Source organism: Notechis scutatus, chromosome 3, assembly GCF_049901735.1.
Source record: "Notechis scutatus isolate UNSWTSFEM ecotype Mainland chromosome 3, rNotScu1.2, whole genome shotgun sequence".
NCBI lineage: Eukaryota > Metazoa > Chordata > Lepidosauria > Squamata > Elapidae > Notechis > Notechis scutatus.
Window position 1 is genome coordinate 2,340,490 of NC_142011.1, and position 142,917 is coordinate 2,483,406.

The 142,917-nt window shown below is 45.0% G+C and overlaps 4 protein-coding genes across 8 annotated transcripts in view; 1 reads left to right on the forward strand and 3 right to left on the reverse strand.

Annotated features, from left to right (window-relative positions):
- Positions 1-19,662, reverse strand: part of MAPRE1 (microtubule associated protein RP/EB family member 1) — a 24,901-nt gene extending 5,239 nt beyond the window's left edge. Inside the window, exons 1-5 of one of the 3 annotated variants that reach the window (XM_087959118.1) lie at positions 19,221-19,263; positions 17,196-17,302; positions 15,234-15,357; positions 9,635-9,780; positions 3,257-3,464 (exon numbers count right to left, since the gene is read on the reverse strand). In XM_087959118.1, the coding sequence (XP_087815244.1) occupies positions 3,257-3,464; positions 9,635-9,780; positions 15,234-15,354 (475 nt within the window). In that variant the 5' untranslated portion in view covers positions 15,355-15,357; positions 17,196-17,302; positions 19,221-19,263. Of the gene's footprint in view, positions 1-3,256; positions 3,465-9,634; positions 9,781-15,233; positions 15,358-17,195; positions 17,303-18,976 lie in introns of all 3 variants that reach the window. The other 2 variants (XM_087959117.1, XM_087959119.1) reach the window with 2 other exon arrangements.
- A 12,619-nt stretch (positions 19,663-32,281) lies between these two features.
- DNMT3B (DNA methyltransferase 3 beta) lies at positions 32,282-55,970 on the reverse strand. Of its 2 annotated transcripts, none has more exons than XM_087959120.1 (9): positions 55,912-55,970; positions 50,715-50,799; positions 47,089-47,234; positions 44,609-44,699; positions 44,356-44,504; positions 41,752-41,837; positions 39,790-39,859; positions 37,536-37,654; positions 32,282-35,349 (listed from the first exon to the last, which is right to left on the reverse strand). In XM_087959120.1, the coding sequence occupies exons 5-9, from the start codon at positions 44,395-44,397 to the stop codon at positions 35,208-35,210; spliced, it is 459 nt and encodes a 152-aa protein (XP_087815246.1). In that variant the 5' UTR covers positions 44,398-44,504; positions 44,609-44,699; positions 47,089-47,234; positions 50,715-50,799; positions 55,912-55,970; the 3' UTR covers positions 32,282-35,207. The 2 variants fall into 2 exon arrangements, with proteins under 2 accessions (XP_087815246.1, XP_087815247.1); XM_087959121.1 differs by having other exon boundaries at positions 44,618-44,699; positions 55,912-55,947.
- Positions 55,971-70,084: 14,114 nt separating this feature from the next.
- LOC148131054 (uncharacterized) lies at positions 70,085-94,257 on the reverse strand. The gene is made up of 6 exons (XM_087959131.1): positions 94,125-94,257; positions 76,763-76,868; positions 75,013-75,110; positions 72,167-72,328; positions 70,740-70,891; positions 70,085-70,159 (listed from the first exon to the last, which is right to left on the reverse strand). Exons 2-5 carry the CDS (start codon positions 76,860-76,862, stop codon positions 70,769-70,771), a joined length of 483 nt encoding a protein of 160 aa, XP_087815257.1. The 5' UTR covers positions 76,863-76,868; positions 94,125-94,257; the 3' UTR covers positions 70,085-70,159; positions 70,740-70,768.
- Positions 94,258-107,585: 13,328 nt separating this feature from the next.
- COMMD7 (COMM domain containing 7) lies at positions 107,586-124,326 on the forward strand. Of its 2 annotated transcripts, XM_087962412.1 has the most exons (9): positions 107,586-107,749; positions 114,546-114,599; positions 116,518-116,620; positions 118,740-118,796; positions 118,880-118,917; positions 120,167-120,257; positions 120,363-120,412; positions 122,189-122,237; positions 124,003-124,326. In XM_087962412.1, exons 1-9 carry the CDS (start codon positions 107,666-107,668, stop codon positions 124,077-124,079), a joined length of 603 nt encoding a protein of 200 aa, XP_087818538.1. In that variant the 5' UTR covers positions 107,586-107,665; the 3' UTR covers positions 124,080-124,326. The 2 variants fall into 2 exon arrangements, with proteins under 2 accessions (XP_087818538.1, XP_087818537.1); XM_087962411.1 differs by lacking the exon at positions 114,546-114,599 and having other exon boundaries at positions 107,594-107,749.
- The last annotated feature ends 18,591 nt before the right edge of the window (positions 124,327-142,917 follow it).

Here is a 142,917-nt window from a genome sequence, read left to right on the forward strand (position 1 = left end):
TTAGTACCGATTGTAGCAGTTTTCTTTAAGGACAGAGGAGACTCTGCTCTTGCTGCCTTCGGTTCCGAAGTCCCCACAAAACTGTTATCTACAAAAAGAGAAGGTTTCTAACCAGGACGCACAAACACAAGGCACTTCGCAATCGTAAGATCTCGGGATCGTCATCCTCTCCTTTTAATGACCCCATCATCCCTTGCTTCGGGGTGGAGTCTGGGCAACTGAAGGGAGCTGAGTATTTATTGGCCAGATGCCCTTCCTGTCGCCAATGCGGAGTTTTGTTCGGCAGATGTATTCTCATTGTGCCCAGAGAGAGAAATATCTGCCTCTACCCAGGATCGAACTCACAGCCTCCTGATTGTGAGGCGAGAGCTCCGCCTCTCAGCCATGCACCACTCAGTGAAGGAAATCACTCATCATCATCTTTTAATAACCCCATAATCCCTTGAGGGGTGGAGTCTGGGCAACTGAAGGGAGCTGAGTATTTACTAGCCAGGTGCCCTTCCTGTCACCAATCTGAAAGTTTTTCGCAAGATATCTTCCTCTACCCAGGATCAAACTTATTAACTAACTAGGACACCCAAACACAAAGCACTTTGCAATCATAAGATCTCGGGATCGTCACCCTCTCCTTTTAATGACCCCATGATCCCTTGCAGGCTGGAGTCTGGGCAACTGAATGGGGCTGAGTGTTTCCTGGCCAGGTGCCCTTCCTGTCACCAATGCGGAGTTTCGTTCAGCAGATCTATTCTCATCGTGCCCAGAGAGAGAAATGTCTGCCTCTACCCAGGATCGAACTCACAGCCTCCCGATGGTGAGGCGAGAGCTGCCACTCCATTACAAGATCTCGGATGAAACACTGAAAATGCAAAGCCTCCCCACCCCCGTCTGCACAGCTGAGGAAGAGCAAAAAGAATGGGCGACTTCAAAACCAAGGGGCAATTCCCCCCCCTCTCCTAATTTGGGGGGAACAAACGTTGAGTGCTTGCAAAACTTAGCATCGGGCAAGGGCCTCCACAAGCGCCCCGAATTTTACGAAGGCTGCACTGGCTAGATTGTGAAAGAGCTGCACAGCTTGATTGTTGCTCTAGTGTCGATCTTGATGTTGAGGAACGAACAAGACCGCTCCCGCTGACAAGGCAAGCCACTAGCTTATGAACAAAGAGCAAACCCCTCTCCCTTCTAGCACTGATGACGTTACCTAGCTGGGTCATGAAACGTCTGCAAGAAAACCACCAAGCTCAGAGAGCACCAAGGAGCCCACAGTCCGTCCTTCTGTCCTTCCTTCCTTTCTCCCTCCCTCCCTCCTTCCTTCCTTCCTTCCTCCCTCCTTCGCCTCTCCCCCCTTCTAGCACTGATGACGTTACCTAGCTGGGTCATGAAACGTCTGCAAGGAAACCACCAAGCTCAGAGAGCACCAAGGAGCCCACAGTCCGTCCTTCTGTCCTTCCTTCCTTTCTCCCTCCCTCCCTCCTTCCTTCCTTCCTTCCTCCCTCCTTCGCCTCTCCCTCCCTTCTAGCACTGATGACGTTACCTAGCTGGGTCATGAAACGTCTGCAAGAAAAACCACCAAGCTCAGAGAGCACCAAGGAGCCCACAGTCCGTCCTTTTGTCCTTCCTTCCTTTCTCCCTCCCTCCCTCCCTCCTTCCTTCCTTCCTCCCTCCTTCGCCTCTCCCCTCCCTTCTAGCACTGATGACGTTACCTAGCTGGGTCATGAAACGTCTGCAAGAAAACCACCAAGCTCAGAGAGCACCAAGGAGCCCACAGTTCAATCCTGATCTAAAAATATTCTCTTCTAGGGGTGTCTTAGTTCTAGAATTCCTCTGGTAACGGATGTTGTACACTTGCTTGTGGGAAAATGAAATGAACTGCTGTATCTCCCCAAGATGCTGCTTCAAGGTCCCTCGGCTGGGAGAAGAAACGGCCTACCAAGCTACACTTGAAGTGACTTCTGAGCGCACCTTGCTTGAATCTGACTGGGCACGGGAGGGCCGGTGACGGGAGGCAGGTAAGGGAGGGAAAAGTTGGATTTAGGGATCTGGGCGCACCATGCTCCGTTCTGGCTTTGCGTTACTGCGATACACACTTGGCTTCTGATAAAGCTACAGCTTTCTCCACAAACAGGAGGCCAAGGATCATTTCTAAGTAGAGGTTTAAAACATGGCAAGTCTTGACAGGTGTAGCCTTTAAATCAAATCACTGTCAGGATTCCGGCAGTGACCCTGATTTAAATCATGAGTCTCGAGCCAAAGTTCCAAAACTTCGAAAGGATTTATTGGGAGTTAACATGTCCCGCACTGCACGGGTGTAGCGGACTCTGAGGCACATCATTCACTATCACCCTTGACCCTGGTTTTCCCTCCACCCCCTGGGTGTATCCTAATTCCTATTCTCCAATGGGACACCTCCATCGCCCAGAGTCCTCAATCATGCTCTCCAGTTAGATATTTATAATTAAGATTATATTTATAAATATATAAAGATATTTTTTTTTTGATATCATATCTATAAAATGTCTTTTAGGGTAGATTTGGTATGAGTACATGATTTGTTATAAAATAAACTAAGCAAATTATAGTTATCTCGCAAAGTATGTATGAATAAAATTATAGCCAAATGATTGTTTAATAGTGATACTAGGGTATTTAATTTTTGATTAATAATATGAGTCATTATGTAATTTAACTGTAATTGAGACTATGAAATGGATGCACAAAAAATCGGTAAACCAACCGACACACTGTTTGTATATTTATGAAAGAAAGCTGGATGTTTTTGTTTTGTTTGTGTTGTTTGTTTTTAAAAACCAATAAAATTGTTTTCAAAAAAAAAAAAAAAGATATTTGCGCGCAGAAACGTCAGTCTCCTACTTCCTATCTTTGAAAACATTTATGGAATGCACTTCCAGCTTGCAAGCTGCCGCGCTGCTCCCCCCCTCCCTTTCTCTTGGCAACCCTAAAAAGACCAGGGAAATATTTTATGAATTGACAATCACCACCACACCTTGGCCAGGATAACCTTGTACATTTTGCCACGTTAATAAGCGTTAACTTCCAACCTGGCGAGCAACGCCACCAAACCCAGGCCAAGGCACAAAGGAGGAGGCCTGAGATGCTGTCTGGGGATGTTCCCTTCCTGGGCCTCCCCGGATGTTGGGACTGCTTCTCCCATCGTCCCCAGACAGACAACCTGGCCCAGGTCGGAGCACTAGAACTTCCAAGCGCCCAGGGCGCCCGACGCAAAGCCTCTCTCTCTTACCCGTGCCACCGGAGCCCAGGTTCTTCTTAGGTTTGTTCAGTATCGGGACCACCAGAGCCGGGGCGGGACAAGTCTCATGGCCTTGCCGAGCTGCCACGGGGTCGTAGTCCTTTCCATCGTAATTGGCATCGAAGAATTTCTTGAACCACTGAACAAATTCGAAATTGTCTTGGAATTTCCCTTTCACTAATTTGTCCACAGGTATTATCTGAGGAGAGAAGTTAAGGACGTTTAGCCCGGACGAGAAATGTAGTCCAGAATTCTAGCAGAGAGGTTTCTAAAAGCAGGACAGGTAGGGCTCGACTTACGACTGGCCGTTTAGTGACCATTTGAAACTCCGACGGACGTAACAGGACGTACTTGTCACCCCAAATTCAAAGTTCTTATAGTCTCCCCCTCATTCGTGTGACTGCACTTTGGGCCACATCTACGTTTGTTTGCTGCGTTCTGCAGTCGTGTGTCTCTGTTTTACCACGGTTCTGCCAAAAAACCCTGGCACTTAAATCAGGTTTACAGCAAAACTACACTATAACGAGAACCACTGGTTCGTTTTCCAATGGCTGGGAAAAACTGTCATAAAATCGATGAGAGAGAGAGAGGGAGAGAGAGAGAATCCTTCAGCCATGCATGGCTGGCTGAGGAATTCTGGGAGCTGAAGTCCACAAGTCTTACAGTTGCCAAGTTTGGGTATAACTGTTCTATGCCGTGCATGACAGGATCCTACAGAACATCCTAGAATTCTGTTTGAATTCCTTGCCAATATTTAAGAGGGCTATCCTCTCTCTCTTGTTGAGGTAACAGACTCTTAAATCCTCTCTTCCGACAGCTTAGCTCTTAATTCTCTGATCATCTTCGCTGTCCTCCTCTGAACCTTAAATTATTATTGGGAATTAAAGAGGAGTTAACTAAATGATGTATAAGGTGAAAGGGGGGTAGGCTCAAATGGGTAATAGTGGGGGAAAATCTTTTAAATTGTTCGAATTGGGATGGAATTTTTGAAATGATGTAACAACATGCAATGAAATGACAGATAAAAGTATGAAGTTTAATGAATATGAAGATATAAGAATTAGAGTTAAAAGAAATAGGTCAAGAAATGAATAGTATATAAAATAAGTTTGAGAAAAGTATTTGAGCAAATTTATAGAAAACATGTAATGTAATGATAGGATATGAAATTAAATGTAAAAGATGAATATGTAACTAAGGTCATGTTTGTGTGAAAATGTGAAAACCTGGGATCATGCTGTTCACTAAAAAAGATGTTTTTGAAATGTGAAACAAGAAAAAACTTTTTACAAAAAAAAAAAGGAAAGAAATTTGGGGCTGGAAGGGACCTAGGAGGTCCTCTATCCCAACCCCCCTCTTCCCTGCCCTTAGCCAGAGAGACAAGAGAGGTGGGGTCTCCCCAAGGAAGAACAGAGTGGATTTATATCTTCGCATGATTTGGAAATTATATATTCCACCAGAAAAAGGGACTTTTTCACAACACGCCACTGAAAGACCAAATTGTGTTTCTTCCCTCAGGACCCAATTTGTTTACATAGGAAAAGATAGGATGATGATCTGTTCTCCAAAGCTCCTGAAGGCCGGACAAGAAGCAAAGGATGGAAACTAATCCAGGAGAGAAGCAACCTGGAATTAAGGAGGAATTTCCCGACAGGGAGGACAATTCACCAGTGGAACAGAAGTTGCTTCCAAAAGTTGTAAATGCTCCCAACACTGCATCCAATTTAGGTCACCACACTATAAAAAAGAGGTTGAGACTCTAGAAAAAGTGCAGAGAAGAGCAACCAGGATGATGAGGGGACTGGAGGCCAAAACATATAAAGAACAGGTGCAGGACCTGGGCTTGGCTAGTCTAGTGATGAGAAGGACCAGGGGAGACAGGATAGTAGTCTTCCAATACTTGAGGGGCTGCCACAGAGAGGAAGGGGTCTCAAGCTATTCTCCAAAGCACTTTTGAAGGCCAGACAAGGAACAATGGATGGAAACTGACCAAGGAGAGATTCAACCTGGAAATAAGGAGGAATTTTCTAACAATGAGAACAATCAACCCATGGAACAGAAGTTGCCTTTGGAAGTTGTGGGAGCGCCATCACTGGAGACTTTCAAGAAGAGACTGGACTCCCATATGTCAGAAATGGTGTAGGGTCTCCTGCTTGGGCAGGGGGTTGGGGTTGGGGTTGGACTAGAGGACCTCCGAGGTCCCTTCCATCTGTATTCTGATCGATTGGCCTTGGTAGAGGCCAGATCAAGTGGTGGAAACTCAATGGGACACTATTTCTCAACTTCAGCCATTTTACAGCCTCTTCCAACACTTTCATTCTGTAGTTTTCTTTACATGATCTGCTCCTTGATATCCTAAAGGTGTCAAAACACTGGATACAATTAGGACCCTGAACAGAGCGACGGAAGGGATCTTGGAGGACTTCTAGTCCAACCCCCGGCTTAAGCAGGAAACCCTGAACCATTTCAGACAAATGGTTGTCCAATTTCGTCCCCATCATCTGTATTTGTGAGAAGGACCAAAACAAAAAAAGGGGAAAAAGAGAGGCATTGCGTAAATTCCAAGGTTTGCCCAAGCTTCCTGTTACTTTATTCAATCTTCAATTGCTACAAACTTCCCTAGAAGCAAGAAAGCTAATCTTTGTATTTACTCACACCAAGGTCTTGCAATCCACTGATTGCCAGCTGCTGTTTGGAAACACACACTTTTTTTTTGTAACATCTAGCCTATAAAAACTTCCTCCGAGAACGTGAAAGCATGCAACTTCTTTTCTTGGGTGCAAATAAAGATTCTTGCCTGTTAGAGGGTTGGGGTGCTATTCCTACAAAGTGAAACAGCTAGAAGTGGTTTGCATTTTTTTTTAAAACAGAAATTTATGTGACTTCGGGGGGCGGAATAATAAAAGACTTTGCATTAACGTGTGTCAAAAGCCCTGGTCTTTCAGGGCAAACTAACTGGGCCCAACTAAACCAAGGGGGTTAACTCACATCATCCCTGTTTTCCCAAACTAACTTGGATAGTTACAAGGCTGCTACTTGCTTGGTAACATCTCCCTTGTGGCTATGAAATGAGGGGGTACCACTTAAAGGAAATGTGTCTCAACCGTGGCAGCTTTAAGATGGGCAAGAGATTCTCAGACATCCAGGCCATGATTGTCCCCAAAGGTGCTTTTTACAAGAGGCAACTGGACTTTCTTGTTTCTTCTTTTGAAGGCGTTTCGCTTCTCATCCAGGGAGCTTCTTCAGGTCCGAGTGGATGACGGGGAAGGGAAAGATTTATGCTCCTTGCAGAGAGCTGGTCATCTGATCCTTTTAGAGGGCAGTTGAGGCCACTTGGGGATGGATTCATCTGTGTCCTCAGGGTTCACCTGAATGGTCAAATGGTTCCTGAGTCTGCAATTTGTTTCCTCTGGAAATCCATTCCTACTCCCACACCATTCCAAGGGTGTTCATCCCAAATTGTATAGCTAAAAGTCTGCAGAGATACTCCATCATCCAGGTCATGGCTGTCCCAAAGGTGCAATTTTTTAACAGGCAGCTGGACATTTTTTCTTTTGAAGACCCAGCCTTCTGGGAATTGAAGTGCCACCCACCCACCCTCAATCTTAAAGCTGCCAAAGTTCAGAAAAACTGACTTTAAGGCCTATACAAAAGTTGAATCTTCCAATAAATAGGACCCATATGATCCAGTTCCGGCCCACACAATTACGTTGGGATGAAATTCAGACGGCAGACAACTGCAGATCTCAATAGTTCCCTTTGCTTTTCTTTAGCAACAGGGAACAACGAGAGCAGCCTGCTTCTCCAATGGCTTGAACACACCACCTTTCAGGTCAACCATCCACCTGATTTGGGTTCCAACCTGTGGCACACCACAATGATCTCCCCCCGAGGAGAGAGGGAAAAAGACACACAAAAGAAGGGGGAAATTGCCTGATATAGAATTGAGCCCCTGGTCCTTTTACCCCAATACGGTCAAGAAACATAAGGAAGAGTGGTATTCTGCAGTTTTTTGCAGCTCTGATAACCTGTTTAGAAATGAAAGCTTTTGGCTAAAACAGATCCTAATTTAAATCCAAACTGTTGGAAAGGTAAGCAAATACAGAGTACCTTCTTTCACGTATGGTGGCTTTGTCCAAAAGTTAAGAAATATTGGACCAAAATACGAAAATGGTTAAAAGAAATTACGAAAGTCCAAATAGAATTTAAAGCAGAATTATTCCTTCTGGGAATTATTAAAGGGAATTATACAAAAGAGATAAAATATTTAATCCTGCATATAATAAGAGCAGCGAGATTAGTGATCACATAATATTGGAAAGGAGATTCTATGCCGACAAAATGTTTAATCATCCAAAAGATCTTTGACTGCATGGAAATGGACAAACTTTCATTAGAATTAAAAGAAAAGGATGACTCAGTTTATTATAGTGTGGGAAAATTGGTACCATTGGATAAACGATCAAAATAAGCAATTAAATAAATAAGGAATGTATAATTTAGAAAGATAGGGATATATATATATAAATAAACAAATAGGAGTATAAAATATGCACTGGAATAATTGAAATGTAAGCACTGTCAAAATGGATTGTAACATATGTAACACTCTCATTTTAAATATTTTGTAGTTTGTATTTTAATAAATTTTTTAATAAAGGTAATTTAAAAAAAAGAAAGCTTCTATAGATAGTCCTCGACTTACAACAGTTCATTTAGTGACCGATCAAAATTACAACATCACTGAAAAAAGTGACTAGGACTATTTCTCACACCTAGAACCATTGCTGCATGCTTGAGTTGCATGAATTTTGATACTATGATCAAAATTCAGAGGCTTGGCTACTGGCATGTACTTCTGACGGTTGCAGTGTCCCAGGTCACGTGATTCCCCTCTTGCGACCATCTGATAGGCAAAAGGGGGAGCCAGATTCACTTAACAACCACGTGACTAACTTAAGAGCTGTCAGGGATTCACTTAACAGCTGTGGCAAGGAAGGTCATGAAACAGGACAACATTCATTTAACCGCTGTCTTGCTTACCAACACAAATTCCCTGGCTGAATCGTTGGGACTTCCTGAACTTGGCAATATCACCAATGAATCCCGATCCCCAAGACAGGTGATTATTCAAACTTGGCAATTCTAAGGTCCTGGCTGGGGAATTCTGGGAATTGAAGTTCTGCCCATCTTGCAGGAGCCAAGTTTGAGAAACACGGAAATCCCCAATCCAATTTGCATTTGAAAGACAGCAAGTGAGTCAAAACCATTCATGGGGAAATTAGCATGTGAAAACCCACATTCCTTCTGCCTTTTCCAGTAATTCAAGGGCAGCAATATAAGCATTCTTTTACTCCCACCATTTAAGAAGGGTTAGTTGTTTTTCGATTGACCTGCATTTCACATTTTTGAACCATTCAGAGAGGGACTCCCTGGGCGGTATACATGAGAATATATAAAAAGAGTACATGAAATTTTAAATTTTAAAAGGAGGCAAGCATAGCTGAGTGCTGCTAAATTTAAAATTATATGCTATAAAGCAGGGGTGTCCAACCTTGGCAACTTTAAGACTTGTGAACTTCAACTCCCAGAATTCCTCAGCCAGCAAAGCTGGCTGAGGAATTCTGGGAGTTGAAGTCCACAAGTCTTAAAGTTGCCAAGGTTGGACACCCCTGCTATAAAGCTTCTGAAAATTCAAATAAATGTCTTTCCACAGAAAAAGAGACTAGCCAACAGAAGCATCTGGAGCTCTAACTCAATCACAAAATATCTGGGAATAGAGAAGTCTTTCAAGAGGTTTATTATTAGTCATATCTTGACAAAACCTCCCCCAAAAAAAAAAAAAAAACAAACCAGGAACTTCTCTGGTTTTGAGCCACATGTCAATACGGGCAGAAATGGCACAAACTCCAACTTGACAAGACAAGAAAAATACCTTCCTACTTGATAAAATAAAAATCCCACCTTATTATATTCAGCAGTACATTAACAGGTGATTGGCACATCAGCTACACATATGTTTAAAAAAATGAAGTACCAAGCACTGCTTTTCCTGGAAAAGGAACATCATAAAGCTGAAAAACGATTCCAGTTTTGTTGAAAGAAATATATCTGGATTAAATTGAACAAGACTTGGGGGGAGAAAAAAGAACCACACCAGTATTACTGAACATTAATTTGAAAACTGAGAGGGGGGGAATGCTGGCCTCTGGCAAATATTCTAAATAAATAAATAAATGTTCAAAATAAATCAATGTGGAGGTCTTAGGCCGCAGCCAAAAAGAAAGAGCCAAGGAAACTTATGCCAGTTCTCCAAGCTGCAACATCCCCTAAAGGTGACACCTGAGGAAAAAGTTCTGAAGTTCTTACTTTGTCAATACCCATTCGCTTAAAACCTGCTTGTAGGATCTTGAAATTCTGAATGTATTCGTGTTCCAACTTTGCTTGGAATTTCACTTTCTTGAGCGTGATGGAACCCGGGAAGAGCATGTCCATAAACTGACAATAAGCAGCACCTGGCCAAGAAAGAGAGAGAGAGAGAGAGAGAAACATCTTGGTGAAAATTAGATCTTAGCAAAGGTATTTAGGGTAAAAGATCAGAATCTCTGCATTCCTTTGTGGCTGCCAATCCTGTTTTCTGTGGGAGGCAGTGTGGCAGGAGAAATTTGTGGGAGGAACTTGACTCAAACAATTGGGTGGGAAAGAATGTCAAGGACAAGAGAAACCATTCTTTGAGTCTTTTAGGCATCTTCCTCTTCACACAGCAGGGAAGGAATTGGCTGAAGGTTATTGGAAGGGCCACCTTTTCCCATCTACCCAACCCACCTGAGAGGGGAGACAAAGGATGCGATGGATCCCCTCTCTTAAGGGAGGTCCATCTGGGGGAAACCATGGGGGCGGCTTCCTCCCAGTTGTTGGAAGGGCCATCTTTTCCCAGCTACATCTACCCAACCCACTTGGTTGGGAAGACAAAAAATGTTACGGATCCCCTCTCTTAAGAGAGGTCCATCTGGTGGACCAAAAATGAATGAATGAATGCTTTATTGGCCAAGTGTGATTAGACACACAAGGAATTTGCCTTGGTGCATAAAAGAAAAGATACATTCATCAAGAGTCATCAGGTACAACACTTAATGATAGTCAGAGGGTACAATAAGCAATCAAATCATACTAGGAAACAGTCAATATAAGTCGTAAGGATACAAGCGACAAAGTTACAGTCATACAGTCACAAGTGGGAGGGGAAGGGCGATAAGGAGTGAGGAGGAGATTAATAGTAATAGTAGTGCAGACTTTGTAAATAGTTGAACAGTGTTGAGGGAATTATTTGTTTAGCAGAGTGATGGCGTTCGGGGGGAAAACCTGTCCTTGTGTCTAATTGTTCTGGTGTTCAGTGCTCTACAGTGTTGTTTTGAGTGTAGGAGTTGAAAGAGTTTATATATCCGGGATGTGAGGGGGCTGTAAATATTTTCCCAGCCCTCTTTTGGACTCCTGCAGTATACAGGTCCTCCATGGAAGGCAGGTTGGTAGTAATGGTTTTCTTCTCCCTGTTATTTGAAGGACCACCTTTTCCCAGTTATATCTACCAGGCCCACCTGAGTAGAGAGGCAGGGGATGTTACAAGTCCCCTCTCTTTCTTTTTCTTTTTTTGGAAAACAATTTTCCCCTCTCTTAAGGAGGTCTCTCAAGAGGATCTTCTCCATGGTGGCTCCCTCTGTGTGGAACATCATCCCTGTGGGGATAAGATTGCCTTCCGCTTGACGCTATTTCCAACGGCTCTGAAGACATGGTTTTGCCAAGGGGTCTGGGGACCCCAGAGTGATATGGAGCTCATCAGGTGGTTGGTCCAATTTTCATCACCAATGGCGGCGGGGGAGTTTACTGGTTTATTTGGGGTTTTATTTCTTGTAAGTCGCCTGGATTCACCATGAGTGAGTTGGGTGGGCTTTCTTGATGATAAATTTGCCGAATGAGCCACCCACAAAGAACTTCTGAAAGTCATAGTTGAGGCTGCTCTCCAGAAAGACCTGCCACCAAACTGGATGACTCTCTTCCTTGAATGTCATTGCATCCGTTGTTGGAACAGCTGGGGGACAAGACAACCAATACAGCTCTTTCCAAAACTGCTGTCAAGCTTGAAACACGTTTTTGCTGTTCCAACTGGTATCGCTTCTCAGCTTGCCAAGGCACCAGGGGGAAGGGAAGGGTGAGGTGGAATGTAGGCTCCAGACATCGAGAAGCCGAGCCGTGAAAGCCAAGGACGCTTCATCAGGTGTTTGCCAAAGCCAAAGGGTTTTTTCTCATAGCAATAAAGAGAGACTCAACTGGACCATGTGACCTGCCCTAATAGGGAGAAGGGAGGGTTTGCGTGGGTTTGCGCGGGAATTAGCTAGATCAGGTTCTGCCCTCTTCGGTGCCAAAACGACGTACCCAATAAGTTTTTGCATTCAGAGAAAAAAAAAACAACTCCTGGGATGGAAGATTTGAAGATGGAGATTTGAAACAGTCAAGGTGATTAATTAAAAGGAAGCTGATTGCAAGGGCACATCAGGGATCTGGTCACTCAGGTTTAACTACTGAAAGGATCCGGAATGGGCTCTGAGACAGATTAAGACAGAATAACAAGAGTTGGAAGGGACTTTGTAGGTCATCTAGTCCAACCCCCACTTCCCCAAGCAGGAGACCCTACACCATTTTTCACAGATGGCAGTCCAGTCTCTTCTTGAAAGGCTCCAATGATGAAGCTCCCACCACTTCCAAAGGCAACTTCTGTTCCATGGGTTGATGGTTCTGTCAGAAAAATTATCCTTATTCCCAGGTTGAATCTCTCTCCTTGTTCAGTTTCCATCCATTATTCCTTGTCTGGCTTTCGGGTGCCTTGGAAAATAGATTGACCCCTTCCTCCTCTCTGGGGCAGCCCCTCAAATATTGGAAGGCTGCTCTCCTGTCTCCCCTGGTCCTTCTCTTCCCTAGACTAGCCAGGCCCAGTTCCTGCAATCGTTCTTCATATGTTTTAGCCTCCAGCCCCCTCATCATCCTGGTTGCTCTTCTCTGCACGCTTTCTAGAGTCTCATAATCTTTTTTTTGCAAACCAGGCTGTTATAAGAGCGTGTTGGAAGAGTTTTTAGCTTAAACGCTTTCAAAATGCTTGAAATAGCAAGCGTGGAACTCGAAACACCCGTTTCACAATGAGGGAGGAAGCTTCAATGAAAAGTGAAGTTCCAAGAAGGTTACACACCCATTTGCACTCTGATTCAGGTGACCCCAAGAGCACAGATAAGCCCTCAGAGAGAGGACTAAAGACCAGATGACTGCAAGGAATTATAAATCTTTCCATCCGCCACCATTCAGGCAGAACCGAAGAAGCTCCTTGGATGAGGAGCGAAACATCTTCAAGGAAAAACCAGCTGCCTTATGGGAAAAAAAGCACCTTTGGGGGACAACCATGACTTGGGTGGCCGAGATTTTCCACAGACACCTTCACGGTAAAGTAAGTGCTCAAAAGAGTTCAAGGCAACCCAGTTTGTGCACCCCTATGAATTACAGGGAGTCCTTGACCTGCAGCCATTCATTTAGTGACTGTTCACAGTTGGGAATGTAATTTTTTGGCAGGCTTGTGATACTGCAGTGCAGAAGCTTCTTATGGGTGAACATAACATTGGAAATAGATTTTTCTTCTTCTTCTTCTAGGACTACAGAGTGTCTGACTTACAACCAGGGATGGGGGAAGGACCAGAGGAGGACCCCCAAATCCCACCCCTGGCTGGCCCCGCCCACCTCACCTCTCCCAGAAGTCCCCATGTGACCCGTTTTGGATGCAGGTAAGGGCAGGGGGCGCACAGAGTCTCGAGGGTGAAAAATGGGCCTCCCGGAAGTTCGGGAAGGCCGGAAATGGGTCCATTTCCGGCTTCCAGAGAGCCTCCGGAGCCTGGGGGGCAAACCCCCCGCCATGGTGCAGGGGGCCGACTAAGCCACGCCCACCATGGCCACGCCCACCCAGCAACCGGGCAGAGAACCCTTTGCTAAAATTTTTGAAGCCCAACCCTGCTTACAACCGTCCATTTAGTGACCGTCTGAAGTTAACTGTGACTTCTGACCATTTTTCACATCTATGACCGTTGTAGCATTGTCACGTGATCAAAGTTCAGAGGACTGACAACCGACTCGTATTGATGACGGTCACAGCAATCCCCTTTTTGTGACCTTCTGACGAGCGAAGCTCAACGGGGGGGAAGCCGGAATTCGCTCAACAACCGTGTCATTAATTTAAGAACCGCAGCGATTCACTTAGCAACCGTGCTGCTAACTTTTAACCACTGCAGGGATTCAACTTAACAAGGGTGGCAAGAAAGGTCGTAACGTGGGGCAAAAACTCATTTAACAACGGTTCTGCTTGGCAAAGGAAATGTGGGGGCACCACTGTGGTCGTGAGTCGAGGACGACCTGTGATCTTATTTGCACTGTATTGTAAAACAACAGATTTAAAAAAAAAAAAAACCTGCAAGGTTGCCGTCGCTACTGCAGACTCATTTCCTGTGAGGCTTCATCGCCAAGGAAAAAGTCTCCATCGGTATGACAAGCACGGACGGCCTTCCGCGGGGACCAGTGCGTTGATCTGCAAAACAACAGCTCCCGCAGCCTTTCCTCCTGCAGAGTCCGATGTTCGGTTTTATAAAGAGTTTCCAAATATTCAGATAAAAGGACAGAAAGGAGAAGTGCAACGAAGAGCAACAAAGATGTTTAGCCTCCGGTAGGAGACTGAAGGTTAAAACATACGAAGAACGGTTGTGAGAAATGCGTGTGTCTAGTTTAAGGAAAAGAAGGGTTAGGGGCGACATGATGGCCGTCTTGCAATATCTGAGGGGCTGCCCCAAAGAAGAGGGGGTCAAGCTATTCTCCAAAGCACCAGAAGGCAGGACAAGAAACCCTGGATGGAAACTAATCAAGGACAGAAGCAACCTGGAATTAAGGAGAAACTTCCCAACAGTGAGGACAATTAACCAATGAAACTGCTTGCCACCAGAAATTGTGGATGCTCCAACACTGGAAGTTTTTAAGAAGAGATTGGATAACCATTTGTCTGGAATGGGTTAGGGTTCTCTGCCTGAGCAGGAGGTTGGACTAGAAGACCTCCAAGATCCAATTCTTTTATTCTGTTAAAAAGTATTGCAGACAAACTCTGTCATCTATCTGGTGTTTGATCCTGAAATGACTCAGCCTTCCCTCCTTCCCAAGTCGGTAAAATGGGGACCCAGATTGTTGGGGGCAAGAGGCTGACGCTGTAAACTGCTTAGAGAGGGCCAGAAAGCACTGAAGTGGCATATAAGTGCAATTAATTAATTCCTTCCTTCCTTCCCCCCACCCCCCTTCACTGAGCCTTGGTGGTGCTATGATTAGAATGCAGTATTGCAAACTCTGCCCACTGCCAGCAGTTTGATCCTGAATGGTTCCAGGTTGACTCAGCCTTCCATCGTACGGAGGTCAGCAAAATGAGGAACCAGATTGTTGGGGGCAAGAGGCTGACTCTGTAAACCGCTTAGAGAGGGCTGGAAAGCACAGTGGAGCGGCATATAAGTTTCTACGGGCTATTGCTATTCAACTCTCCATTATTTTGCCCATATAAGACATTTCAAGGTACATCTAACACAACACAACTGCATAGAAACTTAAAGACACACGTAAGATACGACACCACCACCCCACGAAAAGTGGTGCAGGTAGAATCTCCTTCTATACCCTAGGAGGGTAAAGTGAGCATACCAAGTAGAAAGTTCAAGAAGACTGGGCCAATGCTACAAAGGCAATACACCTTCTATGTCACCTTTGTTGAGCTGGATAGGTGTATTTGTTCAAATACATTTACACTTCAGACACAAGGTAAGCAACTACCCACCAGAGAGCGATTATGACCGTTTCCAACTGCTTAAAAGGAGAAATGGTAAGGAGCAAAGGCCTCTTCTGAGCTTACCTGAACAAAGTTGCTCTATCTTGGTTAGAGTTAGTTGTAACGACTCGTTGATCCAGGCGAGCATGTCATGTCGGCTTAAGTTATCACTCGTCACAGAGGTGGAATACACATTCACGGCCATTTTCTAAAGAAAAATCGATTGAGAGGGGAGAGAGTTTTACTCCAGAGTTCACAGTCATACCTGTTCCTAGACATCATCTGAATCATCATTATTTTAGGGCATTCTCTTATAAGCTCAGTTTACCGAAGAGAATGTAGCTCAGTGTTTCTCAATCAGGGAAATTTTAAGATGGGTGGAATTCAATTCTCCAATTCCCAGAGTTCCCCCTGCCAGCATATGCACAGCTAAAAGGTTTACTCCACTCTGTGTGTGTGTGTGTGTGTGTGTGCCTGCATATATATGTATATGTGTGCATATATTATACATATATATGTATATGCATAATATATATGCATATATATGTAAATATGTTACACATATAATATGTATATATTATATATATTATAATTAGATGACCCAGGTTGTTGGGGGCAATATGCTGACTTTGTAAACCACTGAGAGAGGCTTGTAAAGCACTGTGAAGCGGAATATAAGTCTAAGTGCTATTGGTAAGTAGGAAGGGAGGGAGGGAGGGAGGGAGGGAGGGAGGGCCATGGTGGCATAGTAGTTAGAATTCAGGATTGCAGGCTAACTCTACCCACAGCCTGGAGTTTGATCCTGACCAGCTCAAGGTTGACTCAGCCTTCTGTCCTTCCAAGGTGGGTAAAATGAAGACCCAGATTGTTGGGGGCAAGAGGCCAACTCTGTAAACAGCTTAGAGAGGGCTGTACAAGCAACGTGAAGCGTATATAAGTCTAAGTGCTATTGCTATCTTCCTTCCTGTTAGAATGCAGTATTGCAGGCTAATTCTGCCCACTGCCAGGAGTTCGATCCTCACTGGCTCCAGGTTGACTCATCCTTCCAAGGTGGGTAAAATGAGGACTCAAAATTGTTGGGGGCAAGAGGCCGACTCTGTAGACCACTTAGAGAGGGCTGTGAAGCACTCTGAAGCTGTATATACCAGTAAGTCTAAGTGCTATTATTACACACACACACACACACATTGTAGGCATAATGGCCTACCAGAAATGATGAGGAAAATATTCATTAACAGCTGGTTCATATAACTTTTCTGTTAGGAGGGATATGGCGTCTCCTGCTATGCATAGACAGGAGGTGATTTCACACACACACACACTCACACACACCTAAAAGGAACTGACGAATAGACCTGAGATTCAACATCCTTAGACCCAAAGGACTAGGAAATTAGTTAAGGGGGAGGGAAAAAGAAAGTTAATGGGGTCAGAGATAGTTGAAGGTAATTATAGGATGGAAGTTTGGGTTTTAAGTAGCAAAGATTCCTCAGAGCAGAAGGTATGACGATCAAAAGGAAGCAAGCAATGATGGCTAATAATGGACATTAAGGAAAATATTTGAAGCTCAGGGTTGAAATGAGGGGTCCTTGGTGGTCTCTGACCTTGGTGGTTTTCTACCAAACTGTGCTATCAGTAGTAGGCAGTGAGGTTTGCTCTCATTTTTATAAATGCAAGAAAACCATCAATCTCAGGGACCACCAAGGACACCCCCAGTCCTCCTCCTCCTCCTCCAACCTACAAACCCCACTCCCTTCTAGCACTGATGATGTTACCTAGTTCGGTTATGAAACATCTGCAAGAAAACAACCAAGCTCAGAGAGCACCAAGGACCTCTCGCAATCAGAGATTATTGGAAACAGAAGCCAGAGAAGGAAATTACTTCAGCATCCACCACTGCAGGGAGCAGAAGATGAAGATATCATCATCAGAATGGAAGGGGCCAGACTACCTATGGAACTCTAGGGTACCTTGGAGGTCTTCTAGTCCAACCCCCACACACACACACTTCTCAAGCATGGGAATTCTGGATGTTGAAGTCCAGACCTTTTCAAGTTGCTGAATTTAAAAAAAAAACTGCAGAGGAGGATGGAGAGGATTTGAAGGATTCCCATGATGCCTGTTATGAAGTCTAAGGAAACAGGCTGATATTCCTAGAGTCACCCAAAACAATGAGATGGCAGTATATAAATTAAATTTTATTATAAACAGTAACAGATAAATAAAAGTCCTTGTGCAAGATTATAGGAGAGGAGGCACCCAACTGGGCTTATAACTACGGTCCTCCTCCCTTCCAGCCAGCAGCCAGCTGTGAGAGAAAAAATGGAAACAGAACTCAGCAATTTCCAAGGACAGCCAGCTTTCTTGCTTCTGAGATGAAAGACCATTTCTGCCCTTAAGACCAAGGTGGGACCCACAGCTTGGGGTCATGCATTTAACAATTGGGAATACTCTAGAGGAAATATGGCCTCTCCCAGCAGAATAAGAAGGTTGGAAAGTGACCCTTACAAGAGATGGGTGGTGTAAAAATGCCAAAAAAATTGAATGAATTGAATATAATATAAAATATAAACAAATCCTAAATACAAGCTGAGTTTGGGAGGGGCAGGCATTCTTTTACTGGGCTGTGGGGAGGGAGAACTCTGCACATGCCCAGAGGAAGTCATGAAAAGGCAGAGTGGAAATTTAAGAATAAAACAGTGGGGGGAGGGGGAGGCAGCCCTTCTTCCCCACCAGCAGAAAGGACTCTGCACATGCCCTGAGCAAGTCCAGAAAAGGCTAAGTGGAAATTTAAGAATAAAATAAAAAGAAACACTATGGGGGGAAGCAGCTGCCCCACCCACCCAGGAGGGAGGCTCTGCACATGCCCAGAGTTAAGTCAGTTGGTGGAGAAACCTAAGAGTAAAAGAAGTAAAATAAAACAGAAGAAGAAAAAGCAGCCCCAACCCTCCCGAAGCAGCAGAGAGGACTCTGCACATGCCCAGAGCAAACTCCCTGAAAGGCAGGGTGGAAATTTAAGAATAAAATAAAACAGAAAAAGCCGCCCCCCCACACACACACTTCCAAAGCAGAGAGGAGACTCTGCACATGCCCAGAGCAAGTCGGTTAAAGGCATGGAGGGAATCTAAGCCTATAAAAGGAATTAAAACAAGTCAGAAGAAGAAGAAAAAAAGCAGCCCCAACCCTCACCTGCCCTCCCTCCCTCCCAAGCAGCAAAGATTCTCTGCACATGCCCAGAGCAACTCCCTGAAAGGCAAGGTGGGAATTGAAGAACACTATGAAGGGGGGGAAGCAGCACCTCCCCTCCCCTCCCCCCACAAGTAGAGACGAATCTGCACGTGAAAGTCATTGAAAGGGTGGAAATAATTTCATAAAATAAATTATTAATATTTTTAAAAAAAGCAGTGCCCCCCACTCCCTTCCCTTTTCTGCAGGCAGGGCAGCCTGGAGAAGGACCCCACCCCCAACCCACCTGGGTGACACCCCCAACCGGCCCCTTGGGAGTAGCTTGGGGGCAGGAACCCTCCCCAGGGCAGGAGGACCCCGACCCCACCCCCAAAAGGGAAGGCTGGGATAGCAGGGCCTGCGGGGGGAGGGAGGCAGACCACTCCCCATAAGCGGCGCCTTAGGGGGCAAATGGGGGGATGTGGGGGGGAGAGAAGCCTCCACGCAGCCTCCCCTCAACCCATAAGTGGGGGGGGTCAGCCACTTTATTTGGAGGGGGAGGCAGGCCCCTTCCCCGCATTGGGAGGGCTGAAATGCGGCGGGGGCGACGTGAGGCAGGCCCTCCCCATCCTTTCTGACCACCACCCCCCAGGCCCACTAACCGGGTTAGTTACGGGAAGCCAGGCCGGGTAGGCCCACGACCCCCCCTCACACCCACCCCAGACCCTCTCTTTCCCCCCCCCCCACCCCACGAGGCGAGTGGGGGGTGCGCAATGGGCATGAAACCCCGCAGCCCTCGGCCCTAGGCCAAGGCGGGGGAAGGGGGAAAGGCCGAGCGGGGGAGCCCCCGCCTCGGTTTGGGGCCTCTCGCCTCGCCTCGCCTCGCCCGCCCGCGCCTCCCGTTACCTCAGCGGCTCTGCCGTTCCGCCCGGCCCCGCCCGCCTCGCCCGGGATCTGACGTCACGCGCAGGCCGGCAGGCTCCCTGACGTCACCCGCTGGAGGGGGAAACGGAAGAGGAAGAAGCGTCGGAGGACGACGGCAGGCACGCGCCCTTTTAGGAGGGCGGGGCTCGGCGCCGTTGCTAAGAGCCCGCCTTGCGGCTGAGGCGACGGATGCCGCGACCCCCTCAGTTTGAGGCGTTGGCTTCCCGCTTCTTTAGCAGGCTTCGTTCGGCGTTTACTCGACCTTAGCCGCTTTCATATATGCAGGCTTCCGCTCTGTTTATTGGTTCAAATAATAAAAATTTATGAAAAGTTTTTATTAATTATTATTATTGTAAATTATTGTTAAGGTTAACGCTGGCCGCCCTCAACCCAACCTTTCCCACATTGCGGCCCTTTTGGCCGGAAGAGGCCGGGCAGCGCTTGATCAGCTCCCGTTCTCATTGGCGGCGCACGTAGGAGTGGGCAGGGCCTGGCCTTAACAGCCAATCGGGGCTTGGGGGGCTTCCGCTGGGCCGGCGCTGCTGGGGCAGTGAGTTCTGTGCTAGAGGGGCTTGCCTTCCCAAGGCGCTCTTTCCCTCCGGCTCATTTTTTGGAGGCTGAGAGGGCAGGGCAGGGCATTGATTTGCAAAAGGCAACTTTTAACTCTTTCCAACAGGGTTATTAAATCTGGGCATTAAATCCAAATCCCTTGGGTTATTCATCCTTAGTTATCCACCTGCCGCATATTAAGCTCTCTGGCCATGGGGTGCAAATAAACCCCGTCATTTTAAACCAAACCTACTTTGCATCCTTTTTTTTCACAGCGTGATTTTTGCTTCATCTTCATCAGGAGAAATTGCCTTATTTTGAATTTTGTTTTTAAAGAATTTGTTTTATTTTGATGACAAACATAGACAAACACAAACACAAAACATCCGATAAAACCGTCTTTCAGTGTGTCGGTTGGTACACATCTCTTGTGCACAATATTAACAGTCCATCCCTCCTAAACTTAAATTAAAATTCATATTATATAAATCAGCTATCCACATCATATTATATTGTTATCAAACCATTATTAGACTTTGATTGTAAATTCATATCCTTTTTGAGCGAATCTCAATTTTTACAATGTCTAGTTCATAATATTTCACAAGAATCAAATATATCATTACAATGTATCATCTTTACTATTATATCTATATTATAGTATATTTTATTTGTCTATTTTCTTATCTAGCCATTGATAAAATAAATCCCATATTTTATAATATTCTTTTTCTTCTTGCTCTCTAATTGCCAATGTCAATCTACTCATTTCTGCACGTTCCATTATTTTTTTATCACCTCTTCTTCTAGCAGGGTTTTTATTTTGAATTTATTTTGAAGTTCATCTGGATTAGATTCAGCTTGCGGGGGGGGGGACAGCGCTTTTGAATTTTTCCATGTATGTTTTAGGAATAAGCAAGAACTAGTAGTTCATGTGGGTTTTATGGGAAGCCCTCCCCCCCCCCAAAACAAGAATGAAATATTTTAGGGAATATTAAAAAGGCAGAATATTATATTACCCCAAATGGAAAAACATGTTTTTAGAGGCAGAAAGCAGCCTCCAAGTCTTTCTTAATAGCCCACAGCTAATGCCAGCACTTAAGAGTTAAAGAGCTTATTGAAAGAGGAAGACAAGTATCTGGAGAGCTCTATTCATAAGCAAAGCAAATGCTGCAGGCAGAAATCCATTCAAGACAGAATATTTTGAAACTCCCCTGCAGCAAAGTCTGAACAAAGGCAGAGTGGTAGTGTTCTGTCGCCAGACAAAAGAGACTCGAAGACCGGAGTTGAATTCAGCTCTTTATTAGTAACCAGTAACTTCAACTAAAGTCGAGCCGCGGCAGCCCTTTTTATAGCGGCTGCTAGTGGCTCGCAACCAATGGCATTTATTTAAACTTCCCACCACTTAGGCGGCCAATCCGAAACTGTCATCATTAACCAATCGTTATGTTGCATTAACTAACCAATAGGAATTTAGTCTTAGAAGTCTCTATTTGAATACACTACAGGTAGGATTAGAAGCAGCCCACTCACTCAAGAAGCCAGAGGTTGACCAGATTAGTTCAGAGAAGCACCTAAGATTTGCATTTCCTCTTTTGCCTATAGAGCCAGCTGTGACCCCTGCGTAACTCCTACATGACCCCATAGGAATCTGACAACAGCCAATAGAATATTAAAGGACATGTTCTAGAACAGGAAGCTCAAATACAGAGCCCAAAGAAGGCATATAAAAGAAAAACCCACTCTCAACTTCATTTTGTCAGTTGCCCAGAATCACGTGTGGTTCTTCATCAATAAACCATCTTTTTCCAATCAGCCTGCATGTTTCCAGTGCTTTTCTCCCAGTTTGGAACTGAACCTGGTGGATAGTTCTTCCAACTATTTGTTCAGCAAACCATGATCCGAGAATGCAATTCCTTTGCAATTAATCTAGAAGGCTTTGAATATCACACGACTTACTGAAGCTAATTGTAGGTTTTTATACGCTACACATCAGCCTGGCGGCTTTTAAGATATCTGGACTTCCAACTCCCATGCCACATCTTAAAGCTAGCTACGTTGAAAAAAATATTGCACTACACAGACTAAGTAAAGAGGCCTGGAGGCTGCATCTGATGAAACCACCGAATTAATGGATCCAGATTACACAAGTTTAGCATCCTTCCTATTCGATATGCAGCTAGGAGGCTTTCGATCTGTGCTGCTTTAGCGCGTTATGTCAATGCCTACCTCAGACTGGGCCGTCCCCAAGTCTAGAAAAGGAGGTGCACTTTTTGAAGAAGAATCAAATAATGGTAAGAAATATTTTATCAAATTGTGCTGAGCAGGGGGTTGGACTAGATGACCTCCAAGTTCCCTTTCAACTCTGTTATTCTATTCCATCCCATTCCTATTACTTACCCTATTTGCAGGAAACAGAGCGTATTGTTTTTAACAGAGACTGTAAGAAGACATGCTGGCCAGTGTAGAAAAAAACATTGTATATATTTCTAATCTCATGAGCTAGGCTGCAGCTTGAGAATTGGGTGTAGGAAGGCCTGTGCTGTGCTACAAACCGGCATTAAGCAGAATTTGCTGATAGGGATAGTTACTCTAGAGACAACCCCCTAGGAGCTAGGACCCATAAAAGGTGATTTGTAAATAAGGGCAGGGGGGTGATAGAATTAGAGTAATGGGAGATGTAATCGGGGCAGAGATAACATGTTCACTTTAGATATTTTGGATAGGTTGTAATGGCCTGAATACTAAGCCAATGAGGAAAAGATGGGAGGTAAATTTGTAATGGCAACAGGAAATATAAGGCAAACATGATGATTTAAGGCAGCGGTCCCCAAACTTGGCAATTTTTAAGCATAGCTGGCTGGAGAATTCTGGGAGTTGAAGTCCACAAGTCTTAAAAGTTGCCAAGTTTGGAGACCTCTGGTTTAAGATGTGTCCACTTTCCTTGCGTGTGGGTACCTCTCTTTGCAAAGCAGTAAATAAAATTACCAGCTTTCTCTTGGGAAGTTTTGGCTGGTGGTTGTTTATTTCAAAAGTAAACAACGAATCCCACATATTCTTCCCTTGCCTAAGACTCGGCTTATTCTACTCAAGGAATCTCTCCTAACCACCCTACTCTCTTGGGGTCTACTTCAGGCCACGAAGCGTTGTTTCCACTTTTATCCCCCGGCACAATTTGTGTTTTCCACCCAACTCTGCGTGTTGATCTAGCTGTCCACCATTGCTCCCAAGATCCTAATGAACGTGACTGGTATCCAACGCTGCCCGTAACGATCAGATGTCAGCATGGACTCATTTTATTCATGCAATATAACTTAACTAGTAGAAAGTGGGGATGCGGTGGATGTAATATAACTTAAATTTCAGGAAAGCAGCCATAGAAGAATTCCAGGATATCAACCAGATTGACACATTCATTCATCCCAACTGGAAAACTCACAAAGTGGCTCTTCCTCGATTTATTTTGATTCTGGTACACCCCACTTCTGCCCCTCCACGATGGAGAATTCCCTGATTCCCATCTGTAATTCTTAACTCTTTCCTGTCGTGAATAGCTTGGTATCATTTATTATTGGGCACTGCACGCCAAAACAACTAGAAACAATTTTTCCCTTTGTGCCATCACTCTGCTAAACACCGAATTCCCATAGCCCTGTCTGGTGTCTAAGGGTATTTATCCATATAGTAGGGCTATATTGCTATTATCAGTCTCAACTTTCCTATTACCTTCTCTTATTGATATCATTATTGGAATCAGAATAGAGCTGGAAGGGACCTTGGAGGTCTTCTAGTCCAACCCCTTGCTCAAGCAAGAGACCCTAAACTATTTCAAATAAGTGGCTCTCCAGTCTCTTCTTAAGAGCACTCACAATTTCCGGTGGCAGGGTGTTCCACTGGTTTATTGTTCTCATTGTTAGGAAATTCCTCCTTAATTCCAGGTTGCTTCCCTTGTTGGTTCATTTCCCTCTGTTGCTTCTTTTCTGCCTTCAGGTCCTTTGGAGAATAATTGACCCCCCTCCTCTTTTGTGGCAGCCCCTCAAATGCTGGAATGCTGTTATTATGTCACCGTTTTCTCTAAACTAGCCAAACCCAAATCCTGCAACTGTTCTTCATACATTTTAGCCTCCAGGCTTTTATTCATCTTAGTTGCTCTTCTTTACACTTTTCCCGAAGTCTCAACATCTTTTTTGTAATGCAGTGACCAAAACTGGATGCAGGATTCCAGGTGTGGAATTACTCTCGTTGTTTTTTGCACATACCCTGAGAGCTTATGAACCAGAAACAAATTCCTTGTTCGTCTAATGCCACGTGGCCAATATTCTATATTCTATTGTTGAAAGGCTGGAAAATGCCTTTCTTCTGAGGATTCGATTTTCCTGCTGGGAATACTCTGGTGCAAGGATTCAGACAGCTACTTGGAAGCCAGGTTTATTTTATTTTCAGGAAGGCGAGAGATAGCAAAGTCTGCGTTCCTGGAGCTAGCTCTCTTTGTATAATAAAAACTCTGATTTTTATACCTTTTTCTCCTTTTGTGTGTGAGTGCTTGTGTTTGTATTTCTTAATGTTTTAAATCCTGTCAGGGGTTGTCTTCATTTCCACCGGAGGGTAAACTCCATGGGGTGCAGAAGGCAAACTTTGCAGGGTAGTTTGATTGGATTATCAGTGTTAGTGTTTGGGGATTAACCCCTAGAAGAGTATTGCAGCAGTAGTCAAGCCAGGAAGGGCCCCAGAGTATACACACACTGAACACAAACACTGTTTGTAGTTTAAATAGTTTTTAATCCATTTAGAGTTTAAAGCATTGTCATTCAGTCCATTAAGTCATTCACAGTATTTCCATCCAGTAAGACTCACTATTATAGTCCAAGTTAATAGTCTTTACAATATCTTTATCAGCCGATAAAGATATCTTCTCCTCCTCCGGTGCCTCTCTCCAGAGGAACAATCGCTGGATATTCAACAAGAAGTTCAAACAGTAGAACAGTAGAATTACGCAGTAAATCAGCAAACAGTAGCAAACAAGAACAGTTCAGTCACAGGCACTCACAATTAGTCGCAGTAAGACACAGTTAGTCGCAGTAAGACACAGTTAGTCGCAGTAAGCTTTCCAGCTTCTGGTGCTTCCTTATATTGTAACTTCTAACCGCACCCTTAATCGGCTAATTGCCTGCAGCATTGTGCTTAAAGTGATAAGCACTTAAACCATGATATCTAAGTTTTATATATTTATTCACCCAAACCATATTTGGTATCAATGTTATACCTAACATACTCCCCTTTTGGGTGAAATAAATATATAATACCTTACAATCTAACCCCATAGTTTTCACAACTCTCCTGGTGCTTACTGGCACCTTGGGCTTTAGTAAAATTATCAGCTAAATTGTCCTCCGACATACAGTACTCTAGCTGAATCATCTTACTTCTTACAGATTGTCTCACGTTTAGGTATCTTAGATCTGTATGCTTGCTCCTTGTTTTTACTCCAATATTTGTGGCCATTTGAATTGCTGCCTGATTATCTTCATGTATAATTATAGGATAATCCACAGTTATACCTATATCAATTAACATTTGTTTATACATTATTAATTCTGTACATAACAGAGATAAACAGGAGAATTCTGCCTCCATAATAGACAAACTTATATGCTGTTGTCTTATTGACTTCCAGCCTATTAATGTCTTACCCAGCATTATGGCTGTTCCTGAAGTCGACTTTCTAGTGTCTCTTTCTGATGCAAAGCTAGCATCTGCATAAGCACTCAGAATTAAATCACCCTTTGGTTCTAAATACAATGAATAATTCATTGTCTTTTTAAGATATCTTAATATCCTCTTAGCTGCAATCCAGTGTCTTTCACATGGTGCAGAATTGAATCTAGCCAACTGATTCACACAGTACGAAATATCTGGTCTAGACCAATTACTAATATAACTCAAACTACCAATTAAAGATTGATAAATCACCTTATCAAACTCCGGGCTTTGTTCATCAGTGTTGCTAAACTCCTGACTCATTGGAGTCTTAGCTGGCTTACAAAGCTCCATCTTGTAATCTTTTAGCAATTTGCTTATCTTATCTTCCTGAGATATCTTAAAACCTTTCTGTGTTTTCTTTATATTCAAACCGAGATACTTCTTTATCTCCCTAATTGCTTGATCTTTATTCTCTTTCCTAATGATGCTATTATTTTATTTGCTTCATCATTAGTTTCAGTAATCAATGCAATGTCATCTGTGAATAGTAATAATAATGATACTTTCCCATTTGTCTCCCTCTTAAACAGACATGGATCGGCTAAACCAGCTTTAAATCCTATATTGTTTAGTTCCTTTACAATATACTGGTTCCATTCATAGCCTGATTGTTTAAGACCATAGATGCTTTTCTTTAACAACCAACAATCATTATTATTGTTATTTTCACTTTTAATACCAACAGGTTTTTCATATAAATAGTATGTCTTAATGGGGCGTGCAAGTAAGCAGTTTCCACATCTAGATGGTTAACTATATAGTTTTTACTAGCTGCCCACACTAAAGCTGCCCTCAAGGTTGCTGCCTTAAGACTAGGTGCAAACACCTCATCGTAGTCATTAGCATTCTGCCTAAAACCTTGGGCTACTAACCTTGCCTTATGGATTAAATTACCATCTTTATCTGTTTTTACCTTAAAAATCCATTTGCAGCCAATGGATTTCTTACCTACAGGTAATTTGGCATTTTCATACACTTTCATATCTCTTAATGAATTCAGTTCCTTATTCATTGCTGCATACCATCTTTCTTTTTCCTTAGTAGGATACTTTTTAATTTCTTCAACAGAATTAGGAACTTGATTAATCTGGCACACTGTGTTAGCCTGGTACCTATCAGGCGGTCTAGATACACGTGTAGTTCTTCTGGGAATTACAGGGCTTACAGGAGGACTTTCTTGAACTACTACCTGTTCATCTTTCTCATCCTGTTCAGCTATTGAATCTGTTTCTTCCTTTTTGGGCACTATTTCATCCTGTATTTGACTCTTTACTTTATTTTTAAAGTTACAGGGATAACTAATGGGATTTCTATAGGATTCAATAATTACATCTTTATTGGCATCCTGTTCTAATTTCTCCCATCCTTCATGTTCTAGAAATTGGGCACTAGCACTACATAACACTTTAGATGTGCCTTTCTCCCAAAATCTATATGCCCTATGGTTTGCCTGATAACCAACGAAGAAAAATCTTTTAGCTCTATGTTCCCCTTTTTTTCTGAGTTGTGCAGGAATATGCACCCATGCTGGTGCACCAAATGTGTGCAGGTAACTTAGGTCAGGTTTCCTGCCATGCCACCTGGTAAATGGTATTTCACCTGTTGTTGTATTAACAACGTTGTTCAATATGTTATTAGCACACATTGTAGCCTCCCCCACAAAGAATCAGGTAACCCAGAATCATTTAACATTGTTCTAACCATTGCCTGTAGTGTTTGGCCTCTTCTTTCAATAAAAGCGTTATGTTCTGGCCTGTATGGAGCAGACTTCTTATGCTCTATTCCAGCTACCTTAAGTCTGTTCTGGAATTTGTTATTAATAAATTCCGTACCGTTATCTGTCACCAGGGTTATCAGTTGTCGTTTAGACTTTCTTTCAGCAAACCTAAGCCAATTGAAAAAATGTTGATATGTTTCAGTTTTGCTTTTCATTAAATAGCAAAACCCATATCTAGAATAATGGTTCATAATGCTCAGTATATATCTAGCACCCCCATACTGGGTTTCTTTGGACCTATTATGTCTGCAAATACTACTTCTAAAGGTTCTTTTGTTTTGAAACCATTTAGCCTATTTGCAGGCAATACTTTGCTCTTATCTTCACAGCAAACATTACAACGCAAATATTTATCACAAGGTTTTAACCTTATTCCTTCAGATAACTCAACTGTACGTTTTAGCATTTTAAAATTTACATGCCCCAAACGCCTATGCAATAAATGGATACATTCATTATGAGGTTTTATATTATTAAATACAGTATGTGCCTCTCCTTTCTTACTATTATCTAATACATATAATGTTCCATTTAAAGCTGCAGTTACCCTTTTGTTATCTTTTTCAATTATGCAATTATTATCTTTAAAAGTAATTACATAACCTAATTTATCTAATACCCTTACTGAAAGCAAATTAAACTTTAGTTGCGGTACATACAACATTTTTATATCCTGGTTTATGCACGGACAATGTGCAAGACCTTCACCTTTAGCTTTAAGATTCCAGCCATTGGCAAGTGATATATGTTGAGAACTTGTAGACATTTTTATAAATTTTGTCTTATCTCTTGTGATGCAGTGGGATGCGCCACTGTCAACCACCCATAGATCATTCTTCACATCAGATTTGCTAAACGTGGCTAGTTCAAATGCTTTCTTTGGCTTTTTTATATTCTGGCTTTTTCTCTTTTTGCAAAATCTTGCCAAATGTCCTCTGCCTCCACAATTAAAACACTTTTTAATTGTGTATGCTGTTGAAGATAAATTCTCTTCTTCCAGGTGCTGTAATTTGCTTTGCTGGTTTCTTTCAAGCTTTGAAGATAATTTCTCTTCTTTCTTATCTTCTCTCAGCTCGTCACGCTCACGCCTTCTTCTGGCTTCTTCTAGTAGCCTGCCTGTAATGTCGGTTAATGAGAGGCTTTCTTTTGGCAATACCTCTAACGAAGTCACATAGTCATCATAGCTTTGATCTAATGAAGATAATATTATGTAGACTTGTTGCAGTTCATTAAATATAAGCTCTTTTTCTTGCAATTCTTGAAAAATGCTCTTCATACAGTTTAAATGAACTAACATATCTCCATTCCTCTGAAGATGCGTTGAAAAAGCTTCCGTGTAAGATTTATATGTGCTCCTACACTGTCCCAAACATAAATCCTGAGGTTCTCCCAGCAGTTTGCAGCATTTTCTTCTCCACGAATATGGACAAGCTGCTGATCACAGAGAGTCAGTCCTATGATGCATAAAGCCTGCTCATTTTTCAGTTTAAAGTCTTGTAACTTTTCGTTATCATCATCATCATCAGGATCCCAGCTACTCACATCTGGTGGGTTTGCTATAATGTCCCACAAACCTTCTCTGCGTAGAAGTAAACTACATTTCATTGACCATGAAACATAGTTTGTTCCATCCAGCCTGGATATCATGGACAGTTGTGACAAATTTACTTGTGCCATTACTCTTCAGATATTGTGACTATTTTAAACTAATTAAAACAGTTTGTTTTTACAGTAATGTGCAACTCACACCAACTCTCTCTGCTATATCCTGGTTAGTTAGACTATGCTGCTGGGCCCATAACCAATGTTAGGGTTTGGGGATTAACCCTAGAAGAGTATTGCAGCAGTAGTCAAGCCAGGAAGGGCCCCAGAGTATACACACACTGAACACAAACACTGTTTGTAGTTTAAATAGTTTTTAATCCATTTAGAGTTTAAAGCATTGTCATTCAGTCCATTAAGTCATTCACAGTATTTCCATCCAGTAAGACTCACTATTATAGTCCAAGTTAATAGTCTTTACAATATCTTTATCAGCCGATAAAGATATCTTCTCCTCCTCCGGTGCCTCTCTCCAGAGGAACAATCGCTGGATATTCAACAAGAAGTTCAAACAGTAGAACAGTAGAATTACGCAGTAAATCAGCAAACAGTAGCAAACAAGAACAGTTCAGTCACAGGCACTCACAATTAGTCGCAGTAAAGACACAGTTAGTCGCAGTAAGACACAGTTAGTCGCAGTAAGCTTTCCAGCTTCTGGTGCTTCCTTATATTGTAACTTCTAACCGCACCCTTAATCGGCTAATTGCCTGCAGCATTGTGCTTAAAGTGATAAGCACTTAAACCATGATATCTAAGTTTTATATATTTATTCACCCAAACCATATTTGGTATCAATGTTATACCTAACAATCAGTTTCCTAATGTTTTCTTATATTTGTTTTGTGGCAATCTCCTGTCTGCTATGGAATTTATTTCGTGTCTTTTGTCTGTTTGTTTAGCTGATTTGGCATGACCTGTTGTTTGTAAGGGATTTCTTTTTCTTGTTTCCCTAGCTTTCTTAATTACTTGGCTTTTGTCTAGGGGCTTCTTTCAATACCTTTTATTAAACCTCTTTTCCTATGCAAATTTGTTTTATGGCTGGCCTGATGTTCCCTTTGGGCTTTTCCTGCTTGGGTGTCACCACTGTCCTCATGAAGTTCCCTTTCCACACTATTCTACAGTATATTCAATATGCACCCCTCTCAAACGCCTGCAGTTCTCTTCAAATGGACCGGAGGCCCTGCAAAGAGAAGAGACCTCAACCCACCCACCCCACACACTCCAATTACACCCTTCCCACCCACTGAAGGAAAACGTGGATCTCCATAAAGATCTCCTGTTAAGGTATTGAGATTTAAGAGCTGACCAGTTGCTGTAAGGCTAATGCAATAAGGATGAATCAGCATAGCATCGATCCACAGAAGTGTTACCTCTTTAAGGGGTGTCTATATGAAGGCAGCCATTAGAGGGCATGTTCCCTCTCCTTGTGTCCAGTATCCATTGCAGAATTCTCCATGTAGTTAAGAAGATTGCTTGCTTGTAAGGTATTTGCCTACCACATATATTTGTGTATATTTCTTGTATATAAATCACCGTTAAATATCTAAGCCTCTGTGCTGTGTTTTGCTCCTAATAGATAACAGATAATTAGAGTTGGAAGGGACTTTGTAGGTCATCTAGTCCAGGGGTCTCCAACCTTGGCAACTTTAAGATTTGTGGACTTCAACTCCCAGAATTCCTCAGCCAGCTGAGGAATTCTGGGAGTTGAAGTCCACAAGTCTTAAAGTTGCCAAGGTTGGAGACCCTGATCTAGTCCAACCCCCCCCACCCAAGCAGGAGACCCTACACCATTTCTGACAGATGGGAGTCCAATCTCTTCTTGAAAAACTCAAGTGATGGCGTTCCCACAACTTCTGAGGGCAACTTCTGTTCCAATGGTTGATTGCTCTGTCAGAAAGTTTCTCCTTATTTCCAGGTTAAATCTCTCCTTGTTCAGTTTCCATTCATTATTTCTTTTCTGGCCTACAGGTGCTTTGGAAAATAGCTTGACCACCTACTCCTCTGTGGCAGCCCCTCAAATATTGGGAGATGCTCTCATGTCTCCCCTGGTCCTTCTCTTCCCTAGACTAGCCAGGCCCAGTTCCTGCAACCGTTCATTGTATGTTTTAGCCTCCAGTCGCCTCATCATCCTGGTTGCTCTTCTCTGTACTTTTCTAGAATCTCAACATTTTTTATAGTGTGGTGACCAAAACTGGATGTAGGACTCTAGGTGTGGCCTTACTAAGGCTTTATAGAGTGGTATTAGTACCTCCCTTGATCTCGGTTGTCTCCCTCTCTTAATGCAACTTAGGATTGCATTAGCTTTTTTGGCTGCTGCTTCACAACATTGGCTCCTATTTAGCTGGTTGTCCACTAAGACTCCAAGATCCTCCTCACAGTTCCTGCTATTGAACCTGGTTTCACCCAGTCTATGTGCGTCCTTTTGGTTTTTCTTGCCTAAGTGTAGGACTTTCCTTTTCTCTACGTTGAATTTCATTTTGTTAGATATGGCCCAGTGTCCTCATAATAGTACTCACGCTGCAAACGCTCTTAACTCAAATTTAGGAAGGACAGAAATGGGCCATGCCCTCCCCTAAGCAAGGGATGAACAACTATGGCAACTTTACTGAGTTGTGGACTTCAATGGTCGTGCTCTCGGGAGGCAGAGGCCATCTGGGCAGAGGAAGAACCAGGCCCATCCCCTCTGCATCCTAGGACACTCAGGGAGGAACGGAGAAGGCAACAACTTGGCTTGCAAGAGAGGAAGCAGCCATGATCCCCCTCATTGGTTGCAGTTGGGGAGACTAGTATATAAAAGACGATTGCAACACCGCGTGGCCAGAAGCAAAGCTTGTGTTATTTTGGTCTGAAGTCTTGGCTGGCCTCCTTCCAACAGACTGCCTTATCTCCTTGAATTTGGTAATTACTTATCCTGGTCCGTTGTGGAAGTACCTTAATTGTAGTTTGTTTTGGGGTTTTTTATTTCACCTCTATCTGCTCACCGAGTTCGGACTGTGTTGCTTTCTTTTGAAGACTATTTTTTGAGTACGTTTTATCTCCAACTGAAAATTATTGAACAGCGGGGCCAAGTTGGAGGCATTAAAGGATTATTTATTTACGTTTTGGATTTTGTTACCTTTGTGTTACACTCTGGGTCATCACATTAACTCCCAGAATTCCTGAGCCACCTGGCTCAGGAATTCTGGGAGTTGAAGTGCACAACTTGTAAAGTTGCCATAGTTTTATTCACTCCTGCCCGAAGGCTTTGACCTCATCTTCAGAAGTGGATGCACAACCCACTGTCTGTATCTGCTGGGCCATTTACGAATCCCCCCCCCCCACACACACACACAAATAAAAACAACGGGCCACACTCTATTATAGAAAAACACTGACTTTAATTAAACCGTGATAAATGTTTTAAGGCAAACGCATGTCAAAACCGTTTCGTTTCCAGCAGTAACGACACCAAAGAAAAACGGGGAGGGGGTGTTTCCCCCCACCCTTTACTTAAGGCTCACTTACAGCCATCGATTTTGGGGCCGAGCTCCAGGCCCAAGAAGCTCTTTAAAAAAAAGAAAGGGGGGAAAAAAGGATAGTGTTTTATTTTTTTAAAAAAAGGTTATATAAAAGCATATCGTTTTGACGTTAGGAAAGTATAAAAACCATAGCACCAATGTTAAGAGGTCTTTTCAACATCTTGGAAATGACATTTCTGAAATGTTCTCAGTTTAAAATGCGTTAAAAGGCATTACTTTTTAGTAAGGCAAGATCTTTTTTTTTTATTGATTTTTAATATTCTCTCAAAAACCAGAAGGGATCCAATAAAAATCTTGCCGGAGACCAAAAATGAAAGATTTGCAACACCCTTCGAAGGAGATGGAAAGGGGAAGGACAAGGAGAAGGCACATCGAATGGCTAGCTACAAGCACCCCACGCTTTCACCCCCCTCCCCTGAACCCCCCCCCTCCAAATTGGGGGTGGGGGTGGGGGGCGCTGCAGAATTCCCCATTGACCTCATTCCTTTCCCTTTTGGCATGCAGACTTTTCCCATGGGACCAAGGATTCCGTTCCCAAACCAGCAAACACACCTAACATATAAACACAGTAATGATTGTCTCACACCCAGAGGTTATCACCAACATTTGCACATGCATAGGTTCACACACACACACACACACACACACGTCACCCAATTTGGGCAGGGATTGCAGTGGCTCAGGAAGGCCACACACACACACACACACACCTCTCCAAGGAAATCTCTCCTTCCGCCCTTAAATTACTGGCGTCCATTTTGAGTGGAACTTCCTGAGATTCGTCATTCCTACGGGAATGGGATCCATTGGGATGCCAGCAGCAGCTGGAGAACTGCCAGCGGGCATTGGGCAAAGACTGGCAAAAGAGGTGGGCAGAGAGCCAGGCTTAGCCAATCCCTCTTGGCACAGAACCCACTTATAGCTGGACACATTTTGCACGCCCACCGCTAAGGTGACACCTTCTGGAGTGTGCAGAAGGTGCGTCGTCGGATAGTGTGAAGTGCCAGTGCTTTGGCAACCTCAAATACTGACAAGGAAAAGTAAAGATAAAGAAAAAAGAGAGACCACCACTGCTCCCATTTGCCTGCAGGGGGAAAATGTACCAAACTGGAGCAGTGATGGCTCTTGACCATAGTCCCATTTTCCTCTGTGGCTGACTTGAGAAAACTTCCCTAACAATCGACCGTCTACAATCCAGAGTCTTTATTTTTTTCTGAGGGGACTTTGGCAATCTTGACACCCAAGCCAAGACACCAAACCCCTGCCTCCTGTATCTGATGGCAAGTTGGAAGTTAAAGAGTAACATGGCACACACACACACCCCTCCACTGTTTCTGCCAATGTGTCTAAGAGGGTTTGCTTCATCGGGGAGGAAAAAAAATATCTCTGATTTTGGACAGACATCCCAGTTGCAGAGAACGAAAACGGAGCGTTAATTTGTCTCCTGCATTGATTTTCGTGGTTTGGTTCATACAAGCGCTGGGAAGTCTGGAGTTACGGCATGACGGCTTTGATGTGCAGCCTGCCGGCCAAGGCGAACGTGCGAATGGCGATTGCGAAAAATCGTGGCAAAGTTTCGGATTGGCAACTGCGCCCGCCAAAAAAAGACCCTACCAAATCCCAGGGTTGCCTTTATCCCCTCCTAGATACTCTCCCGCCCAATTTTTGATCTTGGTCTATTGAAATCAGGGTTTGAAGAACGGACAGTCAAGGAAAACAAGATTCACGATGAAAATAGCAGCATCGGTGAGGATTGAAACCCACTTGGGATCCCAACATGGAAAAGGCAGCTCTAGGGCGAGAATCTCGTAGCAGCTTTTAAACTCTTTTTTTCCTCTCTGCAATGGGTTGGATTCTTCAAAGAGCGAAGGCCAAACCGCAGTAAACATTTGTAGATTGTCTTTTTTTCGGGGGGGTGTTGGTAGATTTCCCGTTTTCCTCCTCCGCTGCCTGCTGGGAATTTCCCTGCCTCTGAAAGGACCATGGTTGTGCAAATGCTCTTGCACAGCTCTTTAAAAAAGAAAAAGAAATACCCAGCGTAAATCGAAGTGGAAGATGCGTTCTTTGTCGTAAAATACCCCCAGTGCATTTTTCTCTGCATGAAAAGGCATCGTGTCAATTTAAAAGTATAACGGGCGTATGGCACGGTTCATTTTTCTTTCTTTCTTTCTTTTTTCTTCTTCCATTTTGTTCCATGCAGGACGATTATCGCTTGCGTCTTCTCTAGGAATGTTCACATCCAGCTGCGAAATGGCTATAAAGGTCTCTCCCCAAACCACCCCCCCCACACACACAAGTTTTGCATTCTTAAAAAAAAAAAGTTTAAAAAGAAAAAAATAAAGAAATTTTCCTGTTTTTTTCCCCCCTCCCCCGCAGGGCGAACAGTGGGAGAAACCCAAGGCAAGCTGACTCATTGCTACAGACAAGACGGGTCTCTCTGGAGTTGCATCCTACCATTTTCCCGTTTCAAGTTTTCGCTTTGTTTCTCGCGGCCGGTTGAGCCGCCTCAGTTTCCTCATCCGCACAAGACAAGGGGTGAATGCTACCTCTCTGCAGTTCCACCCCCACCCCAAAAAAAAAATCTGTGTTGTTGTTGTTGTTGGCACAACGGAAACGCAAAAGTCGGACAAGCTTGGAAGAAAGGCGTGGATGGAAAATAATTTTTCTGCGGAGAAGGCCTCCTTTAACGGGAGGGGCGGTCAAGGAGGGGGGCGGGTCTTGGCTCTTCTCCTTCCACCCAGGAGACCGCAGGATCCCTGCGGCCTAATCGCAGGAAAAATAATCCTTCAGGGGGGCAAAGAGGTGACGGATAACCGGGACGCTCCACGACCTCCCAAGCAGCTTCTGACGTGCGTGACGACCCATGTTGGACACGTCGGTGTAGTGGAGAGGGAAGCCAAAGATCCTGCAGGGGGGTGGAAAAGAGACCTGTCAACTCATAAAATATTTCTCTGGTCTTTTTAGAGTTGCCAAGAGAAAGGGAGGGAGGGGGGCAGCAGTGCGCCAGCTTGCAAACCAAAAGTGCATTCCATAAATGTTTTCAAAGATAGTAACTAGGCGACTGAAGTTTCTGCCGTGCTAAAATCTAACTGGAGAGCATGATTGAGGCCTCTTGGCTATGGAGGTGTCCCATTGGAGAATATGAATTATGATACACCCAGGGGGTGGGGGGAAAACCAGGGTCAAGGGTGACAATGAATGATGTGTCTCTGAGTCGGCTACACCCAGGCAGTGCCGGCATGTTAACTCCCAATAAATCCTTTTGAAGTTTTGGAAGTTTGGCTCAAGACTCATGATTTAAATGGGGGGTCACTGCCAGAATCCTGACACTAGCACTGATGATTTTACGTAGCTGGGTCATGAAAGATCTGCAAGAAAACCACGAAGCTGAGAAAGCAACAAGGACCCCATAATCCTCCTCCCCTCCTCTCCACAAACTCCTCTCCCTTCTAGCACTGATAGGGTTGCCTAGTTTGGGTCATGAAAGGTCTGCAAGAAAGTCACCAAGCTCAAAAGAGCAACAAGGGCCCCAGAATTTTAGGGTTGTGTTACAAAGGGAACACCTCCTTTGGTCAACTCGTAAATCTTTCCTATGCCTGCTTCCGAATTGCCATAAGAAGGCGTGAGGGAATGGCCTTGGCCTGAGAGAGCAGTGAGGCAGACGAAGGCCAGAAGCACATTCCACGCTTATCTTGTGGATGTTGTAGCCTAGCCTACTGGATCTTCTGCCCATGAAGATCCTTAATTGGAGAACGTGATTGATGACACCCAGCCCAGTGAATGTGTTTCGTTGGAGAATCTGATTTATGACACATCCAGGGGGGGTGGGGGGAAATAGGGTCATAGGTGATAGTAAATTACGTGTCTCAGAGTTGGCTTCATACGGGTTAGTGCTGGACATGTTGCTTCTAATACATCTTTTCGGATTCTTTTCAAGCTTCATGATTTCACGAGGGCAATCGTAGAAACCGTAACAGCTTTTTTTTTTTTGGCATTTCGTACTGGCAAATGAGAGCATTTATTCACAGAGCCACAGAGAAATGGGCTACCCTCCGCAGGCTGTAAAACCACACCAAGGAGAGATTGCCAAGGAAATTCCCAAACATCTCAAGAACACAGAGAGAGAACAGCAGCAGCGGAATGATTTACAAGACAAGAAAATGATCAGAAAATTGCAAAGTGGGACTCTTGAAACCCGGGGTTCCCCCAAATAGGTTGGAAGAAAAACATCATCACCCCTCACCCCCCTCAATTAGCAAGACAATACCCAGGTCTGCATGAGAATGTGTGGATACCCAATCTATCTGAGCAACGGGTTGGGGAAAAGACTAAATGCAGAATAATTGATCCATCTACTTTGCCAAGTAGAAGGCACAGGGACTTATAATGGTCATTGAGCCTGCAATTTTGGTCGTTAAGTTGTGAAGATCACCACGCAGGACTGTGCCGGATTTTGCAACCAGTTTTTGCAGGGTTGTTAGGTGAATGCAGTGGTCATAAAACAGACACTGCTGATGTTAAGCAAACCCTGGCTGGTGGATTCTGGGAGTTGAAGTCCAGCCATTTTAAAGTATGCCGGCTGGTGGATTCTGGGAGTTGAAGTCCAGCTATATTAAAGAACGCCGGCTGGTGGATTCTGGGAGTTGAAGTCCAGCCATTTTAAAGTATGCCAACTGATGGATTCTAGGAGTTGAAGTCCTCCCCTCTTCAAGCATGCTGGCTGGGGAATTCTGGGAGTTGGACTCTCCCCATCAACGGGCTGGTGGATTCTGGGAGTTGAAGTCCAGCCATTTTAAAGTATGCCGGCTGGTGGATTCTGGGAGTTCAAGTCCTCCCCTCTTCAAGCATGCCGGCTGGTGGATTCTGGGAGTTGAAGTCCTCCCCTCTTCAAGCATGCTGGCTGGGGAATTCTGGGAGTTGGACTCTCCCCATCAACTGGCTGGGGGATTATGGGAGTTGACATCCACTCATCTTAAAGCTGCCCTACAGTCTTCCCTAGGGGAGCCATTCCAGGACTGACGTGTTTTCCAACCCCTTGCTTCCCCCACCCCCCACCCCGTCACGGGTTCCCTTGCCCTGCCTATCCCTCACCTTTCCAACTCTGTGCACCATAAATCGTCGTCCTTCCCGTTCATGGACACAGGCAGCATCTGGCTCTTCCCCTGCCGAATGGAGTTGGACTTCGTCGTGATGGTGCGGACTTTCTTCATCTTTAAGAAGAAAAGCAGAGGTGAAGGCGGCCATTTTGTGGGGGGAGGGGGACAGAGGTCGGCGTGCAGATAGCAGTCCTAATGGAGAGTGGAGGGGGGGGCTGCTGATTTTTTTTTGCAACCAACTGGAATAGTCCTAAATACGAAAAATGATTTTTCAGGGTCCTTGTAACCAGGGGTAGGATTCAAATTTTTTAACAACCGGTTCTGTGGGCGTGGCTTTGGTGGTGGGCGTGGCTTGGTCATGTGGCTGGGTGGACGTGGCTTAGTGGTCATGTGACTGACTGGGCGTGGCCAACTCAATATCACTCACATTGAGGCACGCAACTCCTCGCCTGGCCTCTCGTGACTGGGGATGCTGCAACAGTCGTAAGTGTGAAAAAGGGTCATAAGTCACTTTTTTCAGTGCCATAGTAACTTTGAATGTGTTGTGAATCAATAAAAGTTGATATTCTAAATGCAAATCAGGGGTTGAAAACCTGCAGACTTGATTGGTCCTTGTACAACAACTTGGGATTGGGCCAGAACTAGACCCTGATTGGCCACTTTGGGAACACTTCTTATTGGTTAATAGTTTGAACCTGTTGCAAGTTCATTGGTTAATAAGGTAGCAGCCAACCCTATAAAAGGGTTACTGCTGCCCATAGCTTTGCTCTGTTCCATTCTGATTCCTGTTATTATTAAAGAGTTGAAGTCACTGGTCAGATGTCTGGTCTCCTTATTCCCCAAACTTAACAGAATGGTCCCTCCAAAACAAGCAAAGTACCAGCAAAGGAGGGGGGAAAAAACTCCAGAGAGGTTCCAGAGACAGGAAGTCTAATCCTGCCAAGAATGTAATAAGGGTGAACGGAGAGGCAGTTTCTGCAAGCGACACCAGAATGTTTCCTTCCTGCCTTCCTTACAGGATTAGCCCTGTAATTTCTTCTAACAACCGGTTCTCCCAACTGCTTAGAATGTTAACAACCGGTTCTAGTGAATAGGTGTGAACTGGTAGAATCCCACCCCTGCTTGTAACTTCGAGCGGTCACTACACAAACTGTTGTAAGTCTAGGATTGCCTCTCCTGTCTCCTTTGGCTATCAGGGGGACCGAGGATTCTGGACTGCAAAGAAGGGAGGGGCCAACCCCCCCCCCACATGTCAACTCGTAAAGCATGCCTGTTTCCGAGTTGCCATAGGGGCGGGGGGGGGGAGAGAACAAAAATACATTCCACGCTTATCTTACAAAGATTGTAGCTAGGCAACCAGATCTTCTGCCCCCGAAAATCCTTCATTGGAGAATGTGATTGATAACACCCAGTCCTTGAACATGCTTAATTGGAGAATCTGATGTATGACACATCCAGAGGGGAGAGGGGAAACAGTGTTACAGGTGACCGTGAATTACGTGTGTCAGAGTTGGCTTCAACTGGGATCATGCCGACATGTTGCTCCTAATAAATCTTTTGGACTCCTAATAAATCTTTTGGACTCTCTTTGAAGTTTGGCTGGAGGCTCATGATTTAATTAGGGCAATGGTGGCTAACCTTTTTGGGCTCCTGTGCCAAAAATTGTGTGTGCCCTTGCATGCTCACGTGCCAGCACACAGAAGGCAATGCGTGCCCCCCCCACGGTCCCTACACATGCGCACCCCATTACCTGCACTGCGCCTCACAGCTAATTTTCGGCCAGTTTGAGGCCTTTTTTGGCCTCCCAAAACCTTGAGAAAGGCTTCTGTAGGCTTCTGCAAGCCTTGTAGGCCAAAAACTAGCCCCGTTTCATCACTTCCTGTTTTTTCTGAAAATACCGAAAATGACAAAACAGGCCTAATTTTCAGCCTACAAAGCTTGTAGAAGCCCGCAGAAGCCTTCCCTCAAGACTTTGGGAGTCTGAAAAAGGCCTCAAACCGGCTGAAAATCAGCTGTTAAAGTTTGCCTGCAGCTTGCTTACACGGCACAAATGGCTCTGTGGCACGTGTGCCGTAGGTTCGCCATCACGGAATTAGGGCAACCACCGGGGACCCCCAACAGCAAGTCAACAAGCAATCGCGACATCCGGATGAGGTTGGCATGGCAGAAACAGGAACGATTATGCAGCCTCCTTTATCCCAGCCGAGAATAATTGGGGGGTGGGTTGGGGGGTAGTCAATGGTGGTTACCTTCGCTCTCCGACTGTACTCCAGGCAATCCTGCAGCTCCAGCTTGTCTCCCTTGGAGGCCACCACAGGCCTGGAAAGAGAAAATATTTATATGAGACTCTGCGATCCGCACGCACACGCAGGCACCACATCTTCCCAAAGTCATGCTGTTTAGTTTGTAGGGTGCAGGAAACACCCCCCGAGAAAGGAGATCACAAGAGACCAATAAGAGGAGAGCATTTGTGGTTCAGGGTTGCAATGAAAGGGCAGGTCCTCGGTGGTCTCTGAGCTTGGGGGGTTTTCTTGCAGACGTTTCGTGACCCAACTGGGTAATGTCATTAACGATGGAAAGGTGGAAGGTTGGAGGAGGAAGAGGATTGGGCAGTCCTTTGTCCTCTCTAGGCTTCTCCTCCTTGTCTTCCTCAACTTCTTCTCCCCTTCTTCCTCCTCCCCTTCCTCCTCCTCCTCTCCACCCACAAACCCCTCCTTTTCAGCACTGATCATATCACCTAGCTGGGTCATGAAACGTCTATACAAGAAAACCACCAGATTCAGAAAGCACCAAGGACCCCTCAGGCCAAAACACACACACACACACACACAAACACAAGCTAAGATCACATCTGTATTCCAAAACATCTCACAGGCATTCTTGTATGGTGTGTGTGTGTGTGTGTGTGTATAACCCACTAAGAAATCTACTTCCCATCTCGCTTCTTACTTTGTAGGGTGTAGGGAACGCTCCGCTCAACAGGAAAACACGTCAAAAACACGTGTGTAATGAGAAAACACACAGAGAGAGGAGGGGTAGGGAGGGAGGGGAAGAAAGGGGGAAGAGAGGGACAGAGGGGGAGAGAGAAGGGGAGACAGAGACGAAGACAGGGAAAAAGAGGTGGGAAGAGACAGAGGGGGTGAGAGACAGAGACAGAGGGGGGAAAGGGGGGAGAGAGAAGGATAGACAGAGAGGGAGAGGGAGGGAGACAGAGGGGGAGAGACAGGGAAATAGATGGGGGGGAGGAAGAGAGGGAGAGAGAAGGGGAGAAAGAAAGAAGATGAGAGACAGAGGGAAAAAGAGAGGGGGGAAAGGGACAGAGACAGGCAGACAGAAAGAGGGAGAGTATATCACATCTGTTTCCTGAAAAACTTCACAGGCTTTTTTTGAGGGGTGGATGGCTAACCACGGAAAGCCGTTTCCACTTAACATTTCAATAAGCAGCATTCTCACTGGCACAAAAACGACAAAGACACACACACACACACTCCTACCTGTGGGAAATAGTAGAAAATACATCGTGAACATCCTCTACTTTGGTCGTGTCCAGCTGAAGAGCCATTTTGCGAGTGTGCAAATCCGCCTCCTTTTCCCACATTACTTTCCTAAAAGGGTCCCTCTTGCTCTCCCTCTCTCTCCCTCCAAACCACAAGTGTACAGGTACTCCTTGACTTACAGCCGTTCGTTTAGTGACCGTTCAAAGTCACTAAAGGGACCGTTTTCCACCCTTACGACCACTGCTTGCATCCCCAGGGTCGCCTGATCTAAATTGCCAGACACCTGGCAACTGACTCGTATTGATGACAGTTGCAATGTCCCCAGTGTGTGTGTGTGTGTGTGTGTGTGTGTGTGTGTGTGTGTGACTTGATTCCCCCTTTTGCATCGCTCTCACAAGCCAAGTCACGGGGGAAAGCCGGATTCGCTTAACAACCGTGTCCCAAACTGAAAGACTGCAAGGGATTCCTTTAACAACGGAGGCCAGGAAAGTCATAAAATGGGGGGGGGGGCTCCCCCAAACCCCACTTAACAAAAGTTTCTCCCAGCCACATAAAACTTTGGGGCTCAATTGTGCTTGTCAAGTTGAGGGCTGCCTGTATAACGGACACCCCAGCCTCTCCGAACTGCTACGGGGTGACCCGGGTTGCAAATGAGCAAACTTCCTTCTCCCTGTCACTTCTTTGGCAGATCAAAGGCTCCACTTTTTTTCTTACCTGTTCATCCCGGGCAGGTTACCCCAAAAATATCTGGCTCTGTGTGCAGCAGATACTTTGACTGCATCAATCATCACCGGATTACACTGCACAGAAAAGAAAGGGGTTTAACCTTGATGATGCTACCTACCCTGTGTTTCTCCGAAAATACGACCTACCCTGAAAGTAAATCCTACCTAGCTTGATTTTTATACATACACCCAAAATAAGCCCTAATTAAGATCCCACCCACTCCAGAGTGGATGGGTAAAAATTAAGCTAGGGTGGGGATAAGGGTGTGCGGAGTTGCTCTACTACTTACTTTTGGACAGGTGTAGCCAAGCCTCACACACCTCGACACCTGCCTTGCCGGCCCATTTCTTCTGCAGCTGGCAGGGCTGGCCAGGCTTTCCTGAAGGCCTCCGGAGCTGATTAGAAAGCTCTGGATCGATCCAGAGCTCTATTACTGGCTGCAGAGGCCTTCATGAAACCCTTGCCGGCCACAGAATAAGAAGTTCCTGAAGGCCTCGGACAACGAAAAGGAGGCCAGGGGCAATGTGCGCACAAGTGAGGTTAGTCAGTGGATGGCATCCCCCCCAAAATAAGACCTGGTGTCTTTTTTGGTGACAAACAAAAAATAAAAGAAGACAATATTTTCAGGGAAACAGTAGAGTTGGGTCATAAAATGTCTGCGAGAAAACTACCCAGCTCAGAGAGCACCAAGGACCTCACACAGTTCCTCCTCTCTGCAAAATGCAATTTAAGTTGAAGAAAAGCAAAGTTTAATATCTGGGCAGGAAAAAAAAAAAACCAAAGGTATAAGTACAGATTAAGCGAAAACTTGGCTCAAAAACAGGAACTGGGAGAGGGACCTTGGAGTCCCAGTGGACGATGGCTGAAACCCAAGCCAGCCGGGTGCGGCGGCAGCCAAAAAAAGCCAATACAATCCTGGGTCGTATAATGAGAGGCCTAGAATCAAGATCATGTGAAATATTAGTCCCGTTTGATGGAGCCAAAGGGCACCCCTGGAATTCTGCACCCAGTGTTGGTCACCCCGTTACAAAACTAAAGAGATTGAGACTTTGGGAAAAGTGCAGAGAAGAGCAACTAAGAGGACTGAAGGCCTGGAGACTAAAACGTAGGGAAAAAATGGTGGCAGGAGTCGGGTGTGGCTAGTTTAATGAAAAGAAGGGCGAGGGGGAGATGTGATAGCAGCCTTCCAGGATTTGAGGGGCTGCCCCAAAGAAGAAGGGGGGTCAACCTATCCTCCAAAGCACCAAAAGGGAAGATAAGAAGCAACGGAGGGAAGCTAATCAAGGAGAGAAGCAACCTGGAATTAAGGAGAAGCTGCCGAACAGCGAGGACAATTAACTTAGAGGAATGGTTTGTGTCCAGAAGTTGTGGCTGCTCCATCACTGGAGGCCTTTTCAAGAAGAGGTTGGACAGCTGCTTGTCTGAAATGGCCTCGAGTCTCCTGCTTGAGCAGGGGGGTTGGACTGGATGACCTCCAAGGTCCCTTCCAGCTCTATTCTATTATTCTGCTATGTTCCATTCAATCTATTCTATTCTCATTTCTATTCTATTCTATTCTTATTATTGTTAATTCTATTCTATTCTAATTTCTATTCTATTCTAATTTCTATTCTATTCTATTCTTATTATTGTTAATTCTATTCTATTCTCATTTCTATTCTATTCTCATTATTGCTAATTCAATTCTATTCTATTCTATTCTTATTTCTATTGTTAATTCTATTCTATTTTTATTTCTATTCTAATTACCATTCTATTCTTATTTCTATTCTATTCTCATTTCTATTCTATTCTTATTATTGCTAATTCTATTCTATTCTTATTTCTATTGCTAATTCTATTCTATTCTTATTTCTATTCTATTCTATTCTCATTTCTATTCTATTCTATTCTTATTATTGTTAATTCTATTCTATTCTCATTTCTATCCTATTCTCATTTCTATTCTATTCTTATTATTGCTAATTCTATTCTATTCTCATTTCTATTCTAATTACCATTCTATTCTTATTTCTATTGTATTCTTATTTCTATTCTTATTATTGCTAATTCTATTCTATTCTTATTTCTATTCTATTCTAATTTCTATTCTATTCTATTCTTATTATTGCTAATTCTATTCTAATTTCTATTCTGTTCTTATTATTGTTAATTCAATTCTATTCTATTCTTATTTCTATTCTTATTTCTATTCTTATTTCTATTGTTATTTCTATTCTAATTTCTATTCTATTCCTCCCTTCTAGCACTGATGATGTTACTCAGTCAGGTAATGAAATGTCTGCCAGAAAGCAACCAAAAACACCAAGGATCCCACAAAATCCACAAAGATTGGCCGGAAAACCTTGGGAACAATGGCCCTAAAGCGGTCTTTCTCCATCTTGGCCATTCCTAAGCTGCCTGGACCACAGCTCCCAAAATTGCCCAGCCAACCCTGGTTTACACTCACCAGTGGCTGATCTTTCAGCCTCAGATAAATAAACTCTTAGTTTATTGCAGCTGGACGCCCTCAGCTGCAATAAACTAAGAGAGTTTGTGGCAGCCCCTAAAAAAAAAGGCCCCGTTTCTTGGTCTCAGAATTACAGTTGTTACCTCCAGAAAACGGGAGATGTCCCTCTTGTCGTTGACTCGCATGGAAACCACGTTTTCGAAGAGCCAAAAGAACGGGCGATCTTCTCCGATTTTGGGACGGGTGTAATTCAGGAGGTGGTAGAACTCGAAGAAGAGGCGGCCGGTCCCTTCTGCCAGCCGGAAAGGGTGAAAGAAGGGGGTCAGAAGAGAGGCTCAGGGTCCCGAATTCCGAGCAAAGCCAACTCAAAAAGGGATCTCAAATGCCTCCGCTTACCATACAAACCTTTTCTGGCGGGATTTACGATGGAGAGGTCGTTGCAGGGACTTCCGCCGATCACCAGATCGAAGGGGCCCCATTCGTCAATCTGCAAGGGGAGACCCTCGTTATGGCATGGGTTCTCTGTCCCTTCTTTAAGGAAGTAGTTGTTCTGACCCAGGCCTTTGTAAACCATCATTATTCACCAACTTCATTTTAAAACAATACTTATTTTATTGCAATGCTGGGAATTGTTTTCATTCCCAGCCGGGAATGAATCTCAAACAGTTCCCTGAGATAAGCACACACCTTTCAGGTCTGTGAACTGCTGCCAAAAACAGGAAGTATCCAATTTACTAGAAAAGAAGCCAACCAAAAGTACTAAGAAAAACCAACCAAAGTACCAACCAGAGCTTCAAGAATGAGTCTGAACCGATCGAACTACTTTGCTTCCTGCAAAGGTTTCATCCTCTTGGCCTGACTTTTATCCCTTATGGGAGGGCCAATCACCTCCCAAGCCTTACTCCCGAGTCACCTCTTTTTTGTCTCAACTGCTCTTGCCTTCTAGCAGCTCTGTGCACTGTGGAACAGGCTCCCCTTGTTCCTCTTCCTCGCTGCTGCCAGACTCTGGAGGCTCCGGAGTCAGCACATATCTCCCAGATGGTCCTGGCCCCACCTCTGCATCGGACACAGGACCCTCATCCGAGTCCCCTCCATACTCCCGGACTGGTCCCCCTTCTTCCCCACTGTCCGATTCCGCTGCCGTCTGAACCACAACACTAGTCCTCATGTTACAACCGTTAACACGAGCTTACGGATCACGACCGTAAGTCTTTGGGCTCTAAATCGAGTCGCCCGTACAGACGACCCAAGGTGAATGACCTGTTTTGGGAGCATCGTTAGACCACATTGTTATATGGACCCCGGGTTCGATAGGGGCCGGGTTTGTTTTTTTTGCTGAAAACTGGAAAGCAAGTCCAGGTTTTTGGCAAAACCATCATAAAATACAATCGCGTGACTGCAGGATGTTGTAGTTCCGTCAGGAAATAAGTGTAAGGAAATAAGCAAACTCTGAGAGCAATGAAGACCCCCAGAGTTTTCCCTCCTTCTCCTTCTTCACTCCCTTACTACTGATGATGTTACTTAGCTGGGTTATGAAACATCTGCAAGAAAACCATTAAGCTCAGAAGGCATCAAGAGCACTAGGTTTCCCCCTCCTCCTCCTCCTTTCTAGCACTGATGATATCCCCTAGTTGGGTCATGAAATGTCTGCAAGAAAACTACCAAGCTCAGAGGCCCTGCTTGGAATTAAATAAAGGTCACTGGGGCTCACTTGTTTTCTTGCAGATGTTTCATTGCCCAAAGCAGAAGTTATCAGTGCAAATAAGGGTTCACAGAATTAAAGCTCCGTGGAAATCAGGAATGATTTGACTTAAGTCTGCTTGTCCCAAAAGTGCTTTTTTTCCAAGAGACAACAGGACTTTCTGGTTTTTTTTCTTTTGAAGACGTTTCGCTTCTCCTCCAAGAAGCTTCTTCAGCTCTGACTGGATGGTGGGGAAGGGAAGGATTTATGCTCCTTGCAGGCAGCTGGTCATTTGCATCCTTTGAGGGGGTCCTTGAGGCCACGTGGAGATATGTATGTGTCCTCAGGGTCACCTGAATGGTGCAAATGGGTGTGGAACCTTCTCCACATCCATTGGCATGAAAACATCCTGCAGCCAGGAAGGCTCCACAACCATCTGCACTACTCAGATCACCCCGAGGACACAGATAAAACCTCCAGGTGACCTCAACGACCCTCTAAAAGGATGCAAATGACCAGCTGACTGCAAGGAGTATCAATCCTTCCCTTCCCCACCGTCCAGTCATGGGCTGAAGAAGCTTCTTGCATGAGAAGTGAAATGTCTTCAAAAGAAAAAAAAAACACAGAAAGTCCAGTTGCCTCTTGGGGGGGGAAAAAAAAAAAAAAAGCACCTTTGGGACAATCAGGACTTGGATGACATAGAATCTCTACAGACTTTTAGCTATCCAGTTTGGGATGAACACCATTGGAATGGGGTGGGAGTAGGAATAGATTCCCAGTGGGAAAAATTGCAGACTACAGGAACCATTTGCACCTCTCAGGTGACCCCGAGGACACAGACCAACCTCCAAGTGGCCTCAAGGACCCTCTAAAAGGATGCAAATGACCAGCTGCCTGCAAGGAGCATAAATCCTTCCCTTCCCAACTATCCAGTCAGAGCTGAAGAAGCTTCTTGGAAGAGAAGCGAAACGTCTTCATGGAAAAAAAAAACAGAAAATCCAGTTGCCTCTTGAAAAAAAATAAAAAGCACCTTTGGGACAACCATGACCTGGAGGGCTAAGAATCTCCATAGACTCTTAGTCTGCTTGTGACTATGAAGGGATTCTAGGCTGCTGCCTCTTTTGACCCCTCCACCAGTAGCCCACCAATAATGTCCTGCCTTGAGACATGTCATCCCGAACACCGGATTCCTTACGTGTCTCTTGGTGATGTTCCTAACGTCATGCACATATCTGATGTTTCCTTCATGCCGCACTGTCCCCACCGAGATGGAGTCTTCGCAGATCTCCGAGGCGATATATTTCTCCACCTTGATGCCAAGATCCCGCAGGACCAGGTAACCTGGGAAGGCAGAAAAGTCTGGGGTGACAAAAGGATCCCTTGGGAGGGCTTGGCGAGGCCTTACCGAGGAGCACCCAGACCGGGGAAAATCCACCTTGTGCTGCGCCGGAGGGGGGGGGGAGAAACGATGTGCCACCCTCACCTTCTCGTGGTGACCCTGTAATATTTGTGCTGGTAAAACGCCGCAAATATATTTTTTCACCACCCGGTACGCAAGTGTGCAGGTAGTCCTCGGTTTACGATCGCAATGTAGCCCCCAAATTTAGGTTGCTAAGCGAGATGGCTGCTGAGTGAATTTTGCCCCGTTTTACATCCTTTCTCGCCTCAGTTGCGACGTGAATCACAACAGCGATTAAGCAAGTCACACGGTCAAGTGAATCCAAATTCCCCCACTGACTTTGCTGGTGTTGTGGCTAGCCGGCAGCAGGTGTGGACGTCTGAGGAGAGCGAGGACTCAGGTGAGGGGCCGGGACCATTAGGGAGTGGACTGCTGCATTGGGAGATGGTGGGGGCTGGCAGCAGCGATGAGGAGGTTCCCAAGGAGCCTGTGCCCAGTGCAAAGCGTGCACGCAGGATTGCTCGCAGGAAAGAGCAGTTACAACAGCACGGGCGACTCGGGAGTAAGGCTGCAAGGTGATGGCCCCTCCTTCAAGAAGATAAAAGCCAGCTGTGAATCGGAGGTTCTTTGCAGGAAGCACAGACGTTTTGAAACTCAGCCTCGTGGACATTACAGAATCTTAAGTTGGCCTCGTGAAGGCTCTTTTGTGTTGTGAACTATTTCTTATCTGTTTTTCTTGGCAGACTAGCACAGTTTTGGCGAGGCTTGTGCTTATCAAAGTTAATTAGTTTGCAGCAGCCTTTTAACCGGGGATTCGTAAGACTCATTGAAAGGTTTCTGTTCCCTTTGGTTCGTGTTGGTTTTATTCGACAAGGGTTTGGGTCAGAACAGCTGGTCAGAAGGTCACAAAAAGGGGATCACGAGATCTCCCAGGACTCTGCGACCATCATAAAATACGAGTCGGTTGCCAAGCGCCTGAATTTTTCAACCTGCGACCACAGGGGATGCTGCAATGGTCATTAAGTGTGAAAAATGATCCTAAGTCCCTTTTTTTCAGGGCCGTTGTAACTTTTGAACAGTCACTAAATGAACCGTTGTAAGTCGAGGGCTACCTGTAGATAGAAGGAGATATACAGGTAGTCCTTGAACTTACGACAATCGAGCCCAAAATTTCCACTGCTAACGAGACAGCTGCTAAGTGACATTTTTTGTCCTGTTTTACGACTTTCCTTGCCCCCGTCGTTAAAGGAATCACTGCAGTTGTTAAGTGAATCTGGCTTCCCTGTTGACCTTACTCATCAGGTGGTCACCAAAGGGGATTTCACGTAACCCTGGGATACCGTCATAAATACGAGTCAGTGGCCCAGAGCTGAATTTTGATCCCGAGACTCCCAGGGAATGCTGCAGTGGTCGTAAGTGTGAAACAGTCCTAGCTTAATCTTTTTTTCAGTGCCGTTGTAACTTCAAACTGTTACTAAGTGAAGTTGAGGACTACTTGTACACGCCAGATGAAATGACTATCAACCGAATGTAGTGAGTTACAGGAAGGAAACAAGGTGGTTGATAAAAGAAGGGAGAAGAAATCTATATATATAAAAAGTGAAATACCCCTCACGCATCATCACAAAATCTCCAGAACCGTCAAGCCTACAAACTTGAAATTTGGCACATAGGTTCCTCTTGGCTTCTAGGGGCTCACTAAGAAAGGATTTTTCGAAAAGACCATTATTATTATTATTATTATTATTATTATTATTATTATTATTATTATTATTATTATTATTATTATTATTATTATCACGCTCTGATGCTAAGGAGTTCTACTCCCCTCCCCCACCTGAAAAGAAATTTCTTCCAAAGGCAAAACACAAGCAGAGGGGATGAGTTTCACTTTCACAGCAGCAAGCAGCTATAGTACAGAACAGTTGAGCTAAGCCACGCCCAGGCTCCTTGCTGTCCCTTCCTTGCTCACACAGCAAATACTGTTTCAGTTTCCAAACAGCCCTCAACTCTCTCACCCACGGACAGGACACTAGCCAGATGAATACCGATGGACGCTGGTAGGCAGAGGCAGAATTTTTGCCCCCTTAATTTTCCTCCCCCCAAAAAACTACACCCCACCACATAGTTCCGTAGCGAAGGACAGGTATCCAGCTAGTGATATATATAGACTGGCTTTAAAGAAGGATAGAGCTGGAAGGGGCCTTGGAGGTCATGTAGTCCAGTGCCCCGCTCAATCAATCAATCAGAATAGAGCTGGAAGGGGCCTTGGAGGTCATGTAGTCCAGCCCCCGACTCAATCAATCAGTAAAGAGCTGAAAGGGGCCTAGGAGGTCATGTAGTCCAGCTCCCCACTCAATCAATCAGTATAGTGCTGAAAGGGGCCCGGAGGTCATGTAGTCCAGCCCCCCACTCAATCAATCAATCAGTAAAGAGCTGAAAGGGGCCTAGGAGGTCATGTAGTCCAGCTCCCCACTCAATCAATCAGTATAGTGCTGAAAGGGGCCCCGGAGGTCATGTAGTCCGCTCAATCAATCAGTATAGAGCTGAAAGGGGCCCCGGAGGTTATGTAGCCCAGCCCCCTGCTCAATTCATCAATCAGAATAGAGCTGGAAGGGGCCTCGGAGGTCATGTAGTCCAGCCCCCCGCTCAATCCATCAATCAGAATAGAGCTGGAAGGGGCCTCGGAGGTCATGTAGTCCACCCCCCTGCTCAAGCAGGAGACCCTAGACCAGTGGTGGCTGACCTTTTTGGGCTCCTGTGCCGAAAATTGCATGTGCGCGTGCCAGCACCCAGAAGGCAATGCGCGCAGGCCCCCCCCATGCCCTCTCCGCATGTGTGCATGCTCTCCCCCCTCCCCGCGCCACCCCCTTACCTGCACTGCGTGCCTCCCAGCTGATTTTTGGGCCGCTTGAAGCCTTTTTCGGCTTCCCAGAGGCTTGAGGGAAGCCTCTGGAGTCTTTGGAGGCTGAAAAATGTGCCCGTTTTCATCATTTCCTGTATTTCCGGAAATACAGGAAGTGATGAAACTGGCCTGGCTTCCCTCGAGCCTCGAGGAGGCCAAAAAAGGCTTCAAATTGGCCAAAAGTCAGCTGTGAAGTGCGCGCATGTGCAGTGAGGTAAGTCTGCCTGCAGCTCGCATGCCGGCACAAATGTCTCTCCGTGCCGCCTGTGGTACACGTGCCACAGGTTCACCATCACGGCCCTAGACCATTTCATCGTCCAATCTTTTCCTTAAAAGCTCCAGCGATGGGGCAACCCACAACTTCTGGTGGCAAGCCATTCCACCGGTGTAATTGTCCTCGCCGTTGAGGACTGAAGGAATGGAATCCCCTGTCTGGAGAACGCTAACCTGACCCCTCTTCTTCATGACCTCCCAACCTACCTGGGCGTGGGTATGTGAGATCCGAGCAAGGACTCACCTGTAGCGATGCCGTCGAAGAGAGACAACACTCGGATGGCCTTCCGTTTTGTGGCTGGGATGGCAGGGTAGATTTTGGGTGCCTTCTGTGATGGGGTGAGGCAAAAAAAAGAGCATGTGTGACTGACACACACACACACATACACACACACACACAAACCTGCACCAGCAACTGTGTCAGTTTGTTACCACCGTAACCTTCTGACCCTCAGGTAAATCTGGACAATTATTCATTTCGCTGACACTACTCCGATTCAGGGGGGAAACGTATAATATAGGTCCGTGATGGCCAACCTATGGCTCGCGGGCCACAGGTGGAAGTCAGAGCCATTTGTGCGGGCACGTGAGGCCCAACCAAACTTAGCTGCCCTGCGCATGAGTGTGCCTCCCAGCTGATTTTTCAGCCCGTTTGAGGCGGTTTTCCCCCTCCTGAGGCGCAAGGGAAGCCTCTGCAGCCTCGGGAGGCCGAAAAACGGGCCTTCTGGAAATACCAGAAGTGATGAAACGGGCCCATTTTTCGGCCTCCCGAGGCTGCAGAGGCTTCCCTCGAGCTTCCAGGAGGGGGGAAAACAGCCTCCCCCAGGCTCCACAGGCCCTCTGGAGGCTGAAAACGGGCCCTTTGGTATTTCCGGAAGGCCCGTTTTTTTGGCCTCCTGAGGCTGCCGAGGCTTCCCTCGCGCCTCAGATGGGCCAAAAATCAGCTGGGAGACATGCGGATACGCAGTGCAGGCAAGGTGGGGGTGTTGTGCATGCATGCGCAGGGGGACGGGGCACATTGCATTGTGGGTGCCAGCATGCGCGCGCTTTCACCGCACAACAAAAAGGTTTGCCATCACTGAAAATATTGGAATGTGCTGAAATGAGTAGATTGACATTTGAAATTAGAGAGCAAGAGGATAAACAATTTTATAAAATTTGGGACCTTTTCTATCAACGGTTAGATAATTTTACACAATAATAGAATATCTAGAATTTTAGAAAATAACGAATATATATATACCGTGTTTCTCACATAATAAGGCCGGGCCTTTTTTTTTTTTTTTGACCCTTGAAAAAACGGCTAGGACGTCTTTTCGGGGGTGACTTAATTCTCCCCCTTGCATCCTCGGGTGGGTGGGTGGGGGCGACAGCTTGGATATTCGGGAGACCTTCGGGTTCGGGCCAACATTGCTTTCCCTTCTCCCTTGCTGCCGCGGCGTTTGGTGTAGCCACGTGCGGCCAGTCAGGGCTCCTCCCTGCAACCGGAGCCCTGAGGAGACACTTGGCAGCTCAGGCGCTCCCGTCTTCCCTTTGCTTTGAAGGTAAAGCGAATTATTTTACAAAGCCTCCCCTGCCCGAGAGGGCAGCCCAACCCCCACGTGGGAGGCTAATTTCCCGGGAGCCTCTTCTGTTTCTCCCCCGACCTCCCTACGCTGCGCGCCTCAGACGCGCCGCTCCCTTCAGCCCAGCGAGCTCTTCCACCTCAAAGAAAGGCCAGGCGGGGACTTCCGGTTTGTCGGCTTCGCGGCGGGGGATTTGCGAAGCTGCGCGATCCCTGCCGCGCTAGTCCTTTGGGGCTCCGACCCAGACGGGTAGGAGCTAGGCTGCCCCTGCAGGGCAACTGAAGGTAGGGGGATCCGGAGAGGGGTTTGGGGGTGTTGCAGACCCCCTCCCGACCGGTAGAACCCCTTTTCCCAGGTGACGGTGCAGCGGCGAACCGTAATGGCCGCCACAAAGAAGCTGGCAGCCGGGTAAGAATGCGCAGGAGGAAGTGGAGAAAGTGCTTGAAAGGAAAAGTTTTTTCTTGGCTCCTAGGACTCTAAGACATATTTAATAAAATTCCTGAAAAGTATGACTTTCTGAATAATACCTGCCAGAAGAGGAAAAAGCGGCAGTTTGATGGTGCTGAAAGGATAGCTTACCCTCTTTTCCCTACGGAATAAATAACTGGATATTAAGAAACCTATTTTTTTAGGTGAAAAGTGGTTTTAAGCGATGAGTGGGAAGAGAGAGGATTAAAAAGAAAATATTTGTATGCTAAGACTTTGTTGGAGGAGATGCCTTAAGGATTTGAAGACTAGAATATATTGTAATAAGATTTTAAACAGAATTGGACTTTCTTTCTCTTTGATTGATATTACCCCAGAAGGAGAAAGTGAGAACTCTGCCTTGGTTTGGACTGACTGATAACTTTGGGACTGCTTTATTTTTTTTTATTATTTTCTTTGGAATACTCTGGTTGTTGTAAGAAGAAAGAAGGGGAAAAGAAAAGAAAAGATTTATAATGGCTTTTTCTGTTGAGGAACTGAGAAAAGAATATGAGCAAGCAAAAAAATGGTAAAGATGGTGTGGAAGAAGCTTTCCTTTTTTAGAAATGGCGCTACTAACTATCAACAAACATTACAACAGATGAAGACAGCAGAGGAACAAGAAAGAAAGGAAGGAGCCATCTTTAATGAATCTCAGAATTTGATCAAGAAAGAAGGAAGAGAGAAAAGAAGAGAACTAAAGGACTTAAGATCTAAAAAAACATTTAAGGAAGGGAAAAATAAGGTGCAAAATCAATATGATGATACTAAACAAAAGGGAAAAGGAACACGACAAAGAAGGGAAGCCAGTAAGGCAGAGGCTAGAAGAAGGTGGGGTAGAAAGGTTTGTTGGGAGAAGAAAGAAAGGGAAAAGGTGGAGAAAAGCTACAATGTTTTGAAATTAAATGGAAATAAGGAATTTTTTTTTAGGGATAATGGATAAAGTATAATTTCTTCAAAAAGATTTTGCAAGGTACATAAGATGAGATGGTAGTATTGTAATGGTTTAAGAGTTGATAAGAGATTAAAATGTTAAAATGTTTAATAATGGTTGGTTTTAAAATTTAATAATAAGGGAGGTTTAGAATACTGTTTTAATTAAAGAGTTTAATAAGATTATGGTATTGATGTTATTATAAAATTTTTATTATAGTATTTGTTTTTAATATCTGGATTTATTGTCTAATTATGTATTTAATTATTCTGGATGTACTAGTTAGATAGAATGTACCAAGCAAAATCGGATTGGGTATTGGATGTTATTTTAAAGGTTAATTTGATTAATTTAGGGGGAGATAGAAAGGCATCATACTCTGATTAATGATTTCAGGAGAAACTTCTTTTCTTCTTTTTATAAGGAATGAGACAAAGGGATGATAAAGAATGGACAAAAGATACAAATATAATGATTCAAACTAAGATGATTAATTAAGATAGAATTAAGAAGAGTGAAATATGTGGAGAAGTTAATATAGAAGACTTAGAATGGTAAATAAAATAAGTAATGATATGTAAGATGAGCATGAATATAATTGAAGTCCATGAAGAGAGAGATACCTGGGTCCAAGTTACTTTCCAAAAAGATTTTTTTATGTTTTGTGTGTTGTGTGTATATGTTTTTTTGGGGGAGAATTAGTAAAAGCTTGCAGAAATATAGAATGAGAATAATGGTAACTAAATCAGAAAGAAATAGATGAAATAATAATGATATTGAATAAGAGTAAAGAGAAGTAAAGGGAAATTGAATAAGAGGTTTTTGTATGTCATATGGAAATGGTTTAAAACAGAATCATAATTTATCTGACTTGTTAAATTTACAATGAAAAAAGGTTTAAATATGTAATGAATAATGATGATTTGTGTGTTTTAAAAATTAATAAAACTAGTTTTAAAAAGAAAAAAAAGAAAGGCCAGGCGGGCGGCTGCAGGACAGCAGCAGCGAGTCTGAGCCACTCGCAGTGGAAACAGCCACCACCCGTAGCCCGACGCGGGAGAACGAGCGAGGTTAGCGCCCGCCAGCCCGGGCGAGATTTGGGAATGAGGGGCAGGAGGAGGCACGCACACACCCGCGGCCCTGGCAGGATGAGCGGAGGGTCCGGCGGGGAGGCGCTCGCTGCCCGCCAGGGCCACGCCAGAGCCGTAAGGGCTGGGCAGAGCTGGGAAAGTGAGCCGCGGGTGTGTGCGTGCCTCCTCCTGCCCCTCGTTCCCAAATCTCGCCCGGGCTGGCAGGCGCTAACCTCGCTCGTTCTCCCGCGTCGGGCTACGGGTGGTGGCTGTTTCCGCTGCGAGTGGCTCAGACCCGCTGCTGCTGCCCGCAGCCGCCCGCCTGGCCTTTCTTTGAGGTGGAAGAGCTCGCTGGGCTGAAGGGAGCGGCGCGTCAGAGCGCGCAGCTTAGGGAGGTCGGGAGGAACGGAAGAGGCCCCGGAAATTAGCCTCCCCACATGGGGTTGGGCTGCCCTCTCGGGCAGGGGAGGCTTTGTAAAATAATTTGCTTTACCTTGAAAGCAAAGGGAAGACAGGAGCGCCTGAAGCCAAGTCTCCTCAGGGCTCGGTTGCAGGGAGGAGCCCTGACTGGCCGCACGTGGCTGCGCCAAACGCCACGGCAGCAAGGGAGAAGGGGCAGCAAGGGAGAAGAGAGAAGCAACGGTGGAAGGTCTCCGATATGAAGTGCCCCACCAACGCAGGCAGCACCATATCCGGGCATGCAACAAAAGTACTTACTAAAGCGGCAAGCCCCCCGCTCTCCCCCATTTCGCATGTTTAATATGGGGCTTAATTTGGGGAGGGGCTTAATTTGATTTTATGCCAATAAAACATGGTGGGGCTTCCTATTGGTGGGTGGCCGTATTGTTGGAGAAACACGGTATATATTTTTCGATATATCTATAAAATGTTTTTAGGATAGATCGGGTAGGATTATATGAATTGTTATAAAATAAACTAAGTAAATTATAGTTATCTCGCAAAGTATGAATGAATAAAATTATAGTCAAATGATTGTTTAATAGTGATACTAGGGTATTTAATCTTTGATTGATCATATGAGTTATTATGTGATGTAACTGTAATTGAGACTACGAAATGGATGCACAAAAAATTGGTAAACCAACTGACACACTGCTTGTACATTTATGAAAGAAAGCTGGATGTTTTTATGTTTTGTTTGTTTTGCTTGTCTTTAAAAACCAATAAAATTGTTTACCCAAAAAAGTGGAAGTTTTTAAGAAGAGATTGGATAACCTTTTGTCTGAAGTGGTATAGGGTCTCCAGCATGAGCAGGGGGGGGCTGGACTAGAAGACCTCCAAGGTCCCTTCCAACTCTGTTGTTCTGTTCTGTTCTGTTGTTGTTCTACTCTACTCTACTCTACTCTACTCTACTCTACTCCACTCTCTCTCCCTTCCCTTCCTTACGTATTCCTGCCCTTCCTCGTTGGTGAAAAACTCCTTCAGCCGTAATTCCAATCCCAGGCCGCCTGAGCAGGGCCGCCCACGCTGTTCTCGGCCGACATGTAGCAGTTCCACGGCTCTTCCTTCCGGGCAGCTTCTGCCGTCCCCCGTCCCACCAAGGTGTTCAAACAGTCAACGCAAAAGCAGCTGCAAAAGACGGGGGAGAAATCTTAGAATCCACAACAAAGCCCACGATGCGTTGCGGCCGCCCCAATTGCACGACCGCAGCAGTCCTTGGCGGATGACCGCAGTTGAGCCCACCAATCTCCATTGTCAAGGGAGACAGTCGTTAAGGGAGCGTTGGCCTGTTTTACAACCTCCCTTGCCACCGTCGTTAAAGCTAATCACAGTTGTGAAGGGAGTAACAGGGTTGTGAAGCGAATCTGAGATCTGGTCCATTGACTTGGCTTGTCATGACCCCGGGACACTGCGGCTGTCATAAATGTGAGCTTAATTACAGGCTTAATTATGGTTGTAAGTCACTACCAGTTTCCAAGCTAATTTCAATAACAAAGACTGTCTGTCTTGTCTGTCTCTGTCTCTGTCTCTGTCTCTGTCTCTCTCTCTCTCTCTCTGTGTGTGTGTGTGTGTGTGTGTGTGTGTGTGTGTGTGTATATACCTATCAACTATTATCAATCTGTTTGCCTATCCAGCCATCTATATCTACCTATCTACCTATTTTACATAATGTATCTCTATCTTTCATCTATCCATTATGTATATATCCCTCTCTATATCTATCATATCATCTATCCATCTATCAATCCATTATCTATCAATCCATTATCTTATCCTATTAACTATCAATCTATCTTATCATATCAACTATTATCAGTCTGTCTGTCTGTCTATCCATCCATCCATCTATATCTACCAACCTATTCTACATAATCTATCTATCTATCTATCTATCTATCTATCTATCTATCTATCTATCTATCTATCTATCTATCTATCTATCTATCTATCTCATCTATCCATTATGTATATATCCATATTTCTGTATCTATCATATCATCATCTAATCCATTATCTATCTGTTTATCTATATATTTATCTTATCCTGTCAACTATCAATTTGTCTATGTATCTTATCATATCAACTTTTTTATTTAATGCTTTATTGAGCTTTTTTTCCATTTATACATAATACTAATAGTTATTAAACAGTGCTGTGACATTATATATACATTTATGTGTCCTATCATAACTTACAATACACAATACTTTCATAATCTCTTATTATATACATTATTTACATCTTCTATTCTTATATCTGTTATCGATCCAAATAAACCATGTTTCCCATACTGCATTGTATTTTGTGTCTGCTTTCCCTTTTAATTCCATAGTTCATTTATTCATTTCCACACACTCTAAAATATTTTTTGTTATTAAGCTTTCAGGTGGTGTGGCGTTTTTCTTCCAGTGCTGAGCATATGAAATTCTTGCTGCGGTTAATATATGTAATATAAGATTATCATATCAACTTCTATCATATCCTATCAACTATTATCAATCTGTCTATCCTTCCATCTATAATATATCTATCTACTTATTCTACATAATGTATCTTTCTATATCTGTCTGAAAATCTATCTCTATTATCTATCCATTATGTATATACCCATATCTCTATATCTATCATCATATCATCCTTTTTTTAAAATTGGCATCCTTCACTCAAGAGCCGATGGTATCGTGCTCTGAAAAGAGGTCCTAAAAGAGCATCTAGTGTGGCTAAAAAGGCTAATTCGAGAGGGGCAAATCCCTTCCACATTGAGGACAGATACAGTCTGTCCCCTGTCCAGCCCCCGGATTTCGCTGGTTCCGGGACTGACCCTTGGCCTCAGCTGGTCCAACGATTGTCTCTTCCTCGATTTGGAGAAGGCCATGCTGGGAGTTCTCCAATTCGTCTTCATATCATCTATCTATCTATCTATCTATCTATCTATCTATCTATCTATCTATCCATCCATCCATCCATATCTCTATCAATCTAGTTTATCATATCAACTATCTATCCTGTCTGTCTGTAAATACATCCATCTATCCACATCTATCTATCAATCCATCATTATATCAACAATCTATCTATCTATCTATCTATCTATCTATCTATCTATCTATCTATCTATCTATCTATCATCTATCATCTATCTATCTATCTATCATCTATCTATCTATCTATCTATCTATCTATCTATCTATCCATCCATCCATCCATCCATCCATCCATCCATCCATCCATCGATATCTCTATCAATCTAGTTTATCATATCAACTATCTATCCTGTCTGTCTGTAAATACATCCATCTATCCACATCTATCTATCCATCCATCATTATATCAACAATCTATCCATCCATCTATCTAATCCCATCAACTATCTAACTACCCATTATCTATCCAGCTGGCTATCTCCTTTCTTAACGGCCAGCAACCAGTGGGAGGAATTGCCCACCTGAAACAACTGGCACTGTCACAAAGAAGTAACTCGCTGCCTTCACAGCAGATGGTGCAGTACGTCTGGTATCCATCGTCATCATACATGTAGAAAAGTTCCAGAAAGCGATCCTAGGAGACAAAACAGGACACATGTGACATGAAGAAAAGACAAGAAAACTGGCATTTTTTGCCCAGTTTTACATGTGGCACTGCAGACCAGACTTCCCTGCGATGACCCAGGGTGGGATACAAATTAAACACAGTCACAAAAACAGGGGAAGCCCCTTTTATTCCTTCAACTTGGCTTCAAAACTCCAAATATCCTTGACTGGAGACAAAAAAACTCCCCCACAAGCAGTTATGAAAAGGAGGAAACGCTACACCAAATACAAACTAGACCTCATGGATGATCCTCACCTTGGAGTTCTCATATCTAAGGACCTAAGCGCCAGAGGCTCACTGTAACAGCATGGCCAAAAAGGCATTAAGAGTTGTAAATCTAATCTTACGAAGCTTCTCCTCCAGAAATATTGAATTGCTAACTAGAGCATACAAAGCCTTTGCTAGACCAATACTCGAATACAGCTCATCAGCCTGGAATCTGCACTGTATATCAGACATTAATACAATCAAGCGAGTTCAGAAGTATTTCACGAGAAGAGTTACTACACTCCTCTGCTCGCAACAGAATACCCTATATCAGGGGTCCCCAACCACCGGTCCGCGGACCAGTACTGGTCTGCGGAACAAGTCCTACCGGGCTGCTGGCTTGCTGGGTGCCGCCATCTTTTTGATGAAAAGTGCTTCCGGTGAGCTTTTCCGTGAAAGCTCACGGAAGCGCGTTTCATCAAAAAATAAGCGGCATCTTTGATGAGCTTTTCCGGGTGAGAAAGCCATTTTACCCTGAAAAGCTCATCGGGCGCTGGCGCCATCTTTTTGATGAAAAGATGGCGCCGCCCAGCTGATGCCGGTGCCGGGAGCCGCGCTCAGCTGATGCTGGTACCGGGCCGCGGCGTAAAAAAGGTTGGGGATCACTGCCCTATATCACCAGGCTTGAGATTTTGGGCTTGGACAACCTTGAAGTACGCCACCTATGGTTAGACTTAAGCGTAGCACACAAAATTATCTGCTACAATGTCCTACCTGTCAATGACTACTTCAGCTTCAACCACAACAATACAAGAGCACACAACAGATACAAACTCAATGTAAACCGCTTCAAACTTGATTGCAGAAAGTATAACTTCAGCCACAGAGTGGTCAATGCCTGGAATGGCCTACCTGACTCTGTTGTTACATCCTCTAACCCCCAAACTCCTTTAACCTCAAGCTAACCACTATTGACCTCACCCCATTCCTAAGAGGTCTGTAAGTGCACCATCGTGCCTACCATCCCTGTCCTATTGTCCCCATTTATTCGTACCTATTTCCTGTATGCTTACTCATGTTTATACTTATACCTATGATCTTGTAAGCAATTGACAGATCAAATAAATAAATAAATAAATAAATAAATTATAAGAGTAAAAACAACACAAACCACACTGAAGCGATTAAGGGAATCAGGCAAGGTAAGGGCTTGAAGACGTCCACAGATATTGGAACACACACTGGGAAGGACACCAAACTTGAGAGAGGAATGACAGACTAGAGATATTTCCATGCTTTGTTTCCAGCACTGGCCCATATGCATGTCCGTCCCAGTTCTCACAGCTGCAGCCCATGAAGGGCCCATCAAGGGCCTTTCCTCCCGTAGACCACGCCATTCACGTTTCTCCCTTATCCTCTCCTCCCTGCGTGCCCTAGGATGGAGAGGGGATGGCCCTGGGTCTTCCTCTGACTGCCCAGCCGGCCTCTGCCCTTCCCCAGCCTCCTCCACCACAACCTGTCGGAGCCACACTCCCACTCCCTGTCGGCTGTTCCTCCTCTCCCTCAGAGTCAGTCCCCAACAGGGGCATGACACTTCCTAACGATTTGAGATGGGCAGCAAAGTAGATCGAAATAACAAATCAAACGAGCTTCTAAAAGCCGAAATTTTAGGAAAGGATCCCCGATCTTTTTTTTTTTTTTAGGATTTTCCTGCCACGAAGAAGCATCATCATCCTATCGAGATGAGCTGCAGTTGAACAAAAGTCGAACCATCCCAAGTCCTGCCTTGGCCAAGCAAAGGGATTTACCTGATGCCAGGTGAAAGCACTGCCCTTGCCCACCTCGTGCCCAACTTACCTGGCACGTCCTGCAAAGTCCCCCTTCAAAGAGTGGGTGGTCAGTCACCGGGTTCTTCTTCCCACAGGACAGGCAGCTGTCTGTTCAAAGAGAGTTCAGGATATGACTCCCCCTATAAGCAATCCTATAGGCCAGGGGTGTCCAACCTTGCAACTTTAAGACTTGTGGACTTCAACTCCCAGAATTCCTCAGCCAGCTTTGCTGGCTGAGATCTCTGGGAGATTAATCCTAAGTCTTAAAGTGCCAGGAATGAACACCCTGCTATAAACTGCCTTCTCAACTGGCCGCTCTCCATATGTTCTGGACTTCAGCTCCCAGAATCCACCAGGGCACTGACTTTAGCCAATCTCCAGCACCAGTCAAGTAAAGGAACTTAAAACCTGTTTCATTCATTTTGGAAGGTTGGGGTTCTTGAGGCCTTTAGGAACAGCCACATATCACCCCCTTTTTTCCCCATCTCTTGCCTGCTCCCCAAAACTAAACAGGCCTAGAGAAATAGGTGGTGACTGTGTAGTTGAATATAAACTCGGCCCCTTTAAGTCCTGGGCACTTTGACTCCCAGAATCCCTAAGTCAGCTGCCTAGATCGGGGTTTCTCAAACCTTTTAAGATGGATAGACTTCAACTCCCAGAATTCCCCAGCCTGCATAATCAGCTGCCTAGACTGGTGTTTCTCAAACCTTTTTGTGGACTTCAACTCCCAGAATGCCCCAGCCGGCTGCCTACAACAGTGTTTCTCAAACCTCCTTAAAATAGGTAGACTTCAACTCCCAGAATTCCTCAGCCAGCATAGTCAGCGGTCTTAAAACAGTCTTTTTCAAGCCACTTTAAGGTGGGCGGACTTCAACTCCCAGAATTCCCCAGCCAGCCGATTCGATGCAGTTGGGTTCTCATTTAGCATTGGTGTGATTTGATTTAGTGTGGTGTTTTCCAATCTTCACAACCTGAAGAGGGTTGCACTTCAACTCCCAGAATTCCCCAGCCAGCATAGTCAGCTGCCTAGACCGGTGTTTCTCAAACCTTTTTAGGCTTTGTGGACTTCAACCCCAGAATCCCCTAGCCGGCTGCCTACAGCAGTGTTTCTCAAACCTCCTTCAGATGGGGAGACTTCAACTCCCAGAATTCCTCAGCCAGCTGCCTAGATCGGTGTTTCTCAAACCCCAAGATGGCTGGACTTCAACTCCCAGAATCCCCCAGCCAGCTGCCTACATCAGTGTTTCTCAAACCTCCTTCAGATGGCTGGACTTCAACTCCCAGAATTCCTCAGCCAGCTGCCTAGATCGGTGTTTCTCAAACCCCAAGATGGCTGAACTTCATCTCCCAGAATTCCCCAGCCGGCTCGGGAATTCTGGGACTTGAAGTCCAGCCATCTTAAAGGGCCCAAATTTGAGAAACCCTGATTTAGATGTTACCCATTATCAAAACATGGAAACAATCCATTCTTTTGAGCCCAGATGCCAAGAAACTGATTTTCCACCTTCCAAAACAGAGGAAAGGAACTCAAAAGTTTCCAGAAGACGCAAACTAGCACTTGTATAATGACTCAGACCCATGGCTGAATTTCTGGTCGGCCACATCTCCAGGAAGGGAGTATTTGCCATGGGACTTCCACCCCCCCCTCCAACACCAGCCCACCTGATACAAGCGGTCCTTGACTTATGACAATTGAGCACAACGTTTCCGTTGCTAAGTGAGACAGTGTGTTGAATGAGGTTTGCTCACATTTTTTTGCGACCTTTCTTGGCCAGGGATGTTAAGCGAAACCCTGCAGTGGGTTAAGTTAGTAAGACGGTCGTTAAGTGAATCTGGCTTGACCCCATTGGCTTGGCTCGCCAGACAATTGCAAAAGGAGGGATCACGTGAACCCAGGGATGCCGCGACCGTCGTAAATACGAGTCCGTGGCCAAGTGGCTGGATTTTGATCGTTATGGCCACGGGGAAATGCTGCTGTGAAAAAAACGGTCCTGGTGCCACTTTTTTTCGGCGCCGTTGTAACTTGGAACAGTCACTAAACAAGCAGTTGTAAGTGGGCGGACTACTTGTACGCTTTGAAGGTCAAAGAGGCTCCTTACCTTCCAAGCAAGTTTTGTTATTTTTGGCTTCAGAAACCATCCGTTCTGCAAAAGGATCACAAAACACGTTTGGTAAGCAACTGATGGGAGATATGCAGGGAAAGGAATTCCCACCCCCCAAGCAGGGGTGGGCTTCAAATAATTTAACCACTGGTTCTCGGCCCGGTTGCTGGGTGGGCGTGGCCTAGTCTGCAAGAAAACTACCAAGCTCAGACCCCTAAAGAACCCCACAGTCGTCGTCCTCCTCCTCTTCCTCCTCTCTACAAACCCCCTTCCTTCTAGCACTGATGATATTCCCTAGTAGGGCGATGAAACGTCCGCAAGCATTGGCCCTAGTCAGCCTCCTGCACCACCACCCTGGGAGCGAAAACAGGCTGCAGGGGTGGCATTTTTCACCCTCCCGGGCTCCGGAGGCTCTCTGGAGGCCAGAAACGAGCCTATTTCTGGCCTCCAGAACTTCCAGGAGGCCCATTTTCACCCTCCCTGGGCTCCGGAGGCTCTCTGGAGGCCAGAAACCTATTTCTTTCCTCCAGAACTTCCGGAAGACCCATTTTTCACCCTCCCCAGGCTCCGGAGGCTCTGGAGGCCAGAAACGGGCCTATTTCTGGCCTCCAGAACTTCCAGGAGGCCCATTTTTCACCCTCCCGGGCTCGAGAGGCTCTCTGGAGGCCAGAAACGGGCCAATTTCTGGCCTCCAGAACTTCCGGGAGGCCCGTTTTCACCCTCCCGGGCTCCGGAGGCTTTCCTTGAGTCTCTGAAAGGCCATTTTCGCTCTCCCTCGGCTCTGGAGGATCTCAGGGAGGCTGGAAACGGGCCCCTTCTGAAACTTCCAGCAGGCCTGGTTTTTTGTCCTCCCTGAGCCTCCACACGGGCCCTACCCTTACCTGTGATCCAAAACGGACCATGTGGGGGAGTCCTAGGAGGGGAGGGGTGGGATTTGCCAGTTCACCAATCTGGCCATAAAATTTAACAACCGGTTCTCCCAAACCAGTGCGAACCGGTAGCAGCCCCCCCACTGCACCAAAGGGGCATCTCTAAAAGATCTCCCCACAACTTCTGGGTACAACACACATGGATCTTTCCCGCCAAAGGATCCGATATATGCTGGAGCCCCCTCCCCGCTCCTCCCCTCCCCACCCCACAGTCCTTGTTGAAGTCACACACACACACACACACACCTCTGGATCGGTTCTCGGGTGTCTCCTTACTGTTGGTACTGCTAGACCCATTGGTCTTAGGTCGCTTGGGTGGCGGCGCAGGATCTGGGGGGCTCGAGTCCTCTATGATGATGGTGGGAAACGGTTTAACATCTGCCAAAAATAGATCGCTGTTGTAACTTTGAATGGACAAATTGAATGAAACAAATTGTTGTACGTGGAGCGCTATCTGTAATTCTTACTGTCTATAATTGCCTATAATCAATTCCTTCAGAAATGGTAATAATTAATAAGATATTTGAATGCGCTGAAATGGACAGATTGACAGTGTTATTGAAAAAGCAAGAAAGAAGGAGACTATTATAAAATATGGGATGTTTGGTACAAATGGTTAAGGAGAAGACGCAAAGACGTCAAATGATAATGTATGAAAAAGTACAAAGTAATATTATATACGTGTGTGTGTGTGTGTGTGTGTGTAAATAAATATATATATGCATTTAGGTACAACAATGTTTAGAATGAGGAAGAATTTAATACAGCATTGGATAATATAAATGTTAATAACTATCGTAAACACTGTTACAGTATCGTTGCAAAATGTGGAGATTTGTTTTTAATTGTTGAAACATTGAATAAATAAATTATTTTTAAAAAAATTCCTACTGCCTGTAATTTGCCTATAATCCATTCCCAATGTCACTTTTAGTCATACAATCCATTCCCATAATCGCCTATCATCGTATCATCACCTATACTCAATTCCCGACACCCATCATCCTCTTCTTTTAATGACCCCATAATCCCTTGCGGGTCGGAGTCTGGAGCTGAAAGTTTCACTGGCCGGATGCCTTTCCTGTTGCAGATACGGAGTTATATTCAGTGGATATATCCTCATTGTGCCCAGAGAGACACCCCCAAAACCCAGGTGAGTAAACGTAACCAATCTTGGCATCCCTGCTTCCCAGCCTGCAGGGTTACAGCCCACAATCCCGCTGCCCTTTGCTGGGGAAGCCCGGGGCGGGGTGGGGGGTGGGGGGGTCTTACCTAATGTCTTGGGGGGTCTTAGCCCCTTCTCTCCCGTGGGCTTGAATCCCTGGTTGGCCCAGTCCATCATGGGCTTCAGTTTCTCCTCCAGAGATTCCCCGGTAACGGTGGAGAAGGTCTTCTCCGCTCGGCTGCTTGCAACCTGCAACGCGCAAGAATTTTGGTCCCAGCAGGATTGGGGCTGGGGGCCGCAGAGCTGGAGGAAATGCCCAGAAGCCCCCTCCCCATTCAACAGGCCATCGACCTATGCGAAGGTTCTAGGGTGGATCTGCCCAAATCCCACCCATGGAATGTGTCCCAGCCTGGAGCATGGATGGGTTTTGAAGCATTGCTAGGTAGCCCACCTGGAGTGGTTTGGATTTGGCAGTGTGTACACACACACACACACAAATCTCACAAAAGTATATATCAGCAAATGAGGGGCAGGAATGTCCCTTCGAGGGTAATCAAGGGCGATTTTTACTGCAGCCATGTACAGCTGTAGCTTTGGGTTGAACTGTGGGGTCCTAGCTGCTCTCTGATGTTTGGATGTTTTCTGGCAGACATTTCATGACCCAACCGGGGAACATCCTCACGGCGAGGAAGAGGAAGAGGAGGACTGTGGGGGTCCTTAGAGCTCTCTGAGCTTGGTAGTTTTCTTGCAGACCCTACTAAGGAATATCATCAGTGCTAGAAGGAAGGGGGTTTGGAGAGAGGAGGAGGAGGACTATGGGGTCCTTAGGGCTCTCTGAGCTTGGTGGTTTCCTTGCAGACCTTTAATTACCCAACTAGGGAACATCATCAGTGCCAGAAGGGGAGGAGGAGGAGGAGGACGACTATGGGGTCCTTAGGGCTCTCTGAGCTTGTTAGTTTTCTTGCAGACCTTTAATTACCCTACTAGGGCACATCATCAGCTCTGCAAGGGAGGAGGAAGAGGAGGAGAATGACTATGGGGTCCTTGGTGCTGTCTTATTCCCTTGCAGACATTTTCATAACCCAACTAGGTAACATCATCAGTGCTAGAAGGGAGTGGAGTTTACTTCCTATTTATATACTAGAGACTTGCTCTGTTCTTCTTGGCGGGGACGTTTTATGTATTTATTTGTATCCCTTTACTTCCTATTTATATACAAGAGATCCTTGGGCTGTTCTTTTGCCCAATGTATTTTTCCTCCTCTTACTTTCCATCTATCATCTGGCTGGGCTATTGAACGACTGCAAGAAAACAGCCAAGCTCAGAGAGCACCAACGTCCCCATCCTCCCAGCACTGATGATATTCCCTAGTTGGGTCATGAAACGTCTGGAAGAAAACAGCCAAGCTCAGAAATCACCAAAGTCCCTCTCCCAGCACTGATGATATTCCCTAGTTGGGTCATGAAACGTCTGGAAGAAAACAGCCAAGCTCAGAAATCGCCAAAGTCCCTCTCCTCCTCTTCCTCCTCCTCTCCCCGCCCCCTACATTACACATATCCCTCTTCCTCCCAGCACTGATGATATTCCCTAGTTGGGTCATGAAACATCTGCAAGAGAACCAGAGGACACCAATGACTCCACAGATGCTACTTTGGTGCCAGCTGGCCTACAGCGACCCACGCTGTCACCCTGATGGGCCTCACCCCTGTCCTTTCCCACACAGGCTAAGCCACCATCTTCTCCGCTAAGCCAACTTTCTACACCCCATCCCATTCTTACCTCCAAAACGTGGAGAATGGATTGTCGGTAGGATACCAACTTCTGAAACGTGGTGGGGTTGAAATGTTCCCGGAAATATACCAGCCCCACCAGTTTGTCAGTGGAGATCTGCAACAATAGCAATAGTGTCAGGATTCCAGCGATCGCCCTAATGAAATCATGATTCTCGAGCCAAACTTCAAAAAGCTTCAAAGGATTTATTAGAGGCGACATTCTGGCCCTGCCCTGCATGAAGCCAACTCTGGTCTACATAATTTACACTCCCTTGGGACCCTGTCTCCCCCCCCTCCCGGGGAGGGGTCTCCTAAACCAGATTCTCCAATTGAGCACCTTCAGGGGCTGGGTGTCATCATTCACGTTCTCCAATTAAATATATTCGCGGGCAAAAGCTCTGGTAGTTTAGTTACAACCTTTTAAAGATAAAGAGTTGGAATGGACTTTTGCTTCCAAACTGCTGCACGGCTCTCCCAGATTTCCTTCCTTCCCCCCACTTTTTTTTTTAATGGCAACTACTAAAACAGGCATAGGAATGTTTGATGAGTTGACAATAGCACTTAGATTTATATAAGCAGTTTACAGAGTCAACCTCTTGCCCCCAACAATCTGGGTCCTCATTTTACCGACCTCAGAGGGACGAAAGACTGAGTCAACTTTTGGAAGGAAGGAAGGAAGGAAGGAAGGAAGGAAGGAAGGAAGGAAGGACACTGCAAAAACAAGTGATCCATAAACCATCATTCGTGGTTTAACATCTCTGAACCCAGCTAGTTGCCTCTGATTCCACAAACTACAGCTTAGGAAAATGGTAGGTGTGTAAGACAGGAGAGCCAAAGAGACTGACCATCTTCTCTGCCGTCCTCCCCCACCTTCCACGCTCACCTCCGAAAACTTTCCATCCCCAAACCATTTCACCCAGCGCATGCCGGGGGCCGCCTGGCGGTTGGAATTGGTCCTCCAGGACACCACGATAGCCGGCCACCAAGAGAAGCCTTTGATCTTCCCCCAGACCAGTTCCCCGATTCCAAAGCCTTTCCCGTCCTGTGAATCAAACAGAAAAAAAGAGGAAGGTTGAACAGGTTAGGGTTAGGGGCAGGGGTGGGCTTCCAAAAATTTAGCAACCGCTTCTCTGCCTGGTTGCTGGCTGGGGGCGGCCATGGTGGAGGTGGCCTAGTCGGCCCCCTGCATCACCCTGGCCTGGGAACAAAATCACCCAGCTGGTTTTTGTGCCTAAGGTGGGACTAGAACTCACAGTCACCTGGGGATTGGCTCACAAGTTACTCAGCCATGTTCATGCCTAAGATGGGACAAGAATTCACCATTGCCTAGTGATAGGCTCAAAATCACTGAGCTGGCTTTCATGCCTAAGGCAGGGCTAGAACTCACAGTCACCTAGTGATTGGCCCAAAGTCGTTCAGCTGGCTTTCATACCTAAGACAAGACTAGAACTCAAGTCACCTGGTGATTGGCCCAAAGTTATCCAGCCAGCTTTCATACCTAAGACAAGACTAGAACTCACTGTGTCCTGGTGATTGGCTCAAAGTTAGCCAGCCAGCTTTCATGCCTAAGGGCAGGGGTCCCCAACCACTGGTCCGCGGACCGGTACCGTCCGTGGAACAACTCCTACCGGGCCGCTGGCTTGCTGGGCGCCGCCATCTTTTTCATGAAAAAGTGCTTCCGGTGAGCTTTTCTGGGTAGAAAGCTCACCGGAAGCACGTTTCATCAAAAAAGATGGCGGCGCAGCGCTCGTGAGCTTTTCCGGGTAGAAAGCCATTTCTACCGGAAAAGCTCACCGAGCTATACGCCGCCATCTTTTTGATGAAAACGTGCATCCGGTGAGGTCACCGGAAGCACTTTTTCATAAAAAAGATGGCGTTGCCCAGCTGATGCCGGCACCGGGCCGCGGCGCCCAGCTGATGCCGGTACCGGGCCGCGGCGTCAAAAAGGTTGGGGATCACTGCCTAAGGGGACTACTAGAACTCACTATATCTCTCGCTTTCTATCCTAGTGCCTAAACCACTAGCCCAAACTGACTCTCTTTATCAACCCTTGGGAAGAGTTTACAACAGAACATACAAAATTCAGTCGATTATTCCCTTTAAAATGAGGCAGCTTCTATCCCAGGGCAGGACCTCTATGGAATTCTACTGCATAGTGCAATATTAGTGCAATATCAGAGATTTTCAATTCAACGCATAGAATGTGAAGGATGTGTGTTTGTGTTTATTTTCATGGTCATGATGTACACTGATGATGGTATTTAATTTCGTTGTACGAGGTGCAATGACAATAAAGTAAAGTAAACTAGGCCCCTGCATACCAGAACAACTAGACACAAGGGGAGTTTTTCCCCCAACGCCATCACTCTGCTAAATAACTCATTCCCTCAACAGTGTCCAACTATTTACAAAGTCTGCACTACTATTACTATTAATCTTCTCATTACTCCTTATCACTCATCCCCTCCCACTTGGGACTGTATGACTGTAACTTTAACACGTATCCTTACGACTTATATTGACTGTTTCCTAATATGATTTGATGGCTTATTGTGCCCTATGACTATTATTAAGTGTTGTACCTGATGATTCTGGACTCTTGATGAATGTATCTTTTCTTTTAATGAACACTGAGAGCGCTTGCACTAAAGACAAATTCCTTGTGTGTCCCAATCACACTGGGCAATAAAGAATTCTATTCTATTCTATTTTCTACTTTATTCAATACTCTATACTCTATTTCTATTCTATTCTATTCCATTCCATTCTATTCCATTCCATACTATTCTATTCTATTCTATGCTATTCTATATTCTATTTGCTATTCTATATTCTATTTGTATTCTATTCTATTCCATATTTTCTATTCTTTCCCTTCCTATTCTATTCTATTCATTCCATTTCTATTCTATTCATTCCTATTCTTCTATTTCTATTCTATTCTATTCTATTCTATTCTATTCTATTCTATTCCTATTCTTTCTATTCCTATTCTTTTCTATTTCTATTCTATTCCATTCCATATTTTGTATTCTATTCTATTCTACGCTATGCTATTCTATATTCTATGTTGTATTCTATTCTATTCCATATTTTCTCTTCCCTTCCCTTCCATTTCATTCCATATTTTCTATTCTATTCTATTCTATTCTATTCTATTCTATTCTATTCTATTCTATTCCTATTCTTTTCTATTTCTATTCTATTCTATTCCATTCCATTCCATTCCATATTTTGTATTCTATTCTATGCTATGCTATTCTATATTCTATGTTGTATTCTATTCCATTCCAGTCTCCCTTCCCTTCATCTATTCTATTCTATTCTATTCTATTCTATTCTATTCTATTCTATTCTATTCTATTCTATTCTATTCTATTCTACTCTACTCTACTCTACTGGCAGACTAACTTAATACAAGTGTCTCCTTTAATTCCCTCCCAAAGCCCACCTTTGAGAGCTCACTCCCACCTGATACTCTGGCATCCTTCTTGCTGGTCGATAGTCACAACCATTTTGGACCTCGGTATTCTCCTGCTGCCTGGAATTCTCTTCCGAGTAGTTTATCGGGATAAATCCAGAAAGCCTCTTGGAGTGCTGGAAAGGAAAGGAAAACTGAGTCCCCCATGCAAAAAAGAGGTGGAAGGAGCGACCCTCGAACCAAGAAACAGACGGTCCTCGCACACACCAAGAAAACTCCAACCGTGGCAATTTTGAGCCCTTGTGGATGTCAACTCCCAGAATTCCCCAGCCGGCTATGCTACAAACTACAACTCACTGTCTCCAGGTGACTGGCCCAAAGTCACCCAACTGGCTTTTGTATCTAGGATAGGACTAGAATTCACATCTCCTGTTGATGGGCCGTCACACAGCCAGCTTTTATGCCTAAGGCAGAACTAGAACTCAAATCTTCTGGTGATTGGCCCCAAAGTCACCCAGCCGACTTTCAAACCATCCTAAGATGACAGTTTGATCACATGACCACGGGGACCCCTGCGATGGTCATAAGTGTGAAAAATGGTCCCAAGTCATTTTTTTCCCCAGTGCCTGTTGTAACTTCAAACAGTTGCTAAACGAACCGTCGTAAGTCAAGGACTACCCGTATTTTTCTTCTTTGCTTTTGGCAACGAGTTTTGAATGAAAAAAAAAAAAACCAAACAGATAGAAGACCCCCTACCCGGATTTTGTGCCGTTCCTTGAAGCCTTCTATGCTTTCCATGTCGTCTTTGACTTTCTTCTCCTGCGAAACGGGCCCGCCTGGAAGACGATCCGGGGCGCCGGTTTCTGTCTCAGGCTCTTCTCCCAGCCAGGGCTTCCTCGTACCGGGACCTGGGACCCCGCCACCAAGGGGAGGAAAGCGTCAGGATCCAAGGGTCTGTTTTTTCCATAAGGACCCCCGACCCAAGAGGAGACTTTGAAATGCTATCCTTTCTCTCGTCAGAAACGGAAAGGTTGAGCCCCCAAAACCGTCACTCCCAAAGAAGAAATGCATTTTCCGATGCCCCCCCCCCAAATCCATTAATTATAGGCATATTTCTTTAATGTATACCCCAGCTTTAGTATTTTTATGAACAATTCAAGCCAGGGAACGTATTCATTGCACACCTTCCTCCTGCTTGTCAACTAAAAAAATATGCCTTTGGTCTTTTTAGTTGCCAGAAAAAGAGAGTGGGAGAAAGCAGTGCATTCCTTAAATGCCGCAGATAATCGTCTTCGCAGCCGAAGCTGTTGGCATGCAAGATTATTACTGCAGAGCCTGATTGATGACTCTTGGCTATGGATGTCTCTCATTGGACAATATAATCCAGGGGGTGGGGGGGAAGGCCAGGGTCAAGGGTGAACTGACTGATGTGTCAGTCGGCTGCAGCCAGGAAACATCGACATATCAATTCCTAATAAATCAAACTTTTTTACTCTAAGAGACGTGGCTCGAGACTTGTGATTTGAACGGGGGCGCACGTTGGAGCCCTGACACTGCTCTTTCCCCCACAAAAACAACCCTGTGAGGGCTGGGCTGAGAGAGAGAGAGGGACTGGTCCAAGTCACCTAGCCGGCTTTCACGCCTAAGGCAGAACTAGAACTCACATCTACTGTTTCCAGCTTCCGGAGGGCCTCCAGGGCTCGGGAAGGCCATTTTCGCCCTCCCAGAAGCCTGAGGGAAGCCTCCGAACTCTGGGGAAGACAAAAAAAAAATGACCCTCCCAGAAGTTCCGGTAGGCCAAGCCCACCATGGCTTGGCCCACCTGGCAACCAGGCAGGGAACCAGTGGCTGGGATTTTGGAATCCCACCCTTTCACGGCTAAGGCAGAACTAGAACTCACATCTCCTGGGGATTGGCCTAAAGCCACCCAGCCAGCTTTCAGATCGTGGTAAAGATGAAACCGTTGCCTAAGCGTCTGAATGTTGATCCCGTGACGACGGGGACGCTTCAACGGTCGTTAAGTGTGAAAACCGGTCCTAAGTCCCTTTTTTCCAGTGCTGGTGGTAACTTCAAACGGTTGTTAAAACGAACCATCGTAAGTCGAGGACTACCTGAATATTTCTTCTTTTGCTTTTTGCAAAGAGTTTTGAATTAAAAAAACCAAACAGACAGAAGACCCCTACCCGGATTTTGTGCCGTTCCTTGAAGCCTTCTATGCTTTCCACTTCCTCTTTGACTTTCTTCTCCTGAGAGACGGGCCCCGCCTGGAAGACGATCCGGCGGGCTGGTTTCTGTCTCAGGCTGTTCTCCCAGCCAGAGCTTCCTCGTACCGGGACCTGGGACCCCTGAGGGGAGAAAAGTGTCAGGATCCGAGGGTCCGTTTCTTCCATAAGGACCCCCGACCCAAGAGGAGACTTTGAAACGCTATCCTTTCTCTCATCAGAAACCCATCGACTCAGGACTGATACTTGTATACCAAAAATATGCAAGAGAAAAGCAAGAAGGGAAAGATGTCCTTGGCACTCTTTTTCAATTTTTAGAAATGGCGGTTTGTACTTATGTAAAGCTGAATGAGCAACAGGATGATGGGGACAAAGAAGAAGCCATCTTTGATGAACAAATAACTTTGGTCGGAAAAGGGAAAAAGAAAGAGAAAAAGGAAAAGAAGACTTTAAGATCTGGAAAAACAACCCAAGAAGAGAAGAGTAAGGTGAAAAGGGGACATTATGTTAGGAAACAACAGAAAGAGGGAAAGCAGAATAAAAGGGAGGTGGAGAGACAAGGGGGTAAAGAGGACAAGGAGAAGAAGAAGCAAGGGAGAAAGGAAGGGATGAGAAGCCTTAATGGTGGGGAGCAAGTTGTAAAGAAGAAAAAGTTTTTTAGAGATAATGGATAATTTATTGAAAAGGGGATTCTAGAAAGGTACATAAGATTGCATTTCTATATTTGTATTTAGAAATCACCATAGAAAATTAGAAATAATATGTAATTTAAAATGCGATAAAATATTTAGTATAATTTAGTGAAAATTTTGTTAAGGGGAGTACTGTAATGGAACAATGATTTAAGATATGTGATGTGGGGGGGAATAATTTTGGAAAGCATAAGTGTTCCCACAAAGGCATGATATTTAATTGAAATGGATAAAATGTTCAAGATATAAATGATTGATAATATTAATGATTAGACTATGTTATTCTAGTGAAGTTTTTTGTGAAATGAGAGATTTGAAGTAGGAGAACGGGGAACATTGTAATGAAATAATGATTTATAATATGTGACGTGGGGGGGGGAATAACTATGGAAAATAGGTGCTCCCATAAAAGTATGTGATTTAACTGAAAAATAATGTGTTAAATGTTTAAGATATAAATGAATATCAATATTAATGAATAGATTTGTATTGGTTTTGATAATACTGTATAATTTTAGAACGTACCAGACAGAATCCCAATGTAAGTTATGTGTTCTATATTAAATATTATAAATATAGGGGAAAGAGATAAAGGCATCATTCTCCATTTAGTGTACAGGAGAAGTTTTTTTTCAAAGAAGAAAGATAAATGGATAGCTGGAAATAGAACAGACAAAGAATAATAAATATTATGATTCGAATTGAGAGGAGATAAATAAAATAAAATTGAGAAAACTTAAAAGAGAGGAGAAGTTATATAGAAAATTGAAAATGCTAACAAGATATGGAATGGTATATAAAATGAATATGAATTTGAATTTGTGTCTGTATCAAGAGTTTTAACCCGGGACTAAGCAACTTTCAGAAAAGAGATTTTTTATGCTTTTATGTTTTGTGTTTCTGTGTATCTATGTTTTGCATGTCTTTAAAAATCAATAAAATTTGTCCCCCCAAAAAACAAAGAAAGAAACCCATCAACTCCTGGTGATTGGCCCAAAGTCACTCAGTTGGCTTTCATGCCTAAGGCGGGACTAGAACTCACTTTCTCCTGGTGATTGGCCCAAAGTCATCCAAATGGCTTTCATGGTTAAGGCAGGACTAGAACTTACCTTCTGGTGATTGGCCCAAAGTCACCCAGTTGGCTTTCATGCCTAAGGCGGGACTAGAACTCACAGTCTCCTGGTGATTGGTCCAAAGTCACCCAGTTGGCTTTCATGCCTAAGGCGGGACTAGAACTCACAGTCTCCTGGTGATTGGCCCAAAGTCACTCAGTTTGCTTTCATGCCTAAGGCGGGACTAGAACTCACAGTCTCCTGGTGATTGGCCCAAAGTCACTCAGTTTGCTTTCATGCCTAAGGCGGGACTAGAACTCACAGTCTCCTGGTGATTGGCCCAAAGTCACTCAGTTGGCTTTCATGCCTAAGGCGGGACTAGAACTCACTGTCTCCTGGTGATTGGCCCAAAGTCACTCAGTTGGCTTTCATGCCTAAGGCGGGACTAGAACTCACTTTCTCCTGGTGATTGGCCCAAAGTCATCCAAATGGCTTTCATGGTTAAGGCAGGACTAGAACTTACCTTCTCCTGGTGATTGGCCCAAAGTCACCCAGTTGGCTTTCATGCCTAAGGCGGGACTAGAACTCAACAGTCTCCTGGTGATTGGCCCAAAGTCACTCAGTTGGCTTTCATGCCTAAGGCGGGACTAGAACTCACAGTCTCCTGGTGATTGGCCCAAAGTCACTCAGTTGGCTTTCATGCCTAAGGCGGGACTAGAACTCACAGTCTCCTGGTGATTGGCCCAAAGTCACTCAGTTGGCTTTCATGCCTAAGGCGGGACTAGAACTCACTGTCTCCTGGTGATTGGCCCAAAGTCACTCAGTTTGCTTTCATGCCTAAGGCGGGACTAGAACTCACAGTCTCCTGGTGATTGGCCCAAAGTCACTCAGTTGGCTTTCATGCCTAAGGCGGGACTAGAACTCCCCGTCTCCTGGTCATTGGCTCAGAGTCACCCAGCTTGCTTTCATCCCTAAGGCAGTGCTAGAACTCACAATCTCCTTCTCTAGCCTAGTGCCTTAACCCGTGACTAGATCAAATTAGCACATCCTGTTCTTGGCTCACCTCTCGGGCTTGCTTGGGGATGTCATCAGCCTCCTCTTCTTCCTCCTCCTCTTCCTCGTCCTTTATCCCATAGGTCACGCTTTCCGCCTGACTGGCATCTGTGCAAAGGAAGCGTCCGTCACTAAGAGGGAGGTGACTTCCCTTCTGCAGAAACCCCCAACAGCGTCCCAGTTCTAAGCCCATTCAGGAATTTGGCTTCTCCAAAAGGATTTCAGCCCTGGAATTCCCCACGCCTGCCTGCCTGAGGCCCAGCCCGGCACCCAAAACATCTCCAGGTGGTCTCCCGTCCTTCTCTTCACCCTCTCTGCAACTGCGGGCGTCTCATTCTGAAGCCCGTCAGAGGCCCCCACGTGCCTCCATCTGTCTGCGGGCACCTGGCCAAGCAAGAGCAGCCTTTCCTGGGTTTACAAAATGGAGGCGGCCCTCGGCTTTACGACCACCTCTGTCACTAAGGGAAATGGCCATTATCTGAGTCACACCCAATTTTATCACCTTTTATGCAGCCGTTGTTAAAGCGAAGAAAGGTTGTGAAATTGGGTGCGATAATTAACCGTCTCACTAAAAGGTCTGGTCCCAATTGTGGTCATATGTCAAGGACTGCCTCACAGGCCAGTGGTTCCTCCAATGCTGGGAGCCTCCATCGTGTTTCTCAACCTTGAGGATGGGCTGCAATTCCCAGATTCCCCCCACCCACCCATGCAGCTGGTCTTCCCAATTGTCAAGGTTGGGAGATATTTCTCCAGAGAAAGAAAATGGCACACATGTTCCACCCAAACTATCTCTCTCCTCCTTTCTTCTTTTGTTCCTTCTTTTGTTTGTTCCTCTTTTCTCTCCCTCCTTCTTCCTTCCTTCTCCCTCTTCTCCTTCCTTTCTTTATCCTCCCTCCCCTTTCCTTTCTTCCTCCCTCCCTCCTCTTCCTTCCTCCTTTATCCTGCCTCCGTCTCCCCTCCTTCCTTCCTCTCTATCCTCTCTAGCTTCTCCTTCCTTCCTTTCCATCCTTCCTTTTTACTCTCCTCTCCTTCTTCCTTCCTTCTTCTTTCCCTCCCCTCCTTCCTTTCTTTATCCTCCCTCCATTCTCCTTCCGTCCTGCCTCCTACTTCCATCCCTCCTCTTTTCTTCCCCCTCCCCCTTCTCCTTCCTTCCTCTCTTTATCCTCCCTCCCTCTCCCCTCCTTCCTTCCTCTTTATCCTCCCTATCTTCTCCTTCCCTCCCTCCCTCCCTTTTTACTCTCCCCTCCTCCTCCTTCCTTCACCTCTCCTTCTCTTCCTTCCTTCCTTTTTATCCATTCTCGTTCCTTTCTGCCTCCTTCCATCATCTTTTCTTCCTCCCTCCTTTATCCTCCCTTTCTTCCTCCTTCCTTCCTCTTTATCCTCCTTCCTTCCTTCCCTTCTCTTCTCCTTCCTTTCTCTCTCCCTCTGTGGAGATTCTCAGTCATCCAGGTCATGGTTGTTCCAAACCTGCTTTTTCAAGAGGCAACTGGAGTTTCTGGAATAAAGAAAGTCCAGTTGCCTCTTGAAAAAGGAACTTTGGGTTCTTCCCTTCTTCCTTCCTTTTTTCCTTCCTCCTTCCGTCTCCTTCTTCTCTCCCTCCCTTCTCCTCCCTCCCTGCCTCCCTTACCTTCACACCCCTTCTTATCCCCCTGATAAGGCAAGCCCACCCATCTCCAAAACCTGACCTTTGACCCCAGGGTCAGAGAGGGGGGGGCTGCAGGCTGCCCCAACACTTGATGACCTCTTGGGCACAAAGGTACCTGCCACTTTGCCCTCCTCGGAGGGAGGCTCCGGGTCGCTGCAGTCCCCGTTGACCAAGGTCAGGTCCATCGTCCACATGATGTTGTTTTCCCTTTTCATCTTCACCTGCAGGAGAAATTTTCCAGGAAGACAAATCTTCAGCCAAACCAAACTTCGCCCCATGTTACTCATCGTAGCAAAGCAACCTCCCATTTTTCTTGGATCCCAAATGAGAACATTTACCCCCCACCATTGCAACTTTCCAAGATTTTAAAGAGGTTTTTTTTTGTAGGTTGAGACAAATTTCAACTCCCACAATTCCCCAGCCGGCTTGCTTTAAGATGGGTGGACTTCAGCTCCCAGAATTCCCTACTCGGCATGCTTCAACTCAAAAGGAGAAAAAAATCTCCTTTTTTCGGGCCTAGACGGACCAGGGTTTTCTAACCTTGGCCGCTGTAAACTGTGTAAAATAGGGCTGGCTGGGGAATTCTGGGAATTCAAAGTCCACCCTTCTTAAATAAGCAAGCCAGCTGGGGAAATCCCAGCTATGACATGTATCCTGTCCCTGGAGATTGGTCAGTATTTTTCAAACTTAGAATCCATAAATTGGGTGGGCCTCAACTCCCAGAATTCCCCAACCAACATGGCTGGCTGGCTGAGGAATTCTGGGAGTTGAAGTCCATTCATCTTAACGCCGCTACAATTGAGGAAGGCTTTCTGCCAAAGTCTGCAAACTCTTGCCAAAAGTTAAAACAGGTTTAATTCAACTGTCATCCCCCCCCCCCCCCACAAAAAAACCCCAAACTTTTAGTTTATTATTTTAATAAAGAGGGACACCCCTGGATGTCCCAGCCTCCCCCCGTCACCATTTTTGTCCCAAAACAGAAAGGCCAACCAAAGGGGAAGAAGGAAATGTGGGGGGGGGGGGATTAGGGGGGGGAGGAACAAAGCCTCCAGGTGTCCGCCTTGATCCTGCAGGGATCACAAAGGGATCTGCCCAGGCAGGCCTCCCGTTGGCTGATTGCAAAATACAAGAGGTGGGTGGGGGGGGAAACCTGTTTAAATGGATTTTCCGGCAAAGAATATTCAGAGAGAGAGAAAAAGAGAGGCTCAGGCTGAGAACACAACACGACACACACAGAGACTCACAATCATTTCCACACACTGCTGGGTCTGCATGCCACCTTCATTGCAAAGGGGTGCAAACGGCCCCGGATGGCATCGCAACTTGCCTAACGTTGGGTGCCAAAAGTGAATTAAATTGCAAATGGAAGCCAATTCTGGATGGGGCAGCCCGGGCAGATTCTTTCAAAGTACATACAGGCCACGCTTGGTGGCTTTGCCCCAAAAAGTAAAAAAATACTGGGGGGGAAATTAGAATGTGGATAAAAGGAATTACAAATATTCAACTAGAATTCAAGGCCAAAATATTTTTATTGGGAATGATAAAAGGTCATTACGCAAAAGAAATGAAATATTTAATTCTCCATATAATTATGGCAGCAAGAATTGCATTGGCACAATGCTAGAAGGGTGACCAAATGCCAACAAATAATTTGATAATTCAGAAGGTTCTTGATTGCACTGAAATGGATGTACTTACTCAAAAACTGAAGGGATGAGGTAGACTCAAAATATTTGGGAAAAATGTTGGGAATGTTTGGGAAAAATGGTACAATTGGATCAAGGATAAAAACCAGGGAATAAAAAGATAAGGGATTGAAAAATAAAGTGGTTAGATTAAGAGTATTTACCAAAAATAGGAAATGAATATTAGTAAAATTGTTTTCGAGAAAAGAACACAACGTCTAAGTTGATTAGAAATATATATGCTTTATGTTTATTTGTTATGTTTTTCATAAATGTTGTATATTAAGTATTGTGTATATATACTTATTTACCCCTGATACCTCCAGCCACAGCCCAGCCAGCCATCCAGATGAAACCTAGCTTCCTAATAAACGATAGCCGGCCATTCACCCGAAGCCAAGCCAAGCTAAAAGCCCCCAATACACGAAACACAATCAAGACAAAAAAATGCTACAACACAGACAGAAGATATTAGAAACACCAATCAAGCAGAACACAGCAAACTCCAAGACCAATAAACACAGACCAAGACTCCCAACCAATCAGGATGAAGAAGAAACCATTCTGGCACAGCAGTAGGCTAGCCCCAAATTTAAAACAGAAACGGCTGTGAAAGTCTGACTCACAGACAAACACAATGCACAAGCCTGATGATGGCAGATGAGATTCTGCCGAAATGTTGCTACAACTTTAAAAGCACAACTACAATGATACATAAACTATAAACTATAATATATAAACTACAAACTATAATGATTATATATAAATATATAATCTTTAATAAAGTTTATCTTAAATTAAAAAAATAAAAATAAAAGTACATACAGGAAGTACTCGACTTATAGCTGTCCGTTTAGTGACCAAAGTTGCAATGGCACTGAAAAAAAGCGAGTTAGGACTGTGTTTCCCCCTTACAATCGTTGCGGCATTTTTCTGGAGTCATGTGATCCAAATTTGGCCGCTGGGTGGCAACTGACTCGTATTTATGATGGATGCGGTGTCCCTGGGGGGCCATGCGTTTCCCCTTTTGAGACCTTCCGACGAGCAATGGGGACCGAGATTCACTTAACGACCATGGAACGAGCTCAACAAGAGCAAGGATTCGCTGAACAACCAGGTCAAACACGGTCACCAAATGGAGCAAAACTCACTTAACTTGTCTTGGCTTAGTGGGAGAGGTCATCATTCAGTTACATCAGTTTGTTTAGTGACCGTTTGGAGTTGCAATATTACGGGAGAAAAAGCGAATCATGATCTTTTTCACACTTATGACCGTTGCCCGTTTTTCTCGTGATCAAAATTTGGACTCTTGGCAACCGATTCATATTTACGACGGTTGCAGTGTCCCTTTTGGGACCTTCTAACAAGCAAAGTCAATGGGGGAGGGGAAGACAAATTCACCTAACAACTGAGTTACTAACTTAACAACTGCAGTGATTTGCTTAACCGTGGTGGATAGAAAGGTCGTAAAACGGGGCAAAGCTCATTTTAGCAAGTGTCTCGCTAAAGCAACGGAAATCTGGGGGTCCCTTCTGGTCATAAGTCAAGGGCTAATTGTGGGTGCCATTGTGCACATTGGTTCCATCTGTAGGATTCGTTCTGCGACTAAATTGAGCCTCGGTGGCGCAGTGGTTAGAGTGCAGTACTGCAAGCTACTCCCACTGCAATTTGGCAGATCAAATACCACCAGGATCAAGGTTGACTCAGCCTTCCATCCTTCCAAGGTCAGTAAAATGAGGACCCAGATTGTTGGGGGCAAGAGGCTGACTCTGCAAAACCCTTAGGGAGGTCTGTGAAGCACTATAAAGCGGTATATAAGTCTAAGTGCTATTGCTAAATGAAAAGTGAGCTTTGCGAGACAAATTGGCGCCTTTTGAAACGGAGACCCAGATAAAGGCCTTGTTCTGACCCAGACTTCATCAAAGGTAATTAAACACAAACTTGCTTTAAAAGCAGAACCTATTTTATTGCAACACTGGGAAATGCTTTCCTTTCCAGCCAGAAACTAATCTCAAACAGTTCCCCAAGATAAGCACACACCTTTCAGTTCTGTGGAATGCTGCCAAAAACAGAAGTATCCAATTAACTAAAAAAGAAACCAACCGAAGTGCCAGAAAAAAACGACCAGAGTACACAGAGCTTCAAGGAGGACTCAGAACCGATCGAACTACTTTGCTTCCTGCAAAGGTTTCATCATCTTGGCCTGACTTTTATCCCTTAGGGGACGGCCAATCACCTTCCAGCCTTACTCCTGAGTTGCCCCTTTTCTCTCAGCTGGTCTCGCCTTCTGGCAACTCTGCGCATATGCGCATTGGGAACAGGCTCCCTCTGCTCCTCTGCCTTGCTGCTGCCAGACTCTGGAGGCTCCAGAGGCAGCACCCCACTCCCAGATGGTCCTGGCCCCACCTCTGTATCGGACGCAGGTCCCTCATCTGAGTCCTCTCCAGACTCCCGGACTGGTCCCCGTTCTTCCCCACTGTCCAATTCCGCTGCTGTCTGCATCGGCGGCCGGTAAACCACAACAAGGATAGGAGGGCTCAGAAAAATACAAGCCCTTCATTTCGAGACCATTCAAAGACGTGAGGGCACCGAGAAACACGACTTATGACCGGTCCTCGCACTTACGGCCACTGCAGCATCAGTCACCTGATCAAAATCCGGGCCCTGTAATCTGTGCACCTTCCTAAGCCAGGCTTCCGACAATCCCTGGAGGAAATCGGATTTGTTTTAACGACCGCACGAATCTCTTACCCCATTTTCGCCACACCACAGAAACAAATCGCTGGGGTCTTTAAGTGAATCATACAGCTGCTAAGCGAATCCAACCCCTCTCCTCCCCCAGACTTGGCTCGTCTCAAGCTGGCTGTGCAGGTCGCCAATGGCAACCCAGGAGCCAGGATGCTGCAACCCGGTCGCTAGGCAACCTGATTTTTTGATCATGTGACCCCATTCCCCGGGGATGCTGGAAGAACCTAAATTTGGGGCATTTCCCTGGACCAGGGATCCCCAAACGTGGCCACTTTAAGACTTGAGGACTTCAACTCCCAGAGTTCTCCAGTCAGCTAATTCTGGGAGTTGAAGTCCACCAGTCTTAAAGTGGCAACGTTTGGGGACCCCAGCCCTGGATTCATCCACACTCTCTCCCCCCCACCCTAAAAAAAAAAGGCCCACCAGTTCCCAGAATGCTTCACTCAATTCCTCCAGCCAAAAGGATGTGGCTTGAACTCTCTCTCCGCCCTCCTCCAGCCTTCCTTCCCACTTTCCTTGATATAACCACATTATCACCGGAAAGACCTGGGCCTGCAACAGGAAACGTCTGTTCTCCAGCTTAGTAATTTCTCAGCTTCCCTTCACTCAGGAAGGGTCGCACACCAGTTTTGCAATTTGCCCAAGACCCTTCCCCCCTTTTTTCTTCTTTTTAATAGTAAAATCAACACTTTAGTAATTTGTCAGCATCCCAACTTACTTCAAAAATATATAATGATATGATAGTATGCCTTGCAAAATAATTTAGCCCAAAAATGCTATGCAAGACGTATCTTAAACTTATTAACAAGAAGTATAAAATACAACCTTATATCAGGATTATTTCAACACAAAAAAACAGGAATACTACAATACTACTACAATAAATTGTTTTGCAATTCAGTGTACGGTATAGTATAATATAATAAAATATAATATAGTAAATAAGTAGAATACAGTAAATAAAATTATTACAAATGTAAATATGTAGAACATTTCAAGTTCAAAACACTTTTTGGGTCTCAGGAACTGTGCTTGGTTAGAGGGAAAGGAGATTTAGCGTGACTTGATCTAACCAGCTTTGGTCACTACGATTGTGAAAACTCTAGAAAGGATGCAGACAAAGGCAACTAGGCTTGATTGATTGAATTGGTTCTGAATTGAATTCTTTATTGTTATTGTATGCATAAACACAGTGTATATACAATGAAATTCACATAACACCCAGAGACCAGACTCAACATGCACACACACGACAATCCCCAAACACCCCCCACCCACCCGCCAAAATTCCCCGCCTCCTAAAAACACACACAAGCCTCCACACCACAGCTCACTGATGGTGGTTCTTAAGTTCATTGTTAAGTACAATTATAGCTCTGGGATAAAAGCTGTTCAGAAAACTCGTGTGGTCCGAGTTTTAATTGTTCTGTATCTCCTGACAGAAGGCAACAGCTTCAGAAAGATTGTGAGCAGGATGGGAAGAGTCGCTGAGAATGTTGTGCGACTTCCTCAAACAGCGAGAGGCGAAGGTGTCGTGCAGGGCTGGTAGCTGGAGCCCGATGATATTCTGGGCAGTTTGAATGATTCTCTGTACAGCAGGCTTGTCCAACCCACGGCCCGCGGGCCGCATGCGGCCCAGGTCGCCTCGTAATGCGGCCCAGTGCCCACCCCAACCTTCTGGCAAGAGCCAGTGAGGAGGAGGAGGAGAGGCAGGCGCGAGGCGGGGCGAGGCGAGCGCCACGCCAAGCAGCAACAGAAAAGGCGGGTGCCGCCGCTGCTGCTTCTGCCCCCGCTGCCGCTTCTGCCCCCGCCGCCGCCGCTGCTTCTGCCGCTGCCGCCACTGCTGCTGCACCGAGCCTCCCGGTCCTCGCCTTCCAGTCCTGCCGCATCCAGCCGGGCCATTTGCAGGAGGAGAGGTAGGCGCGAGGCGGGCGAGCTTTCTTCCCCCCCCCCCACAAAATTTGGCTGGAAAATTAATAAAAAATAAATAATTTTTAATAAATAATTAATAATAAATAATAAAAATAATTTATAATTTATTATATAATTTTATATAATTATTTTATAATAATTTATTATATGTGCGGCCCAAACCAAATTTTCATCTTCTAATGTGGCCCAGGGAAGGTGAAAGGTTGGACACCCCTGCTGTAGAGCCTTTTTTTTGTCCGCTCCACAGCTGCTCCCATCCCATGCAAGGATGCCGTATGTCAGGACACTCTCAGTGGTGCTGCGGAAGTAGATGCCGAGTTAGGTTTGTCTTCCTGAGCATTCTCAGGAAGTGCAGCCTCTTCTTCTGTGCCTTCTTTACAAGCATGTTAGCATGATGAGGGGACTGGAGGCTAAAACATACGAGGAACAGTAGCAGGAAGTGGACATTTCTAATGTAATGGAAAGGACCAGGATGTTAATTCCCTGCAGCAACAAGGGGGCTCACTCAGTTAGTCTGATGTGGTGGATGTTGGCTTGGGAAGTCCTGCAAATGCGTGGCACTACTTCCTGTGAGCATCCATGGGAAGTGATGCCTGATCTCTATTTCTACGGCGATGCTGAAGAGATTGAAAAAGAAGAACAGGCTGCAGCTGACAAGGCAGTTACCAAGGAGGAGTTCCAGGGTGAATGGACAGCCCCGGCCCGTGAATTCACTCCACCTCCACAACCTAAAGGGTCTTACTGGTCTGAAGAGGTACAACGATTTGTCTCATTTGAGACAACCATGAACCCACATACAGATAGGAGGTTGTTCAGCTGGCCTGGTGGTGTAACCAGAACAATCTGGAACTGAACACACTCAAAACCGCAGAAATGGTGGTAGACTTTAGGAGAAACCCTCCCATACTACCACCTCTTACAATACTAGACAACAAAGTATCAACAGTGAGACCTTCCAATTTCTAGGTTCCATCATATCACAAGACCTAACATGGACACCTAACATCAAAAACATCATCAAAAAAGCACAACAAAGAATATTCTTTCTGCACCAACTCAGGAAGCTCAAACTTCCCCAAAGGAGCTGCTGATCCAGTTCTACAGAGGAATGGTTGAGTCTGTCATCTGCCCCTCTATAACTGTCTGGTTGGGTTCTGCAACCCAACAGGAGAGACACAGACTCCAGAGGATAATTAGGACTGCAGAAAAAACCAGTACTACCAACCTGCCTTCCATGGACATAATAATATCTGTATACATTTCTTGTTGAATTTACATTCATGTTATATTCTAGTCAACATTATATATCATATTACATCATTATTAAAATGTCATTAGGGTTTTTTTTTATTTCAGTTTCCAGCTATCGTTGAAAGCAAATCCCAACTCTTACTAGATTATATTCATGTTATAACTTATTCAGAATGATCTATACAGTGTATCATTATTACCGCATCCTTTAATTTCTTACTCTACTTTCTAACCATCCATAAAATAAATCCCAAATCTTACAACACTCCCTTCCTTCTTGCTCCCTAATTGCTAATGTTAACCTTGGGTTTTTTTTTTCTTTTGAAGACGTTTCGCTTCTCATCCCAGAAGCTTCTTCAGCTCTGACTGAATGGTGGGGAAGGGAAGAAGCTTCTGGGATGAGAAGCGAAACGTCTTCAAAAGAAAAAAAACTAGGAAGTCCAGTTGCCTCTTGAAAAAAAAAGCACCTTTGGGACAACCACGACTTGGAGGACGGAGAATCTCGACAGACTTTTAACCAGGGATTAAGGAGAATAATTAATCAGTGGAACCGCTTGTCTTCAAATGTTGTAAATGCTCCAACACTGGAGGTTTTTAAGAAGAGATTGGGCCACCATTAGTCTGAAATGGTGTAGGGTCTCCTGCTTGGGGGTTGGACTAGAAAAGTGGTCGCCTACCAGTGGCCAGGGACCACTGGTGGTCCGTGAGAAAATGTTGGTGGTCCGCAGAGAAATGTCTCCCCCAAAGCAATTAATCCAGGCTGGGCGGGAACACAAGGCTGCGCCGCCCACATGGCCTGTGGGAATTGCAAACAACACAAGGCAGTGAGGGGAGGGGGGAAAGGGCGGAGGGAGGAACTTGCCCCACTTGCCCCACTTGCCCCACACGCCTGGCCTGACCACCGGGCTACTTCTGTCCGCTTCTTCTGCTTTTGGCTGCAGGCAAGGAAAGCCGCAGAAGTCTTTCTTTCTCTCCCCCAAACTCTGCCAGAAATGAGTCTTTGGGACCCTGCAAGGCCTCCTGCTCCGAGAGGCTGCAACGGCAAAGACTTAATTTCTGGTGGAGTTTGGGGGAGAGAAAGAAAGACTTCTGCTGCTTCTGCTGTTTTCCTTGCATGAAGCCAAAAGTCTCTCTCTCTCTCCCCCTGAGAACAGAGCTGGAGACGGTATCCTGCGATCCCAAGTAAAGAACGATCGATCGGTAGGAAAACGGGGTGGGGGATTTTCCTGCAGACATTTTGGGGGATTTTCCCAGGGTCTCTGGTCCGAGGGATTTTAAAATGATGGGTTCGGTGGTCCCTGAGGTCCAAAAGGTTGGCGACCCTTAGACTAGAAGACCTCAGGGGTCCCTTCCAAGTCTGTGATCTGCCTTTTTGATAAAGATGTCAGAATGCACGGTATTTAAGCAGATCTCTGTTTGATGAACGCTAGAGAAAACTTCGTTGGCATCATTGAAATGATTTTGAGCACCAAGTTGGATTGCAGGCATGGAATTTTATACTTTTGTGAAAGCTACCCTCTTTGGATTCATACGTTCGTTTGAGCAACTGAGCCTAGTGGTTTTCTTGCAGACATTTCATGACCCAGCTAGGTAACTTCATCAGTGCTAGAAGGGCGTGAGGTTGATGTAACCTAGTTTGTCTATGGAGATTCTTGATTATCCAGGCCACGATTGTCCCCAAAGGTGCTTTTTCAAGAGGCAACTGGACCTTCTGGTTTCTCTCCGAAGACGTTTTGCTTCTCACCCAAGAAGCTTCAGTTCAGTTCTTCAGTTGAGAAGTGAAACGTTTTCCAGGAAAACAAACCAAGGAAGTCCAGTTTTTCTTTTGAAAAGTACCTGGATTTGAAATGTCTGCAAGAAAACTACCAAGAGGCGTAAAAAAAAAAAAAATTTGGCAAAGAAGCCCCCGTGAGTTATTTGTAAAAATAAAAAGGCAGGATGCAAATAAATACATTTTTTAAAAAAAAATAAACACTCCCACCATGATGGACAGGGCAAGTCTCTAGTATGTAAATAGGGGATAAACCCCACTCCCTTCTAGCACTGATGTACCTAGTTGGGTTATGAAATGTCTGCAAGAGAACAAGAGAGCACCCACAGACTGATCCCACAATTGCCCACCCTACTTCTTCCTCGTCCTCCTCCCTCCAAACCCCCTTCCCTCTAGCACTAGCTGGGCCATGAAACATCTGCTAGAAAGCAACCAAACGCAAGAGACCACCAAGAAGCCCCCAAATCACCCTCCTCTTTGCAAATTCCACTCCCTTCTAGCAATGATGATGTTACTTAGTTGGGTCATGAAACATCGGCAGGAAAACAGCTAAGATCAGAGGGTACCAAGGATGCCAGAGTCCTTCTCCACTCTACAACTCCCTCTTCCCATCTAGCACCAGATGGGTCATGTAAAACCACCATGGTTTGATGGGTCAAGAAAACCACCAGTCAAAGAACACCAAAGACCCCACCCTCCTCCTCCTCTCCATAACCCCCCATCTCGTCCAGCACTGAGGATGTTATCTAGTTTCAGCAATGAAACAACCAAATTCAGAGAGCTCAAAGGCACCTAGAACAAGGTCTGTGAACAAGCCACACAAACTGACATACGTAAGGGATGGAAAGAGGACAAACAGACACAAGTAGATCTACGGCTGGTTTGATGCTCACCGGTGCTTCCTTACCACAGCAGAGAGAAGAAGAGAGATCCAGTGGATCACTTCTGGTCCCTAAATTTAACTCTGAAGAGGGTTTGGTGAACCGGTGTAACAAAAACAGCCTCGTTGTAAAGGTAGGAAAAACTAAGAGAGATTGCTGTTGGTTTCAGAAAAGGTAGGCACAGCCACACACCTCTGCGTGTTACTGATTCACCTGGTGGAGGTGGTTAGCAGCATCAAGTTTCTGGGCATGCAGCTAACAATTAGGGTGGCTTGGTCACTCAAGAGTGAGACGAAGAAGCCTGCATTTTCCGCGTAGCGTGAGAAAAGTGCATCTCCTCCCTTCGCCCGTCCTTGCCATTGTCTACAGAGGGACGATGGAGAGCATCCTGCCCTATGGCGCTCCTGTCTGGTTTGGAAGCAGACAGAAACAGTTAGCTCTGGACAGGAAGGCAGCACAGAGTGGTGAGGGCAGCAAAAAAAGATTATCAGCCCTTCAGTCCCTTCTATCCAGATGGTGTGTGTGTGTGTGTGTGTGTGTGTGTGTGTGTGTGTGTGTGTGTAACTGGAGGATTTTAAGAAGAGTTTAGACAGTCACTTGCCTGAGATTGTATAGGTTCTCCTGCTTAAGCAGGGGCTGGACTAGAAGACCTCCAAGGTCCCTTCCAGTCCTATTCTAATTCTATTCTATTCTAATTCTATTCTTATTCCTTTCCATGTTCTGTTCTATTCCAATTCTGCTCTATTATTTTATTATTTCATTCTTATTTCTAGTCTAGTCTATTTTATATTCTGTTTTCTATTCTAGTCTATTCTAATTCTATTCTATTCTTATTCCATGTTCTGTTCTGTTCTATTCAAATTCTGTTCTATTATTTCATTCTTATTTTTAGTCTAGTCTATTTTATATTGTTTTCTATTCTAATTCTATTCTATTCTTATTCCGTTCTGTTTTCTATTCTATTCTAATTCTATTCTTATTCCATGTTCTGTTCTGTTCTATTCAAATTCTGTTCTATTATTTCATTCTTATTTTTAAGTCTATTTTATATTGTTTTCTATTCTAATTCTATTCTATTCTTATTCCATGTTCTGTTCTGTTCTATTCCAATTCTGTTCTGTTCTTTCATTCTTATTTTTAGTCTAGTCTATTTTATATTGTTTTCTATTCTAATTCTATTCTATTCTATTCTATTCTTATTCCATGTTCTGTACTATTCTATTCCAATTATGTTCTGTTCTATTATTTCATTCTTATTTCTAGTCTATTTTATATTCTGTTTTCTATTCCAGTCTATTCCATTCCATTCGTATATGTTTGTATATGTATATTATCGCATGTGTATGTGTGTGTTATGTATGCGTATTGGTAGATATATATGGCGAGCAAGGGTGAATGCAGCCTGGATGCGTTGGCAAGAACTCACGGGTGTGTTATGTAACACAGTGGCCCCCAACCTTTCTTGAACCAGGGACCGGTTTCACAATTATTTATTCTTCCACGGACCGGTACCTGAGTAACGCGAGACTCCACCGCCATCGGGACGGCTCTTCGTTCAAAGCCACCACCACCCCTTCGTCGAAACTAAGGCGCGAGCACCCAAACGTCACTTTCCAACCGAAAACCCAGAAGCGCCGTCGAAACAAGATGGTGGCGCCAAAGCTTTGCGGCCCGGTAAAAAATGATCCACGGACTGGTACCGGTCCGGGGACCGGTGGTTGGGGACCCCTGATGTAACAGACGAAGGCCAGCCTGTCTTAAATCTAAGGTTTACAAGACAACCATCTGCCCTGTTTCACTGTATGGCCCTGAATGCTGGGCAGCAACAACAGGGACCGAAAGCTCTCCCCATGCCATGGAAATGGGAATGCTCCGTTGGATATCGGGCATCTCTCCCTTCTTGACCACATCACAAATGACTCCATTCAACATTTTGGCGGTGGCACCAATTATAGAGAAGGTGAGAGAAGGCCGACGCTACTGGTATGGACACATCCAGAAAGCAGCACCTTCCACCCTGGCCAAGGCTGGCTATCAACTAGAAGCCAATGGCCGGCGACCTCGCGGGCGTCCAAAACAGAGATGGCACCCTCAACGGGTAAGCCAACTGCAGGCCTGCGCCCTGGAGACACAGCTGACCGTGCAAAATGGAATTCAAAGATCCAAAAAGCAAACCTTGCACCTGGGGGAATATGAGGAGGAGAGGAGGAAGGGGAGGAGAAAAAGAAAAAAGGGGAAGAAGTAGAAGAGAGGGAGGAGGAGCAGGAATGAGAAGGAGAAGGAGAGGAAGAATAGGAAGAGGAAAAGGAAGGAGAAGAAGAGGAGGAGCAGGAGGAGAAGGAAGGAGGAGAGGAGGAGGAAGGGAGGAGAAGGAGAAGGAGGAAAAGAAAGGAGCAGGAATAAACAAAGGAGGAAGAGGAAGAAGAGGAAGAGGAGGAAAAGGAGGAAGGAGAAGAAGAGGAGGAGGAGCAGGAGAAGGAAGAGGAGGAGAGGAGGGAGGAAGGGAGGAGGAGGAGGAGGAGAGCAGGAATAGAAGGAGGAGAAGGAAGAGGACAAGGAGAAAGAGGAAGGAGAAGGAGAGGAGGAAGAGCAGGAGAAGGAAGAGAAGAGGAGGAGGAGGAGGAAGGAAGAGAAGAGGAAGAGCAGGAGAAGAAGGAATAGGAGAATGAAGAGGACAAGAAGAAGAGGAAGGAAGGAGGAGGAGGAGAGGAAGAAGAGCAGGAGAAGGAGAAGGAAGAGAAGAGAAGGAGCAGGAGAAGAAAAATAGGAGAATGAAGAGGACAAGAAGAAGAGAAAGAGGAAGAGGAAGGAGAAGGAGAAGGAGAGGAGGAGGAGAGGAGGAAGAGCAGGAGTAGGAATAGGAGAAGAGGAGGAGAAGGAAGAGAAGAGGAGAAGGAGCAGGAGAAGAAGGAATAGGAGAATGAAGAGGACAAGAAGAGGAAGAGGAAGGAGGAGGAGAGGAGGAGGAGGAGAGGAAGAAGAGCAGGAGAAGGAATAGGAGAAGAGGAGGAGAAGGAAGAGAAGAGGAGAAGGAGCAGGAGAAGAAGGAATAGGAGAATGAAGAGGACAAGAAGAAAAGAAAAGGAAGAGGAGGAGGAGAGGAGGAAGAAGAGTAGAAGGAATAGGAGGAGGAGGAGGAGCAGGAGAAGGAGGAGAAATAGGAGGAAAAGAAGAGGAGGAAGAAAAGGAGGGAAGAATTATGCCACCATTGTTAAGCAAATCACAGCAGTTGTTAAGTGAGTTGCCTGGTTGTTAAGCGAATCCACTTTCCCTGGGGAGTTTGCTTGCCAGAGGGGACCACGTGAGGCCCCCAGTGGACGCCACGACCGCCTTGCCACCGTTAGAGAGTCTAACTTTCCCTTGGACTTTGCTGGCCAGAAGGTCGTAAAAGGGGATCACGTGACCCTGGAACATGGCAACCGTCGTAAGAATCAGTTGCCAAGCATCTTGAATTTTGATCGCAACAGTGCGACGGTCGTTAAGTGTGAAAAAACGGTGCTAGGTCACTTTTTTCCAGTGCCGTCGTAACTCTGAACAGTCACTAAACGGACGGCTGTAAGTCAAGGACTGCCTCTAAAGGCCACAGGCCCTGCGGGGAAGCAGGCACAGGATGTGGCTTTGATGCATTAAAGGTGCAAAGAATCCACTTTAAGACCGTTTGCCATTTTTATCCATTTCGTCTTGGGTTGCTAACAGTCATTCTATCCATCCAGGCAGTTCTCGACTTACAACGGTTCATTTAGTGACCGTTTGAGATTACAACGGCACTGGAAAAATGTGACTTTAGAACCCATTTTTCCGCAGTTTTTAAGGGCTTTGCAGCGATCAAATGTGATCAAATTTCAAAGGCTTGGCAATTGTTTCATACTTACGGCCGTCGCTACCCTCCTGAGGTCGTGTGATTCCCCTTTGGTGACCTTCTCACGAGCAAAGCCAATAAGGAAGCCAAATTCACTTAACAACCGGGTTACTCACTTATTGGCTGTGGTGATTCACTTAACAACTGTGGCAAAACTTTCCCTGGGGAGAGAGGCAAAACTCACTTAACAAATGTTTCAGATGACTTAATTTATCAGCTGCGGTGATTTACTTAACAACGGTGGCCAAATAGGTCACAAAATGAAGCAAAACTCACTTAATAAATGTCTCAGTGACTAACTTATCAGCTGCATTGATTCACTTAACAACGGTGGCAAAAAAAGGTCACAAAATGAGTCAAAAGTCACATATCAAATGTCTCTGGTGACTAACTTATCGGCTACATTGATTCACTTAACAACAGTGGCAAAAACAGTCACAAAATGAGGCCAAACTCACTTAACAAATGTCTCAGGTGATTTAATTTTTCAACTGCGGTGATTCACTTAGCAACGGTGGCAAAAAAGGTCAAAAAATGAAACAAAACTCACTTAACAACTGTCCCACTTAACAACATAAATTCAAGGCTCGATTGTGGTTGTAACTTGAGGACTACCTGTACAGGTAAACCTTGACTTGCAGCCACAATTACGCCCAAAACGTCCACCGTTATGCCGGGTAGATGACCAATGACTTTGGGCCCATTTTCCGAGCTCTTTTTGTCCCAGGTTGTTAAGCGAATCATGCAGTCGTTAAACCAAATCTGCCTTCCCCCCACTGACTTTCTCGGAAGATGGCTGGGAAGAGGATACGGACGTTGATCCCATGACCTAAATCCAAAATCCACAGCGGTTTTCAAGGGCCCAGATTTTGATCTCATGGGGATGCCGTTCATAAGTCACTTTTTTCGGGGACGTCACTTCAAATGGCCACTAAATGAATCACTGTACGACGAGGACTCCCTGCGCTAGTGGCCAGGCGCATGGGAATTGTTGCGCTCCTTCTGGAGAAAAAGCTGAGAAGCTGTTGGATCTCTGGCCTCCCTCCTCATCAATAATCCATCAGAATAGGCCTGGAAGGGACCTTGGAGGTCTTCTAGTCCAGCCCCCTGCTCAAACAAGGAGAACCTATGCTATTTCAAACAAGTGGCAAGCAGTTCCGCTGGTTAACTGTCCTCCCTGTTCGGAAGTTTCTCCTTAATTCCAGGTTGCTTCTCTTCTGGATTAGTTTCTCATCCGTTGCTTCTTGTCCTGCCCTCCGGAAAATAAATCGACCCCCTACTCTTTGGGGTAAGAATACTATTGGAATACTATTACCCTTATGCCTTCTTTACTTTAGGCTGGCCAAACCCAATTCCTGCAACCTTCCGGTGTTTTTGGCCTCCAGGCTTTCAATCCTCTTAAGTTGCTCTTCTCTGCACTTTTTCCCCAAAAGTCCCAACATCTTTTTTTTGGTAACGTGGGGACCAAAACCAGATGCAGGATGCCAGGTGTGGCCTTACTCGGGCTTTACAAAAGCAGTACTAATAACTTCACGCCATTTTGATTCTATGCCTCTGTTTTTATGCAATCCAAGACTGTGTCGCCTTTTTGGGGGCTGCTGCACAAGACTGGCTCATCCAGCAGATTTCCAGATAACAGAATAACAGAGTTGGGAGGGACCTTGGAGGTCATCTAGTCCAACCTTCTACTGTTCCAAATATTAGCCTCTACCTAGGATCGAACTCACAGCCTCCTGATTGTGAGGCCAGGAGAGAGTCCACCTCTCGGCCAAAGGAGCTGCCCTCCCAACTAGCCAAAAAGGATGCACAAAGGATTAAAAAAAATTAAAAAGCCGCACTGCACAGCACACACAACCACCTCCCTGGGGCACTAGGACCCATCCTCCTCCCCCCAAACTCGAGGCTCCTTGTTGGTGCTGGACTACAACTCCCATCGTTCTTGCCTGGGGGTGGTGGGGGAACCCCCTCCCCACCCCCCACCTCTGGCCCGGCCCGATGCGCTCGAGTAGCCCCAAGCGTGCAGGAGAACTTGGAGAAGTCGTAAAGCGAGGCTCGGGGGGAACGTTCCCACGGCCAGCACGGGATGCGAGTCGCGTTTCGGGCCAGACGGACTCCGCGGGGCTCTGGGGAAGCGAGCGGGACCCGCGTGGGGCCGGGCTGCCAGAGATACGACGCGCGCACCCGCACTTACGGCCGTGGCTCATCCCGCCCACGCGTCTTACTGGCCGGAGTGGACATCCTGGGGTGGGAGGGGGACAAGCGACCCCCTTTCCGCCTGCAAGGGGTGGGGGCTACGCTTTGACCCCTCCACCGGGAGCTCCGGCAGAAAAATGGGGGCTGGGGGGGTAGCAGAGGGAACCCCCCAAGGAATGCCGGAAGGGGTCCGCAGCGTGCTTCCCACGGAATGATCGCCCCCTCCCCTAGGAAATGCCCCCCACCTCCGGCGATCTACCTGGCAGGGTTGTCGGGCTCCACCCCCACCCCCCACCCACTCACTCACGACCGGGGAACTCAGCAGGGCGGGAATCAGCTCGCCGGGCCGCCACCCCCACCCCCAAAAAAGTTCCCACCTCCGGGATGCGCTGGACGGACCGAGATGCCGGCGCCCGGACAAGCCCAAAGTGCTTCTCCGCGGCCGTTTTGCAGCCTGGGAAAGCAGACTCCAGGCGGGGGGCAAGGAGGGGAGGGGTTTTGCGGGGGTTGCGGGGGGGAGAGGGTTTCTTCAGGGGATTTTGCAGGGGAGGTTTCAAGGAGGGAGGGGGGTTGCAGGTGGGGGAGGGGGTTGCATGGGGAGGGGGTTTTGCAGGGGTTGCGGGGGAGGGAGGGTTTTTCAGGGGGGACAGGGGATTTTGCAGGGGAGGGAGGGGGTTTTGCATGGGGAGGGGGCTTGCAGAGGGGAGGGGAGAGGGCTTTTTTCAGTGGGAGAGGGGATTTTTGTAGGGGGTTTCAAGGAGGGAGGGGGTTTTCAGGGGGAGGGGGCTTTGGAGGCTGGGGGTGAAGAGGGAGGCAGGCAGGCAGAAGAGGGGAGAGGGCCTCCCCCAGAGCCTGGGTGCCCCCTCCCCACGTTCTCTCCCTGCAGGGCACAGCCAAGCAGGCGCCCACCGCATCAAAGGGGGCGCCTGGGGAAGGCGCCTGGGGAGGGAGGGCGGTCGTTGCCCTCCCCCCCTCTCCCCCCAGCCTGGAAAAGTTTGCACCGGCTCGGATCTGCTCCTCTTTTCGCTTTCTTTCTTTTTTTTGCTCTGCTCCGCAGCGCGGAGTTTCTTCTCCTCCTCCTCCTCCTTCTCCTCCACCCGCCTCCCGCCGGCCAGGTTGCCTTTTTTTTTTTTTTTTTTGCCTCTCCCGGCTCTTACCTGTTTCTCCGGCCGCTGCCAGGCGTGACTTTTGCTTCTTCTTCTTCTTCTCCTCCTGGTTTTTCTTTTCCCGGGTTTCGAATCGGAAGCGAGCGAAGCCCAACCCCGCGCCGTGGCGACCTGGGCGGCGAGATTTAACCCTCCGTGCGCTGCGCCCAATTCCCTGCGCGAAAGGCCAGCCCGGGGCCAGGAGGGTTGGGCGACCCCTCCCCTTTTCTCCCCCTCCCCAAGGCGGGAGGGGAGGGGATCGGATGGCAAAGCACGCCTCCCCACCCCACCCCCACGGCCGGCCCCTCCCCAACCTCATCCCCCCTCCCACCTCCGTAATCCTCCCTGGTCCGGTGTAAGGACAAAAGAGGCGGATCTCCAGGTGAATGCGTTTCCCTGCTGGGGTGGGGGGAGAGAAGGAGCTGCCCATCTGCCCCAGCGAGGCTTTCTGGCCCCCTCCCCTCCTCCAGCCCCCAAACAGCCTGTGGGGGAGGCAGGATTTAAGGAAAGGCAAAAGGGCGATTTGCAACTAAGAAAGTGGCATTTCCCCCTCCCTCTTATTTGCCTGCCAGGCCTTCCTCTCTCCCTCCCCCAGGACATGGGCAGAGCCCTCCCCCTCAGTTTGCAATCCAGAAAGGCAAGGCGCCCCCACCCTCACTTTGGAGAGGTTTAACTCAGGTTAAGTTTTGGGGTGCAGACTGCAAGCAGGATCCATCAGGAGTGGTTGCGTGTCCCTTGGTTGCTTAGGTAGCCCCCAAAACTTAGGTAGCCCCCAAAAAAGCAGACATTAAAAGAAAATGGAAACCCCCAAAGTTCTCACCTAAGAATCAATCCTAGCTAGGCCCACCAGGTTTGCAAAGTCGAAACCGAAAGTCGTCCTTGAAATGCAGCCAGTGGGGGTGGAAGGCTGCAGGCTGGGGAAGGATCCCCCACTCTCTCTGGGATCCCCAGCAATCAAGCAGCAGGTCCTCTTCGGATCTCCAGGTCCAGCGTGGCAGGAAGCCAAAGGCCTGGAACAGCCGCTGCTTGGCTTCCAGCAGGCAGTAGAAATGCACCTCCGGGTTTTTAAAATTCCGCATTTAGCGCCCGCCGGGGCCTGGGGCTAAAAGGGGGAGGGGGTTGCCCAATGGATAGGAATCGCCCAGGGCAAGGTCTGGTTTACACAGCCCAGGAAAGACAAACTAGCTGGATTCTCAGGATTTCAGGAATCTGCAAGCTCCTTTTTCCCAAGGAACCGATTGGATTAAAATCCAGACCGTTTGGTGCTCTCCGATTCCTACACAAGACACCGAACACAAATGTATCAGCTTTTAATGCGGGAGAATATTTGTAGTTCAGGGTTGACACGAGGGGTCCCTGGGGGTAGGGGGTGGGGTCTCTGAGCTTGCTATCTACTAGAATATAAAACTGTTGGCAAACATCACTCCTTACCGGCACTGTTGATGTTCCCTAGTTGGGTCACGAAACATCTGCGAGAAAAAACAAGCAAGCTCAAAGATCAACCAGGATTTTTCATGTCAGCTTTTGTTTAGCTTTGATCTACATGGTTGGAATCCACTCGTTTTTTTCCCCAAACCCCATTTATCCACTCACTGCCAGTTTATCCCGATCTCTCTCAATTTGGGAAACTAAATTTGAGGCCATACAGGCCCTCATTTTACAACAATTTGATTCAGTGACCACATGAAAGCTCAAACTGCCCAAGAAGCTGCTGATCCAGTTCTACAGAGAAATGATGGAGTCTGTCATCTGCACCTCTATCACTGTCTGGTTTGGTTCTGCAATCCAACAGGACAGACACAGACTTCAGAGGGTAATTAGGACTGCAGAAAAAAACAATTACTACCAACCTGCCTTCCATGGAGGACCTGTATCCTGCAGGAGTCAAAAAGAGGGCTGTGAAAGTATTTACAGATCCCTCACATCCCGGACATAAATTGGTTCAACTCCTTCCCTCAAAACGACGCTACAGAGCACTGCACAGCAGAACAACTAGACACAAGTTTTTCCCCGAACGCCATCACTCTGCAAAACAAATAATTCCCTCATCACTGTCCAACTATTTACAAAGTCTGCACTACTATCACTGTTAATCTTCTCATCATTCCTTATCGCCCATCCCCTCCCACTTGTGACTGTATGACTGTAACTTTGTCGCTTGTATCCTTACAATTTATATTGACTGTTTCCTAGTATGATTTGATTGCTTATTGTACCTATGACTCTCATTAAGTGTTGGACCTGATGACTCTTGGCGAATGTATCTTTTCTTTTATGGACACTGAGAGCATTTGCACCAAGACAAATTCCTTGTCTGTCCAATCACACTTGGCCAATAAAGTATTCTAAGTTACAACAGCAATGAAAAAAGTGACTCATGAACATAGGTTTTTCACACTTATGACCGTGGCTGCATCCCCAGGGTCACATCATTGATATTCGGATGCTTGATAACTGACTCGCAGTTATGACAGTCGCAGTGCACCCGGGGTCACTTTTGTGACCTCCCGATAAGCAAAGACAACTGGAGAAACTTCAAAATAAGGAGGAATTTTCTGTCAGTGAGAACAATCAACCCATGGAAGAGAAGTTGCTCTCGGAAGTTGTGGGAGCTTCATCCCTGGAGGCTTCCAAGAAGAGACTGGACTGCCATCTGTCAGAAATGGTGTAGGGTCTCCCACTTGGGCAAGGGGTTGAACTAGATGACCTCCAAGGTCCCTTCCCACTCCCTAAATCTGTCATCAGATTCACTCAACAGCTGTGCTACTAATTTAACAATTGCAGCATTTCACAAACAAACGTGTCAAGAAAAGGCATAGAATCAGGCAAAACTCACTTTTTAAAATTTCTGAATTTTGGGCACAATTGGGATTATAAGCCAACAATTACCTGTACTTTTCCACCACCCCAGATATTGGGGGGGGGGTGCAAAGGAATGAAAATGAGCTAAACACCATTTTCAAAGTCATTATATAAGGAATGTGCTACTAAATATTTGGGAAAAGATTAAAAAAAGTACGTTACTGCAAGGTCCCACTGTGTTTATCTACAATGGAGGCAGTTACACACCCAAATCTTTTAGATTTTGATAATATTGTAAGATATAAAGATTTATTACATCAAAATGGAGATTTAAAGGCTAGGAATCAAATACAAATTTTAGGAAGAGAGATATCACGGTGGCCCTATGCGCAGATATAATCGCATTACAAAAAAGATAAAGAACAATTCGGTTTTAACATGACCTATCAAGAATTAGATAAAATTTGGCAAGGAAAGGAAGATGATTAGTAAAATATATAAATATCTATTGGATTATAAACTAAAAGAAGAAACAGTCAAGGAGTATATGATAATTTGGGCAAAAAATGTGGGCCACAGTATTGAATTAGACGAGTGGGAACATATTTGGAAAACAAACTACAAATTAACTATGTCAGCCTTGTATAAAGAGAACCTCTATAAAATGGTGTATCGTTGGCACTTGTCACCCGCGGGACTGGCCAAGATGTTCCCAAACTTCCCCCCCAAACTGCTGGAAATATAACTGGGTCCAGGGAACATATTTCCATATGTGGTAGACCAGTCCATTTGCGCAAAAGTTCTGGAAAAATATCAAAAATTGGATTTTAAATATAACTAAGTCAGAAGTAAAACTTGAACCTGAAACTTTCTTGCTGGGTATGACAATGATTCTTCTTTTCTCACAGATCAACGGGGCTTATGAAAGTTTAGGTAAATGTTGTCTTTGCAGATAATCATCTATTTTATGGATATCAAGTTCTTGCTTGTTGTAAGGACTGGAGTAAAAATGGTGACGGGGCTTTTTAATAAGATCATTTATCTGTTATTACATTGTCACCTTCGTGGGATTATTCTCCATCGTTCTCTTTTTCCTCTTTCCGTTCTTAATTTGTATGCCAGCCATCTTCCTGGTTTATTTGCAACTCAAAATGTTTTTGTTTCACATGATTCAGTTTGGTTCCTAATTCTGGAACTGTTAAGCTAGACACCAATTCAAGTCACCCTTTCATTGGGTGCAAAATTTTAGAATCCATTGGTGCCTTTTGCAATTCAGTTTCTTTCTTTCTGATTTCATCCAGTGACTTTGGCATCTTTTCCTGGAATTTCACCTTCTCTAGGCCATAATATTGTATAAAGTAGCCCTCATGACCGCTTTACTGATATCTACTCATTAAGTTTGTCCCTTTTATCCAGGTGATTATCAAAATATTCATTTAATTTCTTTTTTATGGTTTTAACCATCTCCTTTCATTTAATCTCAATCTACAATTCAGGATCTTTTTTTAAGTACCAAAAGAACTGGATTATGGTCAGAGGAAGATTTAGGTAAGGTATCAAATCTTGAAATTTTATTCACAAGACTTTTAGAAATCCGTATCATGTCAGTTCTTGAAAGGGCATTAATTTCTCTTTTCCAAAGAGAATTCTGCAACTTCTCTGCCACAACAGCTCTGTAAGGGAGGAGGAGGAGGAGGAAAGAAAGAAAGAAAGAAAGAAAGAAAGAAAGAAAGAAAGAAAGAAAGAAAGAAAGAAAGAAAGAAAGAAAGAAAGAAAGAAAGAAAGAAAGAAAGAAAGAAAGAAAGAAAGAAAGAAAGAAAGAAAGAAAGAAAAAAAAGAAAGAAAGAAAGAAAGAAAGAAAGAAGAAAAAGGAGTGGAGGAAAAGAAAAATGAGAGAAGGATGAGAGGTGAAAAAGGAGAAGGAAAGTGGGAAGGAGGAGGAGAATGAGAGAAGAAGAGAAAGAATGAGTGGAGTAAAAAGATGGGGGGGGAAGGAGAGAAGGCCGTGGAGAGGAGGTGAAAAAGGAGGAAGTGGATGAAAGTGGGGAAGGAGGAAGGAGGAGGAAAAGATGAAGAAGGACAAGGAAGACAGGAGGAAGAGGGGAATGAGAGAAGGAGGAAGAGAGGAGGAAGAGTGGAGGAAAAGAAGAAAAAGGACAGAAGGTCAAGGAGGTGAGGAGATGAAAAAGGAAGAGAAGGAGTGGAGGAGAAGAAAAGAGGGACAGGGGAGGAGAAAAAGGTGGAGATAAGAAAGATGAGGAGGGGAGAAATAAAAAGAGAGGAGGAAGAGGAGGAAAAGGAGAGAATGATGAGAGAAAGAAGAAAACAGAAGAACAGAAGGAGAGGAGAGGAAGGAGGGACAAGGAGGAGAGAAGAAGAGGAGGAGGAGAAAAACAAGGAGGAATGGAGAAGAGAAGAATGAGGAAGAGACAGAAAGAAGATGGAAGTAGGAGAGGAGAAAAGGGAAGAAAAAGGAAAGAAGAAGGGAGAGGAGGAAAAGGACAGGAGGAGAAGGGGAAGAAAAGACCTTACAGATGAGGAGAGAAAGGGTTGAAATTAATTAATTCTCCACTTACAGTAATTCTGTAAGGGTTCTCCTGCCTGGGCAGGGGGTTGGACTAGAGGACCTCCAAGGTCCCTTCCAGCTTGATTCTGAGGCCTAGAGATGATGGGAGGCACCAGGAATTGGCCAGCCAAGTGTTTAAAATTCTCAAAGAAACATTTTAATTGTGGGACCCTTGAGATGGCTGATGCCTACATTTAAATCAACAAATAAATACACGGAGGCAGGAGAGATTAGCCCCTTGGCCTTGCCCTGAGGGGGGGGCCCTCGCAGGCCAACTGTGCCAGCCTTTGGGCAACCCCCCACAGCTCCCTTTTGGGGGAGGTGGGGGCTGGGTTCCTTTTCAAAGCCCTCCAAGGAAGGGGGCAGCTTTGCCCACTTAAGGAGGGTCTTTTGCCTGACAAAGTAGCCTCAAGGTCACTTCCCTCAATTAGGGCTCCCCCTCCTCCCTTATAGCCCTCCCCCACCCCCCCACTTGCAGTCAGGCAGGTTCCAAAGAGGGGGGGAAGGGGTGGGGGGGCAAAGTCCTACTTGGGTTTCTTCCTTGCTAGACAAAAAAAGAGGATTTTCTCCCACTGGAGATTGCTTTCCCTCTTGCAAAAAGGCCTGGGTTTACAAAAAATATATATCCCACCCCTTCTCCTTCTCTCTCCTTTCCTTTCCCTTTCCCCTTCTTTTTCTTTCTCCTTTCTCCTTCTTTCCCCCTTCTTTCTCTTCTTTTTCCTTCCCTTTTTCTTTCTCCTCCTTTCTCTTCCTTCTTTCCCTTCTCCACCTTTTCTTCTTCCTCCTTTTCTCCTCCTCCTCCTCCTCCTCTTCCTTCCCTTTCTGTTTCTCCTCTTTTTGCTTCCCTTCCTCCTCCTCCTCCTCCTCCTCTCCCTTTCTCTTTTCTCTTTCTCTTCCTTCTCCTCCAGGCTGATCTTCATGACAAAAAGGCCTTTCAGAAAAGTGATTTCCTGCAGAATCACTCCAGGAAGCGATCTGAATATGCGGGGATTATTCCACAGTATGCAGCCTTTCTGCATTTCAATGCTTGATGGGGAGGGGGTCTTTGGGCAGCCCCCTCCCTTCCTCCCCAGGAAAACATGTAGCTGGGTGCCACCCCATCATTTTGCAAAACTTTCTTTACCTATCCAATTCTCCCTCCCCAACACACACACACACAGACTAACACACACAGAGAGACACACAATTTTCCCCTCTTCTGATCCATCCTTAATTCTCATCTATTCCTCTAACATATATACACACAAACACATTAACACACAAACAGAAACACACATTTTCCCCTCTTCTGATCCACCCTTTACTCTCACCTATACAATTCCTCTAACACATATACACAAACACACATACACAAACACGCTAACACACACACACTCGGGCCGACAATTTTCCCACTTCAGATCCATCTTTTACTCTCACCTATCCAATCCCTCTAGGACACACAAGAATACACTAACACAGAAAGAAACACAATATTTCCCATTTCTGATCCACCATTCGTTCTCACATATCTAATTCCTCTAACACATATACACTAACACACTAACACACACGCACACAGAGGCTGACAATTTTCTCACTGCTGATCCATCTTTTACTCTCACCTATCCAATGCCTACGACACACACAAATACACCAACATGCAAAAGAAACACACAATTTTCCCCACTTCTGATCCCCTCTTAATTCCCATCTATCCAATTCCTCCAACACACATACACAAACACACACACACACACACACAGGTCCACAATGTTTCCCTCTTCTGATCTACCCTTCACTCTCAACCTTTCTCTCCCAAGGCACATGTAGGTGTGTGCACACAAACCAGAAAAGGAGATAATGTATTTGCCCCACTTCTCATGCAATCCTCTTGTCCCTTAAAAGCCTCCCTCCAGGCTGAGCATCCAAACCTCCCTCTCCCCTTTACTGCCTGGGGGGGGGGGATCACCCCAGAAGGAGCCCCCACCCCACTGCAACCACACAGGAAACCCTCTTTCTCTTCCTCTGCCTCCCCCCACCTCAAACGAATAGGAGACAGGAAGGGAGGGGGGGGGGGGTTTCACAAGGAATCTGGATTTCATCTTCACACTTAAAACAAAGGCCGGAAGTGGCTGCCAGCCTTGCAAAGTGGTGTGGTGGTGGGGTTGGGTGTTGATGGCTGGCCAAGGTGGTTGCTGCCAGAAAAGGGAGTTTTTTTTTTTGGGGGGGGTCCTGGATCTCAGAGCCCAGATAGAGGCTGCATGTCTTGCGCATCTGTGCTTGGTCTTTGAACGTCAGTGTGTGGCCCTCAGCATCCAGGAAAAAGTGCAAAGAAGAGCAACTAGGATGATTAAAGGCCTGGAAGGGGGGGAATGCCTTCAACCTTGACAGCTTTAAGACTTGTGGACTTCAACTCCCAGAATTCCTCCTCCAGCCATGTTAGCTCAGGGATTCTGGGAGTTAAAATCCACAAGTCTTAAACTTGCCAAGTTTGAAGACCCTTGTGATAGATGATAGACAGATGATAGATAGATAATTAGTTAGATGGATGGATGGATAAATGGATGGATAGATAGATAGATGGATAGATAGGTAAGTAGGTAGGTAGGTATGGAGAGAGAAGAGAGAGAGAGAGATGATAGATAGGTAGGTAATAGATCAGGGGTCTTCAACCTTGACAGCTTTAAGACTTGTGGACTTCAACTCCCAGAATTCCTCCTCCAGCCATGTTAGCTCAGGGATTCTGGGAGTTGAAGTCCACAAGTCTTAAACTTGCCCAGTTTGAAGACCCTTGTCCAATCTCTTCTTAAAAGCCTCCAGTGATGGAGCACCCACAATTTCTGGTGGCAAGCAGTTCCCGTGGTAAATTGTTCTCATTGTTAGGAAGTTTCTCCTGAGTTCCAGGTTGCGTCTCTCTTTGGTTAGTTTCCATCCATTGTTTCTTGTCCTGCCTTAAGGAGCTTTGGAAAATAGGTGGACACCACCCCCCCTCTTCTTTTTGGCAGCCCCTCAAATATTGGAACACCACTATCATGTCACCCCCTAGTCCTTCTTTTCATTAATCTAACCCTGGGGCCTTCAAACTTGAGAGCTTTTAAGACTTGTGGACTTCAACTCCCAGAATTCCTCCTCCAGTCATGTTAGCTCAGGAATTCTGGGAGTTGAAGTCCACAAGTCTTAAAAGCTGTCAAGTTTGAATCAAGACCCTTGGCCTGGAGGCTAAAACACAGGAAGAATGGCTGCAGGATTTGGGTTTGGCCAGTTTAGAGAAAAGAAGGAATAGGGGAGACATGATAGCAGCTGACCAGGATTTGAGGGATCTGCCCCAAAGAAAGAGTGGGGTCAACTTATGTTCCAAAGCCCCCAAAGGCAGGACAAGAAGCAACAGATGGAAACTGATCTAAGGAGAGAAGCAACCTGGAATTAAGGAAGAATTTCCTGACAGTGAGAACAATGAACCAGTGGAACTGCTTGCCACTAGAAATCATGGGCGCTCCATCACTGAAAGTTTTTAAGAAGCTTGTCTGAAACAGTATAGAACAATGATTAGAGAAAGAAGAAAATAGAAGAACTGCAGGAGAGGAGGAGAGGTAGAGGAGGGGACGAGGAGGAGAGAAGAAGGAAAAGGAGGAGGAGGAGGAGGAGAAGAACAAGGAGGAATGGAGAAGAGAAGAATGAGGAAGAGAGAGGAGAAAACAGAAGAACAGTAGGAGAGAAGGGAAGAAAAAGGAAAGAAGAAGGGAGAGGAAGAAGAGGACAGGAGGAGAAGGGGAAGAAAAAACCGTACAGATGAAGGGAGAAAGGGTTGAAATTATTCTGTAATTCTGTAAGGGTCTCCTGCCTGAGCAAGGGGTCAGACTAGAAGATCTCTAAGGTCCCTTGCAACTCTGTTTTTCTGTTCTGTTCTATCCTCCAAGGTGCCTGAGGACAGGACAAGAAACAACTGATGGAAACTAAGCAAGGAGAGAAGCAATTTAGAACTAAGGAGGAATTTCCTGACAGTGAGAACAATTAACCAGTGGAACAGCTTGCCACTAGAAATCGTGGGTGCTCTGGAGGGTTTTAAGAAAAGACTGGACAGCCACCTATCCGAAGTGTCTCCTGCTTGAGCAGGGGGCTGGACTAGAAGACCTCCAAGGTGCCTTCCAGCTCTTGACTGATTGACTCAGTTTCTTGACTTCCCTTAAAACTATGTGTGGATTTTTTTTTATTCTGTAATTTCAGATTATGTGCCTCTGTTTTCAAAACTGACTTGGAGAGATCCCAAAGCACAATTCTGGTTCTTCGTCCATGTCCTGCCTCCCCTCCTCGTGATCCAGACTGACACTGATCCACATGGATAATATATATATAGTGTATATGTTACCTCACCCCATTCCTAAGAGGTCTGTAAGGGGCCTGCATAAGAGCACCATCACCATCGCGCCTACCATCCCTGTCCTATTGTCTCCATTTATTTGTTCATACCTATTTCCTGTATTCTTACTCATGTTTATACCTATACCTATTATCTTGTAAGCGATTGACAAATCAAATAAATAAATAAAATAAAAAATTAAAGAAGGAAGGAAAGAAGGAAGGAAGGAGAACAGGGAAGGAGAGAAGGAAGAAGAGAAAAAAATGGAGGGAGGAGAAAAAAGAAGGGAGGGAGCATGAGGAAGGAAGGAAGGAAAGGAAAGGGGAGAATACTCATTCCTAAGAGGTCTGGAAGGGGCGCGCATGTGCACCATTGTGCCTATTGTCCCTGTACTATTGTTCCCCATTTATTCGTACCTATTTCCTGTATTAAAATATTGTAAGACCGCTATCCTGTCTCCCCTGGTCCTTCTCTTCACTAGACTAGCCAGGCCCGGTTCCTGAAATCGTTCTTCATATGTTTTAGCCTCCAGTCCCCGCATCATCCTGGTTGCTCTTCTCTGTACTTTTTCTAGAGTCTCAGCATCTTTTTTATAATGTGGTGGCCAAAACTGGATGCAGTACTCTAAGTGTGGTCTTACTAAGGCTTTACAGAGTGGTAATAGTACTCCCTTGATCTCGACTGTATCCCTGTTAATATAATTTAGGATTGCATTGGCTTTTTTGGCTGCTGCTGCTGCACACTGCTGGTTGTCCACTAAGACTCCAAGATCCCTCTCACAGTTACTGCTATTGAGCCTGGTTTCACCCAGTCTATATGTGTCCTTTTGGTTTTTCTTGCCTAAGTGTAGGACTTTACTTTTCTCTACATTGAATTTCATTTTATTAGATACGGCCCAGTGTTCTCATCTGTCAAGATCCATCTGGATCTTGAGCCTATCTTCTTGGGTGTCAGCTATTCCTGCCAGCTTAGTATCATCTGCAAATTTGGTAAGTTCCCCTTCTATTTCCTCATCTAAGTAGTTAATGAAGATATTGAAGAGTCCTGGGCCCAAGGCAGAATCTTGTGGCACCCCACTGCTTCCTTCCCTCCATGTAGACTTAGATCCATTAAGGACTACTCCTTGAGTACGGTTTGCCAGCCAGTTGCAAGTCCATCTTGTGGTGGTGCTATCTATTCCACTTTTTCTAGCTTACTAAGAAGTAGGTTGCGGTCTACTTTGTCGAATGCCTTGCTGAAATCTAAATATATTATGTCCACTGTATTTTGCTGATCTACTAATTTAGTCACTGTGTTGAAGAATGAAATAAGATTGGTTTGGCATGATCTGTTTCTAAAAAACCTGTGCTGACTGCTAGTTATTACTTTACTTGTTTCTAGATGTTGGCAGATCTGTTTTTTTTATTATCTTTTCCAGTATCTTCCCAGGTATTGATGTTAGGCTGATTGGTCTATAGTTTCCTGGGTCTGTTTTTTTTCCTTTTTTGAAGATGGGAACCACATCTGCTTTTTTCCATTCCTCTGGTAGTTCTCTGGTGCTCCAGGATTTTTGAAAGATATGATGCAGTGGTTCTGAGATGACCTCTGCCAGCTCCTTTAAAACTCTGGGATGTAATCCATCAGGGCCCGGTGATTTGTTTTCATCAAGATCAGACAGGTGTTCTCTCACTATTTTTTTGCTTATTTTAACTTTTATTTCTGGTCTGTCTTTTACAGTTATGTTTTAGGTGGGTTAAGCTATAGTTTCTTTTTGCATGAAAACGGATGCAAAGAATGAGTTAAGCAGTTCTGTTTTCTCTCTGTTGCCTGTTACTTCCTTGCCATCTTCTCTCTTTAGTGGACCGACTGTTTCCTTGATTTTTTTCTTGTTATTTATATGTTGGAAGAAACTTTTTTTTATTATCTTTGACTTTTGTTGCAAGTCTTTGTTCGTTCTGAGCCTTTGCTATCCTGACTTCGTCTTTGCAGATTCGATGTCCTTCTTTCCATTTTTTTGTACTTGTCCTTTTTTCCTTTCAGTTTGCCAGAGAGAACTTTGTGCAGCCATGCTGGTTTCTTCTTGGATTTCTTGTTTTTCTTTCTCAGTGGTATTGTGCTGGTCTGGGCTTCTATGGTCATACTTTTTAGAGTTTCCCAAGATTCTTGAGTTGTTTTACCCTTTAGGATTTTCATCCATGGAATCTTTCCCAAGTTCTCTCTGAGTTTATTGAAATCAGCTCATTATGTTCTGTTGCTTGTGCATCTGCAAGAAAACAGCCAAACTCAGAGCACCAAGGACTCCATAGTCCTTTCCTTTCTCCTCCTCCTCCTCCTTTTCTTCACGAACCCGTCTCCCTTCTAGCACTGATGATGTTCCCTAGTCGAGACACCAAATGTCTGCAAAAAAAAAAAAAAAAGCAACCAGCTCAGAGAGCACCAGGGACCCCACAGTTCTCCTCCCCCCACCCACCCACCCCCTGGAGCAACACAGAACCCCAAACGGATCTGGTTCCCAGGGCCAAACGGGGGGCTCCTCCTTGCCCATTCACACTTTCCAGTCTGCCAGCAAAGCAGCGAGGCTCTTAGCCTGAGGGGTGGGGGGGGCACCGGTTACTGGAGTGGACTAGGAAGACCTCCAGGGTCCCTTCCAACCTTGTCATTCTTAATCCGTCAGGTCTCCTGCTTGAGCAGGGGCTGGACTAGAAGACCTCTAAGGTCCTTCCAACCTTGTTATTCTGTAATCCCGTAGGTCTCCTGCTTGAGCAGGGCTGACTAGAAGACCTCTTAATGTCCTTCCACCTTGTTATTCTGTAATCCCGTCAGGTCTCCTGCCTGAGCAGGAAGCTGACTAGACCCTTAATGTCCCTTCCAACCCTTGTTATTCTGTAATCCCGCAGGGTCTCCTGCTTGAGCAGGGGGCTGGACTAGAAGACCTCTTAATGTCCCTTCCAACCTTTGTTATTCTGTAATCCGCAGGTCTCCTGCCTGAGCAGGAAGCTGACTAGAAGACCTCTTAATGTCCCTTGTTATTCTGTAATCCCGTCAGGTCTCCTGCTTGAGCAGGGGCTGGACTAGAAGACCTCTTAATGTCCTTCCAACCTTTGTTATTCTGTAATCCCGTCAGGTCTCCTGCTTGAGCAGGGGCTGGACTAGAAGACCTCTTAATGTCCCTTCCAACCCTTGTTATTCTGTAATCCCGTCAGGGTCTCCTGCTTGAGCAGGGGGCTGGACTAGAACACCTCTTAAGGTCCCTTCCAACCCTTGTTATTCTGTAATCCCGTCAGGGTCTCCTGCCTGAGCAGGGGCTGGACTAGAACACCTCTTAAGGTCCCTTCCAACCCTTGTTATTCTGTAATCCCGTCAGGGTCTCCTGCTTGAGCAGGGGGCTGGACTAGAACACCTCTTAAGGTCCCTTCCAACCCTTGTTATTCTGTAATCCTGTCAGGGTCTCCTGCTTGAGCAGGGGCTGGACTAGAACACCTCTTAAGGTCCCTTCCAACCTTGTCATTCTGTAATCCCGTCAGGGTCTCCTGCTTGAGCAGGGGCTGGACTAGACGACCTCCAGGGTCCCTTCCAGCTCTATCCTGATTCTGATTCATCCTTGGCGGCGGCGGGGGGCGAGGTCTCATTCCACCCCCGGGGCCAAGGAAAGCAAGGCGCAAGAAGAGGAAGAGGAGGAGGAAGAGGAGGAGGAGGAAGAGGAGGCGTTGCGGGCTTCCAGCCGCCGGAGAGGGGCGCGGCCAGCCGCCTTGCCGGGCTCGAAAGTGCCGGCGCTGATGCTCAGCTGAGCCGGACCTCTGGGGCGGAGCGACTTCTGGGGAGCGGGGAGGCGGAGCCGAGCCGAGCCGAGCCGAGCCGAGCCGGGCCATGGGGCTGCTGAACTTCACCCGCGAGCCGGTGCCGGAGGCGGTCAGCGCCGACCTGCAGCTGCTCAACCGGTTGAGCGCGCAGGTGGCGGGGCGCGGGGGGTCTCCGTCCCTCGGGGGCGGAGGGGGTGGGTGGGGGCTTCGGGAGAGACCGGCCGGAGAGGGAGACCCCCTCCCCAGCCCGGTTGGGTGGGAGAGCCACGGTTGGGGAGGGGGCGGGAGGAAAGGAGGCGGGGGTCTCTTGGCAATGCAGTCGAGCCCTGACGTGCAGCCCCTCCTCCTCTGGTCAAGGAAGGCGTGGGAGGGGGCGTCTCCTTCGGCAGGGGTGGGGGCTGCTTCCCGGAGGGGGCTCCTTCTCCTTCCGAAGGGCTTAGATCAGGGGTCTCCAACCTTGGCTACTTTAAGCCTGGAGGACTTCAACTCCCAGAATTCCCCAGCCAGCAAGCTGGCTGGGAATTCTGGGAGTTGAAGTCCTCCAGGCTTAAAGTAGCCAAGGTTGGAGACCCCTGGCTTAGATGACCACCACCACCCCAGTTGGGATTAGCTCCTTGGCAACAATATGACTGGTGGACTTCAACTCCCAGAATTCCCCGGCTGTCCAACTTGGCCAATTTAAGACGGTGGACTTCAACTCCCAGAATTTCCTGGCCGTCCAACTTGGCCAATTTAAGACGGTGGATTTCAATTCCGGAATTCCCTGGCCATCCAACTTGGCCAATTTAAGACAGGTAGACTTCAACTCCCAGAATTCCTGGCCGTCAACTTGGCCAATTTAATACAGGTGGATTTCAATTCCGAATTCCTGGCCATCCAACTTGCCAATTTAAGACCAGTGGACTTCAACTCCCAGAATTCCTAGCCGTCCAACTTGGCCAATTTAAGACGGTGGACTTCAACTCCCAGAATTCCTGGCGTCCAACTTGGACAATTTAAGACGGGTGGACTTCAACTCCCAGAATTCCCTGGCCGTCCAACTTGGCCAATTTAAGACGGGTGGACTTCAACTCCCAGAATTCCCTGGCCGTCCAACTTGGACAATTTAAGACAGGTGGACTTCAACTCCCAGAATTCCCTGGCCATCCAACTTGGACAATTTAAGACAGGTGGACTTCAACTCCCAGAATTCCCTGGCCGTCCAACTTGGCCAATTTAATACAGGTGGATTTCAATTCCCGGAATTCCCTGGCCATCCAACTTGGCCAATTTAAGACCAGTGGACTTCAACTCCCAGAATTCCCTGGCCGTCCAACTTGGCCAATATAAGACGGGTGGACTTCAACTTCCAGAATTCCCCAGCCGTCCAACTTGGCCAATTTAAGACGGTGGACTTCAACTCCCAGAATTCCCTGGCCGTCCAACTGGCCAATTTAATACTTGGATTTCAATTCCCAGAATTCCCGGCCATCCAACTTGGCCAATTTAAGACCAGTGGACTTCAACTCCCAGAATTCCCTAGCCGTCCAACTTGGCCAATTTAAGACCGGTGGACTTCAACTCCCAGAATTCCCTGGCCGTCCAACTTGGACAATTTAAGACAGGTGGACTTCAACTCCCAGAATTCCCTGGCCATCCAACTTGGACAATTTAAGACAGGTGGACTTCAACTCCCAGAATTCCCTGGCCGTCCAACTTGGCCAATTTAATACGGGTGGATTTCAATTCCTAGAATTCCCTGGCCATCCAACTTGGCCAATTTAAGACCAGTGGACTTCAACTCCCAGAATTCCCTGGCCGTCCAACTTGGCCAATTTAAGACAGGTGGACTTCAACTCCCAGAATTCCCTGGCCGTCCAACTTGGCCAATTTAATACGGATGGATTTCAATTCCCGGAATTCCCTGGCCATCCAACTTGGCCAATTTAGGACCAGTGGACTTCAACTCCCAGAATTCCCTGGCCGTCCAACTTGGCCAATTTAACACAGGTGGACTTCGACTCCCAGAATTCCCTGGCTGTCCAACTTGGCCAATTTAAGACGGGTAGACTTCAACTCCCAGAATTCCCTGGCCATCCAACTTGGCCAATTTAAGATGGGTGGACTTCAACTCCCAGAATTCCCCAGTCATCTATGCTAGCAGGATGCCAAAGCTCATCTCCCACTTTTCTGATCTACTCCGATCTGATCTGATCTGATCGAAGTGAAACATCCTGCAGTGATGGGGCCAAGCTGGTTGCAACCGTAGGCTCTGTGCCAACAGGCAGGGCATTCAGACATTCCTCTGCCCTAAACCACGATTTGTTGGCCTGTGTCGTCTCTTCAAGAGGTCCTGGAGATATATAGCACTTTGCCTTGATTTGCAATTGGGGATGGAGGCCTCTCATCTGATGGGCCTAGTGCCTTTTGCGCCAGGCTGGGCTTTATGTCATGGGGTCCTTGGTGCCCTCTGGGCTGGGTGGTTTTCTTGCAGACGTTTCATGGCCCAACTAGGGAACATCATCAGTGCAAGAAGGGAGGGGAGAGGAGGAGAAGGGAGGGAAGGAGGAAGGGAGAAGAAGGGGAGAAGGAAGAAGAGAACTGTGGGATCCTTGGTGCTCTCTGGGCTTGGTGGTTTTCTTGCAGACGTTTCATGGCCCAACTAGGGAACATCATCAGTGTTTGAAAGGTATGGGGTTTGTGGAGTGAAAGAGAGGAGGAGGAGGACTGTGAGGTTATTCTCTGAGCTTGGTGGTTTCCTTGCAGATGTTTCATTACCCAACTAGGTAACATCATCAGTGCTGGAAGGGAGGGGAGAGGAGGGGAAGGAAGGAAGGAAGGAAGGAAGGAAGGAAGGAAGGAAGGAAGGAAGGAAGGAAGGAAGGAAGGAAGGAAGGAAGGAAGGAAGGGGGCTCTCTGGGCTGGGTGGTTTTCTTGAAGACGTTTCATGGGGCAACTAAGGATCATCGTCAGTGCTAGAAGGAGGAGGTTGTGGAGAGGAGCAGGAACTGTGGGGTCCTTGGTGCTGTCTGAACTTAATTGTTTTCTTGCAAATTGTTTTGCCACCCAAATAGGGAACATGCAGAGCAAAATCACTTCCCTTCCAGCCCTGATAATGTTACCTAACTGGGTCACGAAACGTCTCCCCCCAAACAGCCACAGAAACATAGAAAAGTGACAACAGAAAAAGACCCCTTGGTCCACCCGGTCTGCCTTTTGAGGTTTTCTTTTTCTTTTTAATCAGTTTATTATTATAAATATATTAAAATGTATTTAGGTCTTTGTCAGATGATGGATAGGTGTTTATCACAAGCATGTTTAAACTCGGGTTACCGAGGATCGACCCGCTACCTCCACTGGACGTGGGTTCCAAGCTTCCAATATGGATAGTCCTCGATTTATGACCACAATTGAGGCTGAAAATTTATGTTGTTAAGTGAGACTTTGGTTAAGTTGAGTTTTGCCCTGTTTTACAACCTTTCTTGCCACCGTTGTTAAGTGAATCACTGCCATTGGTAAGTTAGTGACCCGGTTGTTAAGCGAATCTGGCTTCCCCATTGACTTTGCTTGTCAGAAGGTCGCAAAATGGGATCATATGATCCCCCTGGGACACTGTGACTGTCATAAATATGAGTCAAGGGTCTGAATGTTGATCTTGTGGACCCCCCACCCATGTGATCACGCTGCAATAGTCATAAGCGTGAAAAAAAGACATAAGTCACTTTTGTCAGTGCCGTTGTAAGTTTGGACGGTCACTAAATGAACTGTTGTAAGTCGAGGACTATCTCTATTTGTGATGGTTGTCAGAAGGTCGCAAAAGGGGACCAAATGACCCCCCAGGACATAGCAACGGTCATAAGTACGAGTCAGTTTCCCAAGCATCTTAATTTTGATCACATGATCTTGGGAACGCTGCAACCGTCGTTAAGTGTGAAAAACAGTCCTAAGTCACTTTTTTTTCAGTGCCGTTGTAACCTCAGTCACTAAACGAGGACTACCTGTATAGCGGGATTAGGATCAAGCTCAGAGACCACCCAGAACCCCCCATGGTTCAACCCAGGGCTACAAAAATGGTCTTGGCTTTAAATTTGAATTCTTTTGGTGAAATTGAAAGAGAAACTGGCCATGATGGGCGAACCTATGGCACGTGTGCCAGAGGTGGCATGCACCATTGCCAGCTGCTCTTCTGGTTCCTGGCATGCACATGAGTGCTGGACAGCTAGTCTTCACAGCCGCCGGAGCACTGGAAAAACAGCCCGAAAATCAGCCAAAAAACAGGCCTTTTTCAGGCTATTTTTCGGGCTGTTTTTGGCCAGAAAACAGTCCGAAAATAGATCGTAAAACGGCCTGAAAACAGCCCGGAAAATAGCCTGAGAAATGTCCTGGAAAATGGCCTGAAAAACGGCTTGAAAACAGCCTGGAAAACGGCCTGGAAATGGTCTGAAAACAGCTTGAAAACGGCCAAAAATGGCCTGAAAAATGGTCTGAAAATGGCCTGAGAAACAGCCCCAAAAATGGCCTGAAAAATGGCCCGAGAAACGGCCTGGAAACAGCCTAAAAAACAGCCTGAAAACAGCACGAAAAATGGCCTGAAAAAGGCCTGGAAAATGGCCAGAAAATGGTCTGAAAAAGAGCCTGGAATTGGCCCAAAAACGGCCTGAGAAACGGCCCAAAAACGGCCTGAAAAATGGCCAAAAACTACATGGAATTGGCCCGAAAATGGCCTGAGAAACAGGCCCAAAATCCTCCGCAAAAGAGGCACGCGCACACTGGCCAGCTTGTCTTTGGTTTTCCGGTGCTCCAGCACATGCGCATGGACACGTGTTCTGGTTTGGGCACTCAGTGCCGAAAAGGTTCACCATCGTTGTCTTAGGACTTGGGTGGGCTTGCCGACCAGGGTGGGCTTGGATGACCAGAGCCCACCTGCCCTCTCCCCAAAAGAGGGGGAGAAGAAGACAAGGAAGGGCAGGGGGGGGCGAGGAAGAACCTGTGGGGAAAAAAAACTTTAGCAGAGTTTGTCTTCCGGGGGAACTTAGCGGCACTAAAGTTCAATTCTGGGACTTTGTGGTTTGGCACATGGCCTGAGTCATCCTTTCTCTTGTCCGTGCGGCTGTTTTGGGGGCTGCTGACCGCAGCTCCCCGGCAGCCATTTTGTGAATGCAGAGGGCAGAAGGGGGTAGAGGGTAATATTTGTTTGTTTGTTTGTTTATATCCCACCTTTATTATTTTTACAAATCACCCAGGCTAGCATACACATCCAAAACACCACCTTCCTCCTGTTTTCCCTGCAACAACAACCCTGTGAGGTGGGTTGGGCTGAGAGGGAGTGATTGGCCCAAAGTCACCCACCTGGCTTTTATGCCTAAGGCATGCATAGATAGATAGATAGATAGATAGATAGATAGATAGATAGATAGAGAGAGAGATAGAGAGATAGATGTTAGATAGATTGATAGATAGATAGATAGATAGATAGATAGATAGATAGATAGATAGATAGATAGATAGATAGATAGATAGATAGATAGAGAGAGAGAGAGAGAGAGAGATGTTAGATAGATAGATAGAGAGAGAGAGAGAGAGAGAGATAGATAGTTAGATAGATAGATAATAGATTGATTGAGATAGATAGATAGATAGATAGATAGATAGAGAGAGAGAGAGAGAGATGATAGATAGATAGATAGATAGATAGATAGATAGATAGATAGATAGATAGATAGATAGATAGATGTTAGATAGGTAGATAGAGAGAGAGAGAGAGAGATGTTAGATAGATAGATAGAGAGATAGATAGAGAGAGAGAGAGATGTTAGATAGATAGATAGATAGAGAGAGAGAGAGTTAGAGAGAGAGAGAGAGAGAGAGAGATGTTAGATAGATAGATAGATAGATAGATAGAGATAGAGAGATAGAGAGATGTTAGATAGATAGATAGATAGATAGATAGATAGATAGATAGATAGATAGATAGATAGATAGATAGATAGATAGATAGATAGATAGATAGATAGATAGATAGATAGATAGATATGATAGATAGATAGATAGATAGATAGATAGATAGATAGATAGATAGATAGATAGATAGATAGATGAGAGAGAGATGTTAGATAGATGGATGGATAGATAGATATGGTTAGGTGGGACTAGAACTCACCGTCTCCTGGGGATTGGGCCAAAGTCATCCAGCCAGCTTTCATGCCTGAAGGCAGAACTAGAACTCGTAGCCTCCCGATGATTGACGCAAAGTCACCCAGAAGGCTAGGGTCGGGATTTGAACTCATGACTTCCCGCTTTCTAGCCTGGGTACCTTTTGCCGCTTGCCTGGGGTCTCTAGTCTTGGCTACTTTTTAAGCCTCGTGGACTTCAACTCCCAGAATGCCCTGAGCCAGCCAACTATAAATATCCCTAATGCTAATCTGTGCTGTCTGGGGAATTCTGGGAGTCGAAGTCCATGAGTCTTTTTCTAAAAGAATACTTTTTTTTGAGTTTTTTCACCTTTAAAAAACAAATCCGTTTTCATTTACATACATAACACACACACACACATATATATACACATACACATAAACACATCATTTACATTTTGCATTATTTTTTATTCTTGTTATCTAACCAAACATACCATTTTTCCCAGACCGTATAATATTCTTTTTCTTCCTTCTCCTGCAATTCCATTGTAAGTTTATTCATTTCTGCACAATCCATAATTTATAATCGTATCATCCACGAGTCCATGAGTCTTAAAGTGGCTGTCAGTTGGACCCCCCCTGCACTTATAGCCCTCCCTCTCCTCTCTCTCTCTCTCTCTCTCTCTCTCTCTCTCTCTCTCTCTCTCTCTCTCTCTCTCTCTCTCTCCTTTATTTCTTTGTTTATTAAATTTATATGCTGCTCGTTTTAAGGAGGGAAGGGAAGCATGAAGCTTTTCTGGTTGAATGACGGCCTTCCTTCCTTTTCCTCCCCAGCAATTTTCTACCCTCCTGGAGGTGCTTTTCCAATTCCTGCAAGAACCCAAAGAGGTAATCCACTTTGGGGAAGGGGAAGAAGGGGAGAGGGGAGGGCAAGTAATCCAAAAAGGAGGGTTGGTTGACCCCCCCGCCCCCTTGGATGAAGACCAGCTGGTGTTTTTTCTAGTGCGAATGAAGGCAGTTTATGGGCAACGTGGAAAATATTTCTTCTATATCACAAAGTTTTCAATAATAGCATTATAGGTAGTCCTCGACTTACGACCACAATTGGGAGCAGAATTTCAGAGAGTGTGTGTGTGCGCGCGCGTTTGTGTGCATACACACACACACAAAATACTTACATATCTATATATTATATACACATATATAGCAAGGAGCCTGGTCGTGGCTTAGCTCAACTGTTCTGTGCTAAAGCTGCTTGGTGGTCTGAAACCGAAACTAAAATGAAAACTCCTCTGCTTGCGTTTTGCATTTGGAAGAGATTTCTTTTTTTTTTCAGGTGCGTGAGTAGAACTCCTTAGCATCAGAGCATGTTAATAATAATAATAATATAGGAAATACTCTAAATGCCCTGATGGTCATTTTGAAAAATCCTTTCTTAGTGAGCCCCTAGAAGCCATGAGGGACATATGGGCCAAATTTCAAGTTTGTAGGCTTTGCGGTTCGGGAGATTTTGTGATGATGCGTGAGGGGTATTTCGCTTTTATATATATAATATGTATATATGTTTTCTTAAGTTTTTACGATACCATGTACATTCAGATTTGTTCAGGGTATTTTCCCATGTCATTGTAGTTGTAGGCTACAACTTTAAAAGCACAACTACAATGATGTGGGAAAATACCCGAACAAAGCTGAATGCCACACACACACACACACACACAGAGAGACACACACACACACATATTTCCCCTTTTGCAGCCTTTTCACAAAGTCAATGGGGAAGCCACATTCAGTGTTACTAATTTTACAACTGCAGTGATTCACTTAGCAACAGGGGCAAAAGAAGCCCGTAAAATGGGACAGAAGTCCCTTAACAAGTATCTCGCTTAGCAGCAGAATTTGGGGCCAAATTGTGGTCGTAAGCCGAGGCGTCCCTTGGGTGCTCAGTTCTGCTGGCCTTTTTCCTTCCTCCCCCTTTTCCGAATCACCTGGAGGGCAACGAGATTCGGAAAGAGGTCTCAAAAGGGATCCTGTTGGGAAAACCCATCGACAGCTATGGGGCTTCCTCCGAGGAGACACCCATGGAGTTGAGCTGAGCAGGGCAGCTTCTCCCTCTGAGACTCACTTAATGTACTGTTCTGACCCGGGCTTCCCAAAACCACGAAGCCGATTCCTCATCCCGACAAAACCCCTTTTATTTAGGCTCATGTGAATTCATCTCATTCGCATCCAGCAAAGTCCTGGCAAACAGTCTTGCAAGGGTGAATTTACAACCACAGACCTTGATCGGGCTTGGAGAGTTGCCAGGCTGATAGATTCCAAACGCCACGCTGTAGCAGCAATTACTTAGCAAGGAGTCAGGAACAGATCTTCACCCTCATGAATTGAACTAATTGTCTCCTGCAAATCCCACTCCCCTTTTGCTTCTCTTTATTCCCTATGGGAATAAAGTCCAAATGAGCCTTTACTCCTGAGTCGACCCTTGTTCCTTAGCTGTTCCCTTCGTCTGGCAGCTCTGTGCATGTGCACACTGGGAATAGGCTCCATCTGTTCTTCTTCCCCACTGATCTCCGACTCCAAAGACAGCTGATAACTGTCGTACAGCCCTGGGCCCATCTCTGCCTCCGAGGCAGAGCCCTCGTCAGAGCCTTCTCCAGACTCCGGGACTGGCCCACGGTCCTCCCCAACCTCCTCACTGTCCACATCTACGGCCAGCTCCGATGGCCACGGAGGGCCACAACATGTACGTGTGCAAGGGAAGTGTGAAACTTGGAGCAAAACACGTCTTTGCTTTTGTGCCTGACAGGTGGAGAGGTTCCTGGCTAACCTGTCGGAGTTTGCAACGGGGAATAAAATCAGCCTCGGCCCTTTGAAGAGTATCGTCAAAAGTCTCTTGCTGGTACCCAGTGGTAAGTGTGGAGCAGACACCCCCCCTCCCCAGGTCTGTGGTAGGTCTCGGGTGGGGCGGAGAACCGCTCTGGGAGCCACTTTGATCTTTGGGTGAAGGCACCAGCTAGAAACACAGAGAAGACGGAGTTCTAGTTTTTCCTTAGGCATGAAAGCCAGGTGGGTGACTTTGGGCCAATCACCAGGAGACTGTGAGTTCTAGTGCCCCCTTAAGCATGAAAGCTGGGTGACTTTGGACCAATCCCTAGGAGACTGGGAGTTCTAGTCCTGCTTTATGCACAGCCAGCTGTGTGACTTTGGCCCAATCACCAGGAGACAGTGAATTCTAGTCCCATTTTACCCATATCTATCTATCCATCTATCTAACATCTCTCTCTCATCTGTCTATCTATCTATCATCTATCTATCTATCATCTATCTATCTATCTATCTATCTATCTATCTATCTATCCATCTATCTATCTATCTATCTATCTATATCTACCATCTATCTATCTATCTATCTATCTATCTATCTATCTATCCATCTATCCATCTATCTAACATCTCTCTCTCATCTGTCTGTCTGTCTGTCTATCTATCTATCTATCTATCTATCTATCTATCTATCCATCTATCTAACATCTCTCTCTCATCTGTCTGTCTGTCTATCTATCTATCTATCTATCTATCTATCTATCTAATTTCTACATTGCCAATCACTCTTAACCAACGGAGCAGTTCAAAAATCCACATTATAAAGTAATATAAAATGGTATTAAAAAGCATAGTTAAGAATGGAGTTCACAAAATACGGTTTTGACAAGCCTAAAGTAAAAATCAAAGATAAAACGTTTACAAGGCTAAAATTGAATTAAGTGAACTCGGGATTGTTTTTCTGAGTGACAGCACACCAGTGGTGCATAACTCCAGTTCTTTCCACTGATATTCAGAAGGCGTCATGAAATTCTGATTATAATGGAATTTCTTTCCCTCTAGTACAATCTCTCAGACATTATAAGAAGAAGCAAACAGTCTTGCTGCTAAGAAATAGAGAGCTGATAGGAGGCTAAGAAGAAGAAAAAATGATTACTACACATAAGAATATTGATCGAAGAGGATATTTGTAGCCCAGGGTTGAACTGTGGGGTCCTTGGTGGTCTCTGAGCTTGGTAGTTTTCTTGTTGACATTTCATGACCCAACTAGGTGATATCATCAGTGTTAGAAGGAGGGTTTGCTCTCTTGTTTATATACAAATGTCTTTTGTTGTCAGTGATGATGGAAACGGTTTTTTCTTGGTGGTTCCTTGATTCAATTGTTTACTGTTTGCTTGTTTGTCTGAGTTGGTAATTCCTTGATTGGGGTATTGTTTATTACTGTAAAGTAAAATAAAAATAAAATAGAAACATTAAATTAAAAAATAAAATAAAAAAATAAGCCAGTTTTGGAGTGGATTGCAAGCATCCTGAATGGCTGGAATTTAGCTTTCTTGTTTCAATTGATTTAGTTTTATACTTTCAATATGATTTTATATGTCTTTCCATGTTTAATTGGGACTCATCCAGAGTTCTTTGAAAGATAGACAGCTATATAAACATTTGAAGTAAATTAAAATAAAAAGAGATATAACCAAATAAAAAAATAGCAATGAAACAAAATATAGCGTACAATGAAATAATAATTAAGTAAAAATAAAATAAAAAGTAGCAATGAAGTAAAATATAAAATAATCTTCAGATTTCTTTGAAAGATTGGGCAGCTATATAAATGTTTTAAATAAAATAACATAAATAGAAATCAAATAATATCAAATAAAAAAATAGAAATCAAAATCAAATAGCATAATAAAGTAAAATAAAAAAAGAAATGAAACAAAACGAACTTCAAATAACAAAACAAAAAAATAGAAACAGAACAAAGTAAACTTAAAATAAGAAAACAAAAAAAATAGAAACAAAATAAAATTGTAAAAATTTGGGGTGCAAATTTGCAAGCACCCCCAATGGCTCAAGTTAGTTTTTGCTTGGTTTTTTTCCCCATAAATCACCTCTGCGGTCATAGAGGTCAGTCCCTGCCTTATCTTTCCTTTCGTGTGTTTGTCAACTGGTCTCCCTTTTTTTTTTACACAATGTTTATTCCAGGTGCCTTAAAGAGGAGGCTGACTGCAGAACAAGTCGGAGCAGATCTTATCACCCTGGGTAGGTCTCTCTCTTAAGTTCTCCGTCTGAAGGGCTACCGGGGCTTTACTGCTCCAGTTGACCATCTTCAATTTCTCCTGCAGGGCTGAGCGATGAAAAGGCCAGGTATTTTGAAGAACAGGTAAGCGCTTTCATCCAGGGGCCAGGATCAACATTTGCATTTTAAACCACCCCCTACAACATTGCAGAGGGAATCCAAGTCTTTTTTTTTTTACAAACTTGGAACCTTAGTTTTTTTCCCCCCCTATTTTCTGGCTGTAAAAAGGAGTATCTGTAAATGTGGTTTCTCCCTGGAAAATTCCTAGGTAGTTTTAGAAGGCCGTGTCTCTCAACTTTGACAACTTTAAGAACTTTAAAACATGCTGGCTGGGGAATTCTGGGAGTCAAAGTCCATCCATCTTAAAAGAAACATTATTCTAAGGTTAAAAATATCACGCAAGTCTGTGGGATCATTGCGTGAACAATCACATTGTGGTTATTTGGCAAGTTAATTTTGGGTTTGGTTCAATCAAACCAGTTGACTTAACTCTTTACACTGTAGGTAAGTGCTGTAAACAAACCATCCTTACTTACTGCACTGTGTGAACGCAGCCAGCAGGTTTCAATGGAAATTTGCCACGATATAAAAAAAAAAATGTTGAGACTCTGGAAAGAGGGCAGAGTAGAGCAACCAAGATGATTTGGGGACTGGAGGCTAAAACATATGACAAACGGTTGCAGGAACTGGGCCTGGCTAATCTAGTGAAGAGATGGACCGGGGAGACATGAGAGCAGTTTTCCAATATTTGAGGGGCTGCCCAGAGAGGAGGAAGAAGTCAAACTATTTTCTAAAGCACCCGAAGGCCAGACAAGGAATAATGGAAACTGAAAAAGGAGAGATTCAACCTAGAAATAAGGAGGAATTTTCTGACATGGGGAACAATTAAATCAGTGGAATGACTTGCCACCAGAAGTTGTGAATGGTCCATCGCTGGGAGTTTTTAAGAAGAGATTGAACAGCTGTTTGTCTGAAATGGTGTAGGGTTTCCTGCTTGAGCAGGAGGTTGGACTAGAAGACCTCCAAGATCCCTTCCAACTCTGTTACTCTGTTCTGAAATTGTGCCTGCAATTGCAATGATGGTGAATTCACTTATTCGGATAAAACAAAAATATAAAACTTAGTCCCAGCTGTTCCTCAGCTTCAGGGAAATCCCCTTGCATTCTTCAAACCCAGAGGTCTACAAACTTGGCAACTTAAAAGTTTCTGGGCGTTGAAATCCACAAGTCTTAAAGTCGGCAGGTTTGGGGAACCCCTGTTCAAACTCCATGAAGTGGAACCCTGTATTCAAACCATCGCTTATTCCACCCTTGTCTTTTTGCCTTCATCCCAGTGGAAGGAAAATTATCCTGCCCTCTCGCGCCTGGCTGTGGGGCAGACGCTGATGGTTAACCAGCTAATAGACATGGAGTGGAAATTTGGAGGTCAGTTCTTTTCTGGGGTTGGGGTGCGGGCAGAGCGGGGTGGCCTTTGCCAATCCCTTTGTATAACATTTTGTTGCTGCTGTTTTTTCTCTCTCTCCTGAATAGTGACGGCCGGAAGCAGTGAGCTGGGGAAAGTAGGAAGCATTTTCCTTCAGGTAAGACGGTTTTGGGGAAGGGTGTCATGATCCAAAGGGGCATGGCACAAAAGCAACACAGTCAGATAATCAACAAGAGTCCCTTTATTAGCTCCAACTTTGCCCCCAATGTCCTGGTTACCTTCTGGGCTGGAGAAAAACTCCCAGGAACAGCTTTTGGCTGCAGCGAATCAAATCCAAAACTTGGTCAACAAAAACTGTAACTAAAAGTCCAATCAAGGCAAAATGAGGTAATTAGTCCGGCAGGGCAGGAGCAAGAATTCCAGACGTGAAGGAAGGGCGGTAATTCAACCTGGTTGGGAAGACGCCAGGAATACAGATAAGCAAAGTCAACACAAGATAAACTCACGTTTGTTCCCAGCAGAAACTGCACTCTGCTTGGATCTCTTTTAAATTCTCATTCCCAGGTATGGCTAATGAAGGGAATCAGGGCCCTTTCCTCCCCCATAAGCTACACCACCCACGTTGCTCCCTTCTCCGTTCCTCCCTGCGTGCCCTAGGATAAAGATGGGGTGGGCCTGGGTCTTCCTCTGAATTCCCTCTCCCTTTTTCTACCTTTCTCCTGCTCTGCCCAGCCAGACTTTGCCCTTCCCCAAGGGACCTTGGAGGTCATCTAGTCCAACCCCCCTGCCTATACCACTTCAGACAAATGGTTATCCAACATCTTTTTAAAAACTTCCAGTGTTGGAGAATACATACAGGTAGTCTTTGAGTTATAACAGTTCGGTTTAGTGACCGAAGTTACACAACAGCACTAAAAAAAAAGGAACTTTTTACATTTACGACTGTCGTAAGCATTCCCGTGGTCACGCCATCAAAAACCAGATGCTGATTTTTTTTTTTCCCCCTTTATACCCAGGTAGTTCTTGACTTACAACTATTTGTTTTTGTGGCTGTTCGAAGTTGCAGCGGCACTGGGAAAAAAAAAAGGCACCAATGTTTTTTTTTTTCACACTGAACAGTCGTGGGACTAACTTAACCACTGCAGAGATTCACTTAGTGACGGTGGCAAGAAAGGCTGTAAAAGGGGGCAAAAAGGACTTAACCACCAACTCGCTTAGCAGTGGAAATTTGGGGCGTGGGTTGTGGTTGTAAATCAAGGACTATAAGCTCTTTTCTGTCCATATTTTCCCCCAAATGGACAAATATTCAAACTTCCCTTCCCCATATTCTAGCAAATACAGAATAAATTTTGGCTAGTCTAGAGGAAAGGAGGATTGTGGGGAACATGATAGCAGTATCCCAATATTTGAGGGGCTGCCATAAAGAGGAGGGGAGTCCAGCTATTCTCCAAAGCCCCTGAAGGTAGGACAAGAAGCGACGGATGGAAACTAATCAAGGAGAGATTCAACCTGGAACTCAGGAGAAACTTCCTAACAGGGAGGACACTTAACCAGTGGAACTGCTTGCCACCAGAAGCTGTGTGTGCTCCATCCCTGGAGGTTTTCAAGAAGAGATTGGACAGCCCTTGGTTTGAAATAGTATAGGATCTCCTGCTTGAGCAGGGGGCTGGACTAGTAGACCTCTGAGGCCCCTTCCGACCCTTGTTATTCTGTAATTCTGTAAGGGTCTCCTGCCTGAGCAGGGGGCTGGACTAGATGACCTTCAAGGTCCTTTCCAACTCGATTCTGATTGAATCTTGAATTTCCCCCCCTTGTATCTTCCAAGTATTCCCCAGTGGGAGATTCCAGGGGGGAATCTTTTTGGGGGGTTTCTAACATCTGCCTCCTTTGCTGTAAGTCACCCCACTTTTCACGACCTTTCATCTCCTTGTAGCTGAAGCTGGTGGTTAAGAAAGGCAGCCGGTTGGAACCAGTATACCTAGGTGAGTAAGCCAACATTGTCTGTGGGGAAACGCTGAAAGTGAAGAGAGAGGGAGGCGTTGAAGGAGAGCCCAGCCAGCTGCAGAAAATGCAGGTGTTACCTTGACTTACGACTTATTAGTTTGATGACCCTTGGTAATTACAACAGAACCAGGAGTGGCTGCTACCCGGTTCGCCCCGGTTCAGTCAAACCGGTAGCTAATTTTATCACTTTTTAATAGCCGGTTCAGCGAACCGGTAAATCCCACCCCTGGCTGGCTCCACCCACCCCTACCCTTTCCCAGGAGACCCCCACGTGGTCCATTTTGGATGCCAGGTAAGTACAGCACCTGCACGGAGGCTGGGGAAGGGCAAAAAAAATGAGCTTCCAGAAGTCCGGAAACGGGCCCATTTCTGGCCTCCGGAGCAGTGGTCGCCAACCCAGTGGGCCAGAGACCACGGATGGTCTGTGAGAAAATTTGGGTGGTCCGTAGAGAAATGTCCCCCCGCCCCCCAAAGCAATGAATCCGAGTTGCGCCGCCCACAAGGCCCACGGGAACACAAGGCTTGTGTCGCTTGCGTTGCGAACAACACGAGGGAGTGAGGGGAGGGGGGGAAGGGCCAAGTGGCGCAAGCCTTGTGTTCCCGCGGGCCATGTGGGCGGTGCAGCCTTGTGTTCCCACGCAGCCTGGATTATTTGCTTTGGGGGTGACGTTTCTCTGCGGACCACCAACATTTTCTCACAGTCCATCAGTGGTTGGTGACCACTGCTCTAGTCCAAACCCCTGCTTAGGCAGGAGATCCTATATACCAGGGGTCCCCAACCACCGGGCCGTGGACCGGTCCCGGTCCATGGATCACTCTGTACCGGGCCGCAAAGAAAAAAAAATAAAATAAAAATGGCGGCTTTCTTCGCCTTCGGTGAATGCTGCTGGGATCGGGGATCAAGGACACAAATGAAAGAAGGGGAGGGAGGAAGCAACCGAAGCCTGTCCTGCTCAGCGGCTCAGCGGCTTCGGTTTCCTCCCGCCTCGTTCCTCTCTCAGTCGCTCTCTCACTCCTCCACCAGCCCAGGAAGAAACTGCTTCAAAGGAGCCGGCAGGGTGGCTTTTCCTGTCGGCGCAGCTCCCCCCGAAGCGCCCGTTCACCCCCACCCCGCCGTCAATCAATCCAGGTTCAATCCAGTGCTCCGTCCTGCCTGCCTGCCTTCGTTTGTTTCGGAGCAGCTTCGGCTGAGAATAATAACTATTCGCCTCTTTTACTCAGCCGAAGCTGCTCCGAAACAACCAGAAACGCAGGCAGGCAGAACGGAGCACTGGATTGAACCGCGCGCACGCGGGCGGGCGGGGTGGGGGTGAACGGGCTTCTTTGAAGCAGTTTCTTCCTGGGCTGGATGTTAGAGGTCCATCGTAGCTCTGAATGATCCCTAAACAAGGACTACAGGAGCTTCCTAGGGAAAACACACGGACTAAATGCTCCTCATTCAATTCCTGTTTTCACCAAACAGAGATAAGAGAAACATCTGCATGAAATTTTGTAGCTACACAGCTGGGCAAGACCTAGAACTAGAGAGACTGCAGTCAGGTGTCTTTAATGCTAGTTGTAGGGTAAACAAAAAGTTTTGGGAATGGAAAATAGAATCTCCCCCCCCCCCCCCGCCGGTCCTTGAAAAAGTGTTTCTGCTTGAAACTGGTCCCTGGTACAAAAAAGGTTGGGGACCACTGCTATATACCATTTCGGACCAACTTTAGTAGCTAATCCTGATCGTTTTGGTCCTTCTCCTTCCAGAATTAACCCTGCCCCAGTTTTACAGCTTCCTTCACGAGATGGAAAGAATTAAGACCAGCCTGGAGAGCCTCAGTTGATTTCCCTGCCCAATGGACTCTGCGGGACGTCTGGACCTCAGGACCAAGATTTCTCTGGCCCCACCGTTTCTTCCTTCTGTCGGGAAATGCAACCCATCCTGGATTTAGTGAACGAAATACAGTTTCAGGGTGAAAATGGCTTGTCAAACCTGGCAGAGTCCCGCTTTGTCTCGAAGGACATGACGGGAATCGGTTGGGAAAACGAAATGGAAATGGAAAATAAAAGTTTTTCCTATCTAACCAGGAAGCAGAAGCCCCTCGTTTGGCCCTGAACACGGTGCCAGCATGAAGACGAACCCCAATAAAGGGAAATGGGTGTCGCGCAGGGTTGAAATGAGGGGTCCTTGGTGCTCTGTGCTTGGTTTCCCCCCCCCCTGCAGACGTTTCATGACCTGACTAGAGAACATCGTCAGTGCTAGAAGGTTTGTGAGGGAGGACTGTCAAATCCTTGGTACTCTCTGTACTTTGTTGTCTTTTTGTAAACGTTTCATGACCCAACTAGGTAACACCATCAATGTTAGAAGGGAATGAGGTCTGTGGGGAAGAGGAGGGGGGGAGGAGGAGGAAGAGGAGGAGGAGATGATTCTAAAGTTCTTGGTACTCTCTATACTTGATTGTCTTTTTGTAAACGTTTCATGACCCAACTAGGCAACATCATCAGTGCTAGAACCCTAACCCTAACCCTGCCAAGAATGTAATGAGGGTTAATGGAGAGGCAGTTTCTGTAAGCAACACCAGAATGTTTCCTTCCTGCCTTCCTTACAGGATTAGCCCTGTAATTTCCTCTAACAACCGGTTGTCCGAACTGCTTAGAATGTTAACAACCGGTTCTAGCGAATAGGTGCGAACCGGTAGAATCCCACCCCTGCCTATGGACTAGAGGAGGCATTCAGCAGGTTCTGACCAGTTCTGGGGAACCGGTAGCGGAAATTTTGAGTAGTTCGGAGAACCGGCAAATCCCACCTCTGACTGGCCCTGCCCCCATCTATTCTCCGCCTCCCAAGTCCCAGCTGACTGAATACCACCACTACTATAGACAGAATTTGAAACCTAGACATAGAATCATAGGGCTGGGAGGGACCTTAGAGGTCTTCTAGTCCAATTACCCGTGGCAGAAGTTCTACCAGGTTTGTCTGGAGCAGAATCCAGTAATTGATTCACTCTGGGGCAGGGTGTTTAGCCATGAAAGCCAGCTCCTGATGCCAATTACCAGGAGATGATGAGTTCTAGTCCCGCCTTAGTCACAAAAGCCAGCTGGGTGACTTTGGGCCAATCACCAGGAGACGGTGAGTTCTAGTCCCATTTTAGGCACGAAAGCTGGCTGGGTGTTTTTGGGCCAATCACCAGGAGACGGTGAGTTCTAGTCTCATTTTAGGACGAAAGCCAGCTGGGTGACTTTGGGCCAATCACCAGGAGACGGTGAGTTCTAGATCTTAGGCACGAAAGCTGCAATTGAAGTCCTTCCCCTCTTCTACCTACATCGTGTGTGTGTGTGTTGCCCCTGCACACACAGGCTTCCCATTGATTGCACAGGCCCATCAGATGTGACTGGAAGTTCCCAAAATATTACTGGAATAGTTTCAGAGGTGAGAAAAATCTCAGCACCTCCCAGTTGTGATGCTTACACAACCCAGGACTCTCGGTGATTGAACTAACCCATTTTCCCAAGTTTAGCCGGGACATCGTAAGATCATCTAAGAGGGCTCATTCCTACAGAGTGCTGAGACCCAGAAAAGCAAACCCAAGATACAGGAATCACTGTCTATAGAAATTCAGCTACATGAATTTATGTATATATGTATGTATGTATGTATGCATATAGCTATTTATTTATTGGATTTATATGCCGCCCATCTCATTCGGAGGCGTCTCCAAGCAGCCTACAAATTTTTTAGCTCAGATTTTAATATTATTTTCATATTGGTTTGTTTAATTTTTTTAATTATTTCTACTCGTTTTTATAATTTGCAAGCCACCCAGAGACACCTTGTAGATGGACGGCATAGAAATTTAATAGATGATGGATGGATGGATGGATGGATGGATGGTTAGATGACAGATTAAGAGAGAGAATAGATAGATGAGAGAGAATAGATTGAGAAAGGTAATAAAGTGAGAATAGAGAGACAGATGATAATTGGAAGAAAAAACTAGTTTTGAAAGAGAGATGAGAGAGAATAGATTGAGAAAGAGAGTGAGAATAGAGAGAAAGATGATAGATAATACCATAGATAGGGAAGGAGAAAGAGAAAAATAGATAATTGAGAGAGAATAGATTGAGAAAAAGATATAATAGAGAGAGAGGATAGATAATATGGAAGGAGAAAGAGGAAAAATAATAGATTGAGAGAGAGAATAGATTGAGAGAGAATAGAGAGAGATGATAGAAAAAGGGACAGAATCAAGATCAGGTGAAGTGTTAATACCATTTTATAATGCCTTGGTAAGGCCACACTTGGAATTCGGCATTCAACTTCAATGTAAAAACAGATGTTGAGACTCTAGAAACTGCAGAAAACAGCAATAAAGAGGATTGGAGGCCAAAACATGCAAAGAACAGTTACAGGAACTGGGTATGTCCACTTTAATTAAAAGAAGGACTAGGGGAGACATGACAGCAGTGTTCCAAGAGAAGATGGGGTCAAATCATTCTCCAAAGCACCTGAGGGCAGGTTAAAAAAACAATGGATGGACACTCGTCAAGGAGAGAAGCAACCTTGAACTAAGGAGACATTTCCAGATGGTGAGGACAATTAACCAGTGGAACTGCTTGCCACCAGAAGTTGTGGGTGCTCCATCACTGGAGATTTTTCAGAAGAGATTGGATGACCATTTGTCTGAAGTGATGTAGGGTTTCCTGCCTAAGCAGGGGGTTGGACTAGAAGACCTCCAAGGTCCCTTCCAACTCTGATATAATAGAGAGATGATACATAATATATATAGAGAGAATAATAGAGAAATCTTAGAAAGAATCAAGTGAGAAACTTTTAAAATATTTTGGGGGGATGCCATGTCCTCTGCAATCCTGTCGTGTCTCTCAGAACCACAAAAGTGAAAGACCGTAAAAAAAACCCAACTGAACAAGTAAGGGTCTCCTGCTTGAGCAGGGGGCTGGACTAGAAGACCTCTTAAGGTCCCTCCCAACCCTTATTATTCTGTAATCCTGTAAAGGTCTCCTGCCTGAACGGGGTTGGACTAGAAGACCTCTTAAGGTCCCTTCCAACTCTTATTCTATATTCTGACGGGGTTGGACTAGAAGACCTCTGGCGTCCCTTCCAACTCTGTTATGCTGTATTCTGACGGGGTTGGACTAGAAGACCTCTTAAGATCCCTTCCAACCCTTGTTATTCTGTAATTCTGTCAGGGTCTCCTGCTTGAGCAGGGGGTTGGACTAGAAGACCTCTGAAGGTCCCTTCCAACCCTTATTATTCTGTATTCTAACGGGGTTGGACTAGAAGACCTCTGGACCTCCCTTCCAACTCTGTTGTTCTGTAATTCTGTAAGCCTGCGTATCACAGGCCCGCAGTCCCCCAAAGCCACCCAGCACCCAGCCAGAGAGGAAGAGGAGGCCGGCCGAGGTGCCTCTTCCGGGAGCCGAGAGCTAATCTCCAGAAAGCAGAAGGCTCTGGGGGGAAGTGAAGGCCCCTCGCCTGTCATAAAGTGTCACCCGCCACAGCTTTGCGGTCTCGGCCTCGGTCGGTTTCCTGGGGCAGGGAGGGGGCGGCCCCCCCGCATTCTTCTGGCAACCTTTTGCCTTTCCCCTACTGCTGGCCGGTCTCGGCTTTCCTGGTTCAGCCCTCCCATCCCTGAAACACAGAACAGAATTGTTTTAAGGCTGGAAGGGACCTTGGAGGTCATCTAGTCCAACCCCCCCCACACACACACACACGCACACACTGCTCTGGGTGGGAGACCTTCGATCAAGGTGGTTCTCGACTTCCCATTATTGGTTTGGTGACCACTCGAAGTTAGAACGGCGCTGGGAAAAAAAAGGGACTTGGGTCCGTTTTCTCACACTTACGACCGTTTTAGCGACCGTCAAAAATTCAGGCCTCTGGCAATTGACTCATCCTTGTGACGGTTGTGTCCCGTGATCAACTTTTGCCACTTTCGGACAAGCCAAGCCAAGGAGAGAAGTCCGATGCACATAACAACCGTGTCTTCAACAATTGGACAATCATTTGTCTGAAATGGGATAGGGTTTTCTGCTCAAGCAGGGGGTTGGGCTAGATGACCCCCAAGGTCCCTTCCAACTCTGTTATGCTATTCTGTTTAATGAAAAGGAGGACTAGGGGGAACATTTTATTTATTTATTTATTTTTATTTATTTATTTTTGTCAATTGCTTACAAGATAATAGGTATAAGTAAAAACATAGTTATGAATACATGGATACATGTAAGAAAAATAAAAGAAACAATAGGACAGGGACGGTAGGCACGTTGGTGCGCTTATGCAGGCCCCCTTACAGACCTCTTAGGAAAGGGGTGAGGTCAATAGTAGAAAGTCTAAAGGTTAAAGTTTTGGGGGTTTGGGGAAGAAACCACAGAGTCAGGTAGAGGATTCCAGACATTGACCACCTCTGTTGCTGAAGTCGTATTTCCTGCAATCAAGTTTGGTGCGATTAACCTTGAGTTTGTATCTATTGTGTGCTCTTGTGTTGTTATGGTTGAAGCTGAAGTATTCATTGACAGGTAGGACATTGCAATGTATGATTTTATTTTCCATACTTAGATGAGACCGAAGGCAGCGTAGTTCTAGATTTTCTAGGTCTAGAATTTCGAGTCTGGTGGCATAAGGTCTTCCGCAACGAGGAGAGGAGTGGAGATATGATAGCCGTCTTCCAATATTTGTGGGGCTGCCCCAAAGAAGAGGGGAGTCAACTTATTCTCCAAAGCACCAGAAGGTGGGAGGAAAAGCAACAGGTGGAAACTGACCCAGGAGAGAAGCAACCTGGAATGAAGGAGAAATTTCTTCCTCCCCAGGACAAACAAAGGCTCGTTTGCAGAGGAGGCTCGGGTGCAAATAAACTCCCCGGTGGAGCCAAGGTCAGAGTTTTCCACGGGTTGTGCTGAGAAGGGCTCCATGGGTGGGTGGGCTGAAAGCGAAAGCTCTCCCAAACAGAGACCAGTTCAAAAAAAATTCTCCATCCCAGCCTGGAGGGCCAAAGGTCAGTTTCGCAGGAGAGAATTTCAAAGGTCAGCTTTGCCTTCCCTTCGCTCCTAAAATCCAGATGTCTTTGGCAATTCCGCATGCTGGTTCGAGCCCCCCCCCCTTCCTCACAGGAACGCCACACATCAAAGGAATAACAGGATGACAAGAGTTGGAAGGGACCCTGGAGGTCTTCTAGTCCAACCCCTGCACAAGCAAAAGACCCTATATAAAATTTTCAAAGAAATGGCTGCCCGATCTCCAGAGATCAAGCAGCCTCAACTTCTGCAAGGAAGCCGTTCCACCGGGTCATTGTTGTCACTGTTGGGAAAGTTCCCCTTATATTTAGGTTGGATCTCTCCTTGATTAGTTTCTGGGTTCTGGATTCGTTTCTGGATTAGGACTGGATTCTGGATTGGAAGTCAGATGTGACATCTGAAATGGCAGTGTTTAATTATTAGTGGGGACTGGAGCGGCAGAGTTGGTTTTAAAGTGGTATGTTCACTTTTATCTTCTTTCTTCTAGCACTGATGATGTTATCTATTGGGGTCGTGAAACATCTGCAAGAAAGCTATCAATCTCAGAGGGCACCAGACTGGTGGGATTCAAAAAAAATTTATTTATTTATTTATTTTTGACAACAAACATTGACGAATACAAACATAAAACTTCAAATAAAACCATCTTTCCATTGTACAGTGTGTCAGTTGGTACATATCTTTTGTGTACAAAATCAACCGTCTTTCCCTTCTAGATTTAAATTAAAATTCATATTGTATAAATCAACTCTGCATAGAATATTATGGTATTATCAAATCATTATTAGACTCAAATTCATGTCATCCTTTTCGAGCAAATCTCAACTTTTACAAAACCTAGCTCATAATATTCATTTCATTGTAATCAATTATAACATCATTGCATTATCTTTACTATTATGTTTTATTTATATTATAATATATTTTACTTCTCTATTTTCTTATCTAGCCATTGATAAAATAAATCCCAGATTTTGTAATATACTTTATCTTTTTGCTCTCTAATTGCTAATGTCAATTTACTCATTTCTGCACATTCCATTACTTTCTTAATCACCTCCTATCAGAATTTTTTCGCTTTTCCAGTTTTTAGCAAATACAATTCTAGCTGCTGTTAAAACATTTATTATCAAATATATCAATTCTCCACTGGATCCTTCAGGTATTCAAAAAAAATTTACTACCGGTTCTGTGGGCGTGGCTGGGTGGGTGCGGCAGGGGAAAGTTACTGCAAAATCCCCCTCCCCACCCCACTAACCTGCTTTCCAGCTCTGTTCTCCTGTGCAGGGCAACCAAAGGAGACCCAGTCGATCAGCTGGGACTTGGAGGCAGAGAATAGATGGGGTTGGCAAGGCCAGTCAGAGGTGGGATTGGCCAGTTCTCCGGACGACTCCAAATTTCCACTACTGGGTTCTACAGAACTGGTCAGAACTGGCTGAATTCACCACCTCTGGCACCAAGGACCCCACAATTCTCCTTCTCCTCTTCCTCCTCCTCCTCTTCCTCCTCTCTGCAATCCCCCCTCCCTTCTAGCACTGATGATGTTACCTGGTTTGGGTCCTGAAACGTATGCAAGAAAACCACCCAGCTCAGAGAGCACCCAGGACCCCACAGGTCAAGCCTGCGCTACAAATAGTTTCTGCTATTGGTACCACCTTAATCTTCCTGTGCAAACCCAACCATTGGTCAGGGAGCTATGTGGATGGCAAACGTGCTTTGCTTTGACGTGCGAAGCAGGTCTCTAGCTAGGTTTTCATATGAAACCATTGCTAAGCAAGAACCCAGCCAACTGTGGTGGGCTGAACAATTTTATCTATCATTTATATCTATATCTATATATCTATATCTATATCTATATCTATATCTATATATCTATATCTATATCTATATCTATATCTATATATCTATATCTATCTATCTATCTATCTATCTATCTATCTATCATATCTCATCTATCATCTCTCATCTATATATCATCTCTCTCTCTCTGTGTATATATAATCAATCTATCATCTCTATCTATCTATCTATCTATCTATCTATCTATCTATCTATCTATCTATCTATCTATCATCTATCTATCTATCTATCTATCTATCTATCTATCTATATCTATCTATCATCTACCTACCTACCTATGGTCCGTCCATCTATCTCTCTCTCTCTTTCTCTTTCTCTCTCTCTCTCTCTCTCTCATATATCTATGTGTCTCTCTTTCTCTCTCATCTATCTATCTATCTATCTATCTATCTATCTATCTATCTATCTAATCTCATCTATCATCTCTCTCATCTATATATCATCTGTGTGTGTGTGTGTGTATAATCTATCTATCTATCTATCTATCTATCTATCTATCTATCTATCTATCTATCTATCTATCCATCCATCTATCATCTCTCATCTATCTATCCTCTATGTATCTCTCTCTCTCTCATCTATCTATCATCTCTCTCTGTGTGTATATATATAAATAAATCTATCATCTGCAATCTGTCATCTATCTATCTATCTATCTATCTATCTATCTATCTATATCTATCTATCTATCTATCTATCTATCTATCTATCTATCTATCTATCTATCTATCATCTACCTACCGATGGTCCGTCCAACCATCTCTCTCTCTTTCTCTCTCTCTTATATATCTTTCTGTCTCTCTTTCTCATCTGTCTATCTATCTATCTATCTATCTATCTATCTATCTATCTATCTATCTATCTATCTCTATTGTCATTTGCCACCCATCTTGTATCAAAATAACTCTGTCAGGATTACTACAATCCATGTTTCAACCACCTATGGCAAATCGATCAGTGCCACAGCTTTTTAATCTGAATTATAGGCTTTATGGTTATATTTTTAACTGTTTTTATTTGTATATTTCAACGTTGCAAGCTGCCCAGAACACTTTGGAGTGAGTGGCTGCCTTAAATCATAGTAATCGTAGTAGCAGTTAAGTTTTATGGCACAATGTGTTGGCAAAGCAAGCAATTGGCATAGTTTATGGCAGTGTTTCTCAACCTTTGCAAATCTAGGATCTGTGGACTTCAACTCCCAGAATTCCCCAGCCAGCCATGCTGGGTGACATTACGCTGCCTGGAGGATTCTGGGAGTTGAAGTCCACCTTATCTTAGAATTGAGAGAAAAGTTGAGAAAAGTTCTGGTTTGTGGGATGAGCCCAGGAAATGAGAAACTCTGTAAGGCAGTCCTCAACTTATGTCGGTAACTGAGACATGACCATCATAAAGCGGTCTATGTGACCAGACCCAATTTTAAATCTGTTTTTGCAGTGCTGATAAAACAAATCCCTCAGTATTTAATCAGCCACTGTGGTCCGTAAACAGACCCGTTGTTTGCGAGGCAGTTTTTTTGCTGGGAAACCAGGAGTATATCCTGATATATGTATAGCCCAATATAAGCCCTACCCCCCCCAAAATAAGCCCTAATTAAGATCCTACCCACTCCAGAGTGGACGGGTAAAAATGAAGCTAGGGTGGGGATGCGGGGAGGAGTGGAGCTGCCCTACTACTTACCTTTGGACAGGTGTAGCCAGGCCTCACACACCCCGACACCTGCCTGGATGGCCCATTTCTTCTGCAGCCGGCAAGGCTGGCCAGGCTCTCCTGAAGTCCTCTGGAGCTGAGAACAAAGCTCTGGATCGATCCTGAGCTCTGATATTAGCTGCAGAGGCCTTCAGGAAAGCCTTGCTGGTCACAGAAGAAGTACCTGAAGGCCTTTGACAGCGAAAAGGAGGCCAGGGGTGAGGTGCGCAAGTGAGGTTAGTCAGTGGATGGCATCCTCCGAAAATAAGACCTGGTGCCCTTTCTGGTGGCGAAGAAATTATAAGACAGGGTCTTATTTTTGGGGAAACATGGTAGCTTTTCAGAGGCCTGTCCTAACTTCAAAGTCGCTAAGCAACCATCGTACCTTGAGGAGTCCCTGCAACCTAGCGTTCCGTCAAGGAAACCATTGCATGGCAAGGAAGCAAGGACAGCTGTTGAGTGTGACCACAACGACAAAGCCCCGCTCCTCCATCCCTGGAGGAAGGCCTGTCGTGTCCGATTAAAAGCAAGTCCTCGGCTTACGACTGCAATCGAGCCCCCAAATGTCTGTCGTTAAGCGAGGCCCTTGCTAAAGGAGGTTGGCCCCGTTTTAACGACCTTTCTTTGCCACCGTGGTTAAGGAAATCCCTGTGGTTGTGAAATCCATCACACGGTTGATTTCGCTCGTCAGAAGGTCACAAGAAGGGGACTCACACTGCGACGGTCATAACTACGAGTCGGTGGCCAAGTGTCTGAATTTGATCAGTTGTAAGCGTGAAAAATGGTCGTAAGTCGCTTTTTGGGGGTTTTGCTTTTCTCAGTGTTTTATTATTGTCTCTATTCTGCATCACAGCATTTTTTCAATTTATATTTCTGCAAAATGAATACAGCTTCCTTTCGAAATGTCCTACCTTAAATAAGCCCTGAGTACTTTTAAAGCACATTTTAAAAAGTGTAATTCATATTTTGCAACAAAGAATCTGGCAACGACAAATGGTTACACATTTATGGAGAAAATTGTTTTCAAAAAATCATAATCCCCACTGCCTTTCTAGTAGTGCACCAGGAATTTGTTTGAAACGTAACACCTAGTAACAGTCTATATAATTTAAAAAATGTGAAAAATCTCATCTATTTCAATTGTTCAACAAATGATTCTGTTTAGCTTGGTGCGGAAGACTTCCGGATTTTAAGTCTGTGCGTATATATATATATATTTTACCAATGTTCAAATTTCAACTAATAGGAAAAGTAGCATGATCAAAATGAAAAAGTGCAATTCACAATAACAGTGCATTAGTCTAATACAAAAAAAGGTGGAATAATTTGTTTACGCCAAGAAACCTACTTCAGGAAAAAGTTGCCTGCAAACAAGAGTTAAGTAGAAAAAGAAAGCGGCAAGAAAAGGTCTGAGAAACATGTAGAATAGAATTTTTTTATTGGCCAAGTGTGATTGGACACACAAGGAATTTGTCTTGGTGCAAATGCTCTCAGTGTACATAAAGAAAAGATACTTTCGTCAAGAGTCAAGAATCATCAGGTACAATACAATAATAGTCATAGGGTACAAATAATAGAATAGAATAGAATAGAATAGAATAGAATAGAATAGAATAGAATAGAATAGAATTTTTTTATTGGCCAAGTGTGACTGGACACACAAGGAATTCATTGTCTTTGGTGCAAATGCTCTCAGTGTACATAAAAGAAAAGATATATTCGTCAAGAGTCAAGAATCATCAGGTACAACACTTAATAATAGTCATAGGGTACAATAAGCAATCAAATCATATTAAGAAAACAGTCAATATAAATCGTAAGGATACAAGTGACAAAGTTACAGTCATACAGTCACAAGTGGGAGGGGATGGGTGACAAGGAGCGAGGAGAAGATTAACAGTAATAGTAGTGCAGACTTTGTAAATAGTTGAACAGTGTGGAGGGAATTATTTGTTTAGCAGAGTGATGACGTTTGGGAAAAAACCATCCGTGTGTCTAGTTGTTCTGGTGTGCAGGGCTCTATAGCGTCGTTTTGAGGGAAGGAGTTGAAACAGTTTATGTCCAGGATGTGAGGGGTCTGTAGATATTTTCACAGCCGTCTTTTTGACTCCTGCAGGATACAGGTCCTCCATGGAATGCAGGTTGGTAGCCATTGTTTTTTCTGCAGTCCTAATTACCCTCTGGAGTCTGTGTCTCTCCTGTTGGGTTGCAGAACCAAACCAGACAGTTATAGAGATGCAGATGACAGACTCCATCATTCCTCTGTAGAACTGGATCAGCAGCTCCTTCGGCACTTTGAGCTTCCTGAGTTGGTGCAAAAAGAAATGTCCAAGGAACGTCAGCTGTTGAGTGGATCCAAAGAAGCCCGCGAAGTTTTCGTTAGCTATTTCTTCAACCAAAACCATTTTCATTTCCTTTGGCAGAAAATGAGTTAGGTTTCAGGCGGAAAAGGTCGATTTGACAAAGGAGCATTTATGCAAGTTATCCAGTTTCCACCCCACGTTTTTTTATTTTCTGAGATTGGGCAGCATACAGAAAGACAGGTGAATTTATTTTCCTAATAGGAAACGAGGTTCCCAATTATTTTCAGTGCCGTTGTAGCTTTGAGCAGTCACTAAATGAAACTGTTGTAAGTCGAGGAACACCTTCTACTTAAAAGACCCATCCACCCACCCCACAGGGGAGGAAGCCACTGTTCTCATTCCTATCCTGTGTCTTGAGCTGCTGCTGGTTTCCTCGTGACAGGAAGTGCGGAAAGGAAATAACCCGAAATGGAGAAGTAAAACCAAAGCCCCAGACAAGAAGCTCAGAAACTCCTTCACCACAGAAGCAGCAAGAACCGAAGCAATCCACGTTTCCCTGTTTAAAAACACACACACACACACACACACACACAATTTCTAACTAATGAAACAACCGTTGCAGGATTTGGGGTTTGGCTAGTGTAGAGAAAAGAAGGGCTGGACTTAGAATAACTTGATTGTCACTTTGAACGTATGCCAATTGTCATACATTAAAATCAAATTTTGTTGCATGCAGCTCTCAAAAGGCCACCACCTCCAATATACATGACATGAACATGACAGAATAAATGAATAAATAAAAAAGAATAGAATAGAACATAGAACAGAACAGAAAATAGAATAGAATAAAATTAGAATAGAATAGAATGTAGAATGGAATAGAACATAATATAGAATAGAATAAAACAGAATAGAATAAATTGGGATGGAATGGAATAGAATAGAAAAGAGAATAGAATAGAACAGAATAGGACAGAACAGAATAAGGAATAGAGGAGAGGAGAGTGGAGTGGAGTGGATTGGAGTGGAATGGAGTAGAGTAGAGTAGAGTAGAGTAGAGTAGAGTAGAGTAGAGTAGAGTAGAGTAGAGTAGAGTAGAGTAGAGTAGAGTAGAACAGAAAATATAGAATAGAATAGAGAAAGAATAGAATCGAATAGAATTTGAGAATGGAATGGAACAAAGTAGAGTAGAAGAGAATAGAAGAGAAAATATGGAATAGAATAGAGAAAGAATAGAATAGAATAGAATAGAATAGAATAGAATAGAATAGAATAGAATAGAATAGAACAATAATAGAACAATATATGGAATGGAATAGAATAGAATAACTTTTATTGTCACTTTAAATGTACACTAATCAGCATACATTAAAATGAAATTTAATTGCATACAGCTCTCCACCTCTAATATACGCTACATAAACATGGCTAAATAAATAAATAAATACAAAACTTATGCATATACTCACATATATGCTATGACACAGAGAAACAACACAGTCCAGCTCAGATGTATACATGTACGTGGCAAGAAAAATGAATCTTGCAAGTTTATCAACTATTTAGGGGGTGACATGAGAGCAGCCTTCCAGTATCTGACGGGTTGCCCCAAAGAAGCAGGGTTCACATTATTTTCCAAATCCCCTGAAGGCAGGACAAGAAGCAACAGATGGAAACTAACCAAGGAGAGAAGCAACCTGGAATTAAGGAGGAATTTCCTGACAGGGAGGACCAGTGGAACTGCTTGCCACCAGAAGTTGTAGGTGCTTCATCAGTGGAGACTTTTAAAGAAAAGATTGGACAGCCGTTTGTCTGAAATGGTAGAGGATCTCCTGCTTGAGCAGGGGGTTGGACTAGAAGACCTCCAAGGTCCCTTCCAGCTCTATTCTGATTGATTGAATTGAAATAAGGATGAAATGCGTGGCCTACAGGAAACTGTAGTAATCTGGAATCATGTTGCTCACGTGAAGAGATGTGTACAAAAATAAAAATAAAAATAAATTTGAAGGGAAAAAAAAGGAAACTGGAGGGATGTGTGTGAAAGAGAATATGCTCTGTGGGTGTGGGTGTGTGTATGTGTGTGTGTGTTTGTGTTTGTGTGTGTGTAGGGGTGAATTTAACACATGTCATTCCACAACTCCGGGACAGAACCAGGGTGCAAAACCCATGGGTTCATTTCCCGCCCCCCCACCACAAGCCTGGTACCTCAATGCCATTCTAGCATCTTTTCTCTTTTCTTTGCAAAACCACTTTTCTGTGGTTGTTGGGTTTTTTTTTTTCATCATACATGGCAACTGAACCCCTTTCTTCCTGCAAAGTTGCGTCTCTGCAATTGGGAACTTGAAAGATAAAATATATAATTCTACATATCTTAACAGTGGCCAGGATAGCTTTCTCACAAATGTGGAAAACTCCTAATATCCTGAGTGAGGAATTAGTCCAACAAAAAAATAATGGGATGTGCTGAAATGGACAAGCTCACATTAAAAATGAAAGAGAAAGAGGACTGCAAGTATTATGCAATCTGGCACAAATGGTATGAATGAATATATATATATATTTTCTTAAGTTTTCTCGGGTACTTACATGTATGGTATTCAGCTTTGTTCGGGTATTTTCCCACGTCATTATAGTTGTGCTTTTAAAGTTGTAGCAACGTTTTGGCAGAATCTCATCTGCCATCATCAGGCTTCTGTATTGTTTATATATATATATATACACACACACACACACACACACATATAAACATGTATCTGAATGGTCTAACATATGGCAACTCCAAATCTCAACAAATAAATGCTCTGTCTTACATATTGGTAAAAAAAATCAGAAAATAAAATACAAGCTGAATAGTCAAGATCTTGTTGATGACCCAAGCTCTGTAAAGGACCTGGGAATACTCACCTCTAATGATCTAAGTGCTAGAGCTCACTGCAACTACATAGCCAAAAAGGCATTAAGAGTTGTTAACCTAATCCTACGTTGCTTTTTCTCTGGTAATATCTCACTACTAACCAGAGCATACAAAACATTTGCTAGACCAATACTCGAATACAGTTCATCAGTCTGGAATCCTTATCACGTATGTGATATTAACACAATTGAGAAAGTCCAGAAGTATTTCACAAGAAGAGTTCTCCACTCTTCTACCCGTTATAGAATACCTTACGCCACCTTACTCAAATTCTAAAACTAGAAAACCTCGAATTACGCCGTCTTCGGTCCGACTTAAGCATGGTATATAAAATCATACATTGCAATGTCCTACCTGTCAATGAATACTTCAGCTTTAACCATAACAACACAAGAGCACACAACAGATACAAACTCAAAGTAAACCGCACCAAACTTGATTGCAGGAAATACGACTTCAGCAATAGAGTGGTCAATGTCTGGAATACTCTACCCGACTCTGTAGTCTCTTCCCCAAACCCCAAAAACTTTAACCTTAGACTGTCTACTATTGACCTCACCCCTTTCCTAAGAGGTCTGTAGGGGCGTGCATAAGCGCACCAACCATGCCTACCGTCCCTGTCCTATTGTTTCTCTTATTCTTTTATTTTTCTTATATGTACCCATTTCATATATTCACAACTATGTATACACTTGTACTTATTATCTTGTAAACAATTGACAAATCAAAATAAATAAATAAAATAAATATATAAAAAAAGAGATGTGAAGACTAACTGTAAGAGACCTTAAGAAAATGATTTGTAAATATGTAAAATATACAAGAATATATGATAGAATCCATTATTGACAAAGATAATAGTTATTGATAGTTGTATATTAAACATTGTGTATTAAGACTTATAAGTTAACAATATTTGTAGATGTCAAAACGCTGTTGAAAATGTGATTATGATTTGAGTTGTATTGGTGGAAAACACAATAAAAATCTTTTTTTTTTTAAGAAAAAAGGAAAAGTTCCCCGTGCAATTCCAGGCAGACGCCCTCCCGTCTCTGATCTTTACCTTGAATTTTAGACACACACACACACACACACACACACACACCCTAGATTCACACGTGGATCCTTTATGCCCTCTTTGTGCATGCAGTGCAATTGGGAGGCTGCAGAGGGGGCCAGAAGACAGCTTAGGGTCTTAGATATTCCCCCCACCCCCTCCCCAGTTCTGTGCATGGAATTTGCACCCTTGGAAAGGGAAGTGGGGAAGGGGCAGGGATGCTGCGTGGCTTTTGAAAGGATCGCCCTCTCTGGAAAAAAAAAACAGGGGGAAACAACTGGAACGTGTCACTGGCCGAGACATTTTTGAGTGTGGCAGGAGGGCGGAAGCGAAGATAAATATATCCATGTTGAGAGACCACACCAGAGCGAATTTGAGGGATGTGGGGACCCTGGAAAGAGCAGAGAAGAGCAACAATGATGGTTAGGGGGCTGGAGGCTAAAAGCACATGAAGAATGGTTGCAGGAATGGGGGATGTCCCATTTAACGAAGAGAAGGACTAGCAGGGACATGAGAACAGTCTTCTAATATTTGAGGGGCTGCCACAGAGAAGAAGGGGGTCAAATTATTCTCCAAAGAACCTGAAGGTAGGACAAGAAGCAACGGATGGAAACTAATCCAGGAGAGAAGAAACCTGGAATTAAACTTATTCTTTTTTTGCAATCATTTTTTTTTATTTTTACATTTTAAAAACATCTCTTTCAGTGAACAATGTGGTTGCAGGTATTTACACTTCAATACAAACGTGACCTTAATATATATTTATCTTTCCCATTCAATTCTATATCATATAATTACTTCCATTTTCGATAAATTTTCTCCAATATTCTTATTTTCTTTACACTTATTAGATCCATTTTCAATTTAATCTTAACTTCATTCCTTTTTCTTTAAATATTCTCATATCTTGTTTTATAGTCTAACATTCTTATTTTTAATTCTAAATTCATTATACCTTTATGCTTTTATCTGTCACGTTTGCAATTTTATCGCGTACTTTTGTTTCATTGTTCAGTAAGGTTAAAAGTTTCCCCCTTTAATTACCAATTAGAGCGTAGAAACTTCGTAACAATGAGAACAATTAACCAGTGGAACAGATTGCTACCAGAAGTTGTGGTTGCTCCATCACTGGAGGCTTTTAAGAAGAGGCTGGACAGCCATTTGTCTGAAATGGGATAGAGCAGAGGGCTGGACTAGAAGACCTCCAAGGTCCCTTCCAGCTGATTCTATCCTAAGGACTAGTGGTGACATGATAACAAAGTTCCAACATTTGAGGGCTGCCCCAAAGAAGAGGAGGCCAAGCTATTCTCTAAGTCACCTGAAGGCAGGACAAGAAACAATGGGTGGAAACTCATCAACCTAGAACTTAGGAGGAATTTCCTGACAGTGAGGACAACTGTGGGTGCTCCATCATTGCAGGCTTTTAAGAAGATATTAGAACAAGGGTCTTCAAACTTGGCGAGTTTAAGACTTGTGGACTTCCAACTCCCAGAATCCCTGAGCTAACACGGCTGGAGGAGGAATTCTGGGAGTTGAAGTCAACAAGTATTACAGCTGTCAAGGTTGAAGACCCCTGATTATTACCTATCTATCTATCATCTCTCTCTCTCTTCTCTCTCCCTCCCTCCCTACCTATCTATCATCTATATATCTAGCTATGTATCATCTATCTATCATCTATCACAAGGGTCTTCAAACTTGGCAAGTTTAAGACTTGTGGACTTCAACTCCCAGAATCCCTGAGCTAACATGGCTGGAGGAGGAATTCTGGGAGTTGAAGTCCACAAGTCTTACAGCTGACAAGGTTGAAGACCCTATCATCTCTCTCTCTCTTCTCTCTCTGTACCTACCTACCTAATTACCAATCAATCAATCTATATATCTATCTATATATCATCTATCAGAAGGGTCTTCAAACTTGGCAAGTTTAAGACTTGTGGACTTCCAACTCCCAGAATTCCTGAGCTAACACGACTGGAGGAGGAATTCTGGGAGTCGAAGTCCACAAGTCTTACAGCTGACAAGGTTGAAGACCCTATCATCTCTCTCTCTCTTCTCTCTCTGTACCTACCTACCTAATTACCAATCAATCAATCTATCTATCTATCTATCTATCATCTATCACAAGGGTCTTCAAACTTGGCAACTTTAAGACTTGTGGACTTCCAACTCCCAGAATTCCTGAGCTAACACGGCTGGAGGAGGAATTCTGGGAGTCGAAGTCCACAAGTCTTACAGCTGACAAGGTTGAAGACCCTATCATCTCTCTCTCTCTTCTCTCTCTGTACCTACCTACCTAATTACCAATCAATCAATCTATATATCTATCTATCTATCTATCATCTATCACAAGGGTCTTCAAACTTGGCAAGTTTAAGATTTGTGGACTTCCAACTCCCAGAATTCCTGAGCTAACACGGCTGGAGGAGGAATTCTGGGAGTCGAATCCACAAGTCTTAAAGCTGTCAAGGTTGAAGACCCCTGATTATACCTATCTATCTATCATCTCTCTCTCTCTCTCTCCTCCTCCCTACCTATCTACCATCTATCTATCTATCTATCTATCTATCTATCATCTATCACAAGGGTCTTCAAACTTGGCAAGTTTAAGACTTGTGGACTTCAACTCCCAGAATCCCTGAGCTAACATGGCTGCAGGAGGAATTCTGGGAGTCGAAGTCCACAAGTCTTAAAGCTGTCAAGGTTGAAGACTGTATGGAATGGTGTAGGCCAGGGTCTCCTGCTTGAGCACTGGGTTGGACTAGAGGACCTGGAGAAGTCCCTTCCAACTCTATTATTCTGTAATACGGTGCGCATCAAAGATGTGGTTCAGATGCCCGCTGGAAATCCAATTCTGGAATGCATTCAGTGGAAACTGGGTTTGTTTATTTAACCAAGGAGACCTTTGCATGCTCCTGTTGGAAAGAGACGGTTGCCAAACTCACTTGGTGTGACAGTTGTGTCTGTCTAGCAGCCGAGCAGCCTGAGAATTCCGGGTCAACATGGAGATCTGGGCCAATCTGTGGCTAGGAACATAAGGAAAGCTAAGGACATCAAGTTAGCGTTGACCCCACTGTCCTTCACCCTGGTTTGGACTGGACTGACTGGTGCATCTGGAGAGAGGCAGGTGCAAAGCCTCATGGGCACCAGAGGTATACTGCTGCTGAACATGGAGGTCCCACTAAGCCAGGGGTGTCCAACCTTGGCAACTTTAAGACTTGTGGACTTCAACTCCCAGAATTCCTCAGCCAGCTGGCTGAGGAATTCTGGGAGTGACCACAGTCTAAAGTTGCAGGTGAACCCTGCTCTAATAGGATGCAAATAACCAGCTGTCTGCAAGGTGTATAAATCCTTCCCCACCATCCAGTCAGAGCTGAAGAAGCTTCTTGGATGGGAAGCGAAATGTCTTCAAAGAAAAATCAGAAAGTCCAGTTCCTTTTGCTTTGCTGGCTGAGGAATTCTGGGAGTTGAAGTCCACAAGTCTTAAAGTTGCCAAGATTGGACACCCCTGCACTAAGCCATGGAAGCTAATGTCCAATTAAAGCTTTTTATCTTCTATCTATCCATATAAAAGCGAAATGCCACTCACGCATCATCACAACATCTCCAGAACCACAAAGCCTACAAACTTGAAATTTGGCCCGTAGGGTTCCTCTTGGCTTCTAGGGGCTCACTAAGAAAGGATTTTTCGAAACGGATCATCAGAGCATTAATATTTCCTATGTCATAAAATAAGACAAGTGGAACAGGAAATAAAAGCATGCAACCTCATTTTGCTTTGAATCAAAATTTTATTTCAGAGCTAGGAAGCATAGACACGGGTAGAGAGT

Bases quoted from the DNA above. Each gene is read 5' to 3' on its own strand.
- DNMT3B (XM_087959120.1), bottom strand. From the start codon at position 44,397: ATGCGAGTCAACGACAAGAGGGACATCTCCCGTTTTCTGGAG. The intron at 37,655-39,789 runs GTAACCACCATT...TTCTTCTTAAAG, and splicing joins AGTACAGTCGGAGAGCGAAG to ATGAAGAAAGTCCGCACCAT. The intron at 35,350-37,535 runs GTGAGGGATAGG...ACCCCCCTGCAG, and splicing joins TGGTGCACAGAGTTGGAAAG to GATCTTTGGCTTCCCTCTCC.
- LOC148131054 (XM_087959131.1), bottom strand. From the start codon at position 76,862: ATGAAAAGGGAAAACAACATCATGTGGACGATGGACCTGACCTTGGTC. The intron at 75,111-76,762 runs GTACCTTTGTGC...TCCTTTGCACAG, and splicing joins CGAGGAGGGCAAAGTGGCAG to ATGCCAGTCAGGCGGAAAGC. The intron at 72,329-75,012 runs GTGAGCCAAGAA...TTCTCCCCTCAG, and splicing joins TCCCCAAGCAAGCCCGAGAG to GGGTCCCAGGTCCCGGTACG.
- COMMD7 (XM_087962412.1), top strand. From the start codon at position 107,666: ATGGGGCTGCTGAACTTCACCCGCGAGCCGGTGCCGGAGGCGGTCAGC. The intron at 118,797-118,879 runs GTAGGTCTCTCT...TTTCTCCTGCAG, and splicing joins AGCAGATCTTATCACCCTGG to GGCTGAGCGATGAAAAGGCC. The intron at 120,258-120,362 runs GTCAGTTCTTTT...TCTCCTGAATAG, and splicing joins CATGGAGTGGAAATTTGGAG to TGACGGCCGGAAGCAGTGAG.